This window comes from Staurois parvus, unplaced genomic scaffold, assembly GCF_062004578.1.
Source record: "Staurois parvus isolate SC_StPar_1 unplaced genomic scaffold, SC_StPar_1.0 ptg000048l, whole genome shotgun sequence".
NCBI lineage: Eukaryota > Metazoa > Chordata > Amphibia > Anura > Ranidae > Staurois > Staurois parvus.
In genome coordinates this window covers 21,813,685-21,957,863 of record NW_028317844.1, presented here as the reverse complement: position 1 = coordinate 21,957,863, position 144,179 = coordinate 21,813,685, and the positions used below count along the sequence as shown (strand labels likewise).

The 144,179-nt window shown below is 41.5% G+C and overlaps 1 protein-coding gene across 3 annotated transcripts; it reads right to left on the bottom strand.

Annotated features, from left to right (window-relative positions):
* Positions 1-38,161: 38,161 nt before the first annotated feature.
* MAP3K7 (mitogen-activated protein kinase kinase kinase 7) lies at positions 38,162-120,336 on the bottom strand. 3 transcript variants are annotated; one of them, XM_089665384.1, is made up of 17 exons: positions 119,954-120,336; positions 99,635-99,745; positions 98,082-98,147; positions 93,398-93,443; positions 92,375-92,513; positions 90,141-90,265; positions 84,250-84,378; positions 81,118-81,248; positions 77,424-77,505; positions 68,393-68,526; positions 65,338-65,494; positions 61,446-61,526; positions 49,052-49,119; positions 47,901-48,012; positions 42,478-42,539; positions 39,754-39,869; positions 38,162-38,822 (listed from the first exon to the last, which is right to left on the bottom strand). In XM_089665384.1, the coding sequence occupies exons 1-17, from the start codon at positions 120,038-120,040 to the stop codon at positions 38,642-38,644; spliced, it is 1,827 nt and encodes a 608-aa protein (XP_089521510.1). In that variant the 5' UTR covers positions 120,041-120,336; the 3' UTR covers positions 38,162-38,641. The 3 variants fall into 3 exon arrangements, with proteins under 3 accessions (XP_089521510.1, XP_089521512.1, XP_089521511.1); XM_089665386.1 differs by lacking the exon at positions 61,446-61,526 and having other exon boundaries at positions 49,052-49,116; XM_089665385.1 differs by lacking the exon at positions 61,446-61,526 and having other exon boundaries at positions 119,954-120,335.
* Positions 120,337-144,179: the final 23,843 nt, after the last annotated feature.

The window sequence follows — 144,179 nt, the reverse complement described above, 5'->3', positions numbered from 1 at the left end:
AGATATCCCCCAAATTACCACTTTGTGCAAAGTAGACAGTCCGACGTACTTCATAAGAGGCATGGCAAGTTTTTTGAAGTTGTATTTTTTTTGTCATAATTTTTCGGAAAATTAAAAAAATTATTTTCACTATTTTTTTTTTTTACATACTGTCACCAGTAGAGATGAGCGAAGAAATGAAAAATTCGATTCGGCTGATTCGGCGAATTCCAGTGTGAAATTCGATTCGATGCGAATTTCTCCGCTACGAAGATGACTTATTTAAAGGGTTTCTAGGCTTCAGAGAGCCTTTAAATTAGTGCAGAACACTGTACCTTTAATTTAAATGCCCTTGGAGATGAGGAAGGAGAAGGAGAAGGAGAAGGATGAGAAGAAGGAGAAGGAGAAGGATGAGAAGAAGGAGAAGGAGAAGGATGAGAAGAAGGAGAAGGATGAGAAGAAGGAGAAGGATGAGAAGAAGGAGAAGGAGAAGGATGAGAAGAAGGAGAAGGAGAAGGATGAGAAGAAGGAGAAGGAGAAGGATGAGAAGAAGGAGAAGGATGAGAAGAAGGAGAAGGATGAGAAGAAGAAGGATGAGAAGGAGAAGGATGAGAAGGAGAAGGATGAGAAGGAGAAGGATGAGAAGGAGAAGGATGAGAAGGAGAAGGATGAGAAGAAGAAGGCTGAGAAGAAGGAGAAGGATGAGAAGAAGGAGAAGGAGAAGGATGAGAAGAAGGAGAAGGATGAGAAGAAGGAGAAGGAGAAGGATGAGAAGAAAGAGAAGGATGAGAAGGAGAAGGATGAGAAGAAGGATGAGAAGAAGAAGGATGAGAAGAACGAAAAGGATGAGAAGGAGAAGGATGAGAAGAAGGAGAAGGATGAGAAGAAGGAGAAGGATGAGAAGAAGGAGAAGGATGAGAAGAAGGAGAAGGAAGAGAAGAAGGAGAAGGAGAAGGATGAGAAGAAGGAGAAGGATGAGAAGAAGGAGAAGGATGAGAAGAAGGAGAAGGATGAGAAGAAGGAGAAGGATGAGAAGAAGGAGAAGGATGAGAAGAAGAAGGATGAGAAGAAGGAGAAGGAGAAGGATGAGAAGAAGAAGGATGAGAAGAAGGAGAAGGAGAAGGATGAGAAGAAGGAGAAGGATGAGAAGAAGAAGGATGAGAAGAAGGATGAGAAGAAGGAGGAGAAGGATGAGAAGAAGAAGGATGAGAAGAAGGAGAAGGATGAGAAGAAGGAGAAGGATGAGAAGAAGGAGAAGGAAGAGAAGAAGGAGAAGGAGAAGGATGAGAAGGAGAAGGATGAGAAGAAGGAGAAGGATGAGAAGAAGGAGAAGGATGAGAAGAAGGAGAAGGAGAAGGATGAGAAGAAGGAGAAGGATGAGAAGAAGGAGAAGGATGAGAAGAAGGAGAAGGAGAAGGATGAGAAGAAGGAGAAGGATGAGAAGAAGAAGGATGAGAAGAAGGATGAGAAGGATGAGAAGAAGGAGAATGATGAGAAGAAGGAGAAGGATGATAAGAAGGAGAAGGAAGAGAAGAAGGAGAAGGAGAAGGATGAGAAGAAGGAGAAGGATGAGAAGAAGGAGAAGGATGAGAAGAAGGAGAAGGATGAGAAGAAGGAGAAGGATGAGAAGAAGGAGAAGGATGAGAAGAAGGAGAAGGAGAAGGATGAGAAGAAGGAGAAGGATGAGAAGAAGAAGGATGAGAAGAAGGATGAGAAGAAGGAGGAGAAGGATGAGAAGAAGAAGGATGAGAAGAAGGAGAAGGATGAGAAGAAGGAGAAGGAAGAGAAGAAGGAGAAGGAGAAGGATGAGAAGGAGAAGGATGAGAAGAAGGAGAAGGATGAGAAGAAGGAGAAGGATGAGAAGAAGGAGAAGGAGAAGGATGAGAAGAAGGAGAAGGATGAGAAGAAGAAGGATGAGAAGAAGGATGAGAAGGATGAGAAGAAGGAGAAGGATGAGAAGAAGGAGAATGATGAGAAGAAGGAGAAGAAGGAGAAGGATGAGAAGAAGGAGAAGGATGAGAAGAAGGAGAAGGATGAGAAGAAGGAGAAGGATGAGAAGAAGGAGAAGGAGAAGGATGAGAAGAAAAAGGATGAGGAGAAGGAGAAGGATGAGAAGAAGGAGAAGGATGAGAAGGAGAAGGAGAAGGATGAGAAGAAGGAGAAGGAGAAGGATGAGAAGAAAGAGAAGGATGAGAAGAAGGAGAAGGATGAGAAGGAGAAGGAGAAGGATGAGAAGGAGAAGGATGAGAAGAAGGAGAAGGAGAAGGATGAGAAGAAGGAGAAGGAGAAGGATGAGAAGAAGGAGAAGGATGAGAAGAAGGATGAGCAGAAGGAGAAGGATGAGAAGAAGGAGAAGGATGAGAAGAAGGAGAAGGATGAGAAGAAGGATGAGAAGAAGGATGAGAAGGAGAAGGATGAGAAGAAGGACAGTTCTGTGACAGTTTCTGTCTATTTCTGACAGTTCTGGGACATTCACTCCATACAGCGGTTTCAACCGCTGTATGGAGGGAATGTCATAGAACTGTCAGAAATAGACTATTAATGACAGTTCTGGGACTGTCCTTCCATGCAGCGGTTGAAACATTGTATGTATTTGTTTCCATAAATGGATCCATTTATGGAAACAAATACATACAATGTTTCAACCGCTGCATGGAAGGACAGTCCCAGAACTGTCATTAATAGTCTATTTCTGACAGTTCCATGACATTCCCTCCATACAGCGGTTAAAACAGCTGTATGCAGTGAATGTCCCAGAACTGTCATAAATAGTCTATTTCTGATAGATCTGGGACATTCACTCCATACAGCTGTTTTAACCGCTGTATGGAGGGAATGTCATGGAACTGTCAGAAATAGACTATTAATGACAGTTCTGGGACTGTCCTTCCATGCAGCGGTTGAAACATTGTATGTATTTGTTTCCATAAATGGATCCATTTATGGAAACAAATACATACAATGTTTCAACCGCTGCATTGAAGGACAGTCCCAGAACTGTCATTAATAGTCTATTTCTGACAGTTCCATGACATTCCCTCCATACAGCGGTTAAAACAGCTGTATGCAGTGAATGTCCCAGAACTGTCATAAATAGTCTATTTCTGATAGATCTGGGACATTCACTCCATACAGCTGTTTTAACCGCTGTATGGAGGGAATGTCATGGAACTGTCAGAAATAGACTATTAATGACAGTTCTGGGACTGTCCTTCCATGCAGCGGTTGAAACATTGTATGTATTTGTTTCCATAAATGGATCCATTTATGGAAACAAATACATACAATGTTTCAACCGCTGCATTGAAGGACAGTCCCACAACTGTCATTAATAGTCTATTTCTGACAGTTCCATGACATTCCCTCCATACAGCGGTTAAAACAGCTGTATGCAGTGAATGTCCCAGAACTGTCATAAATAGTCTATTTCTGATAGATCTGGGACATTCACTCCATACAGCTGTTTTAACCGCTGTATGGAGGGAATGTCATGGAACTGTCAGAAATAGACTATTAATGACAGTTGTGGGACTGTCCTTCCATACAGCGGTTGAAACATTGTATGTATTTGTTTCCATAAATGGATCCATTTATGGAAACAAATACATACAATGTTTCAACCGCTGTATGGAAGGACAGTCCCACAACTGTCATTAATAGTCTATTTCTGACAGTTCCATGACATTCCCTCCATACAACGGTTAAAACAGCTGTATGGAGTGAATGTCCCAGAACTGTCATAAATAGTCTATTTCTGATAGATCTGGGACATTCACTTCATACAGCTGTTTTAACCGCTGTATGGAGGGAATGTCATGGAACTGTCAGAAATAGACTATTAATGACAGTTCTGGGACTGTCCTTCCATGCAGCGGTTGAAACATTGTATGTATTTGTTTCCATAAATGGATCCATTTATGGAAACAAATACATACAATGTTTCAACCGCTGCATTGAAGGACAGTCCCACAACTGTCATTAATAGTCTATTTCTGACAGTTCCATGACATTCCCTCCATACAGCGGTTAAAACAGCTGTATGCAGTGAATGTCCCAGAACTGTCATAAATAGTCTATTTCTGATAGATCTGGGACATTCACTCCATACAGCTGTTTTAACCGCTGTATGGAGGGAATGTCATGGAACTGTCAGAAATAGACTATTAATGACAGTTGTGGGACTGTCCTTCCATACAGCGGTTGAAACATTGTATGTATTTGTTTCCATAAATGGATCCATTTATGGAAACAAATACATACAATGTTTCAACCGCTGTATGGAAGGATAGTCCCACAACTGTCATTAATAGTCTATTTCTGACAGTTCCATGACATTCCCTCCATACAACGGTTAAAACAGCTGTATGGAGTGAATGTCCCAGAACTGTCATAAATAGTCTATTTCTGATAGATCTGGGACATTCACTTCATACAGCTGTTTTAACCGCTGTATGGAGGGAATGTCATGGAACTGTCAGAAATAGACTATTAATGACAGTTGTGGGACTGTCCTTCCATACAGCGGTTGAAACATTGTATGTATTTGTTTCCATAAATGGATCCATTTATGGAAACAAATACATACAATGTTTCAACCGCTGCATTGAAGGACAGTCCCAGAACTGTCATTAATAGTCTATTTCTGACAGTTCCATGACATTCCCTCCATACAGCGGTTAAAACAGCTGTATGCAGTGAATGTCCCAGAACTGTCATAAATAGTCTATTTCTGACAGTTCTGGGACATTCACTCCATACAGCGGTTTCCGGCAAAAAGTGTATGTGCAGAGTTCCTCTATTCTGCAGATACACTTAGAGGAGCTCTGCAGATACACTTAGAGGAGCTCTGCACATACACTTTTTTCCGGTTTGGAATTATTCTTATTTTCATCCTACTTCTTCTTCTTCTTCTTCATCCTCATCCTCATCCTCTTCTTCTTCTGAGGATGAGGATGAAGAAGAAGAAGAAGAAGAAGAAGAAGAAGTAGGATGAAAATAAGATTAATTCCAAGCCGGCAAAAAGTGTATGTGCAGAGCTCCTCTAAGTGTATCTGCAGAGCTCCTCTAAGTGTATCTGCAGAATAGAGGAACTCTGCACATACACTTTTTGCTGGCTTGGAATTATTCTTCTTTTCATCCTACTTCTTCTTCTTCTTCTTCTTCATCCTCATCCTCAGAAGAAGAGGATGAGGATGAGGATGAGGATGAGGAAGAAGAAGAAGAATGAAAAGAAGAATAATTCTAAGCCGGCAAAAAGTGTATGTGCAGAGTTCCTCTATTTCTGACAGTTCTCTCACAGCTTCTTCACATGTACAGCGGTTGAAATATCTGTATCCTAAATGGAAACTAATAGATACAAATTGTATCTATTAGTTTCCATTTAGGATACAGATGTTTCAACCGCTGTACATGTGAAGAAGCTGTGAGAGAACTGTCAGAAATAGAGGAACTCTGCACATACACTTTTTGCCGGCTTGGAATTATTCTTCTTTTCATCCTACTTCTTCTTCTTCTTCTTCTTCTTCTTCTTCTTCATCCTCATCCTCATCCTCTTCTTCTGAGGATGAAGAAGAAGAAGAAGTAGGATGAAAAGAAGAATAATTCCAAGCCGGCAAAAAGTGTATGTGCAGAGTTCCTCTATTTCTGACAGTTCTCTCACAACTTCTTCACATGTACAGTGGTTGAAACATCTGTATCCTAAATGTAAACTAATAGATACAATGTTTCAACCGCTAAACATGTGTTCCTTCTGTCAGAGAACTGTCAGAAATAGCGGAGCTCACTGCAGGGACACTTTTGCCGGCTGATCGGGAAATGTTCGATTCGCGCACCCGAAGTAGGCAAAATTTCGGTTTCGACACGAATCGAATATTTCCTGAAATTCGACTCGAATTCCGGTTCGCCTAGTTCGATTCGCTCATCTCTAGTCACCAGTGCAGTACAGCGTAATCATATAACTGGCATGGCGGTGATCAGGGACACTGACTGGTGACAGTATGAAAAAAATATATATTTTTTAATTTTTTTTTATTAATTTGTTTTTTTTTTAAGATTTTTTTTTTCATATTTCACTATGACCAACGTAATACAATCTTACCAAAGTAACATTGTACTACTTTGGGGAAGTGATCAGTATTTTTTTTTTTTTACAAAATTTGCTTATAGCAAAGAATTACTTTGCTATAAGCAAGCATTTACCTGAATGACATCGATTCATTCAGGGTTTTTTTTTTGTGCTTAGCTGTGATTTGGCCACGGCTAATCACATGACACAGCTGGGCTGTGATTGGCCTAGCTTGTGCATGTGATCGCTGTGACCATTCACAGCAAGACACACTAGTATACAATGGATGGCATGAATGAAGCCATCCATTGTATACAACTGTCATGTCACATGGTACCGGCAACAAGGCCGGTACTCAGATCTGTCATCGGCCGTGTCTGAGGTATACGGCCGGTGACAGATTGCGCGGCTCTGCAGGTGCACAAACTGCGCATGCCCAAAAGGACGCCATATGGCGTCCACCCGGAACGGTGAGTGTTTGTTCCGGCCGCCATTTGGCCATAGGCCAGGTGGGAACCGGTTGTGTGTGCAAATTGACAAATCTTGTATGCAAAGGCTCGCATTTGTAGTATAGTGTTCCATAGAAAATGTTGATTCTGAACAGAAAGTAAAGGCTTTCTGACAAATAGTTAACAATAGTTAAAGTGAAATATGTGCAAGCGCCAGCAGGCGTAGATGTGAAAGCAAAGTGAATCGTCCAAATATGATGTATAAATAGTGAAAGCAGTGTTCAATACAAATATAGTCATGTGACTTTGGTGGTAAATATAAAGTCCAATGAGGCAATAATCCGTTGCCGTGAATTCCGTGATTTAGTTGACTGGAAAAATGGTAATGTGAATGCACTAACCAGAAGCGCAATCTTTATGTGCATTTGTATAGAAGGTATACATAGTCATAGTCATAGTCATCTGGATGTGGATAGGACCAAGGCAATCTTCTGGCACACGTCAGCATACAAGTTGATTAACGGACCTTACGCACACTCTCCAGGGACATCTCCTCAGATACACATGACCAATGGATAGGGACCCAGAAGACGTTTGTTGATATCCACCTTAAAAGGCTCGTGAAGTAACAAGCCAAAAAAGGGTACTTGATAGTGCAGTATTTTATTAGATTTAACTGGGTGATAGGTGTAACAGAAATGCACTCACATCTGGCAATGTGTCAGGAATGGACTCAGCACTGGTGGTGGGACTCACCTGCCGTGTGGGCTGCAGTACCAGAGCTGACCAGCGGGTGCTCTCAGCACTGGTGGTGGGACTCACCTGCCGTGTGTGCTGCAGTACCAGAGCTGACCAGCGGGTGCTCTCAGCACTGGCGGTGGGACTCACCTGCAGTGTGGGCTGCAGTACCAGAGCTGACCAGCGGGTGCACTTAGCAGCCAGAAGCTCACAATCAGCCAAACCTGGGGCTGATTGCAGAAAGGTATATATAAGGCATGACCAGGCCTGTGCTCTGGGCCTTGGTGTATGGTTTCCCATGAGCCTCTGTACCTGGTATCCTGTGTTCCTGCTTTGTTGCTGACTCGGCTTGATTCTGACCTCTGCTGACCGTCTCCTGTTGAACCCCTGGCTTGCCTGACCATCCTTCTGTCTGATCCCCTGTACCACGCTGTCCGTGAGTTACTGAACCCGGCTTGTGACCTTGACTATTCTCTGCCTGCTCCTTTGGTACCTTGCTGCCCGCATGTTGCTGACTTGGCCCGTCTGACCACGCTAACTACTCTGCCATCCATCCATCCTGCACGGATCCAGCCGCACCTGCACATACCTATGGCGGATCCCTCTATCACTAGCAGGTGTACTCAGGGGCCGCGACCTGGTTCCTGTCTGCTCCAAGTCCATCCCCACCATCAGGGGCCCTGGTGAATAAGCAGGCTGGGATTTAGACTCCGCGCCCTGGGGAATCCTGTCCTGGGGACCACTAGAGGTACCACCAAACGGTCATTACAGAACCCTACGGCCGGCCTGACCGTTCCACCTCTCCAGCCCTGACTACGCCTGTGTTCCTGCACCTACTAAGATTAGTGGAAGGTTGGTTTGTTCACTGTTCGTTTATATATATATCTGGGTGGCTAATAATAAACTGTATTATTATACTATACCTGAAACCTGCGTTTCCCTGTGTCAGTCCACACCTTTTTGGTCATTCCTTGATTCCTGACACAATGTCTGGCATTGCAAGAGAATCCAAGATGGCTGCCAGCCTTTCTGATGGCGTGATGTACACAGCTAAGCTCCTCCCTAGAGATTCTCTTCCATTGCCAGACATTGCCAGATGTGAGTGCATTTCTGTAACACCTAGCACCCAGTTAAATCTAATAAAATACTGCACTATCAAGTACCCTTTTTCTTTACACACACTGGCATGCCAGTATTAGTCCATAGGGTTCAATATTGAGTTGGCCCATCCTTTACAGCTATAACAGCTTCAACTCTTCTGGAAAGGCTGTCCACAAGGTTTAGGAGTGTTTCTATGGGGATGGCTGACCATTCTTTCAGAAGCGCATTTGGGAGGTCAAGCACTGATGACGAATGAGAAGGCCTGGCTTGAAGTCTCTGTTCTAATTCATCCCAAAGGTGATCTTTTGGGGTGAGATCAGGATTCTGTGCAGGCCAGTCAAGTTCCTCCACCCAAAACTTGCTCATCCATGTCTTTATGGACCTTGCTTTGTGCACTGATGCGCAGTCATGTTGGAACAGGAAGGGGCCATCCCCAAACTGTTCCCACAAAGTTGGGAGCATGAAATTGTCCAAAATATCTTGGTATTCTGATGCCTTAAGAGTTCCCTTCACTGGAACTAAGGGGCCAAGCCCAACCCCTGAAAAACAACCCCACACCATAATTCCCCTCCATCAAACTTTACTTCACTTGGTACAATGCAGTCAGGAAAGTACCATTCTCCTAACAACCACCAAACTCAGACACGTCCATCAGATTTCCAGAGAAGCGTGATTCGTCACTCCAGAGAACACATCTCCACTGCTCTAAATTCCAGTGGTGGAGTGATTTAAACCACTGCATCCGACGCTTTGCATTGCACTTGGTGATGTAAAGCTTGGATGCAGCTATTTTGCCATGGAAATGCATTCCATGAAGCACTCTACGCACTGTTGTGCCAATCTGAAGGCCACACACAGTTTGGAGGTCTTTAGCTATTGACTCTGCAGACAGTTGGCCGCTTCTGCGCATTGTGTGTTTCAGCATTTGCTGACCGCGCTCTGTCATTATATGCGGTCTACCACTTCGTGGTTTAGAGTGCTGTTGTTCCCAATTGCATGCACTTTATTATAATACCACTAACAGTTGACTGTGGAATATTTAGGCTATGTTCACACTAGCCTTGTTAGCAAGCGGCAGACAGGCGTTTGGGAAGCGTTTTTACCATTTCCCAAACGCCTAGGAAAATTCTGCACATTGCAGCACATGGTGCTGTTGAAACGGGTGCGTTAGCATCGCATTATGTCATGGCAAAACGGGCACCTCTGCTCGAGTCAGGAGGAGTTGAAGCCTCCTTTCAAGTCTATGGTGCCGCTCCACAAACGCCCGGCCGGCGTTTGCGGTGCGGTTGCGGCACGTTTGCGGGGCGTTAACACCATTCAAATTTAATTATAGGCTTTTGTGGGGCGTTGTTAACGCTTGGCAAATGCCTAGCAACTTCCGCTAAACCGCGCATGGGACGCTCTGCAAACGCCGGACCAACGCTTGTCATACGTTATAGGGGCGTTTGGCAAGAGTTGGAAAAGCAGTCAAGTGTGAACGAGCCCTTAGTAGCAAGGAAATTTCACAGATGGACTTATTGCACAGGTGGCAACCTATCACAGTACCACACTTGAATTCACTGAGCTCCTGAGAGCGACCCATTCTTGCACAAATGTTTGTAGAAGCAGTCTGCATGCCTAGGTGCTTGATTTTATACATCTGTGGCCATGAAGGTGATTGGAACACCTGAAACCAATAATTTGGAAGGGTGTCCCAATACTTTTGGCAATATAGTGTATATACAGTGTATGTGTGTATATATATATATATATATACACAGTTGTGTTCAAAATAATAGCAGTGTGTTGAAAAAAGTGAATAAAGCTCAAAATCCTTCTAATAGCTTTTATTTCCATACACACAAATGTATTGGGAACACTACACATTCTATTCCAAATCAAAACATGAAGAGAAATATATCAAATTTGTGTCGTTCCTCTAAAAAAAAGGTATTCCTGCCCAGGATGATTGGACTACATTCCACAGTTCTTCTCTCTTTCTTGGTTTTGCCTCAGAAACTGCATTTTTGATGTCACCCCACAAGTTTTCTATTGGATTAAGATCCGGGCATTGGGCTGGCCACTCCATAACGTCAACCTTGTTGGTCTGGAACCAAGATGTTGCATGTTTACTGGTGTGTTTGGGGTCGTTGTCTTGTTGGAACACCATTTCAAGGGCATTTCCTCTTTAGCATAAGGCAGCATGACCTCTTCAAGTATTCTGATGTATTCAAACTGATCCATGATCCCTGGTATGCGATAAATAGGCCCAACACCGTAGTATGAGAAACATCCCCATATCATGATGCTTGCGCAACCATGCTTCAGTGTCTTCACAGTATACTGTGGCTTGAATTCATTGTTTAGGGGTCTGACAAACTGTCTCCGGTCACTAGACCCAAAAAGAACAATCTTACTTTCATCAGTCCACAAAATGTTGCGTCATTTCTCTTTAGGCCAGTCAATGTGCTCTTTGGCAAATTGTAACCTCTTCAGCACATGTCGTTTTTTCAACAGTGGGACTTTGCGGGGGCTTCTTGCAGATAGCTTGGCTTCATATAGGCGTCTTGTAATTGTAACAGTACTCACAGGTAACTTTAGACCTTCTTTGATCTTCCTGGAGCTGACTGTTGGCTGAGTCCTTGCCATTTTGGCTATTCTTCTATCCATTCGAATGGTAGTTTTTTGCTTTCTTCCACGTCTTTCAGGTTTTGGTTGCCATTTTAAAGCATTTGCGATCATTTTAGCTGAGCAACCTATCATTTTCTGCACTTCTTTATATGTTTTCTCCTTTCCAATCAACTATTTAATCACGGTATGCTGTTCTTCTGAACAATGTCTGGAACGACCCATTTTCCTCAGAATTTCAGAGAGAAATGCACTGTAACCAGCATGTACAACATTTGCTGCCTTCCTTCCTTAAATAAGGGCAATAATTGCCACCTGTTTTTCAAAGAATGAATGACCACACTAATAGAACTCCACACTGCTATTATTTTGAACATGCCCCTTTCAATTAGTGATTCAATTACACAGAATCAGCAGCATGCATGTCATGACTGTTGGGTCTGTTGGATTTCTATTACTCTACTACACCTGCTAGTAAATTATTTGCCATGTAGAAATATCACTTCTACCAAAAACAGTGATTGATCAGTTTAGTGATGTCTGACTGCTATCATTTTGAAAACAACTGTATGTGTATATATATGTATATGTATATATATATATATATATATATATATATATACTGCTCAGAAAAATTAAAGTAACACTTTGAAAAACACATCAGATCTCAATGGGGAAAAATATCATGCTTGATATCTATACTGATATGGAGTGGGTAATGTGTTAGGAACGTAAGGATGCCCCATCGTTTGATGGAAATGAAAAATGATCAACCTACAGAGGACTACATTCAAAGACACCCCGAAAATCAAAGTGAAAAAATGTTGCAGCAGCCTAGTCCATTTTGCTGAAATTTCATTGCAGCAACTCAAAATCATACTCAGTAGTTTTTATGGTCCCCACGTGCTTGTATGCATGCCTGGCAACTTTGAGACGACGGATATTGTCCTGGAGTATTTCCTCCCAGATCTGGACCAGGGCATCGCTGAGCTCCTGGACAGTCTGAGGTGCAACCTGGCAGTGTGGGATGGACCAAAACATGATATTCCAGAGGTGTTCTATTGGATTTAGGTCAGGCGAGCATGGGGGTCATTCAATTGTATCAATTCCTTCATCCTCCAGGAACTGTCTGCATACTCTCACCAAATGAGGCCGGACATTGTCGTGCACCAGGAGGAACACAGGACCCACTGCACCAGCGTAGGGTCTGACAATGAGTCCAAGGATTTAATTCCGATACCTAATGGCAGTCAGGGTGCCATTGTCTAGCCTGTAGAGGTCTGTGAGTCCCTTCATAGATATATCTCCACAGACCATCACTGACCCACCAGCAAAACGGTCATGCTGAATGATGATAAAGGCATCATAATGTTCTCCATGGCTTCTCCAGATCCTTTCACATCTGTTACATGTGCTCAGGATGAACCTGCTCTCATCTGTGAAAAGCACAAGGGTGCCAGTGGTGGACCTGCCAATTCTGGTGCCAATTGAGCTCCATGATGCCACAGGTCACACTAAAGGATGTAGGGCCCTCAGGCCACACTCCTGAAGTCTGTTTCTGATTGTTTGGTCAGAGACATTCACACCAGTAGCTTGCTGGAGGTCATTTTTTAGGGCTCTGAAAGTCCTCATCCTGTTCCTCTTTGCACAAAGGAGCAGATACCGGTCCTGTTAATGGGTTAAGGACCTTCTACGGCCCTGTTCAGCTCTCCTAGAGTAAATGTCTGTCTCCTGGAATCACCTCCATGCTCTTGAGACTGTACTGGGGACACAGAAAACCTTACGGCAGTGGCATGTATTGATGTGCCATCCTGGACTATGGGCTATGTATAGAAAGAAAGTACAATAAAAGTATTGCCTAACCACATTTATATTCTCTACATACAGTACTGTTGAGAGGAATCAGCAGCAGAGATGGTCAGATCTGCGTGGCTACACTTAGGAAACTGAGACCGGACTGTGTACTGTATACTTTACTTTAGATTTATTTACAGTGAAACCAAAATCCACCCAAACACCAGCAATTGTGAAGATACATGTGACCTATAAACCAAGTGACAAAATACCTTCAAATACAATATACACAAAATGAGCAACACAGATCACAGGGAATACCAAAGACACAAGGAAGAGGGGAAAAACGACTGGAATCAGGAACAAGGGGAGCAGGAACAAGGCACATGAGAACAAGACATAGGTGCAAGGTAGGAGCAGGCTCGGGATTTAACAACAAGCATGCATCTGGCTGACAGGCAAAGCACTGACGCGAGAGGCACTAGTAGGGGAGGAACTAAATACCCTCCTGTGTGGAGACTGATAACTGGGATCTAGGAGATACCCTCTGATGGTAAACTGGAACTACTACCCTCTGCCAAGGGAACCACAGTGCCACCAACAGATGATTCACATATCTGTCTTATGGGGGATATTTAACTCATGTGGTAGATGCATTTTCAGTAAGTCCTCGCAAGTCAGGAACAGTGATTAAAGGCTTTATGGCCCACTTTTATTGCAAATGAAAAGAAAAGTTCAACACCTCGGTTGCCCATGTGGGAGATTTCAGTTTCCAACAGCAAAAATGCAAAAGAAAGTGCCAGGCCATCTGTTTCTCTTTCCAGCAGCGCCAATGCTCTTTACTTTGGCCTCTTAGACTTGTCTCACCCAACTCTTCTTGGCTCACTTAGCCGAACAGATGCAGCACCTCCACTCCTTGGACTCCTAATATGGAGCCTCCAGGCCCCCTATGTTCCCACACTCTTCTTGAGACTTACGGACTCCCTCCAGTGCCTTATTCTCGCTAGTGACCTCAACTTTTTTAGTACCCCAAGACTTGTGCAGCTGTCCTGACTCTCCCAGTCCTATGGGCAAGAAATCCCCCCCCAACATGAGGTGCAGTATCTTGACAGGAGCACAGATCTCTCTCATTACAGGGCTCTGTCTCCAAATTGGAACCTTGAACTATGAGCAGACTTGGCTTATAACAGGCATGCACACCTGCATACTCACACAACCTGCAGGTCTCCAGGAAGACCTAGACACAGGATTGAAGGTTTCATCCAACCCAAGACCCTCTGAAGACTTCAAGCTCCAGTTACCAACTTGGGATTACAAAAAGCAGAGAACATTGATAGTGCAGTCTTCTCCACTCAAAAAACAATACTCTGGAGCTTTTCACTGAAGCACACTCTGAGTGTATTTTCCTATACTTATACCATGGAAGAGCCTGGCACTGTCACAATACATAGTTCTTTTTTTGTGGTATGTGATCAACACTAGACTCATATGGTAAATACCAGTAACAGAACTATAAGGTGGAGGAATGTAGGTGTCAATAATGCCCACAAGACTTTCTGTAACTTAAGCTTAATGGAAACCTGCTATAGAACATGTAGGCTGTCATTTCTGACCTCTCCTTTTGAACAGGCTAATTGCCTTACTATCATGCTGATACTTCAACATCAATTAATTACTTGCCTGAACAAATTTAGAGATATGGAATTAGATAATTATCTGCTGTGTGTTTATTTATATGGTATAGAAGTATTGAAGCCATGCACCATTAAGCAACTATACTATTGTCAGAGGGAGGCCAGCAATAACAGCCCACGTTTTGTCATGACGGAGGTTGAGAAAAATCTACAATAAGAAAAACAATTTAGAGTGCCTCTGTTGCATTAAAAACATTGCTACTTCTAATGAAATGGGTTAATACCTGTCCTGGAGTCCATACCTCAGATCCCTGCTCTTGAAGTGTTTTTTTTTTTTTTATAATTTAAATATTTATTGATTTTCATTTTAAATACTTTTCAACATCATGATATACAAACATATATATATATTTATACACTATAGTATCCATCATTTCTACTTTATTTACTTTATTCCAAAATCCCCCCCTCCCCCCTCCTCCACCCTCACCCAAATCCCATCTTCCTGCTTTTCCTTTTCTCTACATCATTTTATCTCAGCAAGTGCAGTTTTCCTATTACTTTCTTTAATCTTTCCTATATTTCATATATAACTTAGCTTTTTCCCAATTCTCCCATTTCCTATTATAAATCTCCATCCTATCTTCCTGGACATGGCACAACCTTTCCATCTTTTTAATCTGCTCAACCCCTTCTATCCAGTCTTCTTCCTTCGGTACCTCTGTTTGCTTCCAAAACCTGGGTATCAGAGCTTTTGCAGCATTAATGTAGCACCATATCCCTGATTTTTTATATTTATTGGCTGATATGTCCATGTTATGCAAAATACACACTTCTGGGTCTACTCCAATGTCTATTTCTGTTATTTTTCTTATCAAATGGATTATTGTCTTCCAGAATACCTGAATTTTTGGGCAACCCCACCATATGTGATATGTTGTACCTATTTCACCACATCCCCTCCAACACCACGGTGAACTCTCTTTACACATCTTATTTTCAACATTTGGTGTAATGTGCCATCTTGTCAAACACTTATAGTTCATCTCTACTTCTCTCATAGAAATGTTTTCGTGGGTTAATCTATATATTCTCCTCTGCTTCTCCTCATCTATCACGCTTCCCATATCAATTTCCCATTTTGTTATATATGTTGGCTTTGTGTTTATATCTAGTTCGGTGAGTATTTTATATACCTTAGCAATCCCGTGTTTCCCATCACCTTGTGTACCCAAAACCTTTTCAAACAAGTTCCAGTTGTCTCTTGTCCTTAAAGGTTTTGGTAAACTTCCAACAAAACTCCTCAATTGAAAATACCGCCACTTGTCTAATTTAGTGAAAATCTCACCCTCTTTTTTTTTTCAATTCCCCAAATGATCCTATTTTATCCCCCACCAAAATATCTCTTAATTGAACCTCTTCCTTTTTAAACCACCTTCCTCCTATTTCTTCTCTACCAGGGGGGAAAAACTCAGTGTTTTTTAGTGAAATCAGTGTTGAATTAAAAGACCATTTCATACTTTTGTGTAAATTATCCCAAATTTTTAAAACATTCAAAGTGTATGTATTTACATTATCATTTAGGCCCCTATACTGTGTTGGAACCCATATCACCTTACCCAAATCTGTTCCACTAAGTTCATTCTCTATTCTCACCCAACTTTTTTTATGGTTCTGTATCCAGTCTATAGTTCTTGCCAATACTACAGCTTTGTAGTATCTTTTAAAATCTGGAAGCCCTAAACCACCTCTTTCTTTCCTCCTACTCAACAACTCATATGACAGTCTTGGTTTTTTATTCCTCCATATGTATTTTGTTATCAGTTTCTTAATTAACTTAAAAAAGATCTCTGGGAGTTTAATTGGTATCATTTGATATCTATATATGATTTTTGGTACTATTATCATTTTTACCAGGTTAATACGGCCTATCCATGTCGGAGTTCCCTCCTGCAATATTTTTAGCTCCTCTCTGATTTCATTAATCAGTGAGATATAGTTTAATTTATAAAGGTGTTTATATGAAGCTGTGAGATTTACTCCTAAGTATTTTATATCTCTATCTTTCCATTTAAAGGGAAATTCCTTTTGTATTTTTTCTTTTTCATTTTTTGAAATATTTATATTTAGAATCTCCGTTTTTGTTGGATTAATCTTTAAATTTGACAATTCTCCATATTCCTTTAATATCTTCATTAGGTTTGGGAGTGTTATCCTGGGGTTTCCCACGTAGAACAACAAGTCGTCAGCAAAAGCGGCGACTTTATGTTCCGTGTCCCCTATCTGGATTCCCTTTATATCTCCGTTTAACCTTATTGTTGATAGCAGTGATTCTAATGATATAACATACAACAATGGGGATAGTGGACATCCTTGTCTTGTACCGTTTGACATCTCAATGGGTTCTGACCTCTCCCCGTTCACCACAACTACTGCAGAGGGGTATCTATACAACTTTCCTATCCACTCTCTCATCCTGGGCCCAATTCCCATGACTTCCAACGTATCCATCATGAAACTCCAGTTCACTCTATCAAACGCTTTTTCAGCGTCTATAGAGAGTAGTACCACCGGTTCTTTTCCCTTTTTACTTTTTTGGATCAGCATCAATGATCGTAACCCATTATCTCTACCTTCCCTCCCGGGAACAAAACCCACCTGGTCCTGATGTATCCATTCCGGCATTAGCTCTTTCAATCTATTTGCCAAGACCTTTGCATATAGCTTAGTGTCAGTGTTTAATAATGAAATAGGTCTATAGTTCGAACACTGTGTAGCATCTTTTCCCTCTTTTTGAATAAGCACCATTTGAGCTTGTAGCGATTCTTTTCTTACTTCCATCACTCCACCTAATGCATTCATATATTTTCTAAGTTTTGGTACTAAGATTTCACTATATTTTTTATAATATCTCACAGTATAACCATCTGGTCCTGGGCTTTTCCCAGACGCTGTGCCCTTCAAAGCTAGTTTTATTTCATCTTGTGAGATATCTGCATCAAGGGAGTTCAATTGGACTTCGCTTAATTTTTGTAACCCAGCCTTCTCTAGATATTTCTTTCTCTTTTGATTCCTCTCACTTTCTATATTTTCTGATTCCCGCAGGGGATTTATATTATACAGATCTCTATAATATTCCATAAAAACTTTGGTGATTTCTCTATTTGAGTGTTTCAGGTTCCCCTTAACATCTTTTATTTTTTCTATATAATTTCTATTTTTCTTTTTCCTCACGGCCCTCATCAAATATTTTCCCGATCTTTCTCCCCATCTATATCTCTCGCTCAAAACCCTGTTAAGTGCTTTTCTCCTCTCCTCTTCTATTACACCTTCCAATTCTTCTTTCTTTTTTTTTAACTTCAACTCTATTTCTTTTATTATTCTATTCTTGTGTTGTTGTTCTAGTATACTTATTTCTTCTAAGAGCCTACTCATTTTCTCTCTTCTTTCTTTTTTCTTTCTTGCCCCAATCGCTATCAATATTCCTCTTATGTATGCCTTATGAGATTCCCACACTGTAGCTATGGACACATCACCTGTCTCGTTTTCCTTGAAATACCGTTCAATCTCTTCCCCTATTTTCTGGGCTATTTCCTTTTCTACTAATAGTGTCTCATTCAGTTTCCAGCCCAGCCCTCCTGTTTTCCCCTTCCCCCATTCCAATTTCATTATAACTGGGGCGTGATCCGATAGAGAGATTGTCTCTATTTCAACTTGAACTAGGTGGTCAATTAATTGATGTTCTATTAATATGTGGTCTAATCTTGAATACCTCTTATGCATGTTTGAAAAAAAGGTATAATCTCTATCTTGCATGTGTGTAATTCTCCAGGCATCTACCAATTGACTTATATGTAGTTCTTTCTTCAAGAGTTTCAGGGCCCTACTTCCTTCTATCTGTACATGGGAGGTAGCATCCTTTTGTGGATCCATACAGAAATTAAAATCCCCAGCGAGAATCAAACGACCTTTTTTGAAGTCCATCAACTTCCTCAGCACTTTTTTCAGATATATCTCTGGGCTTTTATTAGGACAATAAATATTGGCCAGTGTACATTCGATCTCCTGTAGTTTTCCCTTTAAGAACAAAAATCTCCCCTCTGGGTCTGTCATTCTATCTTCCAGCTCAAACCTAGTATTCTTTGCCATACCTATTGCAACACCCTTCGCTCTCTTGACCGGGGAATCTGCATAATACCATGTTGGGTGATTTCTGGACCTCAGCCTAACATTTGATTCTATCTCAAGATGTGTCTCCTGTAAGAATACTACTGAGGCTGCTCTATGATGTAATTCTTTAAACAGTCTAAATCTCTTCCCAGGGGAGTTCAACCCATTTACGTTATATGTTATAAACTGAATCTCTTCCATCTTCCATAAATCTTCTCTTCCCCTTCTTCTCCCTTCTCACTTGCTTTTATGTCTTTTTTTTTTTTTTTTGCAGGAAAAATACCCCTCCTCTCCACTTACCCACCCCCCCAGCGTTTCCCCTCCCCCCCACCCCCCTCCCCCTCTTTTTAGGCCTATCATTTGCCTATTGATCATTTATGGAATAAACTTCTACTTTTGATCTAAACCTTGGGCTAAAAACTCTGGGCATGGACGTCTTTCCCCTTGTCCGACCTCCCCATAGCTCCCCTGGTCCCTCCTAGTTTCATCTCCAGCACCGTAAGGCAGGGGCGATAGGGTGAAGGCAGACCAGTGTAGAGGAAAAAAGAAAAAAAAAAAAAAAAAAACGGAAAAACAACCTTATCTTTCCTCCACCACCTCTCTCCCCCTCCCCCCCTCCCCCCGCCTCCTCCCCCCCACAAGTTGTCAATCCTCTTTTCTCTTCATTCTAAATTCCCATTGATCTTCTTCCCAGCCTGGAATCTCCATTCTTTGTATTTTTAAACTGTCACAAAAATGTTTCAGATCTTCTGGGAACCTGAGGTACGCCGTAACCCCGTTTTTCCATCCTATTAAACATTCAGGAGACCCCCATCTGTATTGCACATTATGTTCTTTTAACCTTTCCAATAGGGGTCTCAAAGTTCTCCTTCTCCACAGAGTCTCTGGGGCCAAGTCCGCATATATCTGTATATCTCCACCTTCATATTTAATAGCTGGTTTCCCTTTGATCTTCTTCCATATTTTTTCTTTATCTCGGAACTCATAAAATTTAACTATAATGTCTCTTGGCCTTTCTTTCCCCAGGTATCTCTGGATGTTTCCTTTTCTGAAAATTCCTTCTATTTTAGTCTTTTCCATTTCAGTGTTGTCTGTTATAGTATTTAATATTTTACAAACCACTTCTTGCAGGTTTTCTCCCTTAGAGTTCTCTGGGGCCACACGTATCATGACGTTTCTCCTCCTGTCTCTATTTTCTTGTATCTCAGCTTTATATATCAATTTTTCTTGGGCTTTCCCTATGTTAATTATTACTTTTTCAAGCTCAGAGATAGTCTGGGTCTGATTTTTAACTTTCTCCTCCGTTTCCTCCACTCTCACCAGCAGGTGTCCCAGGTCACTTCGGATATTTACCATTTCTTGTTTTATTGTTCTCTCCAGTTCTTTAAACATTTCTGCCATTTCTTTTTTATTAGGTATTTGTAGGTCTTTTTCTGTCTCTATATTTCCTAATGATTGCTGATTACTGGTATCCAGGCCTAGTGATACTCTTGGGCTATTTTCCATGCTGAAATCTGCTTCTCCTCTTTCAATCCTATTCTGGGATCTTTCTGGGGTTACGTTTCCTTGGGAAGTATATTTTTTAATTGTACCAGTCTGGGACCCTTTAAGCCCACTTCCTTTTACACTTTTATTTTTCATTTTCTCTGTAGCTTTTATTCTTTTGTTCTTCTATTATAAAATTCGTGGATTTGGGGGGGGAGAGAATCAAAGTTCTTGTATACTAGTCACTGTACTATTCCCCGGCTGGTCTTTTTGAGCTGTTCTGTCCTCAAATCTTTTTCCACCTTTTTAGCAGTCACCGGGGGTCCCCCCTTTCACTTACCCCCTGCTACTCTTTAGGGAGACATGTAATGCGTCACAGTTAGTGTATGGAAGATTTCAGCTTAAATCACTCACCCTCCTCGTGTGTTTCATCCAATGACCCCGCTGAATGCTCTCACCTTCAGGTCGCATAGGGTCTTTGTTTATGGAGAGGGGGGGGGGGACCCTCCAGAGTCTCTTTTATCTTCAATTGACCAGGGCTCAGTGGGTATCTTCTTGCCTTACTTTATGCCTTGGGGGTCTCAGGGGAATAGGGGGGGGAATACACCGGTCCCCGGCCAACAGGTCCGCTCTGCTCTCCCACCGCAGAACGCCGGCCGGCTTCCCGAACTCCCAGGAGTGCTTTGCGGCCGGTCACGTGCTCGCGCCGGTTTCCCAGCATCCAATCGCTCTCTCTCCGCTAGTCAGCAGCCGCTCTCCACTCTCCCCCCGCACACCTCCACCTTTCGTCCCGGGGAGCCGCCAGGCCAGGGTAAGATCCAAGCCGCAAGGCTATCTGCATGCCTCGGGAGGATCACAGGGGACCTGGGGAGGTCAGCACACGGATCTCCGTCCGAGAGCTCCTACATTGAACTCTCCTCTGCCGCCATACTCAGGCTCCGCCCCGATTTCGACGAGGAACTGTGAACACACTTGTGTTGTGCCCCCTGCTCTTGAAGTGTTGTGCTATACTATCATACTATCAGAAAAATCTTCAGCACTAGAAACATATTCAGGTTTGTTGCATGCCTGATCTCCCACTACACATAATGGTTCCACCTGCTGGTCATTACCACAGCAAAATATTGTGACACAGGTTGGGAACCATCTTGGGTGGAACCACAGAGTGAAGCAGGGGACAAGGCATCCAACACATTCTGAAATGTATTTGGTGGTGAAAATTCTTCAGCTAGATTAGAAGATCAACAAATGGAATCTGATGCAGGCTACAGGGCAGTATTAACTCTTTTCACTACAGGAAACTTTTTTTCTTTTTTTTTAGTGTGGCGGCAGAGCTAGAAGAAAGAGGAAATAAAACCAGCAAAATTCAGAGGCATATTCACAGCCTTTGATATATAGAAACAAAAGATGGGTCTGAATAAGCAAAATACTAACAGGTATTAATTGGAGGCAACATTAAGAAAAAAACTAAATCAGGGGTGTACTTTAGGTACTATTCAAACAATATAAATGTTTGGCTAGTTTGCTATAAAAACTAGATTATTTCAATGCAAATTGAATAAGGTAAATATGAAGTTATGGATTCTGTACAGTACAAATTCTGGATCCTTATTTTAAAACCATTAACTTCAAATGTAAACATGATCCTTGTGAACACACTAATTAACATGGCACAGGAGACCATGATGCAGTTCTATTAGAATCAACATGAGATTTTTAGTTAAAAGCTACATACCGGAAAAACAATTAACAAAAAACTGCATGTGTGAAACCAGATTGACTCTTCTAATGTCAAAGAGCTAAATGTCATCATAATAAGTAAATGAATTAATGCTACGAAGGACACGAAATACATTGGTTATGTAAATTATTTTTTACATAAGGTACCATGTAACTTGATTGTGCAGGCAATAGTTGTAGAACTGGCATCCTGTAAACTTCATAGATAATTCCACCAAGAATGCATATTTTGCAAGTAACCTTATATGTGCACAAGTAGAGAGAGAAGTATTCCAGCAAAATGGCAGTCTGAGAACATATCCACTAAACATAAACATTTTGTAGGAACGAAGGACAACTTTGGTTAGCAGTATAGGGACAATAAGCTGCATATATTAATTCTGTGCGCTGGAGCTTTTTTGTATGGAGCTCCACACTCTGAGAACACATTTAAACCCTGAAGCTTCCTTAAGCATAACTATGGCCTCCCAATGAACAAAAAATGTGCTGCAGAATTAAATTATAAGTGCATCTGAAGTTTTCCCTCTGCAAAGTTCCACAAATGCCTATTGACTTTACCAGTGAAGTCCACCTGCTGCTTTGCTGTCCCACCTGAGGACTAGGAACTGGCATGGTGAGAGTAAGCAGGTGGAACAGAGGGATTGAAATGATGTGTATTCTGAGTTCAACTGTCACTTTCCTCAGCTGCTGTGGCCAGGAAAGAAGCTAATGGAACACTATCTGTGCTCCATTAGCTCCAGTGGAGGGCAGTGGAGACATCAGGGGTCCAATAGACACCTACTGTTGCAATAAAGAGAGCTTGTCATAACAGTATGCTAATACATAGGGGTCTATCACCCCCCCCCCCCCATGTCATAGCATTAAAGTTAATTGTGAAAAAAGTTAATAAACATTAAAAAAAAATCACTAAAAAATGTCTTCACACACAGGAACATAAATGCATGCGGCGGGTGAACCTACATACAAAACGACAATTGTACTACACGTTACATTATGGAGTAGAGTGAGAGAAATCATTTTTTCCATCATCCATGATTGACACTAAATTGATAATCTGTATAAGCTTTCAACGAGAACCCTATACACAATTTTGGGTACACAGTTTATCATTGTTTCATGGGCATGCATAGTTTTTTTAAACTTGAAATGCTGGGTACTTACTTGTTGCAACCTCATCTTCTAGGTTTTACATATATACAAATTTGGTAATATTTTTGTTTTTGGCAACTAAAATGAAAGTGATACTAAAGACTTTTTTTTAAAATAAGAAAAGTTATACTTAACTGCTCTGTGCAATGATATACTGCGTAGAAAGGTCACTTCCTCCCTCTTCTGGCAGTCTCCACCAGCACTGCCAGCTTCTCCCTCCTTCTTGTGCCTTCTGTAGCAATCTGGGTGCCAAGGAGGCACCCGTGCATGCATGGTTCTGAGTACACCATAGAAAGCCACATCGCTCCATCCTTACAGGAGACTGAAAGCAGCAGAAACCTATTGGCCCCCAGCTTCTCTTGTGAAAGCAGGAAGTGGAGGGAGCGGTGCTGGAACTGGAGAAATGACATAAAGCCAGGTAAGTGTATAGGGGGGGGGGGGGTAGGACAGGTAGTGGGGAGTTTTTTTTCCCTCAGTGCAGAAGATGTATTAAAATGTTTGGCTTTAGAACCACTTTGTCAGGATTTTTTTTTTGTACTGAAAATTAATGTTCTTCAGGGTCTGGGTGTTTAACCAATCTCCAGGCTTAAAATATGCATATTAACATGTATGCAAAAACAGAAATATTGGCTCTAGTAGATAGTTAATCAGCACCTGGCCACACTTTGTCCTACCCTTGCTTTCTGGATTGACAGCACTGCTTCTGTTGCTGAAACCATCCCACTGTGAACTGCAGTACTTAGGAGGGAGAACATGTGAAAAACAAATGAAGGAGGATCTGAGACAGGGAAGGTAAAGGTAGTATGTTTGCTTACTTTAAGAGGCTTGTGCACCAGATAGCAACTGGAATTGGTACTTGTTTAAACTGAAATACAGTAGCCTTTAGTTGTACTTTAACTGTTCTTATAATGCAGAGTCCCTAATACTAAAGCAAGTACATATGCCTTTCTCTGCATGAGCTGTTACTTAAAATGAGCCTTTAAAAAAGAAAAAAATTGTTCAAAGAAAAATACAGGGCCTTCCCAAAATTTTAACTGCTTTGCTGGCATAAGGAAATCATTAGTTCAGCATAAGTCGAGCACAAATCAAAAAGGAAAAGACAGGCCGCACTCCAATGAAAATTCAAACAATGGTAACTTTATTCATCTGGATAACACACATAGAGAGTCCATGCCTAGAACATCTTCCACTTAACCATTTTACCCATAAGGCTGAGTTGAGGTGATCTATGTGTGTTATGATTTAGAAAAGAAAAAAAAAAGGTTTTTGCAGGGAGTACAAAAAAAAAATCTAATGTTATATATTTCCCTTTTAGTGACACAGCAAGTCCTTTAGCACTTGGACATCCAAAAGCAGTCTGAGGGATGGGCAAACAACAACAACCACATTATGGCCCAAAAAAAACAGAACATGGGTCTGTCTGGAAGACCAAAGACCAAATCTGACACTGGATGGGGCCAAACCCTCTGCCTGATAAGGGAAACTGCCAACAAGACCTCAAAGAGGATGTCCAAGGCCAAAAGGAAAAATAGTCACTAACCAGAACAGAATGACTCTACACTGAGGGAAGCAAAAAAACAATGAACCAAGTAAAAAGCTAGTCAACCTGAACTAACCGAAAACGGGTAGAGCAAACAGCAAATTTTTGTTAGGGAAAGAAAAAACCCACAAATTGACATGGTCTACAAGGAACAGAAACAAAGCCGCTTAGTTGGAGCAGGAACAAAATAAAGAACCTGAAAAAATGTTCTTGTAAAAGGAAAACCAGCCAGTCTAAGAAGGAAGGCCCGAAGGCACTACTCACCTGACCTAATAAGGGTCAAGAAATGAGGAACTTTATGCCTAGAGATATTGTCAGAACACTGAGGTATACCAAGTACCACCAATGTTCCAGGAATTGCTCTGGAGGGAGAGGGTGGTGGCCAGGGTGAGACATAAGGCCAAGCTAACACAGGATCTACAGAAATATGCCCTGGGTTGAGGAGACCCCAAGGGGCAAGGCTTGTTAATCTATGTGGTGGCACAGGTTAACAGCTGAATCGTACCAGGGAAGCAAGGGACTAGCCTGTAAACCTAAGGTCGTGCTCTGTACCTAGATGCCTGAAGGACACACTACCCAAAGACTTGCAAGGATTAGCCACCATCCCTGTCCTGGGAAAAGCGAGTGTGCAACTTCATGCTGACAAGGGCTTAGTAGGTTTCTTGCTTCCAGCTTTGTAGGCTGCTGGAGAACCAGTCATAGAGGGCCTGGGTGTGCCTAATCCAGAAGAAGGTGAAAGAACACTGGGACTCAGCTGACCTTTCCTGAGAGGCAGGTAAATGGCTTCCAACCTACAGTGATGTCCCTGATGAACATGGCAAGGGTAGGTCAGAAGAGACAGTGAAGACCAAGATAGCACCTTAAAGTGATACTAAACAGAAAAGTTAATTTCCATAATTCATTCACATACATCATACATATCATGCTTTTTTTTTTTTTTTTTTAATTCTTTAAGTACCTTATTCACGCCACACTGTTGTGTGGTCACACGATCTTTCCCTGTTCTTTGGCACTTGCAGGGAAAGATCTATGGGAGGGGCTTCTATTATTGCAGTACGAGTCTTTTGCTGTACCAGTCACATGACTACAGAAAAAGTTGCAAAACAGCAATTCAAATTAAATTATAAATATCAAAATAGGCTCCCTATAAATCTTTATTGAAAATCAAATTAATTTTTTTGCAAAGATGGCTGACACTAGCTTTCATTTTGGTCAGACAGCATCTGCATCCAAGGCTGTTTTTACTTTACAGGTATTAGCAATTACATTTGATATGTATTTGTTAAAACTGCATTTTTTGTGAGTTTTTTAGTAAATGTAATCAATTAGCATATTGTATCATGCCCCCCAGAGTGGGGACATGGAGGAAAAAGGAGGGAGGGGAGTGCCATTTACTAATGTTCATATGCCCACGTGTGTGGCTATATAGTCACATGAGCTACACAGATAAGAAAAAGGAGAAAATGAAGAGCTTGGACGGGAAGTGAAACTGGTCTATACGATCTCAGGTTGCAGTGGGGACACAGAGAAGTCCAGCTATATTTAACTCTACACATAACAAATGGTTTTGTGAGTATGCTCCACACTCTGTTTGTTAGCATGTAATGAGAGTTTTTCATAGTCTAGGTTTATTAACACTTTAAAGGATAAGTTCACCTTTTGCCCAAAAATAATAAATGCACTTTTTTTGCAGGTAATAAATTGGCATTTATTATTTTTAGCTGCGGGAACCTGTAAAGCTCTGCACTAGCAGATTGCTGGTGCCATGAAAGTCTCCTGACCTGTCAGGGATTTACGGGCAAGCAGATATACTGACAGGGAGATTCAATGAACTACCACGGCACTCCACAGTGCTGTGATAGTTCATTGACAACTACAAGCCAACTTTTTTTTTTTGAGGGATTTAATTTATTCTTACAGTTTGAAAGGGAAGAGTCTACGAGCAAAAGCTGGCCAATAAAAAGGGATTCTACTTTAGAAAAATCCTTAAAACTGAGAATCTCCTCTACTGAGACTTAGTGGTATAAGGTGGGGCACTCACAGATCCACAGTGGGTATAGAACGCTGTTTACCAACACACTCCCAAAGAGGAACAGACCCAACAAGTGCTCCATTGGGGTCCTAGACCCTTTAGGGTGCTTCCAGTTTGCACACTAGAATACATAAAATAGCAGGTTTAGTGGGAGGTTTTTTGCAGCCTTAGTTACTTACAAATATCCATGGCTGGAGACAACAGGAAGATCCTTCAGATGTTGTGTAGTATATAACTGATCAATAACGGTCTCATGTACTGTATGTCTCAGGTAATGGCAGGAGCTTGCAATTCCGCAAAAACAAGCTCAGAGGAAAAATTAGGGATCATGAATCTGAGTTAGACAAGGTCACTATGACAGGTGGCTTGGCCTCTTCTAGGACTGTGGGGAGAAAAAAAATTTACTTTGCAGGTAAAGCAGTTGGAGTAGTACCTCTGCAGTCAACATCTACAAGGAATTGAGTTGATTGTCCATAAAGTCTTGAGTGATTGCAGCAGAAGCCCCTGACAACAGAGTAGGAGAAAAGAAGGACTGGATAGTGATGTTCCACGTTGCTTTTTGGCAAACCAGCATCAAAAGATGCGGAATGGTAGGAAAGAGCATGGAGCAAGCACCTGAATTTCTACCCAATGGATGACATTGCTAGATTATCGTTAATACTTTCTGCAGTAAGCAGGAAATTCAAACCCCCCGTTGTGCAATAGCAAGGTAGCGCCCAATGTTTAGCCTGACTGGTCTACTTAGAGTACAGGTAAAACTCAAAAAATTAGAATATCGTGCAAAAGTTCATTTCTTTCAGTAATGCAACTTAAAAGGTGAAACGAATATATGAGAGAGACTCATTACATGCAAAGCAAAATAGTTCAAGCCGTGATTTGTAATAATTGTGATGATTATGGCTTGCAGCTCATGAAGACCCCAAATCCACAATCTCAGAAAATTAGAATATTGTGAAAAGGTGCAATATTCTAGGCTAAAAGTGTCCCACTCTAATCAGCTAATTAAGCCATAACACCTGCAAAGGGCTCCTGAGCCTTTAAATGGTCTCTCAGTCTGGTTCAGTAGGAATCACAATCATGGGAAAGACTGCTGACCTGACAGTTGTGCAGAAAACAATCATTGACACCCTCCATAAAGAGGGAAAGCCTCCAAAGGTAATTGCAAAAGAGGTTGGATGTTCCCAAAGTGCTGTATCAAAGTACATTAATAGAAAGTTATTTGGAAGGGAAAAGTGTGGAAGAAAAAGGTGCACAAGCAGCAGGGATGACCGCAGTCTGGAGAGGATTGTCAGGAAAAGGCCATTCAAAAGTGTTGGGGACTTTCACAAGGAGTGGACTGAGGCTGGAGTCAGTGCATCAAAAGCCACCACACACAGACAGATCCTGGACATGGGCTTCAAATGTCGTATTCCTCTTGTCAAGCCGCTCCTGAACAACAAACAACGTCAGAAGCGTCTTACCTGGACTAAAGAAAAACAGACCTGGTCTGTCGCTCAGTGGTCCAAAGTCCTCTTTTCTGATGAGAGCAACTTTTGCATCTCATTTGGAAAACAAGGACTCAGAGTATGGAAGAAGAATGGAGAGGCACACACTGCAAGATGCTTGAAGTCCAGTGTGAAGTTTCCACAGTCTGTGTCGATTTGGGGAGCCATGTCATCTGCTGGTGTTGGTCCACTGTGCTTCATTAAGTCCAGGGTCAACACAGCTGTCTACCAGGAGATTTTGGAGCACTTCATGCTTCCTTCCGCAGACGAGCTTTATGGGGATGTGGACTTCATTTTCCAGCAGGACTTGGCACCTGCCCACACTGCCAAAAGCACCAAAACCTGGTTCAATGACCATAGGATTACTGTGCTTGATTGGCCAGCAAACTCGCCTGACCTGAACCCCATAGAGAATCTATGGGGCATTGCCAAGAGAAAGATGAGAGACATGAGACCGAACAATGCAGAAGAGCTGAAGGCCGCTATTGAAGCATCCTGGTCTTCCATAACACCTCAGCAGTGCCACAGGCTGATAGCTTCCATGCCACGCCGCATTGAGGCAGTAATTGCTGCAAAAGGGGCCCAAACCAAGTACTGAGTACATATGCATGCTTATACTTTTCAGAGGTCCGATATTGTTCTATGTACAATCCTTGTTTTATTGATTGCATGTAATATTCTAATTTTCTGAGATTGTGGATTTGGGGTTTTCATGAGCTGTAAGCCATAATCATTACAATTATGACAAATCACGGCTTGAACTATCTTGCTTTGCATGTAATGAGTCTATCTCATATCTTAGTTTCACCTTTTAAGTTGCATTACTGAAATAAATGAACTTTTGCACGATATTCAAATTTTTCGAGTTTCACCTGTAAGTCCTGAGCGACAGGGGAAGTGCAGAGGCAATGCCAGTGGCTCTGGAGCCAGAAAGCGGTCAGTGGCTAACATGTTAACATGATGGTATCAAGAAAGTAGAATGCAGTACCACTTCTAGGTTACATTTGAAACATACTTCACTTCCAAGTAGTCTGAGGAAATGCTGATCCAGATAGCTGCCCTGTAGAGACCAGATGAAGATGTAGCAAGAAAGCTTGAAGAAAAAACTGAAATTAAGTCAAAGACAAAAGCTAGCAAAACATATTGTAGTTACACTTTTCACAGCAGAGCAGAAAAAAAGAAGAGATGTCCATTCTCTTGGGACACTAGCAAAAAATAAACTTAACATGCTGGGAAGAGATGGGGTATCTTGAGCTGGCCTACAGATTTTTGTGTCTAATCCTTATGTAGGCAGCAATATATAACAGAGTGACTTCCTGTGTCCTTTAATGGATGCCAATTTTTTTTTGTCTACAAAGGAGTATCTGTAAGACACATGCTGCCTAAATTTCAAGCATAACTTAGTATAAAGTCATGATTGCAGCGCCTTGAAAGTACTCATACCCCTTGAAATTTTCCACATTTTGTCATGTTACAACCAAAAATGTAAATGTATTTTATGTGATAGACCAACACAAAGTGGCACATAATTGTGAAGTGGAAGGAAAATAAATGTTTTTTTAAATTTTGTTTACCAATAAATATCTGAAAAGTGTGGCGTGCATTTGTATTCCGCCCGAGTCAATACTTTGTAGAACCACCTTTCACTGCAATTACAGCTGCAAGTCTTTTTGGGTACGTCTCTACCAACTTTGCACATTTAGAGAGTTAAATGTTTACCCATTCTTCTTTGCAGAATAGCTCACGCTCTGTCAGATTGGATAGAGAACGTCTGTGAACAGCAATTTTCAAGTCTTGCCACAAATTCTCAAGTGGATTTAGGTCTGGATGTTTGACTGCACCATTCTAACACATAAATATGCTTTGATCAAAACCATTCCATTGTAGCTCTGGCTGTATGTTTAGGGTTGTTGTCCTGCTGGAAGGTGACCCTCTGCCCCAGTCTCAAGTCTTTTGCAGACTCTAACAGGTTTCCTTCTAAGATTGCCCTGTATTTGGCTCCATCCAGCTTCTCTGTCCTTGCTGAAGAAAAGCATCCTTACAACATGATGTTGCCACCACCATGTTCCGTGGTGGGGATGGTGTGTTCAGGGTGATATGCAGTGTGAAAGTGCAGTGTGAAAGTGCAGTGCAGCACTTTCTTCCACGTTTGCTGTGTCCCCCACATGGCTTCTCATAAACTGCAAATTTGGACTTCTTATGGCTTTCTTGCCACTCTTCCATAAAGGCCAAATTTGTAGAATGCATGACAAAAATAGTTGTCCTGTGGAAAGATTCTCCTACCTGAGCTGTGGATCTCTGTAGTTCCTCCAGAGTTACCATGGGCCTCTTGGCTGCTTCTCTCATTAATGCTTTCCTTACCCGGCCTGACAGTTTAGGTGGCAAACCATATCTTAGCGTCTTGCCATACACTTTCCATTTTCGGATGATGAATTGAACAGTGCTTCATGAAATGCTCAGCTTGGGATATTTTTTTTTTATAAAGAAAACTGAAAAGAATAGGCGTTGTGGAAAATGCTCTCAGTCAAGCACCTTAATGAAGGTGCATCTTTATTGGGTGAGGCAAAGTAGCAAATATAATAAAATTTGACCAGCTTGAAGTGAACAGTGTGACTCCAACGGACGGCCCGTCCGCTCTGAAGGGAGCTGAGATCGGAGGACGCTCCACAGTGCCTATTCTTTTCAGTTCTCTTCATCATGCAAATGATTAACAAGTCAGCAGTGGTGAGCTCATGATTAACTGTTCACATTTCCACCTGGAGTGGCCTCTCTGCGCTCATTTGTATGAGTTTCCCTTCTATTTTTTTTATAACCTAACCCTGCTTCAAATGTCTCCACGACTTTATCCAAAACCTGTCTGGTGTGTTCCTTGGCCTTCATGCTGTTTCTTCACTAATGTTCTCTAAGGGTTTCACAGAACAGCTGTTTTTATACTGAGAATAAATTACACAGGTGGAATCTTTACTAATCGTGTGACTTCTGAAGGCAATTAGTTCCACTCAATTTCAGTTAGGGATATCAGAGTATAGGGGGGCTGAATACAAATGCTAGCCACACTTTTTAGATGTTTGCAAAACGTTTTGAAAACCATTTATCTTTTTCCTTCCACTTCACAATTATGTGCCACTTTGTGTTGGTCTATGACACAAAAAAACCCAATAAAATGCATTTATGTTTTTTGATTGCAACATGACAAAATGTGGAACATTTAAAGGAGTATGAATACTTTTTCAAGGTACTGTAAGCAACACATACTGAAACATGTTAGAATGTTTGTCATGACTGGATTTTAGCAGGATACTAAAAGCTGTTGAATAATCAATGCTTGTGTGTAAGTTATTTTCATTGTGCTAACTCAGTCTAAAGTAAGGTAATGAGACACAGAACAGATTGAAGGCATTGAGAAACATAAGTTCTGTTTCAAACAAAAGGTAAGTGCGGAAAAATGGGTTTTGTGACTTACCTGTAAAAATCCATTTCTTGGACTGCAGTACAGGATACAGGCAGATTCAAAGATGACTGGGTTATAGGCAGATAACTATAAGTGACTGGCCAGAAAAAACTGTGAGGACTTCTATATAATCCCTTCCACTCCCAGCAGGCCTCAGATCTTTAGCAAGCAACAAGAGGACCACATAAGGGTGGACATCCTGTACTGTACTCCAAGAAATGGATTTTACAGGTAAGTCAAAAATCCCATTTTTTTGTTCACAAAGTGCAGGACACAGGCAGATTCAGAGACGACAGGGACATCCCAAAGCAATACAAATAAGGGAAGTGTAAAACTGGCCAAAACCAGCCAACAAACCCCAACAACCAAAAAGAGTTCAGTACTCAAACAGCAGCCTGAAGCACTTTGTGACCAAAAGCAGCATCAGCCAAAACTTGAACATCCACCTGGTAAAACTTCGTAAAACGTGTGAACTGAAGACCAGGCAGACTTACAAATCTGCAATACAGAAGCTTGACGATGAAAAGCCAAGGATGCACTGATGGATCTAGTGGAATGAGTTATCAGTATAGAGGAAACCCTATCGTTGGCTAAATAGGTCCGAACTACAACCTGAGGGATCCCCTTAGCAATGGTGGAAAAAGAGGCAGGAAGCCCCCCACAAGATTCCACTGGAAGTAAAAAGAGGCAATCCAATTGTTCCAGGTGGGCCATGGCTAAGAGGTAGACTAACACCTGAAACCACATTTAGAGAATGAAGCGCTACCTCCCAAGAGTAATTTGGAGCAGAATAAAAGGCAGTACTGTTCCTGACTGAGGCTAAAAGGAATACACTGCCTCAGGCAGAAAAGAGACTCTAGGCAGGAAAACCTTATCTTTGTGAACCACCTGAAAGGGCTCCTTACGAGATAAGGTAGCCAGTTTTGATACCCTCCTGGCAGAGGTGATAGCCATCAAGGTAACCACTTGGTAAGTTCAGACATGAATAAATCCCTAAAAGACTCAAAGGGAGGAGCCTGCAGCAACAAAAGCATTACGTTCAAGTCCTGAGTTCCACCAGAAGGCATCTGAGGGGAACAATATGAGCTGCCCCCTGTACAAAACCCTTCAACAGAGAGTCAAGGTGCCAATTGCCGTTGAAAAACAGAATATTTTGCCCATGATCATGCTTAGGACTAACTTCTGACACACCCGATTGAATAAAAACCAAGGCACATCACGCGGAGTACAGGTACAGGCTAACCTTCTGCTGTTCACACCAGGCAAAATAAGCCTTAAAAGGTGGTTAAAGTGGTTGTAAACTCTGTTTTTTAATTTTACCTACAGGTAAGCTTACAATAAAGCTTACCAGTAGGTAAAATGAACATCTCCTAAATGTGCATATCTCCTAATCTCTCATTTAATCCGGCGCATGCGCTCTGAAGGAAACGGCATACCTGTGCCATTCCTTCAGAGCTGTGTGCCATGGTGCGATAGTGATGTCATCTCGGCCTTCCCTTCCAGAATGCCGGAGCTCGCGAACCCGGAAGGAAGTTGTGTGAAGATGGAAGCCTCCACAGCGGTGACAGCGTGCCGCTGGAGGGCTTCGTTTCAAGTTAAGTTTTACATAATGTGCTAGTATGCAATGCATACTAGCACATTATGTCTTTACCTTGCAAGGGCCTATTTTTTTTTCTCTTATAATGGACACGGTGTACCATCGCTTTAACAGAATTTATGAAAAGTCCATTTTTTGGCACTCAGAAGAGTCGGGATGACGAGTCAGCCAGACCCCTATTCCTGAGGACTACAGCTTCAACAGGTAGGCCGTCAAAGCCAGTGACCAAAAAGCAGGATAGAACACTGCATCTTAAAATAGTAGACCTGGATGGTCTGCCAACAGCCAAGGAAAGTCTGGCAAAAGCTGGAGTATGTCTGCATCCACCGCTAAGGCCTTTAGATCCCATGATCAAAAACACAAACCTCTCCAACTTGTGCTTGAATTTTGATGCTAGAAGTTCCATTTCCAGCATTTCCCATCTATGACAAATGTCCCAAAACACCTCTGGGTGGAGGGAACACTCTCCCTATCCCATCTTGCTGGTGGCTGAGAAAGTCCTCCTGCTAATCTTTCACACCTAAAAATGTGTCAATTTTATGTGAAGTGCCCCTTGTGCAATGGGCTAGTCTCATGGTAAAAATTCAAAGTTCTCTGCCCCCCTCTCCAATATCCCCCTAAGCATAATCTTCTTGCGCTGTAGAATTAATTTGAGCGCTCAACCTGTCACAGCCACTCAGTAAGAGTGCCGCCTATGCCTGCTCTCTGTCCCCCTTCTCCATTCATTTAAGCTGTCACAGGAACTCACCTAGTGTACTGACTATGCCCACCCCTTCCTTCTGCCTCCTTATTTAGGAGCTGTACTATAGCTTCCATTAAAATGAAAAGCTTTCTTTAAACATAGGATGGACAGCTGAATGAAAGGCCTCCTTCCTCTATTCATAGATTACCTTTTATTGATGGAAGCTATAGTACAGCTTAAATGAATGGAGAAGGGGGACAGAAAGAGCAGGCATAGGCGGCACTCTTACTGAGTGGCTGTGACAGGTTGAGCGCTCAAATTGATTCTACAGCGCTGGCATTAACCCCCACAGCACTGGAAGCCTATTACTGTGGGGGGTGCTGGGAAGGAGGGAGGATGGATTTCAATTAATGGACCAGTCTCAGCACCACTCAGGCAACACTCCACATTGAATGTAAGTATCGTTCCTTGTGCTGATTTTTTTAAATAGAAGAATTTTTAATATCTTGGTGTAAAGTACAAAACACAGCCTTGATATTCATAAACCCTGGGACACAAGCTAGTACCTTCAGGTTATTGGACACTGGGAAAGCCTTCCTGGACACTACCCCCTGGGCATACCCCTATAACCCTACCCCACTCTGTAAGATTTCAGATTTGAAGCAAGCAATGCAGAGTAACTTGGTAATAGGTGGGAAGGTGTTCTGTGTCCTGTACTGTAACTCAAGATATTGGCAAGTCAAAATTCCTATTATCTTAATCATACAATACAGGAGACAGGCTGGAAATTCAAAGATCCTGGGACAACCTCAAGAAAATATTAAGATTAGTGGGCAAGAACAAAGCAAACAGATCTGTGCCAACAGACCCAACAGCAACAACAAAGGTCAACAGATTCAACTCAAAATGCTGCTGCAAGAACCTTGCAGCTGAAAGCTGAATCAACAGACGCTTGGATGTCCACCTGGTAGAAACTGGAGAAGGTATGAACTGAGACCAGGTAGTGGCAACAGAGACTTGATGTCAGAATTCCCAAAAAAACTTACCAATATAGTGGAGTGAGCACATAAGAGTGCTGTATTTTGAAGCAGGATGTCCTTTTAAAGACATGACAAAAAGAGTCCTTATAGAAGCTGAAGCTTGTAGATAGCTTTGACAACATTCAGACAATGAAAGGCAATCTCTTTAGGGTGCTTAGGAGTAGGACACAAAAAGGGAAGGGCAATGTTTTCATTAAAGTGTAAGTTAGATACCATCTTAGGCAGAAAGGTAGGTATAGGGCATGAGAATACTTTATCTTCATTCAGGAATGGCTCCTTACAAGAGGGAGCCGTTAGTCCAGACAAGTATCTGAAGCTGCAATGGCTTTCAAAACCAGCAAACCGCCCATTTTTTGTGTGGATAAATTTCATCGGAAAATGAATCATAGTAATGCTGATATGGAAAACAGACAAGCTCATGTGCATCATATTAAGACTGTTGCCAGTTACATCCTCACAAGTATGAAGTGCAGGCATAAACGGTTAAACTTAAGAAAATAAATTATTTTAACAGTGATTCTGACGGAAATGGAATGACAGTCTTCACCAACTGGAAAACATGCCCTGTAAAAGATACCTAAAGTATATTTAAAGTACCCCCCCTTTATTAGATATAGTAGGGATTGGTAAGATCCTTTTTGAAGACTGACCTTCACGTTCTGTCCTGCAGACACAAGGGGAAGTCACTCCAAATAGAAGTAAATCCTCCTTCTAGACAATGGTCAGCAATCAAGTGCGCCCATCAGAAGGGATCCTCTCTATTCCTGTTCTAATGACAACTCCAAATATAGAATTGTACACCTCTCTTTTAGTCTTTGTGACAGTCACCAGGACAAGCAGAAGGTGAAGTTTCCCAAGCTGAGACCAGACAGCCCTAAAAATTGACAGTTCAGGAATTTAAGAGACACTGGGGGATGACATTCCATACAAACAATGGGCAATAAGAACCAGCAAGTCTCTGATCAGAATACTGTGGTAGACAAACGAAACCAGCGCTCCAATCTTCATGCAAACCAAGGAATTGCCAAAATGCCAATTGAAGAGGTGCTGCCCTTCTGAGATCGGGAAATCTGACCACTGGTAAATGAAAACAAACAAGGGCGCACTCTCATCGTGCATTACCGTGGTATACCACGTAATTTATTAAATAAAAAAGGATGTATACTCACAAACCAACGTGATTAGTCTCCTCTTGAAAATTGTGATCTGAATTAATAATTTTTAAATAATAATTTTTAAAAATATATATATTTTTTTACCCCTCCCCTCTTCTTTTGTTCTGGTCTGTTCCTGTCCCATTTTTCTGCCGTGTTCATATTTTTACATGATTTCATTAAATTTATTTATTTAAATTAATTATTTATATTATCCATGTATATAATACACTATCTGGCTGAATCACTTATATATTATTATCATTTTGGAAATCATTTTGGAAATGGTATACAATCTTTTTATTTTTCAAAATATTTCTTAATTTTAATTTAATTTTATTTATTAGCTTTTAGCATATCCTTGTGTTCTATGATGCCGTGCATCCATGTTATTCATACACGGTTCTTCATATTAATTTAATTTATTCAATGTATTTTATTCTAATATACCATAACATTAGGTTTGCACTTTGTAATGTACACAGTGAATACTTTTGTATATTTTTAAAAAATATTTTTTATTGCTATATTCAATTGCTGTATCATTTTATTGTTCTATCATCCTTTCTTTATGCACATATTTTTGTATTGTCATTTGTATTCTCCAACATGTACATTTTGAGGTGTTTCTGCTGACCCAGCCTGTGTCCCACTGTGCCCTTTTGTTTTTTTTTTTTTTTTTCTCTCTTTCCCGTTTTCTTGTTATTTTTAATGTTTAGGTTTTTCATCTATGTTATTGCAGATGCACCCTTTTGGCCACCATTGGCAGCGCAGCCCTGGTGACACAACAGTCTATATATATATGTTTCCATTTCTTCCTGTTGGGATGCAGGACCTTTGTGCGCATGCGCAGCCCGCTTGTTTGGAGGGTTGGTGTGCGCACGAGGCACCTGTGACCATGGGCGCGGCATGTTTTGTGTGGCGCACGGCGCGCATGCGCCAGCGGGTCACGTTGCGCCTGCTTCACGTCATGCGGCAGGGCACTCTGGCGCATGCGCAGCACGTACATCGGGTGCGGTGTACGTGCGATGCACTCCCATGGAGTGTAACGAGGTGGGATTCCCACCACCACTACTATCATGAGCCCTTGCAGCCCCCGCCCTGCATTGTGGTGTGACAACGCCGTATGCTATTTAGTGTACCCATTGTGTACACACATGTTCACCGGGCGTTGGCAGTATATTTCCCTCATTAATATGTCAACATAGTGCATCTACCATCAGGGTCACAAGTTCAAGGGTGAGTGCTTCTCCAGCATTTTCTTTTTATTTATTAATTCACTAATCCATTTATTTGCAATACGTTTTATTAATAATTATCTACTATATACTATGCATCAATTTCTTTATTTGTTAATTTTTTTTTTTTTTAATTTAATTTTACTGATTATTTATTGATTATTGATTATGTATCACCCATCCTAACATACCTTATATTTATTACAGATTAACTAATGTGCTCTGCATACAGCATACAGATTGATGTGTGATGTTGCTGTTTCGGGGTCCGTGTCATTTATTGGCCTTTTTTTTTTTTTTTGGTCAGCTGATAGTGGGTGGGAGTGTCTTTTGACATCCCATTAGTATATAGGCTTGTGGTCAGCAGACACACCTCTAGCTCTGAGGAAGGGGGTTCAGCTCCCGAAACGCATCAACTTATCCGCATCATTAGACACAGTTGTATTGTGACTGTTTTTGTGGATCACTTATACTGCCTATAATCACGTTGGTTTGTGAGTATACATCCTTTTTTATTTATTAAATTATGTGGTATACCACGGTAATGCACGATGAGAGTGCGCCCTTGTTTGTTTTCAGAATACTGTGGTGTAGGATTCTTAAAACAGAAGGTACTCTAAGTATTCCCTTATGCTATACTTAAGATAGAAAGTCTTAAAAGTCGTACAAAAAAAATATTTTTCAGCTTGAAAACCCACAACCAACCCCCTATTAAATTTGAGTCACTAACATTTTTAGCACTTAGAAACTGCTGGCATACAGCATAATTAAATTCTTGTGACTACAATAGTCAGTTCACTTCCGGTAAATAACTATATTTATTTTTATGATGAGTAATCCACCAGCTCATAAGTTGTATTCCTTTTAGAGACTTACAAATAGTTGCATGCTCTTCTAGAATTTCAATAATTAATTTAAAAATATCCCATGACCCAACAAGAAGGGAATGATTATCTTAACAGCAGGATATTCCTTTACTGTACTTCAATTATCAACACCAAATGCAGACTGTGCAGGAAAAATTAAATGTGTATTTCTTTTTTTATATAATAAAACTGCCTTTATTTAATTGTACAACCTTTACCCCAACGCTGTTTCAGCACGCTGACAGTAAAATATAAATTACTGAACTGAAGGAATATATTGAAACACTGAGCATGTGAAATGACCTGAAGACTTCTTTTCTTCTGTATTAGCCAGCTTACTAAAATGAACTTTGTTAACAGAAAAATAAACTGTTTAAAAGCATGATCTGAGGTTCTCTTTTAGAAGCAAAGTTCAGCATAAAAAAAAAAAAAATCAAAATCTATTTATATATAACATAATAGGACTTTCCATAGGCATGAAACATGCACACATCAATAGTTCACAAAATCCCTTAATTGCTGTATTTATCCAGCAGCTTCATGTGTTGATTCAAAGAATATATCCATCTTCATGCTCAATATAAAGAAGGAACGTTTGCAAGATGTCCATAATGGTGGCACACCAAGAGGAAAACAGCCTTAGATGATCAGGAAGTTCCTTGTCTCTTTTGCTGCTGACTTCTAATGACATCCAGCTGTTTCTTGCATTGCTGATAGTATGTAGAAAGACTTTTGTTTTCGTCTAGAAGCTTTTTGTGTTCCTGTACCAGACGAGATGTATTTTGTTGGTCTTTTTCATCCTGGTCTAGTTCAGCAATTAGCTCTTGTCTATAACATGGCACAAAAGATGAATAAATGTCACAACTATAACACTGTTAAAGCCCAATACGCATGTTCATACAAACACTAGCTACTTTCTGTAGCCAACAACTAAAATCTGCCAAAACAACATAAAAGAAAATACAAGCAGGGTACTTAAAGTGTATGTTCTACGAAACCACAGCTGAGCTACTATTAATCCTTAAAGATTCCTTAGCATCTAGATGCCAATGATGCCCAGTGTTCACAAATCCACTTGGTAAAAGTAGCCCAGTGTTACTAGCAGACAGTGGTGTCATTAACATTTGACTCCTTTAAATATATACTGTAAATCATAATTCTGGAAACATTTGGGACACTGCTCTGAAGAACAGATTCCCAACTTATATTTTGTACTAGAAAACCTTTTTTTTAAAATATATTTTCATTAGCTAAATTAAGCAAATATACAACGAGGGAAAAAAATCGATTTCTCTAATTTTTTTCCATAGTGACAGGGAATGCATGGGAACATTTTACAATAAAGTATTTCATAAAAAAAGGAGTAGTGTTGTGAAACTTTAGATGGAAAAAGTAATTTTTTTCATGTCATCTTACAAAGCGCATAAACAATATTAAGGCCTGGTTCACAATAGGATTCACATGCGGTTCATTGGGATGCGATTTGAGCTTCATTTTGAATGGGCTCATATAGCACTGCACCAAAAGCAGAGCATGCTTTATATTTGGAAACTCACTGCACTTGCAACCTGCGCTTGGTGTGTCACTAAGTGAACATGGTATGTGCTGCAGATTGCAATTGCAGTGCATTTTAACTGCGGTGCAGGAACACATGCGGAACACAGATTTCATGCACTGCATTCTGGTGTGAACAGGGCCTAAAAGTTTAAAATTTAAAAAGTAAAATCTGCTACAATATCTACAAGAAATTGCTACTTACTTTCGCTGCAACAATAATGCAATTTCAGTCTGAACCTTCATATACTCTTGTGCCATTTTGCAGTGCTGCTCAAACACAGCCATAGATTCCTTGGAATTTGGACAAGGTGCGAGAGGCTGAAATAAAATCAGATGTGATTAAAAACCAATCAACTGATTTATAAACATACATCCTGCAAAAATGCTTTATGCTTGTAAGCTCTTAAAAATAAGCTGTGTCTTGTCCTGGAAAATCATAGTTCTTGGATTCTAAACTTGACAGACCTGAGTGCTGTTGTTCTGAAATACTTTGTAGATAAATGAAACTGGAATACAGCCCCCACCCATTCCAAACCCTTGGTGTTCTGTCAGAAGGTCCCTGGGGAGTGATGCTGTAGCACAGCCTGCTGCAGTCAGTTTCTTGAATTGGAATCTCCTCCATCAGCAGAGAGAGTTTTGAGGGTAGCTCTATGAATTTGAACTTAAAGTAGAATTCAAGTCCAACACCAACTACGCTACTCCTATTACCTATCCTGTTTAACCTGTGTAAAAAAGATCTGTATAGTTAGCGATTTTTAGTCCTCTCTGGTCACGTGATCCCGCAGCTCTGGCTTCTATGCGTCAGTGAGGAGCTGATACAGGGGAGAGGAGGGAGCACCAACAAAGGCTGGAACATGGAAGCCTATGAGTGATGTCATGGCTCCCGAATTCCCAGCCATTGTCTAGTGCTCCCTGACATGGAATTACTAGTTCTTTCATAAAAATTGCTCACTCCACCTTCTAACAACAGAAGGTGGAGATTCCATTTCAAAAGGTATCTGTTAAGGATGCACCGGTACTTTTGGTCAAGTACTCAGCAATACAGATACTTTGTGATGTAATTTGCGTTAATGGATGCAAATTTCACCACAAAGATTAGCATGCGATTTGAACTGGAATGTGATTCCTGTCCAAATCGCATGTGGTTTCCCCACTGCTTCTGTGTGAACCCAGGCTTGTCATAGCCCGAGTTCACACAAGTGCAGTGCGGGAAACCTCCCTGCATGCATCCCATGCTGAGTCTCTGCTGTAAGAGAGGAGAGAAAGCGGTGGGGATTTCAAGGCCGCTTTCTTTTCTTTCCTTGCAGTGATAACAGTTTAGGCTAGACATCATCTGATTGGTCAGCACCATCCATGTGACGGATTTAAAATCCCCGCCGCTTTCTCTCCTCTCCTACCACAGAGACTCAGCATGGGATGCCTGCAGGGAGGTTTCCCGTACCACTCCTCTGTGAACTCGGGCTATGAGAAGCCTGGGTTTACACAGGAGCAGTGGGGAAACCACATGCGATTTGGACAGGAATCGCATTCTTGTTCAAATCGCATGCTAATCTTTGCGGTGCAATTTGTGTCCATTAACGCAAAATCGCACCACAAAGTATCGGTTAAGGTATAGGCAGTATTTTCACGAATGCTCCTCAAAATACTCGGTATCAGCATCAATACCGGTATCGGTGCATCCCTAGTATCTGTTATACTGGACTGCTTAACCATCCTGAATGGTGATAATCCAAAGATGATTAAATATAGTAAGGAGTAAAAGAAGAAATAATGGTTATATCATGATCACTCACTCAAGGAAAACAAGGAATTGTGAACATTTTTAGGATTTGGTTCAAATTCCTGTAGTGATCTTATTCAAGCAGAGTGCAAGCTTTAATCTTCAACCTGATGACTGACCATGGTAAACACAAGTCTGCACTTTACCATACACCAAATACCTATAAAGTCTGCTATATCTTACATATCTAACTATTCTGAAAAAGAAGCCTCTGCAGCAAAAGTGGTCTCACGCTCTCCTTTCACATACAAGAACTAAAACATTTAAAGAGAAGTATGGGTTCCCCCCCAATTATACTTACCTAGCTGTCCCCTGCCAGATCCAAGAGCGAGAACTGAGTGATCACATGACTGCAGATCACGGAGTTCTCCTCTCCGCTCTGAGCAGAGAGGGGTGGCTGTCAGTCACCGCTGTCTACTATGCCCCCCCCCCCAGCACTCACTAGAGCGCTGGGCTGTGCAGGGGGAGGGAGCAGCTGGCTCAAGCTCTCAGCGCTTCAGAGAGGCTGAGCCAGGTGTAGCTCCAGACTCTGTGGTAGGTCCTAACTTTAAAGTCAGAATCTTTCTCCAGCCTGGACTGGTGGGGTGACATCAGCCGACAGTGGGCATCAGTCTGCCGTCAGCTCAAAACGGGTCACAGGAGTGCAGAGCGACTGCAATGTGAACCACGGCCAAAACAACTCTTTAATTCTAACACTTGCTTTGCATGTAACAGATTACTGAGAAAAAGTTTAAAGCATAACCTAAAAAGTCATGATTACTAGGGTCATGACACAGCAATGCTGGGAATTCTAAACAGTACTATGATAAATGGACCAGACAACAAAAAATACTAATCAAAAGGTTTGCTATGTATGAGTAACTCTTTTTGGGGGGGGGGGGGGGGTTGGGAACTGTTGCCCAATTATTATACAAATAATTCGTTAACAGCATGTATGTGGCACAAATAATTTTTACAGCAATTTATATACTGTACAGTCACACACAGTTCCCTCACTCAAGGATTTGGGGCTGTATCTTGCATGAACATACAGTACATACTAAAGCCAATTTAAATAAAGCCAACTCACCTATTAGTTTGTCTTTTGAAAATATTTCCTTTTACTTGCATAATTATAAAATCTAACAATTTCAATGATTTACAAACCTGCAATTGATGGTCGAGTGTAAGATATGCCATTGGTATAGAGTTATCTGATCCATTGGTATCTGGAATGTAAATGTAAGCATTGGAACTATGCAGTAAGGCTAGTATACGTTATATTATAAAACAATGTAACATGTAATTCTTTTTTCATGCCCTGTGATGAGTTCAGTCCAGAAAAAAACATAGCTTTATATCATGCATTTTCCCCCCAAAATACTCTACCATTGCAAACATTAAGCAATAGCAGAATGGATTATTAACCTGGTCTACAGTAAAACTACATATTATACTTTTGTCTCTGTACAAACATTAAAGTAGAACAAAAGGCAAAAGTTTTTTTTAGTTTTTGACTGAGTAGAGATGGAATAAAACACCTATTAGGTTTTTATTGCTATCCTAAATCATTACCAATAACAAAACCCGTATGGCATACGGATATATATAGCGTCTCTTGATATTTGAAGAAATGACATTATACAACACTCTGAATGTGTGGTAATCTCGTGACAGTCTTTCACAGGTCAGAATAGCAATGGTGACATTGGTGGTACGTATAGGTGTAGATTACACTAACCAGATAGCGCTAATTATTGCACATATGAATGATGATACATGGTTTCATCTACAGTTGGACATCTAGGATACGGATCATCTGATGGACAGCCACAGGAATTCCAACCTATCAGCCACTCTTCCAGATAATAGCAAAGCGATCAAGATCCACCAGAGGGAGCCAACAATCAGGATGTCATCTTTAACCCAGCATCAGGGAGTATGTAGTACACACGAAATCCACCAGAGGGAGCTGGCAATTAAGATGTCATCCAGTGGTCTCCTTTTAAGAGGTCCAAGTGGTCCCCTCAGCTGGCTAGGTGCCAAAAGTGTTTTTTTTAACAAGTGCGTCATTCCTTTTAATTGATGTTCTTCACAATAAAGCAGTGTTGCACTGTGGCATTTTCTGTGCCTGAGCTCATTCTTCTATGAACCTACCTCTTAAAAGGAGACCACTGGATGACGTCTTAATTGCCGGCTCCCCCTGGTGGATTTCGTGTGTACTACATACTCCCTGATGTTGGGTTAAAGACCTGTGATGACATCCTGTTTGCTGGCTCCCTCTGGTGGATCTTGATCGCTTTGCTATTATCTGGAAGAGTGGCTGATAGGTTAGAATTCCTGTGGCTGTCCATCAGACGATCCGTATCCTAGATGTCCAACTGCAGATGACCCATGTATCATCATTCATATGAGCAATAATTAGCGCTATCTGGTTAGTGTAATCTACACCTATACGTACCACCAATGTCACCATTGCTATTCTGACCTGTGAAAGACTGTCACGAGTTTACCACACATTCAGAGTGTTGTATAATGTAATTTCTTCAAATATTAAGAAACGCTATATATATCCATATGCCATACGGGTTTTGTTATTGGTAATGATTTAGGATAAGACTTTTCATCCTAGCGATGCATGTTGATAAATATATTGCATTTAGAAGGTTCTGAGGTCATTGCCTTTCATGCTAGCTGCTCCACCCACACAGATCTAGCGCTCGTTTTTTACATATATTTAGGTTTTTATTGCTGTCTGTGCCCTCGTTAGAGAGGATCATCCTGTTTGTTCTGCTTACCATTATCACTGAAAGTGAAAGTATATGAACATTCCAAATTTTGGGTTGTCTCCAGAAAAGTATTGTAGGGAAAATTTTCCAATGGGGTCACTGGTTCTGATGACCTGGGGGGCCCCCCAAGGGATTTCCTTAATTTTTAGGAATTTCCTCTCACTTCCTATTTTGGCTATGAGGCAGGAAGTGAAGGTAAATCTCCCCTATGGGACACAAATGGGGAAAAAAAAAAAATCTTACAGGGGGTATAACCCTCCCATACTCTATCCAAAATGAAAAAAAAATGCCGACAGTTCTACTTTAAAAACCATTAAGAAAATGAATAAGTGAGGATATCCCCATACTGCAAGAATAGTTGCAATGTCTTAACCCCTTCACACCTAAGGGTAAAACAAATCTTAAAAAGTAAAATTTTACAACTTTGACATGCGTTAGTAAAACCGTACATATCATCACAACTACTTTGTACATCCAGGTGAATTATACCTTGTTTTTTTCAGGACAAATTAGGCTTTCATTTGGTGGTAAATGGCAATGGATATCTCCTGATTTTTTTTTTATTATCAAAGGAAAACTGGCCCAAGATTGTAAAAAAAAAAAAATCATTCTTTTTAATTTAGCTGTGTGTTTGTTACTACCATAACCTACCACCAAAGAACAACCCAAAATAAATGTTCCAGCTCTTGCCGATTGCAGCAAGACCATATATGTGTATGTTATTTGTTTTTTGTACCTGTACTACAGCCCAGAAACAATAGTGTGCATTTTGTTTTCTTACCTAAAACACACGGACATTAATTTAAAAAAAAAATCCTGACCTTTGACCCTGACCCAAACACTAAACTGGCACTGAACTAGATCAAACCTTGATCTAGGTATTTTTTACTATTTATTTTTTACAAACAGTATTTTTTTCCCTCTCTGCGAGCAGAGAGAAAGAGATGCAATGTATCTCTCTCCTCCATTCAGAGAAAAAAAAAAACAAAAACAAGGGGGGCAGGCTTCACAGTAACTGATCACTGTGATAGCCAATCAGAGGCTATCACAGCGATCATGTGACCTGGAATCAGGAGTCCCGGGTCCTGATCGTTAGAATGGGACCCGGGGATCTCAGTGACACTCCGGTCTTTGTACTGGGAGTGTGCTTTGCAGCATGCTCCCAGGACAAAGACAGGTATGCAAATATGTGGCCCATGGCCCCATGGAAAAGAAAGCCCAGTTCTGTGAGGCCGCATATTTGTGTGACGTCGATGTCAAGGGGTTAAACACCAAATAAATTGATTCTTGTCAACCGGAACAAAATTTGGGTAGACTGAGGAGGGACAGAAGGCATTAGTACTCTAGCTCTGAAACAGCACATTTTCTGTATTTACAGGAAAATAAAAGTAGCTCATGTAAATCAAGTTCAGTATACAGGCAGTCCCCGAGTTACAAACATCCGACTTACATAAAACTCATACTTAAGAATGGAGGCAGTGTGACATTGCGCTGGTCCCAGAAACCGCCAGACGGCCACCTTGCTGCTCACCGCATGCTGCCATCCACTGTCCAGCGGACCTGTCAGCAAACCCACATCACTGCATGGCCAGTTAAGCCTTCCCTATGCTATTGAAAACGTAATTTTGTGTCTGAAGTTACACTTAAAAAAATTTACCTGTTCCAACTTACATACAAATTCAACTTAAGAACAAACCTACAGAATATTGTTCATGACCCGGGGACTGTCTGTAATAAACTAGTACCACAAATTCAACAGGATTACCTGGCCAAAGCCTACATTTTAAAGGAGAAGTGTACTCTCTTTTCACTCTTACAATTTCCAGCAAATTATTTTTTTGCATGCCTGAATGATTATTTATCTTTGACAAAAATTCATTGCCCCCATCTTCACTTTTAGGGCAATAAATTCTCTCAAATTTGTCCATATAAGCCCCCTCAATAGATTCAGCAACCAAGTGTGGTTTAGACTGGGAGAAGTATAATCAGGCTTCCATTCTTAGACTACTTTTCCCATCCACCCTTGCATTCAGAATGCACATAAGACGTGTGTCACAGCCTAATCTGTGATGCCCAGCAGATGACATGGAAACACAGGGAAGTTGTGGCTATGCTAGAAGTGAAGACTGTCAGTCTTGTTCATATCACAAACATCACTGGCTGGGAAAAGCGCAGGTGTCCCATGATAAGTTATTAAAGGATATTGGCATACAATAAAAGGAAGCAGACTAATCAGTCTCTCTCATGCTGTTGTGCAGAACGCTTGTAAAATCAGTGCTGGCTGGTTCCGTTGATTTTGCACAGAAGAGAGAGAAAAAAAAAAAAAAAAAAGAAGAGGAAAGGTAGCTGCTGAGATCTTTTATATTACATGCATGCAGATATCTCTGCACCACTTGTCTGGGAAGGAATAGGGACGTGGTGCGCAGGTCAAAGTGTAGTAGAATACAATACGAAGTGCATCCTCAAAGTTGAAGGTTCATCTCCTCTCTACATTTAAGCTGATTGTGGGGAAAGTACAGTTGTCTTGTAAAGCATCTTTGTATTTGCTTTGACCCTGTACAGTTGTACTTTTTTGCTCAAATACAAATTAGGCATTTTTCATGACCATTAGTACAACAGACATACAGGAGAATGAAACACAAATGATGCAGCGCTACTACCATAAAAATTCTTCACACATAAATAAATAAGTGAAACAGTGCAAAATTAGTGACACAAATAACAAATGTTTTGCCCTGATGAAGTCACGTGTTAAGCGTGACGATACGTATTGGCGGTGACGCACTTCCGGTCGGACGCCTTCTTTATTTACATTGGACACCCATGCAACGACATGTGATCTGAGGTTTGATTTACATGTGATGTACAAGATGATTTTAAATGTGAGCATATTCGATATGTGATACTTTGTTTGGTGAATAAATAGTTTTACACTATGCAAGCATTCACTTCTATTTTCTGAGGGATCAAGTGGCTGCAGCCACCTTATGTGCCTGAAGAGGAGATCTGCTGCCCTGTGAGCCTGTGCTAGAATCTGTACATGAGGGGAGGTCAGTGTGGAGAGCTGTGGAGGATTACCTACTATTAAGGGTCCATGTGTTAGTGATCCTGAAGGCCTTTTGACCCTGTGCGGGTCGCAAGAGGGAAGTGAGCGGGTAATTCAGCCATTTTTGGATATCTCTGCACATTTATCAGCACCTTTTTTTTTTTCTCTTCTTCAAGAATTGCTGTGGACTTTATATATGATTTTTTGTATATTGTCAGGTGTTTTACACCTCACGGGACTTTATATATTCATTCATGTTTGTTTGCATGATCAGTTCTTAGTTCATGCGTTTATTGGGATGCACGTGTGTTTTGTGTTATATGGTGGGAACTGATTTTTAGTTCTGGTGGGATGTTTTTTTTAGCACATTGAGTCCAGTTGTGACTTACTTGTCTGATTTGGAGCACTATTGGATCCCATTGGATTACTTGGGGCACCATTTATGTTATTTGGTCCTTTTAGAACCTCGTATTGACACTTGTCACGTGATTATTCATGAGTTTTTTGGCACTATTTAATATTGTGTGTTTATGTTGTGTCACTAATTTTGCACTGTTTCACTTATTTATGTGTGAAGAATTTTTATGGTAGTAGCGCTGCATCATTTGTGTTTCATTTATAATTTTTGTCTATGGATATATGACTGTATGTAGCAGCTTTACCTTTGTTGGTAGGTATTAGTTTTTAGGTAGGAGCGCAGGAGTTTGTCACATTGAGACATACAGGAGAGCAGACTATAAAAGGCATCAGTTTACCTGAATCTTCGGGACCCCATGGAATACCACGTGGAGGTTTGTCAGGGGTTGGTCCCGAGGTAGTAATCATCCTCACACTAGGGCTTGAGGATCGGCTGCTACTTCTACTCTCCTAAATGGCACAGGAAGAGCAAAATATAACATTACAAGGTTAATTCTAAACACAGCAGTTTAAATAGGTATGAAAGTGGCAATGACATTCAAACAGCCATGAACAGTAATTATATGGCAACTGCATAAAATAATGCTGACAAAATAAAGGAAAATGCAGATCAATATGAAATAAATTAGTTCTGTGCAACTCTGTCCATCCCTGGACACGCCCTCTCTTGGATACATTCCAACTTTTTTATTCCTTTTGTTGGATGCTACCTATCTGGTTGCAGAAGCTTTTCCTCCATTCACACTGACTGTTCATCATCAAGCTAAACTGTCCAGAAACCTAAACGTAAACTGTACTATTTTCTATGTCTTATTCTTGAACGGTTTTCTTTTCACACCTTTTTTTCTCACCCTACTTAAGATGAACAATAAAAAATTTAAAATGATTTTTAAATAATGTTGAATGACACACAAAAACGAGGATAACTCGTAACTGGTATTTTTTGATATCTCAAAACAGCTGTAATGTTTGTAAGTGAAAGGAAAAAAAAAAGTTCCAAAATCAAACCGTAAAAAAAAGAACCATATAGGACTGTATGTCTTCTAATCCTAAATACATTTTCATGATGCTAAAAATCCATATTAGTGGTGTGTTAATTATACCATTTGTGATGTGCTACTTATCCCATACTGTATGTTTTACATATGTAATACAGAAGACCGGTTTAAATTAACAAATTGTATGGATGGTAAATGTGTACATACTAGGATTGTCAGTCTATGGATAAATGCTTTTATAACCCTATGTTACGTTGGGAGATTAATACATTTTAAGACTTTACGAAAGGTAATAATGGCCAAATAAAAAGCTATGGATGCCCACAGTCAATGTTATACAATTTCAGGTTACATAAAAACATTATCAGTGCTTCTTTTACACTATTTCATAGAAAGAAAGCACAATATAATTGCACGCATTCATTTGAAATAATTGGTGAATAAAGGAAATACATTTACATATTCATCTAGGCTACCACAGTGTTCCTCACCTGACTGGACTCAGTTCCAATAATGCTGACGTCTTGAACAGATCTGCGCCTTTGCTGCCCGTTGCCTGCTGGATATCAAACAAAAACTAATTACCAAATGCTGCCCCCACATCCTAATGAGGGTTGCAAATGTGAAAGCTTCAAATCTGTACATGTCCACAGGCCAAGGGAAATCGAGGGATCGACACAAGGCACGAAAGGCAGCTGCAACATTTCAAATCAAGAAGCTCTAGCCAACAGACTATATTACTAGACAATAACCACTCCTATCACACGAACAAGTAGTTCTCTCTTCCACCATCTTCTGTGCATTTGCTGTCCATGGCTGATGACGGCATCTATTTCCAGAACCTTACGTGATAAGGCTGCTGACCTAATGTGTCTACAGCAAACCTCAAAGATTTCTGAACGGCTTTCTTTTTACCTTAGTGAATACATGCCAAATATAAGTCTCCTTTCATCCTGTAACGAAAATAGCTTTAACCCCACTGTCACTACAGCTCTGTTTTGTAAAAATCACTTCTTGCAGTCAATATGTCAGAGAATATAGTAATCATCAACTCCTGCTCATCACCTGCTTGCAGCACTCAGACATCTGCCATCTATGCTCACAATAATAAAATGAGTTTTTAACACAACATATGCCTAAGGGAAGAGGACGTGTAAACCACCAAGGACATTTACAAGCTTTCTTTTCCTTTTAAGAAAGCATTACGTAATGTTTGTTTTGTGCAAGCAGGGAAATCAGTTAGCATAAGGGAATCCTGGATGGTTTCAAGCAACAGCTGAGACAAGGCTCTGAATTCTTTCATCACAACGAACAATTGCATAATGTTTCATAGTAGCTGTAGGTCAAACAGTTGCTCTGGATCCCACCCCAGGCACTGACAGTTTCTAGAATGACCATAAATCTGTCTCATCAGTTTACCCTTACAATACCATCCTTATTCTATACATTACAGTTGAAGTATCAAATGCAACCCAGGCTTACAAGCAGGAGGACAGGTTTGGAAATATGATTGCAACAAAAGGATATTTTTGTACGATTAGAAAATAAAACAGAATGAAATAGACAGAGACAGGTAGACAACTGTGTTTATTTCTTCTTTGAAAGCCTATTTGAGCTTTCTGTGAAACATCACAGCAAGTATATATGCAAGTTATTTACAGTTTTTGGCCTTTTTGATTTCCACATCCACTGGGATGTGCCCGATTCTGAATGCTGTCTTGCAGTTGGATAGCAAAGGTTACATGGGATGCACTTATTGAAACTTAACTCGAGGCATTAATACTGATTTCTAGGACTGCACTGAAGTAGTTTGCTTTACAGAAACCAGTAAGCTCTTGTCAATTAAAAATGTTTAATTAAGTAGGTATGGGGAGCAGCATATTTTTTTTCCACAAGGTAAATTTATGTAATCCACAGAATTTCACACAACTATGCATAAGACTGGTACTTTTTGTTAATCAGTCTGTAGTAGCCACTGATGTGCCAAGTCAACAACTTGGTGATTTTAAAATTAAATCAGATTTGTAAATATTTACAAAAGAATGCAAATCCTGTACTATTAGATTTTTACACCTGCTAACATTTGTTCGGTTTTCAGAAAAGTAGTTCAGAGGCTGCTACTCTGCCATGGCAGTGGCAGTTTTCTTTCAAGGATCATTTAACTGTATAACTAAGTGGGATAGGATGCTCTCTTTAGTGTGCCTCAATTCAGGTGACTTGGCTTCACTAGATACCTCTCACTCATATTGTTACAAACTACTATATACATTTTCAATAAATATTTTTTTTTTCGATTATTTGTGAAAATAATGTTTAGGTAACCATATCAATTCAGTAACTTCCCAGCATTACTGGGTTTTTTTAAAATGACCAGCACATCTACACATTCAGACCAGGAGTTAAAATTTGCTTTTTATATATTTATAGAGGCAATTTCATCAAATTCTGCATTAATAATATATTTAACTAAAAAAGTTAAAAAAAAAAAAAAAAAAGAAGATGTGTTACATCTATAGCACACTATGCATAAAAGGGGTACTATATAAAAAAAATTGATGAAATAAACACAGTTGCTTTTGTCTTTTGTTTTTATAAACAGCATGTGATTCTTGCAATTCCTGTTCCTTAAGGTTCTCTAGCTTAATTATTAAGCTGGGAATCCCATTTAAACAATGTGGTTCTACACAGTAAATAAAATGGAAAATACTTAGAAGATACTATAAGGTGTCACAACATACCTGTATTGTAAAAATCATTGTCCCCAGACTGCCACCTGCCCAAAACTCATGTAAATACAAACATTTTAAAACCCATTGAAGTTTCTTTAACTATATGCAAACCCTAACAACTGATATCTCTTCTTTGACCCTTTTATTCTGCTAAATATACCATTAAAAACATTTTATGGTATCTGTTCACTAACTGGATCCAGGATTGGACTACCAGGTAAAATGAGAATGAAAATGTTAAAGAAAAACACTGCCACTGCATCTAAGGACTGGTAAGCTGCAATAATTATATTTTTGCTTTTGGCTTTAGTTGCACTTTAGAAATATTTTTTGTGATGGTGCTTATGCCCTTATGCTCTGGTGCTTATGTGGCTCAAGCTATGTACAACAAAGGTATGCTGTGACACTTAATGGTGCACTGTAGCTAACTGCAGTCCTAGTTAATTGTGTGACCACTTTAAGGATTTACCATGAAGAATCAATACAACATGCTAGTATTCACGCAATACATACACCTCAACCAGCAACAGCACTGCTCTAATATTAGAAGGAATTAAACATGACACAAATATTTCTCATTCCTAATTTGATACAGAAGCACTTGAGAATCTCAAGATGCATATGCTGGAAAGGAATGAGAAATGAAGTCACAATCGTCAGGGAAGGGTTACAAAGAATAGCAAGTGACAACAGTAAGTGCATGCTATGCAATTAATTAACATGTTTAGTGGAGGACGTTTATTTTGGACATGGCATGCATGTTATTTTAAACGCTGTTTAAACCAACTAATAAGAGAAGCATTAAAAATCAGAATCAAATACTTTTTGCTCCAATGATGTGCCTGTCACAAATGTTCCATTTCACAGAAATAATTGCATTTTATTGCTTGCTTTTAAATTAAAAAAAAAAAAAATGCAAAAATGTTGTATAAAAAGATTGGTTATCTCTAAGGTTATCCTTGTCACTAAACAAGAATAAAGGGGTTTTAGCCCACCAGTAACATTTTCAATGAACCAGAAAAGCATTCGTTCCTTAAAGCAGGGCTTTACCCATAACAACTTTATAAAAAAAAATACTGTTCTTTAGCAAGGAATGTACACTGAACATTATTAATTATGCTACCAAAATGAGTGTGTGCTGGAAATTGCCTCCTGAATTGTTCTGGTTTCTTTTTGCTGGAGGCTGCCATTTTGCTGAATCCCAGAGCCCCTGAGCATCAGTTAATCCTATAAGTTTGTTGTTGTTGTACTGTGCCATGTATTGTCCCCCCTATTTTACAGCGCTGAGCAAACCCTTTGGCGCTATATAAACTCGTAGTAATAATAATAATAATATTAATAATAAGCTGTCAGCAGATCAGCCTCTACATTTTCGGCACAGTTCTGAAAAATAGAGAGGAACTGAGCAGGTGCTCTCTCCAGCCACAAAGAGGCTGATTTGCACAATGCAATGTGAAAGTGGAATTTATAAACTATAGAATATAGGATTGTACACTAAATTTTTCTTTTTTGTCAATTTTAGGATGATTGGTTCTTTTCAATCATGTGTGTCTTTAACAGTAGCATATATTTAAAGCTGAACTGTCCTGTTTTCAAAATGACTGTTTATAACATTTTTAATAACTATGTTGCAAAAATGATTTTAAATGATCTCTGCCATTCCTGATCATTTTGCTAAATTTTCTGCTAGCTTAAGATACATTTTCTGAAAATTGTCACGTTTATGAACCGCACAAGACTTACGGGAAATGTATGCTTTAATTGACCAAGTCTCATTTAAGCGTATGCCCATGTGAGGGCCAAGTTTTATCACTGGGGGATGCACACGAGTTCCATGCATCCCTATGCAGGCAGTCTCATGCATGTCATTGGGACACAGCACAGACACAGACGCTGCTTTCAATTCGACATACGTGCAGACCAGTGTCTGCGTTTACACATTTGTCAAAACTGGGAGAAGTGGTGGTGTCTATGCAGGCAAACATGGCCCTCGCACAGGCTTATGCTTAGGTATGCTTGTAGTTAAAATCCAGATTTCCCGGTAACTATATTGTCCAACAGAAAGAGGAAACGCGTCACCTAAAAAGCTTAAAAAATCCTCTTGTGGCACTGGTCGATTCTAAATGAGAACCAAAAAAAAAAATGAATCCGAAGCAAAACATATACAACAGAAAAAGAATATAACACTTGCTTGGGAATCCTGCTGTCCTGGAAGATTCCTGGAAAGAGTAATAGGTAAGTAACTCTGGGTTTTGCAGTTCATTTTCCAGGATATTAGAAGGCGAGTGAGAATTGACCACATTAGGGAAGGACAAAAGCCTTGAACTCTCTCCAAAACAGCAGACCATGAATATTACACAGATGGAAGCATGTATTTGAACATCTCTCAACAGAGCGATAAAAAACAAAGGCAGGAGATCTAAAAGCTAGGATTATATTTGGGTGGTTGCCATTTCCGCTTAGTTTTCTGGATATGGCACATATAGATATGGCCTTTAATGGCCACTGTGCTCTGCTGGGCTTGCAGTGTGTCCTTGTGTCATTAAGGATGAATGGGCTCCCTCCAGGAATACCTGCCCTTGATTTATCCATTGCTATATGTGCTCCAAAACGGAGAATTTTATAGATAGTAAATCATTTGCCATGTAGAAATATATTTTTTTTACCAAAAACAGTGATTGATCTGGTTAGTGATGTTGGACTGCTATTATTCTGAACACAACTTTATGTGGCCTTTGTTGACAATAGATATTACACAAGCCCCCATGGCCTGTACGTTTCACTGTAAAAAGGATAATTAACTGCTTCCTGTCCTTATGTTAAACATATGCGGCCTCTGGAGCAAGTGGTTTTACCAGGATCGTGAATTCAGATCCCCCATCTGCTCTGTGATGAATGGAAAAAAAAAAATCTAAATATATATAAAAAAAAAAATTAAAAACAGTCCTGTGCAAATGCGCATGAAGATCCTGCATGCATATGTAAACAGTGATAGCACCACACATGTAAGGTATCGCCATGGACATCAGACAGAGTAATAATTCTAGCGCCAGAGCTCACGTTTAACAATAAAAGTGTAACCTGTATAGGATTTTGAAGCATCACCTATGGAGCACAGTGGCTAAATGGTTAGCACTTCCATCTGGCAGTACTAAGGTCGTTGGTTTGAATCCCAGCCATGGCACATCCTGCCTGGAGTTTGCATGTTCTCCCTGTTCCTCTGGGTACTCCAGTTTCCTTCCACACCCCAAAGACATGCTGGTAGGTTAGTTGGATCCTGTCTAAAATTGGCCTTAGTATGTGTATGTATGAATGTAAGTTAGGGACCTTAGATTGTACACCCCTTGAGGGTTAGGGACTGATGTGAATGCACAATATATATATACATATATATATATACATACATACACACACACACACACACACACACACAGGTGAAACTCGAAAAATTACAATATCGTGCAAAAGTTTATGTGAGACAGACTCATTACATGCAAAGCAAGATAGTTCAAGCCGAGATTTGTCATAATTGTGATGATTATGGCTTACAACTCATGAAAACCCCAAATCCACAATCTCAGAAAATTAGAATATTACATGCAATCAATAAAACAAGGATTGTACATAGAACAATATCGGACCTCTGAAAAGCATAAGCATGCATATGTACTCAGTACTTGGTTTGGGCCCCTTTTGCAGCCATAATTGCCTCAATGCGGCGTGGCATGGAAACTATCAGCCTGTGGCACTGCTGAGGTGTTATGGAAGACCAGGATGCTTCAATAGCGGCCTTCAGCTCTTCTGCATTGTTTGGTCTCATGTCTCTCATTTTTCTCTTGGCAATGCCCCATCGATTCTCGCCAAGAGAAAGATGAGAGACCGAACAATGCAGAAGAGCTCAGCACAGTAATCCCACGATCATTGAACCAGGTTTTGGTGCTTTTGGCAGTGTGGGCAGGTGCCAAGTCCTGCTGGAAAATGAAGTCAGCATCCCCATAAAGCTCATCTGCGGAAGGAAGCATGAAGTGCTCCAAAATCTCCTGGTAGACGGCTGCGTTGACCCTGGACTTAATGAAGCACAGTGGACCAACACCAGCAGATGACATGGCTCTGCAAATCAACACAGACTGTGGAAGCTTCACACTGGACTTCAAGCATCTTGCAGTGTGGGCCTCTCTATTCTTCCTCCATACTCTGGGTCCTTGGTTTCCAAATGAGATACAAAAGTTGCTCTCATCAGAAAAGAGGACTTTGGATCACTGAGCAACAGACCAGGTCTGTTTTTCTTTAGCCCAAGTAAGATGCTTCTGACGTTGTTTGTTGTTCAGGAGCGGCTTGACAAGAGGAATACGACATTTGAAGCCCATGTCCAGGATCCGTCTGTGTGCGGTGGCTCTTGATGCACCGACTCCAGCCTCAGTCCACTCCTTGTGAAAATCCCCAACACTTTTGAATGGCCTTTTCCTGACAATCCTCTCCAGGCTGCAGTCATCCCTGCTGCTTGTGCACCTTTTTCTTCCTTACAACTTTTTTAATGTACTTTGACACAGCAATTTGGGAACATACAACTTCTTTTGCAATTACCTTTTGAGGCTTTCCCTCCTTATGGAGGGTGTCAATGATGGTTTTCTGCACAACTGTCAGGTCAGCAGTCTTTCCCATGATTGTGATTCCTACTGAACCAGACTGAGAGACCATTTAAAGGCTCAGGAACCTTTTGCAGGTGTTATGGCTTAATTAGCTGATTAGAGTGGGACACTTTTAGCCTAGAATATTGCACCTTTTCACAATATTCTAATTTTCTGAGATTGTGGATTTGGGGTTTTCATGAGCTGTAAGCCATAATCATCACAATTATGACAAATCACGGCTTGAACTATCTTGCTTTGCATGTAATGAGTCTATCTCATATATTAGTTTCACCTTTTAAGTTGCATTACTGAAATAAATGAACTTTTGCACGATATTCAAATTTTTTGAGTTTCACGTATGTGTGTAAAGCGCTGCGTAAAGTGACAGCGCTATATAGGTATCCTATTGTGTTTGTGTGCAATAAATTTAATTCAGTGTATTTCCTACCATAAATGTGCATTTAATAAATGGCTGTGCAAATATTGCATGACATAAAAAATTTAAGCAGCCACCATTTTATTCTTCAGGGCCTTTGCTTTCAGAAAATATATAATATTCAGGGATTCCAAGTAATTTTCTACCAAAAAAATATGATTTTGTATGTTGTACCCGGATGGCAAGTGGTTAAGGAATTTATTTTGTTCTGGTATTATATACAGCCATGAGCACAGTCTTCATATGATAGGTAGGTTTGTAGGATTCTTGCAGATCTATTGAAGAATACGCTTTATGAAATCTTGATTGCAAGCTGAATTTGTATAGCCTCACCAAAACTTGAATGTAGTGACTTACACCTGACTGTGTAAGTGACTGTGGTGGATATATGTTCACGCCCAACAAAGTATATTAACACACAGAAAAGAAGGGTGTGCTGTAGAAGCAAAAAGAGACCACTCACAATCTACATCACTGTAAATGAAGGTTACATAACCCTTGTGCTTTGCAAAAAAAAAAATAAAAAAAAATAAAAATAAAAAAAGGACCTTTGTCCATCTGACTCCTGAGCAAAAATAGCCTACATACTCCAAATTTGTGTCATGGTAGGACAGCTGTTAACACAAACCACCATACATCTACAGCAACAGAAAGGATTAAGCATTAGGGTGCTTGTCCTTGAGAACATTGCACTACAAAACGTCTGGATAAGGTAGGCAATACCAAAATCTGTGTGTGCTGTACAGTGATACTGATGTGATACGGATGTGCAGTCAATTTTCAAATTCACCAACTGTGCTAGTAGCAGTAGTTGTATTGTCAACTTGTGACAAAACATGTGCTGCAGTGTAATCACAAAGACAATGCATAAATGCCTTAAACCTCTGTAGCAAGATGGATTATCCACCCATTTATACAGCAAGTAATGTAAACATGTATCATGTAAAGGGCTTAGCATTGTGACATTACCAGGCTGAAACACTGCACCAAAACAAGGGCTTTAGTGCATGCACAAGATATCACATAGATGTCTTAAACCTCTGCAGCAACACAGACTAATACACCATACAGGATGTCATGTGGGAGGTTTTTACTGTGGCATTGGGGAAAAAAAAAAAAATGTATAGGCTTAAAGCTTATTTTTTTTTTTTAAATAACAAACATGTCTATACTTACCTGCTGTGTGCAGTGGTTTTGCACAGAGCAGCCTGAATCCTCTTCTCGGGTCCCCCGCAGGCTCTCCTGTCTGTCAGGTGCCACCACAGTAAGCAGCTTGCTATGGGAACACCCGCTGCTCTGTGTGTCCATTCACACATGCAGCCACAGCTTGGCCCTGCTCTCCTCCTCATTGGCTGACTGGTTGTGATTGACAGCAGCAGGAGCCAATGGCTCCCGCTTGCTGCCTCAGCCAATGAGGAGGCAGAAAAGCGGGATAGCCGAGGCTGCCATTCACATCGCTGGATTGTGATAAGGCTCAGGAAAGTATTGAGGGGACTGGAGGCACTGCTGCACACAGAAGGTTGCATAGAATGCATGAAGGTAAAAAACCTTCAGCCTTCACAACCACTTTACAACTGACAGGCAGGGTTCTTACAACAGAACAGTCCCTAGTGGTCTCTGCACAGCTCAGATGATGTTTATAGCACCCGCTGTGTGACGTGGTGATGCAACTCCTGTGCGCATGCATGGGAGTGAAATCATCACAGCCTTATGATTTAGGTGGCCAAAGAGACGGAACAAGGAAGGATATCTGGGCGAAGATGGAAGCACTTGGGACCAGTATCAGTGGTGACAGCTCAGCACTGGGGCACTCCGTTTAGCAAGTAAATCTGCCACAATGTGCTATTATACAGTGCTCTGGGCACAGAGTTACATGCAAATGAGCACTCATATGTAAACAGGCACAAAAGCATGGAATTTTGGTTGTTGAACATTTTCAAGCATTAATCTTCCAGGTGTAAATCAGAGCTTATGCAGAAACACTAACATAAATGCCCTGCAGGAGACCCATGCTGCCATACACTATGCTGTAACTGTCTAAACAGCACAGAAATATATAACTATATATATGAGGCTCAGGAGTTACAAATACTGAACTCTATTAAACTTCATTACTATACAGTACAATTTTGCATGAAGTCCCCCACTGCGGCATTATCATACCTGAAATCCACACATGAGAAACTCCACTGTATGGTAAATTTTTTATCAAAGGCCGGTTTATACTGGAATGCGAACATTCCTGTGCATTCTGGTCCTGACAGCCCATTCATTTAATAGGCTGTAAAACGCAGGGGACAATGCAAAAAGCTGGATTTAGGTTAGCCAAGAAAGATCTTGTACATAACTCTATCCTCATTCTAACATGGAGACGCTCATGGGGATATACTGCTAATCAACTGCCATTCAAATTTTAAATAAGGGCATCTTGACAATACCAAACATTTGGGGTTCATTTACTAAAACTAGAGAGTGCAAAACCTGGTGCAGCTCTGCATAGAAACCAGTCAACTTTAAGGTATTATCAACGCTTCATTGAACAAGCTGAAGTTAGAAGCGGATTGGCTGCAATGCACAACTGCACCAGATTTTGCACTCTCCAGTTTTAGTAAATCAAACCAATTTACTCTTTAGGATTAGAAAAGAGCCTAAGGATACAGTGACATGGCGACCCAGCAGCGGCCACTGGCAAGAATCAGCAGATTCTTGCTGGCAGTTCTAAAAGCAGCCTGCACATACTATGTGCCAACAGATGAAGTTGTCAGTGGAAGCCATTAGATTTGTACTCTGTACAAATCAATGGCCAGCAGTGCCACTGTTCACATATATAAACAATCATGTGAGCAGTTATATTTGAATAGAGCCTCTAACCAACCCTGAACATAGCCAGTGTGCATCTAGGGTCAGCATTTCTGCAGTTTTGGCTGCACACAAATTGGTTGCAGCTAATTGGCCAGTTTGTATGCAGCCAAAGCAAAGGGTGTTGATGCATCCAAAGGTGGCATTTAGCCACCTCTGAACACAGCAAACTATTCACACCCATTTAGTTAAGTGAGATTGTAAGCTCCAAGGATCAGGGCCCTCCTATCCCTCTTGTATTGAACTGTATTCTCCCGTTATATTGTAAAGCGCTGAGCAAACTGCTGGCGCTATACAAATCCTGTATAATAATAATAATAATGTAGCCTAACACATTACAAATGTCCAGGCCTGCCACCAGCAGAGAAAACATGAAACATGACCCTCAAGATACCTCCACAAACACAACAGTGCCAGTGAAATACAGCATTCATTGCTAAAACACCTGAAGCTCACCACCAAGGGAAACTATGAGTCGGTTCAAACTATAGAAACGCGATGCAGATGCGTTACGGATGCATTTTTGGCGAATTCCAGTGTGTTTTTTATGTGTTCCATTTATTTTTTCCCCTCTCGTTTTCTTCAATTTAAATAGGGACGTGTGTGTTCTAGTGCATTTTTGAAGCGTTTTACTGCGTTCCAGTACAGTTCTGTACAGGAAAAATGCAGTCTGTTCTACTTTTTTTCTGCATCTGGAAAGCACTGGAACTGCAAGCACTGTGACACTGAAAACCATATTGACCTACTTTGTGCGCATTTTGGATGAAGAAAAAAAGCACTCTGAAATCGCATGTAGTGTGAACTGGCCCTAAGGGGACAGAGATACAGTAAATGCAGTTAGCTACTGTCACAGGCACCTGTAACCCTCAAAGATGTTTTCTGCCCCGGAGTTGATCACAGGATAAGCAGTGGAGGAAAGCTCCCAAAATTGTTTTCTGCCATTTACATCACCTTTCCTAGGAGGCATGATCGCTGGATGAGGCATCAGCAGTCCATTTTCCTCTACATTTTCCCAGCCCTGGCAGTTGCAGCACCTAAATAAAATGGCAGTACTCCACCTGGTCACGTGAACTCAGCCTGGTGCATTCCCAGCAGGGAGAAGAAGTAGTTGCCAGAAGAAAACCACACCAACCCTGGCAGTTCCATCAAGGAGGGCAAGTCCACTCCCAGTACTGGCCTCCCCCAGGCACTGAAAAGAGAGTGGAATGGATGAGAACTGGATCATCTGGGAGGCTGAGGAAAAGGAGGGTGGTTGGCAGACTGCAGACAAGAATCCCAAGATGAGCCTTCTTTTGCCAGGTTCCAAGCAATGCATCTCCTCTGGATGGAGGAAACACAATGAATGGCCAAGTCTGGCAGGAAACTTTTCTTTTAAACTTGTGCTGATTTGTTTCCCTTTTCCTGTTGGAGTGGGTGCCTATCTTTCACGTGCTGCCTGGTAATAACCTAGGATAAGGTTAGTCAGAATTGCTGCAATGCAATACAGCAGACAAAAATTGTAGTAAAGCACTATTCTGAGACCATATGAGACTCCTTTTTTCAAGGTATGAATGGTAACTTGTGGTGCGCTGGTGACAAATGATATGCGATTTTGTTCAGCCAGTCTTGCAATACAGAAACCCCTGACAAAGCAGAGAGATCTGTGTTCTTCTCCCCGATGTCCGAATACAAAGGCACAATGGGGAGAATTTTTGCATCCACGCTGAATGTGTGGATGGGGGAATTGGTTTAGTTTTCTTCCCTCAGCCAGCTGAGTGAAAAAACTGATATTATGGGCAGCTTTAGTTTTTGTTGTAATATTTTTGTCTCATGACACTGGGTTACATTTCACCAATTATTGTTATGCATATACCCCTGTATGTATGTCAAGACTCTTTGTGTTCTATTGGGCCTTTTCATCTTTTACATGAATCTTAAGCAAAACCTAAATAAACTCTTTTTAAACAAAATCCCGCTGTCTCTGGTACTTGTATTTTCTTGGAGTTCAGCTTTAACTCTGGCAGACTAAGGAGGAAGAGATAAGCATAGAAATTCACACCAAAAGATCTATAAACACATAAAGCAGACACAATAGATATTCTACCTTATTTACAGTACATCAAAAGTTCTTTGGAGAATTATGATGTGATGATCAAGAACTAAAATAAACAGACTGGACACAGCTTGGAGCAAAATGCATTTAGTTGTTCAATAATCTTTGGCTTGATGTGTTACTACCATTCTGTAGTACCTGTTATGATGATCTCAGGAACATCCAGAATATTGCCAAATGAAGCAGTTTTACGGTGGCCTCGTTTAGACTTGGTATATGCTGCAAAAACATATACACAATACACATGCAGACAACAACAAGTGGTACAAAACACAATTAACAAAAGCATGGAAGTGTACAGCACAATGTTAAACAATGAAGGTACGTGCAAAAAAGAAACATGCTAAGGTTTTTGCTTTTAATGAAAGAGTAAAAAAAAAAAAAAAAAACCAAAACAATAGATGAGCATGCAAAATATAGCATGACAGGACACACAAACTTATAGTAATGCAGACAGTCTACCTGGAATGGTTATTTATGGACTACCCTAACTGGAAGCTGTGATGTATATGAATACATCTTTACAAGTACCAAAAGGTAACAGGTTTCAAACTTTTTTGTAATAATCTAAAGAAAAGTTTCTATACCTGCTTATTCATGATAGATTTAAGACATATTTAGGCTTGGTTTACACCCGCGTTGCTCCCTGAAAAGCAATCTGTGGTGGACTGGTTTTCAGAGAACAGTACAGGTGCAGCTGACAGGCATTCGTGTGGCGATACTGCCTTTGCTTTTTTTGACAGTTAAACAGTGTTTTTCAATGGAAATACCACGTCACAACTGTGAACCTAACAGTTTGCAGTTGCAGTGTGGAACAATTCACTTAAATGGGTTGCATTTAGCAGTGGTACTGCCTGCAGAACGCAACATGGGGTCATGGCTCAACCAACCTCCCAATCCCAAATGTGAATGTACCCTTATTATTATTATTATTATTACTACGAGTTTATATAGCGCCAAAGGGTTTGCTCAGCGCTGTACAATAGGGGGGGACAATACATGGCACAGTACAACAAAGACAGACAGCGTACGAGGGGTAAGAGGGCCCTACTCTTACGAGCTTACCCTTACACTGGTACACTCAAAATTAAAATAAACGATTTTCAAGAATTGTGCAACATTTATTGTAATAAATGCACATAGGTGGCAGCAAAGTCCATATAGGATTCACATATGCAGGTAGAAGTTGGTGCATAAAAGAAAAAAAAAGCCTGATCCAGAGAGAAGACCACCACCTTCCAACCAAAAGAATTGGCCTCTTATCAGAAGGTTTGACTGCCCAAAGGATCGCCCAAAATACGCAGTATAGTATATCCAACTGATACAGCGCCAGATCTTCAGTGCAGACTGCTCCCGGTATAATCACAAATACTTATCCAAGTTATTATTATACAGTATTTATATAGCGCTAAAAGGTTTCCTCAGCGCTGTATAGATATAACGATGTAAGTTATAGATACTCTGAGTAGCAAACTTCCCATCAGGTGACACAGCACTTTAACTTGGCTGTGAATTAGTCCAAGAAAGCTACTTGGTCAGTAGCATTTATATCATGAGGTCTATGTCATGCACATTCCAGCAACTTTACCAGTCAGATTAGGTCCTGAGGAAAAAAATAACTCACCACACGGAGCCCAGGGATTGATATATAGTGTAGTAGTTTTAATGACCATAAAAGCATCCCATTATGATTATGGGATGCATTAGAACAGTCCCAGTCAAACCTGTGTGGCCAATTCCCAAAAGGCTTCGTTTCTCTTGTAGCAACAGGTTAAGGCCACAAGACCCTCTCACTAGACCCAGTGCCTCAGTGGTAGCAGTCACTCTGGTCCGATGACTTCTGGGTTGCCTGTGGTGACTCTGGTCTTCAGCACAGCATTGACTGTATACTAGCAGTATTTTAGTCACTCAGCCCACATATAGCGTAGAACTAAGATACTGCTAGTATACAGTCAATGCTGTGCTGAAGACCAGAGTCACCCCAGGCAAGCCAGAAGTTATCGGACATCTCTGGATCGGGCTTTTTTTTTTCTTTTATTCACCAACTTCTACCTGCATTTGTGAATCCTATATGGACTTTGCTGCCACCTATGTGCATTTATTAGTAACCTTTTTTTTGCTATACCATTAAGATGTATGTATAGATAGTACTCCAATTGGTTTGTCATTATTTAAGTCTTGGCCTGTTTAATGTGCAAGCTGCTTTGTCATTTTGTTGACTTAGATTCTAAGTGCAAGTTCTATTTACACATTTTTTTGTGGAAATTTTATGTAAACCTCAATATTTTCTGCCAATGTCAAATACGATCCAGCTACTCATACCCACCTTTTAGTTTCCTAAAATGGACTTTTACAACTTTAGCTGTCTATTCTCTGGATATGCTGTTCATTTAAATGTTTCTTTTTTTTTTTACCGAAGGTAACCTTTGCTCTTTTATTTTTTCATATGTCAGTTTTGACAGTCTGTGTCAGTTTCCTCTAAAATATTATTTTTTAAATCTATTTTAAAATGCAATTATTTATTGTGCAATTGCTTTACAAGATATGGGTCAGTCCCACAGAACAAATATTTGCAATATTTATTGGTGTCAGGAAGTGGAGTCTACCCTTGTATTAGATGTCTGTATTTGAGAGTCTCTCATAATGAGATATGTACAACCTGAAGTTCAAAAATGAAGATAAAGGGTTCACATTCCACAAAACCTGACTTTCCTAAGAACAAGGCCGTCAGTTTTTGTGTAGCACTTCTCAGCTGTATAAACCTAGGCAAATACCTGCTATTTTCAGCATTGCACTGCTGCCATTTTCACCTCTCTATGAACTTTGCAGAATTTATGCCATGATATTATGCGGCTATTACACCAATGCTTTTCTCAGTTGGTTTATCTTTTATAGCAAATTAATGGCACTTAAGAGTTAGTTGGTTGCCATAATTGTCGTTATGTGCCTTAGACACACTGTTTTTAACTGCGATTTTTATTCTTCTTTTATGTGTTCTATTTGTGAGTTTTCATTAGATGTTTTTCATGTACCATAATAAAACAGTTTGCTTAGTACTCGTTTTGTTCTGTTCTACCATCCAACCATACAAACCCACTACTGTATTACACCTGGGTGTTATCATTGTTTCCCTGGTTGAAATAACCACATTTCATTTAACCAGAGGTTTCCAGACTGTTTAGTTAAATATTGCTGCACACGAACAAGATGGTTTTACAGCTGCTACAAATAGAGTACCATCTTTTACAAAAAGATAAGGGCATCACATCATCAGAAAGAATGCCTCAGACTAAAGTATTGCATTGGTCAACCAAAAATCCATGACAATTCAATGTTCCAGTTGTCCAGGTAAGCAATTTCTACTGTTACTTTACTATGATCAGACTGCTGTAATTAAGTCACATGTAAAAAAATGAAGCAGAGGGCAAATATGCTTTTGCAAGATATACAAATTAGATTACTTATACAATTTGGATTGAAAACTGATAGCTTTTTAAAATTATATGCCATTATGGTTTACTCTAAAAATAAAGAGGACTCTACAGATGTTTAATTATCTTTTTTTATAATCACTGCTAATAAAATATCGATATATTATAAAATAAAATATCAGGGGTTTCCAAACTATGGCCCTCCAGCTGTTGAAGTACGAGTCCCATCATGCCTCTGCCTCTGGGAGTCTTGCCTGTGGCTGTCAGAGTCTTGCAAGACCTCATGGGACTTGCAATTCCTCAACACCTTGAGGGCTATAGTTTGGAGACCCCTAATGTATATGGTTAGGGACACACTCCCTGCTTTCTCTATCAACAAGTATACCTAAACCATATATAATACTGCACCTTTCCCTGTATCTGTCAAATGGTTCCATAACATATGCCTAGCATTACTTAGTTATGGATACCATAGCACAACAGCAAAGCAGGATTATGCCATGTAAAAGCAAAGATTCCTATAAATAAAACATCTGTATGTGGCCTGCGTAAAGTAGTCATAGCTGTGAAGTTAGTATTTTAGAATGCTTGTCGATTACCTGTGCTTCCAGAAATTCTTGGCTCCGATTCTGACATGTCCGCACTCTTCCTTTTACTTTCAGGTGTAAGTATTGAAGGTGGCTTAACTCGAGTATCAGAAAGACTTTCAACGCTGCTACCTCGAGAAGGTGGCAAACTCAAGCGGCCTGGTTCCCCCTAAATAGGTATTATTAGGAAATGTTTGGAGAGACATTCCAAGTTAGCTAGGCATGTGAGAAATAACTACAATAAACACAAAACATCCAGAGACTGATACGGGACAGGTACACTTAACAGGAGCCTCCAAGATTATGGTTTAGAGAGATCCAGCCAACGTAAGCCAGCAATGAATTACACACTTACACACACTTTTTTCAATTTTGTTATGTTGCAGCCTGATACTACATTTGTTTAAATTCAGTTTTTTTCTCATTAAGCTACACTCAGTACCCCATAATTACAAAGTGAAAGGAAAATTTTAGAAATGTTTGCAAAGGAAAAGCTGAAATATCATAGGTGGACTCCAGACAAGGTGTAGAAACAGCTCACAAATGATCAAGAGACATGGGAGACACCTGAGCTAAATTTCAAGTGTTGTTGCAAAGGGTCTGAAAACTTGTGCCACTGAGATGTTTAATTTTTTTTATTTTTAATAAATTCACAGGCATTTCTAAAATTCTGCTTCCACTTTGTCATTATGGGGTATGGAGTGTAGATTAATGAGAAAAAAAATGAATTAAAACAAATGCAAGAAAACCTAGGAAATGGGGTGCAGAAAAATGGCAGCAGGTGCTCTGGACTGATGAGTCAAAATTTGAAATATTTGGCTGTAGCAAGTGTCAGCTTGGTCACGAAGGGCTGAAGACTGGTACAATAATGAGTGCCTGCAGGCAATAGTGAGGTATGTTGGAGGTTCCTTGCAAGGTTGGGGTTGTATTTCTGCAAACGGATTTGGAGATTTGGTCAGGATCAATGCTGATTGATACAGGCAGATGCTTATCCATCATGCGATATCATCAGTGAGGCATGTGATTGGTCCCAAATTTATTCTGCAGCAGGGCAACGACCCCAAACATACAGTCAATGTCATTAAGAACTATCTTCAGTGTAAAGAAGAAAAAGGGAGTCCTGTCCTGAAAGATATTTGGCTCCCAGAGAGCCTTGATCTCAACATCATTGAGTCTGTCTGGGATTACATGATGAGAAGGATTTGAGGCAGCCTAAATCCACAGAAAATCTGTGTTTAGTTTTCCAAGATGTTTAAAACAACCTAACTGCTGAGTTCCTTCAAAAGCTGTGTGCAAGTGTAGCTAGAATTGAAGAAGTGGTGCTATTTTGAAGGCAAAGGGTGCTCGCACCAAATATTGTTATATATATATATATATATATATATATATATATATATATATATATATATATATATATATATATATATATATATATATATATATATATATATATTACACACACACACACACAGTTAGGTCCCTATATATTTGGACACAGGCACAATTTTATTTTTTTCAGGTATTTACCAAAACATAATTTACCAAAACCCACGATACAAACTGAGTTGCAGTTCAGCGAGTAAAATAAGTATTTGATCCCCAAGAAAAACATGACTTAGTATTTGGTGGAGAAACCCTTGTTGGCAAGCACAGAGGTAAGACATTTCTTTAATTTAATTACCAGGTTTGCACACATATCAGGAGGGATTTTGGTCCACTCTTCTTTACAGATCTTCTCTAAATCCTTAAGGTTTCTTGGCTGTCACTTGGCAACTCGAAGTTTCAGCTTCCTCCATAAATTGTCTATAGGATTAAGGTCTGGATACTGGCTGGACCACTCCATGACTTTAATGTGCTTCTTCTTGAGCCACTCCTTTGTTGCCTTGGCGGTATGTTTTGGGTCATTGTCATGCTGGAATACCCATCCACAACCCATCTTCACTATTCTGGCTGAGGGAATAAGGTTCTCATCCAAAATTTTACAATACATGGCCCCGTCCATTGGCCCCTCAATGCATTAAAGTCGGCCTGTACCTTCAGCAGAGAAACAGCACCAAAGCATAATGTTTCCACCTCCATTCTTGACTGTAGGGGTGGTGTTCTTAGGGTCATAGTCAGCATTTTTCTTCCTCCAAACACGGCGAGTCGAGTTAATGCCAAAGAGCTCAATTTTGTTCTCATCTGACCACAGTACTTTCTTCCAATCCTTCTCTTAATCATTTAGATGTTCATCGGCAAACTTCAGACGGGCCTGGACATGTGCCTTCTTGAGAAGGGGGACCTTGTGGACACTGCAGGATTTCTATTCATGGCAGCGTATTGTGTTACCAATGGTTTGTTTGGCGACTGTTGTCTCAACTGCCTTGAGATCATTCACAAGCTCCTCCTGTGTAGTTCTATTCTGATCCCTCACTTTTCTAATGATCATCCTTACCCCATGAGGCGAAATCTTGCACAGAGCTCCACACCAAGGGTGATTGATGGTTATTTTGTATTTCTTCCATTTGAGAATAATCGCTCCAACAGTTGTCTCCTTCTCACAAAGCTTCTTGCTGATGGTCTTGTAGCCCATTCCAGTTGTGTGCACGTCTACAATCTTGTCCATGATTCCTCTGTCAGCTCTCTAGTCTTGCCCATGATGGTGCCCAAGAAAGACTCTGTGGACAGGTGTCTTTTATACATATAACGAGTTGTCATTAGGAGCACCTCTGTGTACCACATGAGCACATAGCCCTGTCTGTGGGAGCTAGAATTGTTTGGTATGGGATCAAATACTTATTTTACTCACTGAACTGCAACGCAATTTATAACATTTGTATAATGTGTTCTTTCTGGATTTTTGGTTGATATTCTGTCTCTATCATTTAAAGTACACCTATAAAAAATTATATATCCTTCATTTCTTTGTAAGTGAGCAAACTTACAAAATCTGCAGGGGATCAAATAATTATTTTCCCCACTGTACACACACATACATACATACAAACATATACACAGTAATTATCAGAAACGTGCTAAACATTCTGCAAAAATAGAGGAGACATACTGTGAATATAGATATACTTACGCCTTGCTTGGACTGATTATTCCAGTGTGCCAATTTGGACTCTATTCGCTTGATGGTATCATTGCTTGCACTAACCTGCAAGTCGTCAATATCACTCTTATTGCTTGTATTTGTAGAATTATCAATGCAGGACCCTGTGAAGAAGTACAAGGTAAATACATCATCTCTAATAGAAGGAAAAAAGGGATTTCTGTTAATTTCACTAACAGCTGAAACTTAAATATATGCCTCTCAGTAAGCCGCATATGAAGGTGCATTTCGGACTTCCAAACTACAAGGAAGTGTGGGTCTTGTAGCTTATGACGACATGGTTTTCAAAATCTCTAAAGGCATGTGAATGTTTGTAACATGTCATGGAAATTTTGTATTGTTGGTCGAACTTTAAATGTGTCATATATTCTTGTTATTCATATGTCTCTCGTGTGGCTTAATTAAAGCTCTGAAGGCTGCAATTGGGCCATGCGCATGTACAACGTATGTATTACAGTACTCAGCTCGGTAACGGATGAGATGGCAGATCTGCGCTTATAGACCGGCGTGTATACCACCACGGCATTCGATGCGAATGCCGCTGTCAGTAGACCGCGGGCCTGTATCCACATATCAGCAGCATAGTACCACATGGGCTTCATAACGCAAGGCGCCAAGCGGTGTGAACTCCACGTGTAGGCTTATGCATATCTTACAACCCATTACCAATCTGAACTGTATCCGGATGGATGTGTTTTAATAAAGATCGTATCGGGCCCATCCAGGTACAGACTGATATTTCTAGGGAATGCTTGTATGGAGAATGGACATACTGCTAGGAGCTGGAAAATATGCACTCCACAGAGGGCTCATGGGAAGGGGAGGAGATATGCTCTCCATAGAGAGCTCATGGGAAGGGGAGGAGATATGCTCTCCACAGAGGGCTCATGGGAAGGGGAGGAGATATGCTCTCCACAGAGGGCTCATGGGAAGGGGAGGAAGTCTGCTGACCTCAGAAGGCTCATGGGGGAAGACCAGTGACAGATAATAGAAAAGGCTATGCTCCAATCGGAATGTACATCCTGTGTATAGGCACTCCCCATTGCATTGTTCTGTGGGAGGGGTTTGACCTTATTCATGTGGGGGGGCATGTGTGTATTTGTAATAAAACCAAAGGGGAGAATGAAAATTGCCCTTATGTGAATTGCAACACTAGCCTTAGAGTGTCGTGTGATCATTCTAGGGTAACGGAGCTCCATCACCCACATTTCAACAGAGCTAACCCATTTGGATGGGCAGGGATCGTGCAGTTTAGCTGCAGTCGTGGTAAGCGAGATTCGCACAGCTTTATGGGGGATTTCTGCGCATCCAACTGCGAGTACTCACGGTAAGGAGAAATTCGTTAAAGCGAATTTCCAAGACAGTTTGGCGAGCCTGGTGGATACTAACGCGTATTCTGGGATAGCTAACCGAGCACGAGGGGGGAATGAGCCATCATGAACTAGCAAAAAGTATGCCGGCACATTTCAGGTCTCTCTGCCATTAAGAGGATCGCTTTTTGCGCGTTCGTGTGGCTGATTTCGCTCTCTGTTAGCTAACAAGAATTACCGCTTAGCAAGGACCTTTTTGTCCTAAAATCTTGATCTGTGGGTGAAAGACAAGGGTTTGTCTCTGCGGAGAGCAGCAGAGGGGTGGGTTTGGTTGGCTGGATTTGGTCAAGTTTAAAAATCTTCCAACCAAAAATTAAACGGGTATATGTTTTAGTGGGTAAAAGTTGTTGCATAGTGTTAGGTAAGTATTTGTGGGTTATAGGCACTGTGGCGATTGCTTTACCCCCCTCCACGTGAGGTAATTATTACAGTGCTGAAAGGCTTAGGTTAATTGTTAACTGTTGTAAGATCTTTGTGTGCATGTAGTCTGCAATGTTTTGTGGTACTACTGCTCCCAGCAAGCATGCAGCAGGGGGTCCTTTCTGTTACATGTGCATGTTAGTGTGATATGTTGGTGTTTTATGTCTGTTCTGTGATTGTGCCAAATTGTGTTGTATGTGTACTTCATATTGTTGTGCAATTGTCCAGTGTATGTTCTGTCCAAAAGTATGTTTTATGTAAGAGGTTAGAGGCAATTTTGAGGCTAGTGTCTACCATGTGCTCCTCTGTGGGGGGCCATTCTAGTATCTACCATGTGCTTCCCTGTGGGGGGCCATTTTCTTGACTAACCACATGTGCTGCTTTGTTTGGCAACCAGTTGTGAATGCCATGTGGCTTCTCCACCATTCCTTTTTCCAAGTTTCGCTTTGAGTTTCAATGATCTCTATGCAATGTGCATGAAGTTTTCTATATGCATTTGACCCATTTTGTGTTTTTAATCCAAATTTTTTACAGTTTAATTTGTTTGCTTTTAGCTTTAAATTTGCGTATTGCCGGCCAATTTAAAGTATGTTAAGCGAGTTTTTCCCTCACGTGTTCCACATTTAGTGAGCGTGGTGAAGTCTGGGTTTTTGCACATAGATTTCTTGTATAGTGATTATGTTTTTCTTGTGTTTTTCTTGTTAAAAGTAGTTCCTTATTGTAAAGCGGGTTTGTTTTAAGCTGCTGCGTTGCGTGTTTCGCATCCAGCAGACTTTTTGTGTAAACGGTTTTAGGTGGTTGCAGCGAAGATTGCGTGTGTAGCGCAGATCGTTTAGCGGCGCTGATAGGAGTGATTTTTGCATCAGCAACAAGGTTACTTTTGGCGCAGTTTTTCGGTTTACCTCTGTGTAATTGTTTTACTGTGAAATGTCCCGTGTTTTTCATAAGGATCTACTTTGTCCTTTTTAACGGTTTTTCAGGTTGAAAAGGGGTTTTTCTGTGTGTATTAGGAAAGTTTTTTCTTTAAACAAATTTCCTAAAGGTCAGTTAGCAGGTTTCCGGCCAACCAGTGACCCCTAAGTAACATCCAAGAACCCCTCTTTTTGTTTTGACTTGTGTTAGCTACTGTGTGCAGGGAGAGAAAAGCCACTTTCATCATTGTGCGGTGTGGCCTGCCAAACACAGTGGGTGATGAGAACCACATAAATTACGCTGTGGGAGTGGGCGGTCCAGGGAAGTGTAACGCTTAGCCTGGTTACCACAAACACTTCGGGTGGTCAGGATCACATAAATTGCGCTGTGGGAGTGGGAGGTGTGCTCTCAGTCTGACCGCCACTTGATGCGCTTCGGGTGATCGATAAGTATCACATAAATTACGCTGTGCTGGGAAAGTGGTGGAATCAGGCCTCTCGGTAGCATCCCACCGAGTGCTCCAGGGGGTAAACAGGTACCCGGACGTGGGATATATACCAGTGACTAGTCACGATGGGCAGTAGTCAGTCCATGAAGAGAGAGGGGGAACCAGCCCTCTTCAGGGTAAGGACAGCTGCACAACTGATGAAGGTGAGTTTGGGGGGGAAGTCTACAGAACCCCTCAAAAGGTGGAATAAATGGTCGAAGGGTACCAGATGGGAAATTCCCCGGGAAGGTACATTTGACGCATGGAGGTGGGAAAAATTCATCTCTGAATTTGGACCACGGATGCAGGCGTCAGAACTAGAGATCGCACAGCTATGGCTTCACAGGTCAATCCGATTAGGGAAGCAGGGCATACATAAACTGGTGTCTGTCCGGAAGAACCAGGTGATGTATACCTGGCCTCCAGAGGGAATAAAACAGGAGGATCCGGTGTCAGAGGTGGAGGAAGCTCTTTCAGGGCTGACTCTACTAAGGCAGGCAGGATCAGGGTCTGCTGGGGTTCCCGAACAACCAACAGTGGCTGAGATAAGTATAACTGCACCTGTCTCTTCTGTTAGTGACAACACTCTTGGCGTACCTTTCGTGTCTTCTGTATCTATGCCTCAGCCTCTACCTCTCCCTTCTCCCTGCTTCACCCCAGCTCCTTCTGTTTCTAACTATGAAGCCTTCTCAACAACTGATTTGCAGACTATCTGTGAATCAAGGGGAATAGACACCCGGTTAAGAAACAGGGCGGATTGCATCAAAGCGCTACGAACCACTGATCAGACCCCTGCCCCCCAGCTATACCCTGATCTGAGGGACCTCAAACCTGAAGGTGCAGTAAGCGAGGTGGTTAATCTAAGCCCACCGATGAAGCTGGGCCAGCCCTTGCACTCTTCCCGGACCGAGGCCTATCCAGTCAGGGTGCAGCAATTTGAAGGTCCTCCCAATGCACAGGGGGAACGGACTTTAGGGGAACGGGTAGTTTGGCATGTCCCCTTCACCCCGGCAGAGATCCGCACTATTCTGGCTGAGCTCCCGGACTATCGAGTCAATCCGAGAGGATTTGCTCGAATGTTTGGACAAAACCAGTTCAGCTATGGTATGAGCGGGTCAGATTGTGCGCAGATCCTGCGGGCGAAGGTGGGCATGGAAGTGGCCAGTACAGTGATTGCAGGGTGCTCTATAACCACGCATGAGGAGATGACTTCAGGGGGCAAAGAGTTCTGTACACAGCTAAAGGCAAAGCTTCCAGAAATGTATGGTGCTACCTCTACTACGGACATGATGAAGCTCACCCAGGGTCCTAATGAGGAAAGCGCCTGCTTCTGGCGCCGTCTCAAGCAGACGGCACTGGATGCGGATCTGGAAGTTGGACCTGATGCTCCAACTGAAGGGGTAAAGGTGACCGCGACGCACATTCTGTTGCGGGCCAAATTTTTGGAAGGCATTGATACTAAAATTCGGGAAAGGCTGGTTCTGGCCCGACCCGAATATAATGAGATGTCTATCCCTGCTATCCTTTCCACTCTTGCGGCAATAGAGAGGGAAATGGATAGAAGAAAACAGGACAAGGCCAAAGTTCTTATGTCCCAGACCCCACACGAAAAACCAAGGGATCTGGGTCACAGGAAGGATAGGCCCCCACCCAGGTGCTTCCAGTGCCACCAAATGGGGCACATGAGGAGGAGCTGTCCCCAATTACCTAAAGGTCGGTGGCAGTTCATTCCAGATGAGTCCTCCGCCCCTGTGACCACATGGTAAGTAACTCCTATGAATTCTCATAGGAAGTTGACAAATCGGTGTCGGCCCAGATCCATCTTTTTCTAGAGGAATTAAAATATCCCCTCCCTTGCCTCACCGACACCAGTGCAGCAATAACGGTCTTGCAAAAACAGGACATCCAAGGCAAGGTACCCCTCTCAGGGGAAAGCCCTTCTAACCCCTACTAACCTCACTATCAAACGATGCACTATTCTTAACCCAGCTTCTCTTCTTCCTGTGTCGGAAGATGAGAAGGGGGGGAGGACAGCAATGACAGTGCTGAAATTTTGCAACACGACTAACAATACTAACACCTCTTCTGCTAACATGTCTTCTTTGTCCACTACTAACCTCTCTTCCAAAGGACACAACTGCATTTCTTTGGTGGAACTGGAGTCAGCGACGACACACCCCATATCACCCCGAGAGTAGCGGTAAGGTTGAACGTCTTAACGGAATCCTTAAAAACAGGATCTCCAACATCATGGCCGATATCCAAAAACCTTGGCCTGAGTGTCTCCCCATTGCCCTCTATTCCATCCGGAATGCCCCTCGGCAACCACATGGGCTGTCACCCTACGAGGTGTTGTTTGGGGGACCTCCCAAAACTGGGTTGTACTTTCCTCAACAGTTGTCGTCTTTGCATTCACAGCTTACAGGTTATGTGCAATCTCTGCAACGGGAGCTGCAGAAGATACACCATCGGGTTCGCGAATCGCTCCCCAATCCAAATGCAATAACAGGTGTTCTTTCTATTGAGCCAGGTGATTGGGTCGTCCTAAAGAAACATCAAAGAACCGGACTCGAGCCACGGTTCACCGGACCATACCAGGTCCAGCTGACGACACCTACCTCACTCCAGCTCGAGGGACGAGACAACTGGGTGCACGCAAGCCACTGCAAGAAGCTTTTCAGCTACACCAGAGAATGAGGGGTGTCATTTTCCTTTTTTTTTTTGTTTGTATGTCTTACATGTGTGCGAACGGAGGAAAAGACGGCAGATACCCCAACCTTTTATTTAAAATGCATCTGCGTTTAGCCAGAACCGCCAACAAAACCAACTGTTGGGTATGCTCTAAGCCCCCACCCAGTCATCACATGTCCGCAATGGCCGCTGTTCATGCCCTATATGACATCCGCGTCGGCATGAAAAAGCAAGGGACCCCTGGTCAGCCCCCACGTAGACATTTGTTGGTAGAACTTAATGACACATTTTTAGCAGGTAACATCAGTTTTAGCACCAATATTAGCTCTAGCTCCTGTAGGACCCTCGTCAGTCCATTATGGGTAACTGGACAGCTAGGCAACCCTCAGGTGTGCTTTAACATCAGCTTTGGCACAGGTAACAAGTTTGTTGGGACTACCACCTGTGAGGGAGGTATAACTGTCAATCTGACTAACCAGACTTCCCTTCTGAGTAACCACACTGACCGACCAGACCACGTGTGTTGGAAGGACGGATGTGATGTGCAGACTGAGGGAGCAATCCCCCAGTCTGTGCAACTGTTGCTCAGTGCCAGAGGCCGAACGAGGAACTCCTCCTGCTCTGCTCTGACAGGTCCATACTATTTTCTGTGTGGTTCGGCAGCCTATAGAACATTTCCCCAGAACGTGAAAGGTTCGTGTGCCCTCATAAAGCTAGTCCCCGCATCCTATGTAGTGATGGATCATGAAGAGTTGATGGTCCACAAGAAGGTAAGGATGGCAGGGAGAGTTCGCAGGCAGCTGTTCTCTGAGGGCGACCAAGCATGGGCTTGGTTCCCCTCATGGACAGGTTGGGGAATAGAACTTATGAAGCGCCTGAACAATTTTTCTGTCATCGTGGATAGTATGTTTAACGAGACCGTAGAGGCTGTCAGAGAAATTGCCCAAGAACAACGACAGATAAGAATTTTAGTGCTTCAGGAGAAGATGGCCCTTGATTACCTTTTAGCCGCCAAAGGGGGGTTCTGTGAGTTCATCGGAGAGGATTGTTGTACTTGGATAGAAGACACCGATGACAAGGTCCAGGCCCATATGGACAAAGTTAGTGAACTACAGGGAAAAGCTAGAGCTATAGCTAGTGAGGGTTGGAATCCGTTCAAGGGTTTGGGAGGATTGGGAGATTTCCTGTTCTCCATCGGATCTTGGTTGAAGGAAGTGGGAGTGTATATCCTGATGCTTCTCTTTTTCATCTGCCTTTTATATGCCGCGGTGAGATGTTCCTGTTGCCTCATCGACCGTGTAAGCCAAGCTCGGGCAGACGACCACATCTCCATGCCCGCTCCTGGGATCCCACTCCAACCACTGATCGGAGGAAGACCTCACCAACCAACCACCTTCTCTGCAGATTACGTCCTGGCTTCCCTCTAATTTATCTCCCTGAAGACCACATTCTCCAAGACCTCCAAGCAAGCTTCAAGCCTCATCATGGTTTGTGTCTACGATTTGGAAAACTGTCTGGGTCGAGACCAGCCTTGTGTGGCCCCGTCTGCAGGGGCAATTTGAGAATCTGCTGCTGGATCTCCCCAGACCACCGTGAGATCACATGCCTTTTTCATACCACAAGTCTGTTTGTGGTTTTTACAAGAGCCTTCCTGTAGTGAAGGTTCCAATGCTCTTGAGGATCATTGCTTCAATCAAGCCTGTTTGCGTCGAGTCTGCGTCGGGTCTTGTTGTTTCAGGTACCCCATGGAGCTTTATTCTCAGGGACAACTACAGGAACTCTTTGAGGTTTTGAGACTACACTCATCAAGCTGAAGAAGATCAAGAAGGGACACGAGGAGAATATGATAAAACAGAAGGGAATGTCATGGAAATTTTTTATTGTTGGTCGAACTTTAAATGTGTCATATATTCTTGTTATTCATATGTCTCTCGTGTGGCTTAATTAAAGCTCTGAAGGCTGCAATTGGGCCATGCGCATGTACAACGTATGTATTACAGTACTCAGCTCGGTAACGGATGAGATGGCAGATCTGCGCTTATAGACCGGCGTGTATACCACCACGGCATTCGATGCGAATGCCGCTGTCAGTAGACCGCGGGCCTGTATCCACATATCAGCAGCATTGTACCACATGGGCTTCATAACGCAAGGCGCCAAGTGGTGTGAACTCCACGTGTAGGCTTATGCATATCTTACAACCCATTACCAATCTGAACTGTATCCGGATGGATGTGTTTTAATAAAGATCGTATCGGGCCCATCCAGGTACAGACTGATATTTCTAGGGAATGCTTGTACGGAGAATGGACATACTGCTAGGAGCTGGAAAATATGCACTCCACAGAGGGCTCATGGGAAGGGGAGGAGATATGCTCTCCATAGAGAGCTCATGGGAAGGGGAGGAAGTCTGCTGACCTCAGAAGGCTCATGGGGGAAGACCAGTGACAGATAATAGAAAAGGCTATGCTCCAATCGGAATGTACATCCTGTGTATAGGCACTCCCCATTGCATTGTTCTGTGGGAGGGGTTTGACCTTATTCATGTGGGGGGGCGTGTGTGTATTTGTAATAAAACCAAAGGGGAGAATGAAAATTGCCCTTATGTGAATTGCAACACTAGCCTTAGAGTGTCGTGTGATCATTCTAGGGTAAACGGAGCTCCATCACCCACATTTCAACAGAGCTAACCCATTTGGATGGGCAGGAATCGTGCAGTTTAGCTGCAGTCGTGGTAAGCGAGATTCGCACAGCTTTATGGGGGATTTCTGCGCATCCAACTGCGAGTACTCACGGTAAGGAGAAATTCGTTAAAGCGAATTTCCAAGACAAACAGTATGCATCATCATAGACTTGCCGAACACGTACGTATGTGAAATAGATGTACCATAAATCTAATACTTTATTCATTGCAAATACCAACAGTGCTCTTACACCTTACCTAAAGTGTACACATATAAGTTCAAATGGGTCTCATCAATAGGATTTTAGGTCAAGTTAGAACATGAGGGGAAACATCTCTAACTGCTATGCACACTATCATTACTATTCTATGCAGTTAGTATTAAAAGAACATGTCAGTTATTTATGACCTGATGAAGTAAGTGAAGAAAGCACTAACCTGTACTTGTGGCAGAATTGCTTTGCCCACCATCAGAATATTGGCATGGATACTGTAAAGCTTCATCAGCACCAGGAAAATACTAAAATGGAAAAGAAAAAACTTGCCAAATGAAAAGATGCACTATTGAAATAGTCCAATATGTATAATGGGTCAGGGAATGTTTCAATACAAACAAATGCATGTTCTTCTCATTCGAATACATCATATTCAGGAGAATGTATCTTTTGCCTATCATGTTATTACATTTAAAGTAGTATTAAACCCAAAAAGCCAACATTTGATGGCATCAGTTTTTTCCCCCCCTTTATTTTCACCTGGTGATTTGGCCAGTAAGTCTGTTTTTCAACAGAACAAGCTCTCCTACAAATGTAGCAGTTGAAGTATACATAGTATACTTTAGTAAACTCTGATTCAAAGCCGATGTACTCCTGTAATAGAATCCCTCAAACTTAATGATACATGATTTAAAAAATAAGGACCAGTATTGCTAAAAATGGGGATCTTTAACCTCAAAATAATGTCTCTATATAGTCCTATTACTTCATGGCATGTGACACCTCATTAAAAAAATGGCATATCAACTGATCTTATCCACGCAGATAAAAAGCTAGTTATACATAGGTTTGGACATTTGTAAATGTGTGGGTTTAATGTGCATTGGGGTTTCATTACATATTTTGGTTATAATGATCAGTATTATAAGGAGAGCTTTTCAGCACTCATTTCACTTGCCATGGTGTGTTTTAAGGCTTCCAGACCAATCAAGTCAGAAAGACTTCCCAAATTTACATCTATCTATGGCCAGCTTAAGTCCACATTTCTTTCTACACTCAGTCAGTTATTTTTATGTATGGAATCAAGCAGAAAAAGTTAGTGATAGGATGACAGCGCTTTCTATATTACTTCATGACTCCCATATGGAGTTATAGGCAGAAACAGTGTTATTCAGTCAGGCAGTTATGTACTTTAAATTTTGTAATTACTTTATACACATATAAAGATTTGTTTTAAAAGGAGGTGTATTTTATTTATACTTTAAAACCACAAGACACAGGCGCCTGTGAGAATGTGGTTAATTATTGTAGTTTGCTAGAAAATGTGCCTATTTGCTGGAAAGGAAATTCTATTAAATAATGTAATTTATATGTATATATATATATATATATATATATATATATATATATATATATATATATATATATATATATATATATATATATATATATATATATATATGTGTATGTGTGTGTGTGTAAATGATGTAATGTAAATAAAAGGGAGTTATAAGTCCCAGTTGGTTGTGTGAGCAGAGCTTTAACCATCTTCCAAAATTCCAGACATGTCCAATAAACATGAAACAAAGAACTTAAGGATGAGTCAACGAACTAGCAGAGTGGGGAGACAACAGGAATCATAGAGTGCAGAAATTCAGGAGTGTGGTACCTGTCAAAAAAATGTTTAAACCGGGTTTTATGTTCTATATCATACAAATGGATGATTTGTTGGTATTGCGCCAAGTTGCTTCCTTTTCCTCTTGGCTCAGCACCTGTCCCAGGATCTGCTCCCATTAGGTCATGTATAATGTTCTGGAGAAGCGTTTAGAAACATGTAAATAGTTGAAATTAACCTTTTAGTAGTGCAAATCTTCTCAAAATGGGTATTGTTACACAAAATGAGTTTAGTAAGTGACTGTGTGAAAGGTTTGATTTGTAGCTATGTAAATAAAAAATTCTGATGGCAATTGGAATCTTGCCTCCAAGTAGGAAAAGGGAGCAGTTTGTTCGATTTTACAGAATCAAGAATGAAAAAAAAAAGAATTATTTTTCCAAGGTGCAAACATATCTAATGTCAAAGTAGAAGACAGGTACTTTGTAGTCTGTATAAAGCAAGTTAGTGAGGATGCCTCAGAATTCAGATGATATGAATATCTGTATTGATTGCAGACTTATCTGGTATGTGACATGAAGGTTAGGAGTTTGGATTGTGGAATAGATACTTGGGAAGGCCACAGGATGGCATTGGGGCAAATTGGAGACAACCATAGTCTCTCAATCTACAACCAATTTGTAATAAGGGTGAAAAGAGAATCAGGATTGCAAACATCTCACTTGAGTTGCTTTATGGTATTTGACTATGACTGGGAAAGTTAGGTCACCATGTTGCTTATGGGCAAATACCTTCTTTGCTATTTTGTGGTAATTTCCCTTCTGGGTAAATTCCAAGAAAAACTTCCTATAAGGATTTCAGTTCTGAATTGGGAATTTTTCGTGTTAAGGGTTCATAGTACAAGTACAATCCTTTGTGGCAAAAGGGTTATTTTTTATAGCTGTCAACCTTCCTGTCCAAGACAAATAGTATTGCTTCCATCTATGTACTAACAATTTCAATGACCGAAAGACTGGATGATAGTTTGCATCATAAAGTAGAGATGAGTGTAAAGTTAGGTATATACTTCGATATATTCATTAGTATGTGTTGTAAGTTTTATAATAAAGACATGTTAGACCACCAAGGGCTGGCAAGTCCTCCCTGGGTAAAGAAAAAATAGTTGTTTGTTTCTCTCTAGGAGTTACAGGTGTGTTTAAAGCAGTAAGGTCTTAGTTGATGTGGTAGAAATGTGACATTAGATATTCCAAAATTCTAGTAGTTCTATGTAAGACTGTATATTTTTATCATAATAGCCTTTAATTACATTTGCCATTTTTGACAGATGTTGGTGTGCAACACAGCTGAGTATCATACAGCTGAAATTTGTTGAGCAGCAGCCCCTGTTTATAGCCAGCAATATTGCCCCATTTTAAGTACAATATTGGTTTCTTGCCTTTATGTATAAGCACGTGTTGAAAGTACCTATAATAGGGATCCTGTCATTAGCTGTTTCCACTTTGCTAGTTAACTGTATAAAGCTGAAGTGTGAAGCTCTTCTTAAATGCTTATAGTATTCTTTATTCTATTGAAAAATGGTACATCAGCAAGTAAGTGAAAACAGCTTTCGGCATCCCCATCCTTCATCAAGTTCACAGGATATAAACATATGTACATACACAAATCAAGATCTGGGGGCCAAGTAAACACAACTGTTGTGCTAAAAGGGTGTTTGAGGTTATACAGCTCAAGAAATCTTTTACTGGCCCTAAGATGCTCCAACAAACCTTTTGGACATCTCCCAGTTTCCATATTGTTAGTCCAACACATTTTGCATGAATACTGCCATACTCTGCCATACTCTGAAACAAGCAACTGGTAGAGTTGCAGCTTTAAGGGAAAAGCATAGCATATTTTAAGTTTGCCAAGTTTAATTACCATTGCTGTTTCTCACACACAATAAACTCTGATACAATTTTAAAACTGTTGAAAAAGGGTATCAGCTACATAGGAAATGCACTGTTTGAATGAGTAAACTCCCTGTTAACAGAAAGGAGAGCATACATATGTAAATCAGAAAATATTACTATTCCCAAGTGCAAGCAAGCTTTTTTTTTATAAATAAAATATACACATGAAAAGAAACATTCATATTATTTACATCACACCAACCTCCTGTTCATCCAGAAAAAAACACTGAAAATACTTTTCTTCAAAACAAAGTGCCTTATGGCACACAGTTGCAAACTGAAACTAGAAGGTTTAATGAGGCCACATGGATCTCGCAGAGATTGTTTTTCTAGAGAGCATAGAATGAAAAGCTTGCCTGCATAAGATGTGTCATTATCTTGACAATCTCCTCCATTGAAGGTCGTTGAGATGGATCTTTTGACCAGCATCGAGTCATTAAGCTTTCAATAGGCTTAGGTAAATTTTTAATTAGAGGTGGCCGAGTACCTGGGAATTCATATGAAAAAGTAATTAAACAAATGCATTAAAACACATTTAAAATCCAACTGAATTTTCAGTTAAATAAGTTAAATGCTTTCCAGGTGCATCAGAACAATAGTGTGTAAATTTCTACAGTTATAGTTTTCATTAGAAAGCATCAACAGTGGACATACCTATCTCCTGCCAGCATATTACAGAGAAGGACCCTTGTTCACTGTATGATAGCAAAGGTCTCTCCTCTTAAATTTGACACGGTGAGGGAGACCTATAACTGCAATTTACTCTCCTTGCTGACTTGACAGTTTGAACAAGGGTCCTTCTCTACAGCATGCTGGGCAGGGGGACAGGTTGTTCTACTCAGCCCAAGGGTGCTTTCTAAAGAAAATAAAGTTTAAGACCTAGCCCTTTTGTTTGATGCACCTGGAATATATTTCTCAGACTGAAACTGAAAGCCCAATTAAGCTTAGGACCCTTTCACACTGGCGTTCCATTTGTCTGTTTTTCATCTGTCCCTGTTCAGATAAAAAATGGACAGAAAGCCTGCATTTACACTTGAGCAGAGCATATTCCTGGTGATTATTACATGCTTTTTCTAGATGATTTTCAGGCATATTACAGGCATTTTAGCATGTGTATCACACTTAAGGAGTTAATTTCCTGGGCTGAGCAAGGGGAGGAGAGCAATTCTATAGTTGGAGAGGAATTCTTCAGGTGTGAAAATGCATATTGCATTTACAGGAAATCCCATGAAAGTCAATGGGATCAAAAATGCCTGGATACACAAAAAAGCATAGGTTGTAGAGCATTGGGGAAACGTAGTGTACAAGTGTGCAAAGGGACTATTGGAAAGAATGGGATTCTGTGCAGTCAGGCATAGGGAAAGAAGCAGAAAAACGGAGAAAAGAAAAAAGTGTGAATAGAGGCTAAGTCATTCATTCCTAGGGGCTTGTAGACATAAATGGATGATCATCCATTTACAACTGCCTATACCTGCATTTGTTCAGGCCCATTTTTTTAAACCAGAGAAGGTTGAATCCTTTTCTGTTTAGATGGATCTGAACAGATGTAAATAGACGCCACCTGTTTCTGTCCTTTCCATTTACATCCACTTTTAGGCAAAGAAAACATTTTTTGTTTATACTTTTGTCATCCATGACTAGTTCCTTCAACAACTAAAAGAAACAGATGCAAAAATGAAGTAAAACTGATGTGAGCTGAACTAAACTGAAGTGCAAACCGTTGTAAACTGAAATGAAGACTGACATGCAAACTGATGTAACCTGAATTGGTATTCAACCTTTTTTTTTTTCAGAAAAAACGTGACTGAAATGATGACGCCCGTGTGAAAGGGACCGGTAAACATAAATGTACCTTCAAAAACAAGGTGGAGTTTCAGGTAATAACACAACCTTAATATATCAGTAATGAGTAACCTAAAAAACAAAAAACAAAAACATGGTACTATAGACATAACATTAACAAGAACACGTAGTGTACAATAACAGTAAGTGTACAATGAGCTAATTTTACATTTACCTGAAGCATTTTTGAAGTTTAATTTGCAATTTCTCCCTCTGGTTGTATATGTTCAAACTAGAAGCTATTTGTATACCAGGCTGTAGAGCAGGGGTGGGCAAACTTTTTGACTTGAGGGCCGCAATGGGTTCATATATTGGACCCGGGGGCCGGACCCATAGTAATTCATCCCCCATATAGTAATTCATCCCCCCTATAGTAATTCATCCCCCCTATAGTAATTTATCCCCCATATAGTAATTCATCCCCCCTATAGTAATTCATCCCCCATATTGTGTCAATTCACTTACCTTTGCTCCGCGCGTTCCTCTCGCCGTGTTCCCGCGCCGTTCCGGTCTTCAGGGCGGACTGTGAGAGGAGCCTAGCTCCCCTCACGTTCGTCACGCTGCCCCGCCTACATCCTGACAGCCAATGTTTGCCACGCTCCGCGGGCCGGATTAAAAGGTCCGCCGGGCCGTAGTTTGCCCATTGCTGCTGTAGAGTCAACAACCTTGCTGAACTGCCCAGAGAGAACTGGCTAATGAAATGTCACCGCAGAGAATGTATAGTTTTCTACCTTACCAGATTTTGATTTGCAACTCAGAAATAGTAAAACACAATCACTGCATTGAATAAATCTACTCTGAGGCTTGTTTCCCTCCTTTTCAGCCCAAATGCTCACAAACTTGTATAGGGTTGCTTCACTAGATAGGAGACAGCGTTACACAAGTCTATGAGGGCTCACTGTGAAGGTGCCACAGTAAAAAGAATTTCAGCCAGAGGGGATTAAACTAAAAGCCACAAGTTTGGAGTAGGCTGATGCTGTTCTACTGAGGTAAGTAAGCAGCTGGGGTGTAGTGGGTTTTAGGCTATAATCAGACCTTTGCTTGTTGGGAATGCATGCAAAATCATTGTTAATGGCACCATGTGGTTCGGTGGTCCTTCAAAAAAGTCAGGGAAATCTTTTTCACGTTTGTTGCATGTATAGCAGCCCACCTGTAGATCTAAACTCAGCCTATAGCCCCGTACACAAGGACCAAATATCGGTTGAAATCAGCCAGTACAGTAGAAACCAGCATTCAGCCTATGTGTACGGGTTCTTGATTGACAGAAGCTGATCTCTTGGTCGGCTTCTGTCAAACGAGTTTGGTGGAAAACGGGAAAGGTCTCAGAAGACTGAGGGACCATTCACAGTGTGCAACAGGGACTCGGCTGTGACAGCTTGTGGCTTCACAGCCAGGTGCCCATAGTAAAGATGCCAGCACCAAGGAGAGCGATCACAAACTGAAAACCTCTGGGTCGAGAACAGCGCTGGATTGTGGGACAGGTGGGTGGCTATTTATGAAAAGTCAGCAGTTACAGTTTTTGTAGCACTGACTTATAATTTCTACTAACATGACTGGACCTCCGCTTTAACACCCTGTATCAACTAGTAATAAGAGCTAATTATTTAACACGTACAACATTTAAAAGAGTAATATAAATAACTCACCATTGTGAACTGCCCACATGATGCGGAAGGCAGGGCCACCAATTTCATCAAAAGGTTTTCTCCTGGTTATGACTTCCCAAAGGATAATGCCCCAACTGAAAACATCACATTTCTCACTGTAGTTACTACCTAAAAGAAAAGCATATGTATCATCTTCTTTATTATCCCGAAGAAAGATCCTGGTAGATGTACTGGGAGCATGTGAAACTTATACAGGATTTTTGGTACGATCACCATCTTTACCAGATTTATACAACCTATCCAGGAAGCACCACCTTTTGACAATCTCCCCAGCTCCTCTTTTATTTTGTTTACTAATGGGATATAATTTGCCAGGTACAGGGCTTTTATTGAAGGATTTAGTTTTATTCCCAAATAGCCTATTTCCTTTTCCCTCCAAGTAAATGAAGAGTTTTTTTGTAGACTCAGCTTCTCAATCTTTTGTACATTGATGTTTAAGATCTCTGTCTTTGCAGGGTTTATTTTCAAATTTGATAGCTCACAGTACCGTTTTAATAATCTCATTAAAGTAGGCAACATTATTCTAGGGTTTACAATATAGAACATGTCATTTGCGTATGCCGCCACCTTATGCTCCACTTCACCTATCTTTATTCCTGCTATGTCTACACAATTTCTTACCCTCGCTAGGAATAATTCCAGGGATAAAACAAATAAAGGAGAAAGTGGACATCCTTCTCTGGTTTCGTTAAAAATTTTAAAGAACTGAGAGAGGGATCCATTGACCTTGACTGCCACTGATGGAGCACTATAAAATCCTTTTATCCACCTTAACATTTTAGGCCCTATTCCTAAGACCTCTAGTGTATTGATCATGAAACCCCAGTTAACCCTGTCAAAAGCCTTTTCGGTGCCAATTGACAGGAATAATGTCGGCAGTTTCTCTCTTTTTACCCTTTGTAGGAGGAGCAATGATCTCAGGCCATTGTCTCTACCTTCTCTTCCTGGAATGAATCCTACCTGATCCAGGTGTATCCACTCCGGCATTAACTCTTTCAGTCTGGTTGCCAATACCTTAGCATACAATTTAGTGTCAATGCTGAAGGATATGGGCCTCTAAATGGCACGCTGTGTAATATCTTTTCCTTCTATAATTGTTATATGTGTCTGCAATGACTCCTCCCTCATTTCCAGCTCCTCCCCTATTGCATTCATATATACACATATTTTAGGGACTAGGAGATCTCTACATTTTTTTATAATGAGACCACAGTATATCCGTCCAGGCCAGGGCTCTTTCCTATAGCCGTATTTTTTATGGCCATGGTGATTTCCTCTGGGGTAATAGGTCACTCTAGGGTCTCTAATTTTTCTTTTGCTATTTTTGGCAACTGCACTTCATTTAAATATTTGTATGTTTTTCTTTTTTTCCTCCTCTGTTTCCTTTTGGTTTCTAGGGCTCACATCGTACAGCCGGCTATAATATTTTTGGAACCTTTTGGCAATATCAGTGGTGGCGTACACCATTTCTCCTTTGTCGTATTTAATTTGCTTCTATAATGTTTTTGGATTTCTTCCCCCTCTAATAGCTTTCTTTTGAGACCCTGTCGAATATCCTTCTTGACTCCTGTTATACATCTGTACCTGTCTTCTTTTTATGTGACTGTTCTAACTTGCAGAGCTCCTCCATCACTATCTTTAATTTTTTCCCCTCGTTCCCTCTTTCTTCTGCTCCCATTGAAATCAATATTCCTCTGATATGTGCCTCCCAGATTGTAGCCACCGACACCTCCTCAGTCTCATTGAGCTAAAAAAATTGCTCAGTTTCCTGCCTCAACCTTTTCTCTAATTCAGGATCCTGTATAAGCGTCTCATTTAGTCTTCACAATTATCTTATCCTGATCCTCTGCTACCCGTAGTCTCATTGTGACAGGAGCATGATCAGAAATAAACGTAACCTCTATGTTGGCACTAACCGACTACTCTAGTTGTCTATGTTCGATCATTATATGATCTAGTCTTGAATACGATCCATGTATTGGGGAGAAGAAGGTGTAATCTCTTTCTCTTGGATGTTTTATGCTCCAAGTATTGGTCAGTTGAAACTAATGTAATAACCTCTTCAATAATTTTGATTTCCTACCCCCCTCTCTCCGCGTACAAGATGACGCATCCATCTGAGAATCCAAACACAGATTTAAATCTCCAGCCACAACCAGACTACCCTTTTTAAATTCAGAAAGTTTTCTTAACACTCCCTCCAAGAATGTTACTGGATTTTAATTTGGGCAGTAAATATTAAGTAGTGTATATTCAGATCCTCGTAACTTTCCCCATAGAAATAAAAATCAGCTCTCTGGGTCCTTCATTCTTCCCTTCAGAATAAAACTCATTTTTTGAAAACCCAATTGCTACCCCTTTAGCTCTTTTAATTGGAGTCTGCTTAGTACCACGTTGCATAGTACTTCATGTATGACTTAACATTTGTATCATGGGTTATATGGTTCTCTTGAAGAAGCACTAATTCTATGGAGTGTTGGTGAATTTCCCTAAGTATCTTATGTCTTTTTGTCGGGGAGTTTAATCCTTTCACATTAGATGTCATAAATTAAATCAAGCTCATTTCAACTATTATTTCCCTACCCTAGCAGGATTCCCAACACAAAAAGACTGATACAGACATTTTAAGATATGGACTTTCTCCCTTCCCTCCTTACCAAAACCCCCCCCCACCCCCGTTTACCCGCCCACCACCCCATTTCCCACCCTCCCTTCCCCCTTCTTTTTACCCTAATACCCTCCTGGCCTACATATTGCCCTGGAATCGGTCGTGAAAAATCACCACTTGTGATTCCTAGTATGAGGTGAGACTCAAAGCACGCATGCCAGCCACAATCTTTAACTCATATCATCCACATTCCTAGCCTCCAGACCGCCCACCAGATCCATGTTCTCACTGCCCCCCCATCCGTCCCACCTGTTAGCTCAAACTAGGAAGGAAGGGATCGGGGGAAGGGAACTATGGTGCGGCATAAGAGGGCCAGGGGGAAAAGGAGAGCGAGGGGGAAAAAAAAGTCTCTCTCTCCAAACCTCATCCCCCGCCCCCACACCATGCCCCCTACTACTTCTTCTTAGATGCTTTTTTCCCTAATTCCTGCCATCCACTCTCTCTAGGCCCCTTTGGCCATCCTTCAAGATCTATTTTCTGTAAGTCTAATTTCTCGCAAAAATCATTGAGATCTTCTGGGAACCTCAGCCTTGCCAATTTTCCATCTCTCCTTCCAATTAAGCATGCTGGGAAGCCCCAGTTATATTGAACTTTTTTCTCTCATATGCTCCAACAACGGTTTCAAAGATCTTTTTCTAGCCAGTGTTTCTGGAGTAATGTCCGCAAAAATATGCAAGTTTGTTTCTTCATATTTTATTTCGGTAGAGTCACGCAAACCTTTCCATATTCTCTATCTTCGAAGTGATAAAATCGAACCATCACGTCTCTGGGGCTTTCCACTGGTACTCCTTTTGGCCGCCTTATCCTTTGTACTCTCTCAATTTTTAACTTTTCTATCGCTGATCTTCCCATTATTGGATTACACACTCTCTTTATTTTCTCCTGTAGATCCTCTTCCTGTTCCTCTTCTTCTGGTATACCCCGGATCCTAAGCAATTTCTTCTACTGTGATTCTCCTGGTCTTCCACTATAAATAAGAGTTCTCTCTGTTCTCTACACATCACCTCCACTTACGTTTCTAAATTATTAAGTAATTTCGTATATACTTCCATTGACCCCTTTACTTTGTCAACTTGAGTTAGTATCCGACTACATCTCACTTTTCATGGACATCTCCAGTTTTGCTATCATCTCCGCCATCTCAATTTTTGTAGGTATTTGTGACATGGCTCCTTGCTGCTCTATATTTCCTTGTTCTCTTATCCTTTCCACGTTTGTACATTCTTTGGTTTGATTCTCTTCCAGTGTCCCGAATGAGAGTCTAGTTTGACTTCCACCATACTTTTTAATTCCTTCATGCTGTTTCACCATAGTTTGGATCTCTGGGCTTTTCTCCTGCAGGGGCATGTATTTTCTGATTGTGCTTGATTTACATTTGATTGGGGGGTTTTTGATCCCCCCCATTAACAGATCTACATTTCAATTCGTTTAAGAATTTACCATTAGAAGGAAAGACCCTTTTTTCTTTTCTTCTGATGGTTTTTACCGCCTCTATTGTTTCACTTTACAAGCAGTAATAATCTAGTCAGTTCCGCCCACCACTTAACACCCCAGCTCTTGTAGTCCTCAAATAATTTTATTTCCCCCCCAGTGCACAGGTGTATTTCAAATTTCAACAGTTTATATCAGGAACAACAAAGGATTAAATGTCCTGCCGTTACCTACGGCAACTCACCACCTTCCGAGCTGACTGCACAGGACCACCCGATCCCGCTGCATCTCCAGTCCCCGCCGAGGTCTCCAAGCCAGGCTCCAGGAAAGTCCAGGCGGATCAGAGAGGGGAACTCTATGTGCCAAAAGGCCTGGGGTGTTTCAGGGTCTCCCAAGGCTGCTGTCTCACTGCTCTCCTATTCCTTTAGGACCGCTTGTCATATTTAAAATTGCCGCCATAGTCCCCTGGGCTGTCACATGGGTGGTCGGTTGGTCACATGGTCGGTCACCTGGATGCTCTCACTGTCCCCTTCTCCTCTGGTACCGTCGCTTCCAGCTCCCAGTCCGTTGGCGTCCATAGGGTTTAGCACTCCTCTCCGACCACCCGCGACTCTCCCATGGGCTCCTCCGGTCAACACCAGCTCCCCTCATCGGCCGCCACCAAGACAGCCCGCACTCGGGGTCCCCACGGTATCAGACACCACACCAGCCTGGGCCTCAAGTAAGGCAGTACGCTGTCACATGTGGTGGGCGTCTGGAGCAACTATTCCTCACAGCGCCATATTCAGTCCCCTCCCCGTAGTAGAGTGATGCCCCCGGATGCCTTTCTTTTCTAACTTTTGCATGGCAAGATGATGGACCAACGTCCACAGGGTGGGAACATGAAGAAGCAGGGCTTTCATCATCACGAGACAGCTCCAACTTGTATATAAATGTGCCCAGGGTTTTAGAGAGTCCCTGAGCACATCACAAAAAAGCTGGACTGATGTGCAGGCACCCAGAGACAACTGTTAACTTATACCAAAGGAGCTTCAGAAACTTTAGGCTTACAAAAGATTTGCTTTAAAATTATATTTTTTATTTTTTTTTCACTTTAATGTTTACAAAATATAAATTGATTTTTCTGTTATTCTTTGTTTACTTGTAAAAGAAAACAGTTTTACAAATAAACTTTAATTATGGCATGGAACTTATTCTCCAAAATACAGTAGTCCAGTAAAAGCCCCACAATGGCTACTAACCTCCTTGGCTACCTTTGACTAACAGAGAATTCAATTTCAAAATGGGTCCGTTTCTGCTACAAGAGAAATGTGTGTTCCCCCTCTGCTTCATTCTGGCTAAAATGTAAAGCAGTAACCAACAGTTCTAAAGCTGCCCATAGATCAAATGAAATTTGGATGGTTCAGCAGGGACAGCTGAATTTCAATCCAGCTGTGGCCAGTCCCGCTTGACAGAAGTTGATCCAATGCTCAACTTCTGTTGAATATAACTGCTGGGAAATGTTTCTTGATCAGCTATGTGCACCCAATGATTAGTGTATTCTGACAGCGACTCAAGCTGCTGTCAGAATACAATGGCACAGAGAAGAAGATCCCTCCATCCACCTCACATGTGTGGAAGGTGGAATCAGAAAAAAAATGAGGCATTTCTGGCTAGCCTTACTACTGGTTGCAAATACGTAAATGTGTACATGTAATAGTTATTTATCGGACCATTTAAACAGGTAATCTACTTATGTAACAGGTGGGAAATTCGCTAAACAATGTTTTACCTTCAAAGACTTCAGGAGCCATCCATGCAGCACTCCCTTTGTTGTTAGTCATATGGGTTTGAATATCACACGCTGTACCAAAGTCACATATCTTCAGAACTGTACCTCCAGCCACCAAGAGCAAACTGTAATATTGAAAACAGTACTTTAGGAGATAAACTCATCATTTTAATAATTATCTGGTCACTCACAATTTTTTTCCTGTATCTTGAACATTTACAGGTAGATGGTAACATTTCAAATAAAGAAATAAAGCCAATTTGAAATGACCCAACAGATGAGAGCAATAGTCAAGTGTATTTAGCCAAAATCCATGTTTGACTTTTTCAGTTAGTTGAGCTTTGTTGCAGTTATTGCACATGCCCTGAAAGCACAGGACTCAGTTTGCCTGGATCAGCGTTACAGGGTGCCAAGGTGTGGGTGCGTCACCAGCATAACAACCAATGATGTTCTAGGGTAGTACGCGTGGCATCTTTCATTGTTAAGGTGTTTTCAGCCAGCCCACTTGCTCGATAGCACCGATGCAGGGCAGTCGGCATGCAGGGTCTCCCCCAGAATTAAGGAGAAGATGGATGTCTTCACTACCTCCTATTCACTGCCACTGCTGGAGCGAAAGGTAAATGTTCTGTTGTGAAGAGGAGACTGTGTGCTTGGGGAAGTGGGACTGATAAGTAACATTTATGTTTTTTATGTGGTGTGACTGAATAAAAGGTTGAGAAACACTGTACTAAAGTAGTTCATTCGTTACAAATGGATGAATAGTGCACCGCAACAGACCTAAAAATCGTGCACTTTTTTTTTTTATCACTGCACGCCACGACAATGATATATAACCTTGCGCTGCAAACAGGTTCTTTTATAGAGGTGCACAGGGTTGCCATTCAAAATGAATAGCACTGCAAAGCACAAATGCACATTAAGTACATTACTGCAGCACACTGGTGTGAACAGGTAAAGTCCCTGCCATGTCTTGTTGTTTGGCAAGAACAGTTATTTTCCTATTCTGGAGACACAACAGAAAGTATATTTAAATGTCCCAAAAGTGAGGGGAAAATGTCCTCTTAGACAACTGCAATCAGAAGAAGTTTCCTTATTTGAAAATTTCCCCTTGTTCCCTCTTATAATAAAAACTATACAATTTCAGACTCTTCATTAGTTTATGTCACAGTATTAAAGTGGAACTAATGTTCCACTATAGCAAGCAGCAAACAAACAGGCTTTTTGTTGCAGAAGAGACACACAATGCACCTATCTGGCTGGTTGCTGTCTTCTTGGTGATGTAAACTAAGATGCATACTTGCAGCTCAGCTTATGACACCAGCACTATCCCAGTGTTCTGGAATGACGACCTCTTGCACATGTGCAAGAGTCACATCATCCTGAGCCATCCAATGAAGATGGCTGATGACCGGCACACAGGAGAAGATGCCAGGGAGGGATAGGAACTGTAGAGGGAAAGGTAAGTATAGATCTTTAGTTTTGCTTTAATGATCACAAGGACAAGTACAGAGGATGAATCATCCCAGGAGACACATAGCAACAAAAACTACACTGGGGCTCTAAAGGATTCCTGCTTTATCCAATACATTTTAATAGCTCGAGATAACATTTGGCCTTGTCACCAGACAGGTGGAGATTAAGTAGTGGATGTGTATAGATTATTTTTGGAGAATAAGGACTTAGTGTCACTTTAATAACTTCTGTTTTTTTTATGTTTTAATATATAAAAAGAAAAAAAATTTTTAGAAAAAAACAGATTGCTTATTTCTTGTTCTAAAACATAGCAAATAAAAATGCGAGGACAGTACAATTTTAAGTTATACTGCAGCCAGCTTTACAAATTGTGTATAAAACAAATTACTAAAAAAAAAAAAAAAAGTTTACTAGTTAAGGTTTATGTAGATGGTTTTTCTCCATCCTGTACCCTATTCTGTTTTTGCTTCAGGACCAAATGATGAATAAAGCCCATACAGAGATTGCTGATCCCTAATTACAGCCTTACTTTTGACATCAAAGACATATCTGAAATAACACATATAAGTAGTATACACTGCACTCTGACAGCCATGTGGATGATGAAAGTCCCCTGTGCGAATCCTCCTCTGAACCCAAACTCTGAAGAAAAACCTTTGGCTTAGTATACATATTATTGTTCACATTGAAAGTTGAAATTCTTCCAAAAAATAAAAATATACAAAACAAAAAATGCTGTCAAAAGTAAAGTATGAACTTACTTTGGTGGTTTAAGGTCCCTGTGAATAAGAGCCTTTGGCTTCATGCTATGTAGATATGCCACTCCTTGGGCACACTGTAAACACCAACTCATTGCATGAGCAGCTGTGTAGTAAGGCAGGGGCTCAGCACCATGCAGAACTGCAAAACAAGATGGAAACATAAGAACAGCTCAACATATTACACTAACAAATAGTTCCCCATTTAAGCTAGGTTCACGCTATTGTTCGCATGGGTATGAGTGTAGATCACACTTGTTATCGCACCTGTAGCCAAAACGCTCTGCTGTTTAGCAGATGCACAAGAGCTACATTAATTCTTAATGGCACCCCCATGAATAAGAAAAGGTGGCACGTTTTGCTGTGCATGGAAACGTACCATGTGGTTTCAGAAAAGGGTTGGGGACCTTTTCTTGTTTCCCACAGGTACAGCAGCCCATTCAAATGAAAGGATTGCTGTGCCTGCACAAATGCAAAGCAAATGTGCAGATGTGAACCTAGACTTACAGTGGACCTGAATAAAAAAAATTATATTGTATATAAAAGACGTCCTATGTTATAGGGAACATTCAGATATGCTAATTGTGCTTTAAAGCATTACCCTGAAAAATCTTTTTGTCTGGAATTCCTCCTAAAAACAGCAGTTCACTTTCTGGTATGTGGGTATGCCTATAGCCTCATAGATGTATATCTGCAGATTTTGTCATGCCATGCACAGTAAAATGCTGGTACATTTGAATATCCAGCTTCAGATATATTCAGTGGAGAGAAGAAACTGCACTCAAACAAGTTTTTAAGACAACAACAAGATATTTAAGTAATATCAAAGAGCATGTTATACTTAAGTCTCATTAACTTAATAACATACACAAGAGTTTAAAGTCTATATATTAAAATCATAAATTAAATACATTACAATGTTAACATATCTAAGAAAATGTAGTATATCCATAACAAAGTTTAATTTTATTTTAATGTAGGTAAATGCAGCTCTCTAGTCAAGTGTAAAAATCACACATTACTCACCATTGTACAGTGAGCCCCCTTCAGCATATTCCATAACAAGACATACCTAAAACATAGAATATAAATCTCTAAGTACTCCATTTGCATACATTCCACAATAATCTGGAATATATATATATATATATATATATATATGTCCATATCTATATCTAATGCATTGCAATAATCTAGTGACAGAAACCATTTCTCCAACCATTACATTTTTTTTCTTTCAAAGTGCATGCATTAAAGTTGCCTTGACAACCAAATACTTGGAACACAGTTATTATATAAAAGCACATACATAAAGAGGCATTTACTGGACATTAATGCAAGCATGTGATATGAAATATAGAGAAGAAGCAATACAAAAAAAAAAAAAAAAGTGATTAATTGAGTCAATCCGTAGGCAGAGAAAATCATCTAAAATTAAAATGAGATAAAAACATACAAAGATATGCAATAGATATGCTATTAACATAAAGGGGAACAATAATCTTTTATTGATTTTTCAAATTTACATTTAAAAGACTCACTTAAAAGAAACAAATTTCAAACAATGCATATAACTGCCCTTGTTTCTATGCACACTAGAACAGTATATTTGATCCGTAATGCTCAAAAAATAAAAACAGATGCACTACTGTAACAAATATTGGTCAGAGATCATATGATCTAGCTGTCTAGCTTAATTGTGAAACGCGGTACATATTTTTCTCAAAATAGTCAAAGTAAGGATCCTAATGCAAGGCAGACAAAGCATTAATATACACATCAAGTGTGGTACAAGATGGTCACACAATAAAGTAAAATGCATCACATCCATCACCTACAGCTTTGCTGGGCTTCTGGTGTTTTGCTGTACCTTTATGGAGGAATGGGCTCTTTCCCGGCACACCTGGCCTGGCAAGAATTAGAACTGCACTATACAGAGGGGCCTCAATGAGGTAGCACGGAAGAGGGGCCGAGATGGGGCAGTGCGGCAGATGGACACCGACAAGGCAGTGCAGCTTCCACATAGATTTGTTGTGCAAAATTAAAGCCCATTTTTAAGGCAGATTGTTTTTGCTGTCTAGTTAATAAGTGTGCTGGGATATACTGCACATTTTGTTTTGTTTGTAAAGCTCTTCCACATACACCCTGTTCTAAAACTAGTTATAAATTGGTGTAGTTGCCAATTTTTGCTGACATCATATCCACCACTAAGCATTAACCATAGTGACAGGGGTTATGCAAGAATAACCATTATTAGTGGTAGGGTGTGTTGAGACCCTTATTGGAAAAGCCAAATCTAGGTTTGCTAGCTTTTCAAGTAAATCAGTATATCCTCTCTTATTCTAACTTGTTAATGTTCCATGTTAAAGTACACCTGTCATAACAGAATTATGTATGCTGTCAATGTGACCTCTTTCCTTGAGAATAGTAATTTTCCCCTATTGTCCTGTTGATGCTTTGCGTTCTGAGTCAATGACCCATAAATGTATAGTGCCAAGGAATCCCAACATTATTTTGTAGTATGCTTATTGTAGGTCCACGATCTAACATTATTAAACAGAAGCAATACAGTCGATGAGATTTTTGAGGCACAAACTGATGTTTCAAAAATGATATCAATAGCATCAGGAAATTTATTACAAAATCCTTAAGAACATTTTTAAAATGTTAAAGGCTGATAGGTTACTATAGTGTGTCATCTATTACAAACAATCACTGCATTATCCAACACAAAGTAATATTAGTATAGCATCTCATATACATTCAACACAAAAGTTTCAAGTGTAGGGCGCTTGACGCGTGTTGTGTACTTCTTTATGAATGTATACTACCATTTGCTTTGTGTAGGATTGTAGAGGAGCTGTTCCTAATTGGTGACAAACTGTAGTACCTGATTAGATTTTAATTGTTATGGTTTAAAAATATTCTTAAGGGTTTTGCAATAAATTTCTGATTTTATTGAAATAGTTTTTGAAACTTCATATTGTGCCTCAAGTCCTATCTATAATTAATTTCTGTCTAAATATACTACAATCAGGTCCATAAATATTGGGACATTGACACAATTCTAACATTTTTGGCTCTATACACCACCACAATGGATTTGAAATGAAACGAACAAGATGTGCTTTAACTGCAGAATGTCAGCTTTAATTTGAGGGTATTTACATCCAAATCAGGTGAACGGTGTAGGAATTACAACAGTTTGCATATGTGCCTCTCACTTGTTAAAGGACCAAAAGTAATGGGACAATTGGTTTCTCAGCTGTTCCATGGCCAGGTGTGTGTTATTCCCTCTTTATCCCAATTACAATGAGCAGATAAAAGGTCCAGAGTTAATTTCAAGTGTGCTATTTGCATTTGGAATCTGTTGCTGTCAACTCTCAAGATGAGATCCAAAGAGCTGTCACTATCAGTGAAGCAAGCCATCATTAGGCTGAAAAAACAAAACAAACCCATCAGAGAGATACCAAAAACATTAGGCGTGGCCAAAACAACTGTTTGGAACATTCTTAAAAAGAAGGAACGCACCGGTGAGCTCAGCAACACCAAAAGACCCGGAAGACCACGGAAAACAACTGTGGTGGATGACCGAAGAATTCTTTCCCTGGTGAAGAAAACACCCTTTACAACAGTTGGCCAGATCAAGAACACTCTCCAGGAGGTAGGTGTATGTGTGTCAAAGTCAACAATCAAGAGAAGACTTCACCAGAGTGAATACAGAGGGTTCACCACAAGATGTAGACCATTGGTGAGCCTCAAAAACTGGAAGGCCAGATTAGAGTTTGCCAAACGACATCTAAAAAAAGCCTTCACAGTTCTGGAACAACATCCTATGGACAGATGAGACCAAGATCAACTTGTACCAGAGTGATGGGAAGAGTATGGAGAAGGAAAGGAACTGCTCATGATCCTAAGCATACCACCTCATCAGTGAAGCATGGTGGTGGTAGTGTCATGGCGTGGGCATGTATGGCTGCCAATGGAACTGGTTCTCTTGTATTTATTGATGATGTGACTGCTGACAACAGCAGCAGGATGAATTCTAAAGTGTTTCGGGCAAAATTATCTGCTCATATTCAGCCAAATGCTTCAGAACTCATTGGACACCACTTCACAGTGCAGATGGACAATGACCCAAAGCATACTGCAAAAGGAACCAAAGAGGGAAAGAAGTGGAATGTTATGCAATGGCCAAGTCAATCACCTGACCTGAACCCGATTGAGCATGCATTTCACTTGCTGAAGACAAAACTGAAGGGAAAATGCCCCAAGAACAAGCAGGAACTGAAGACAGTTGCAGTAGAGGCCTGGCAGAGCATCACCAGGGATGAAACCCAGCGTCTGGTGATGTCTATGCGTTCCAGACGTCAGGCCGTAATTGGCTGCAAAGGATTTGCAACCAAGTATTAAAAAGTGAAAGTTTGATTTATGATTATTATTCTGTCCCATTACTTTTGGTCCCTTAACAAGTGGGAGGCACATATGCAAACTGTTGTAATTCCTATACCGTTCACCTGATTTGGATGTAAATACCCTCAAATTAAAGCTGACAGTCTGCAGTTAAATAACATCTTGTTTGTTTCATTTCAAATCCATTGTGGTGGTGTATAGGGCCAAAAATGTTAGAATTGTGTTGATGTCCCAATATTTATGGACCTGACTGTATATAGGAATGGTAAAATGATTAAAGTCTGACAAAACGAGGCAGCTAGCATTTTCAGAAAGTGGTCATCAATGGCAGACCCTTTACCTCAAGCCTGAAATGTGGTTGAGCTTCAATTGAAGAAGCTTGGAGAAGAACACACACGGATTGGTTAGGGATAGTATCTTATCCAAAAACATGTACAGTTTGACATGATTGTAGTGTTCTAGCTGTTTCTTTAAAAAAACAAACATGTCATACTTACCTGCTCTGTGCCATGGTTTGGCACAGAGCAGTAAAGGATCCTCCCCTTTCTGGGTCCACCGCAAGTGCACCTGGCTCATCCTCTTCAGCCTGTGCTCCCACAGGAAGTCAAAGACAGCGAGGCACAGCTCCGCCCCCACACCCTTATCACAGTGTTTGATTGACAGCAGTGCGAGCCAATGGCCCCAACTGCTATGGATCTGCCCTGTAAGGATGGACAGGGCCAGGAGAGCTGCTGCTCTCATACACATTGCTGTATCACGATGTGGCTCAGGTAACTATAAGGGGGGGTGGGGGAGTGGTCCCAAGCACAGGTTTTCTACTTAAGGTACAAAACCTTAAGGCTTTAGAACCGCTTTAATTGCTCTGATTCCAACTCTGAAGTCGATTATATTGGAATGAAATCTTTTGTTAACCAAAAATGGGCAAGCAGCCATGATCATGATATTACCATCCCCATCCAAGGACAAGCCTTGGGCTGTGTCGATAATCTTGCATTTGAAATCAGCTGGCCACTACTGGAATCATTCTGAATTGATACACAGGTCCATTTGTTCTGTAGTTTACCTAATTATGCCCTACATTTGACCTGCTTCAAGAAGATTTTGTGTTTTCATAGACTTGTATGAAGACAGTTTGGGCATAAAAAAAAAAAAAGCCCATCGACACAAGTCAGTCCCCTTAGACTGGGAAATTTACATACATTACCAAAAACTCCCTTACGGGGAATATACTTTGCATAAGTCCAATTAAAATAATAGCATCAACTTAAGAAGACAGCCTTAAGCAAATATTACTTACAGGATTTAGGCAGGCTCCATACAACTTCACAATATTTGGGTGATTCACACGTGACAACTGTCGAAGCTGAAATAAAACAAAATTTAAGTTATGGAAACATGGCAAAAAGTGCCAACTAGCAGAGCCACACCATTCTTAAAATAAAAAAAACAAAAATGCAACACCCAAAGAACCACTGTACTTTTAAAATCCTAAAATTACACAAGAAAACAAGTTACAAAATTAATTACAAAGACCTATTCAATATAAATGGCGCAGATCTGATCGCAGATGTGGAAATACAGGACAACTTGGGAAGTAGTGATTACAGGATAATTACATTCAGTATTAATCATAGGAAGAGGAGACACATGGTTAGTACAAGGACACTGAATTTCAAAAGAGCCAGCTTTTCTAAACTGCGCTCAGTACTACAAGATATTAAATAGGACCAAATCCTAGAAACATTGAACACTGAGGAAAAATGAGAATACTTTAGAAACATAGTAAATAGAGGTATCATCCAGTGCATTCCAATGGGCAATAAATATAAAAGAGCGAAGGTTAAACCTGGGTGGCTAAACTTTACTGTTAAAAAAAATTAAAGAGAAAAAAATGGCCTTTAAAAAATATAAGGCAGAGGGGTCATTGTCAGCATTCCAACACTACAAGAAATGCAATAAGAAGTGTAAAAATGCAATCAGGATGGCCAAGATAGACGATGAGAGACACATAGCAGAGGACAGTGAAAAAAAAAATCCCACAAAATTCTTTACATTTATTAATGGTAAAAGAGCCAAGGTCAGAACATACTGGCCCCATAAAAGATGTTGAAGCGAAGTTGGTTGCAAACGACAACTAGAAGACAACTGCATTAAATAAGTTCTACTCCTCACTTTTTACTAAGGAAAAGTAGGGATTTAGTAATCATGTCTGTATCATTAGTAGTGCATCATGGAGTGTACCCTTAAGGCGTACAGAAGCTGCTGTCCCAAAAAGACTTGAAAAGCTTAACTCAAATAAATCTTCAGGACCAGATGGTTATAGCCAGACCGCTATTCCAAGCTGGACCAATGTAACTATGTATAAAATACCATACCTGGAATTTTTCTTGAAAATAACACTCACTATTCACTAAAAACATTTTTATTCCCAGGAGAATGGTATTTTTTGCATTTAAGGGCCCTTTCACACGGGCAGACATGAGAAAGAGACAGGCAGACCCGTTTGGACAACTCACTGTGCTCTATGGGGAGGCGGATATATGTAAACAGACGTGTCCGTTTACACCCGCCTGCATCCGATCTGATATAAAACAGACAGATTGGAGATCCGTTCCCCATCAGTCTATCGGATCAGATAACAGTTGGATGTAAATGGACAGGTGGTCCATTTACATCCAGCCGCCCCATAGAGAACAGTGGGCTGTGTCCTTGTGCAGAGTGGACACAAACCTGTCATCCGTTTGCTTAGCGGGGAGCAGGCCGATCCTCTTGGACAAGTCCTCCCATGTGAAAGGGCCCCAATTCCTGTACAGCCTTGATTTACATTAAATGGTTTGCTGTGGGCATTACCTCTACAATAAAAGCTTTTCTTTCGGATTCACTTTCTATTTGCTTGATAGCCACATCTTTTCCTCTCCATTTTGCTTTGCAGACCACACCAAAGGTGCCTCTTCCAACTACCTGTTATAAAAGAGAATAAATTGTGTTAAAAGCAGAAATCTACACGTTTGACTAAATCCACACAATGTATAAAAACAAATATAAAAATATAGAGCTCAGTAAGTCAGAATGGAATAAACTACAGAAGCTGGGCAGCCAGACAACATATACTTTACAGCTATACCTTTGCATTATCCCTAAGTAAAAGAATCAAACCTTTCAAAGTTCCACAATTCAAATATACATACACCTTGACTCAGAGCTAATTTACACCCTTTCACCACTGATGTTCAAAAGACCAGTGCAAGAGCCTCTGATCCTAGTAAATGATCTATTCTTTGACAGTTGAATGGTGGGGCAGCAGTCAGCTCCAACTGGGGCCTATATACAGAATTCACCTAGCAATAAAAGGGATCCTTAGGTGAGAAAAAAAATGATCTGAGGATTAAAAGAAATAGGTCATGGACTGCCAGTGCTGACACTGCCAGATGTCTGGTTGTCTATGGCTGCAACACATTTACAGAACTGAAACAAATAAGTCTTTTAAGCGACGAATACTGAGCTACATATCTAGCATAGTTCTAAACAGCTGTTCTGCTGACTCAAAGTACTGATTTTATTATGCCTGATAGCCAAGCAACCAGCATTTTTAGTAAGAAATGTTGGCAGTGGCTGTCTATATATTTCACTCATCATGGTTTTCTTGAAAAATAGGACTTGCAGCCACCGCAATGTGAAGTGACAAATACACTGATGCAGGATTGAATTTAACAGCAATTTGCTAATCCCCTAGTTTTACAGAATATATACTTTACTTTCATGTCCACTATGCTATTATCTCACTGAACGAGAAATCCAGCTGAATTATGTACCATGCACATAATATTAAGATTCACAGCACGTCTGTAATCAAAGAAATACAGTAGCTAAATCAAGGCTTTCCCAATATACAAACACTCTTCTGACACAGAGGACATCAGGAAATAACTCATGTCAATAGAGACCTAATACAATGGCAGGTCATATAAATAAACAGACAGATGTGCCTTTTTTAAGGAAACCCAAAATGGACACACCAAATCTGCACTGTGTTCCTTAGAGACCATGAATAACTAGCCAAAGTAAGAGCACTTGTGCTGCTACACTAGTTACTTGTTCTAAGATGACAATCTGTCATCAACCTGACCGTTCTAGGATTCACTCCCTAGATACTCAGTTTGTCTTCAGGTCTGTGAATGCAACAGCATCAAAGGAGGAACTGAAACCGAAATAAACCACATCAATTGCACCTCCCCTGTGAACTGTTCTGGTAACCCTGTCAGAGAAATCTGACATTTGTTTGCTCTGATCACTCCGCTGGGACACTGGGATATCTTGGTTTATGCAGATACCAGGGCACAAGGTAATGAATTATTCTTCCCTGGAACATTTCCATTAATTATATTTCTACAGGAAAGAGCAGAGAAATAATGTCTCGGATGTACAGTTGTGTCCAAAATTATTCAACCCCCACTGAAATTGAGTGTTTTGGCCAGTTTGACATTGCTTTTGATCATTCAGTCATCTTGCTTACATTTACATTAAAGAGGCACTTGTAGGTCAGACAAATATAACATAACAGTTATAATGAAATAACCACAAATGTCTTTTCTGTGCTCACAGCATTATCAGTTTTATTCAACCCCCAAGTGACATTCAATCTTAGTACTTAGTACAGCATCCTTTTACAGTTATAACAGCTTTTAAACGTGAAGCATAGCTTGACACAAGTGTCTTGCAGCGATCTACGGGTATCTTCGCCCATTCTTCATGGGCAAAGGCCTCCAGTTCAGTCACATTCTTAGGCTTGCGCACTGCAACTGCTTTCTTTAAGTCCCACCAGAGGTTCTCAATCGGATTTAAGTCTGGTGACTGCGATGGCCACTCCAAAATGTTCCAGCCTTTCCTCTGCAACCATGCTCTAGTGGACTTGGAGGTATGCTTGGGATCATTGTCCTGTTGAAAGGTCCAACGTCTCCCAAGCCTCAGGTGTGTGACGGACTGCATCACGTTTCCATCCAATATCTCCTGGTACTGAAGAGAATTCATGGTACCTTGCACACGCTGAAGCTTCCCTGTACCTGCAGAAGCAAAACAGCCCCAAAGCATGATTGACCCTCCACCATGCTTCACAGTAGGCAAGGTGTTCTTTTCATCATAGGCCTTGTTCTTCCTCCTCCAAACATAGCGTTGATCCATGGGCCCAAACAGTTCTAATTTTGTTTCATCAGTCCACAGAACACTATCCCACAACTTTTGTGGTTTGTCCACATGGCTTTTGGCATACTGCAGTCGACTCTTCTTATTCTTTGGAGACAGCAAGGGGGTACGCCTGGGAGTTCTGGCACGGAGGCCTTCATTACGCAGTGTGCGTCTTATTGTCTGGGCTGAAACTTCTGTACCCACATCTGACAAATCTTTTCTCAGTTCCTCAGCAGTCACACGGGGACTTCTCTCCACTCTACGCTTCAGGTAGCGCACAGCAGTCGAAGTCAGCATCTTCTTTCTGCCACGACCAGGTAGCGTTTCAACAGTGCCCTTTGCCTTGAATTTGCGAATGATGCTTCCTAAGGTGTCTCTTGGTATGTTTAACATCTTTGCAATCTTCTTATAGCCATTGCCCTTCCTGTGAAGAGAAATCACCTCTTCTCTTGTCTTCCTGGACCATTCTCTTGCCTTCACCATGTTTGTAACCACACCAGTAAATGTCTAGAAGGAGCTGAGTATCACAGTCATTTTAAAGCTGCCTAATTGGTGCTTATTATGCTTGATTGCTGCTCGGTGACATCCACAGGTGTTTTCAATACCTGATGGAAAGCACCTGTATGAACCTCTGTTCTTCAGAGTGGTAGTCTTTAAGGGGTTGAATAATTGTGGCAATGAAGAAACCACATAAGAACCATTTACTACTGTATTACATAAACAATTGATGTCATTTTAGTTGCATTTGGGTAGTTACAACGTCCTTGTAGGATTTGATTCTGAATACAATTCCAAATGTACACTATAGTCCCTAAACCCCTTTACAGCATTGGGGGTTGAATAATTTTGGACACAACTGTACCTCTACAGTCACTTCTCACTAAGCAATAAATACTGGAAAGAACCTGTTTAAGAAGGCTCAATGAACCTTGGAAAACAAATGTATATATAAACTCATAAAAAATTACCCTGAGGAATGACTTCAGGAACTGCTCTCTCCATTCAGCATTTTTATTTACAGTAATGCTCTTGTAATTATTTGCAATTATTAAAAAACATAGTGACAAACTTTAAGAAATGTCAAGTCTAAGCTGGTGCATGTACAGTATATTGCTCTATCATACAGGATCTCAAATGAAGAACATGTATGTATGTATGTATGTATGTATGTATGTATGTATGTATGTATGTATGTATATATCCATATGCACATATCCAAAGTTCAACTGTGATCACCCAAACCGTACTCTCCGCTCCTCGCAAGACCTCCTACTCTCCAGCTCCCTTGTCTCCTCCTCCCATGCTCGTCTCCAGGACTTCTCCAGAGCTTCCCCCATCCTCTGGAACGCTCTACCCCAATTTATCAGACTATCGCCTACTCTGCTCACTTTTAGGCGATCTCTGAAAACCTCTCCCTCAGCTAATAATGGAATCTTCTACTCTTCCAACTAGTCCATCCCCCACAGTTACTACCCTTTGTACCACTAGCCCCTCCCTCCTAGATTGTAAGCTCCAAGGAGCAGGGCCCTCCTATCCCTCTTGTATTGAACTGTACTGTTGCTGTATTGTCTCCCGTTATATTGTAAAGCGCTGAGCAAACGTTTGGCGCTATATATATCCTGTGTAATAATAATAGGAATTGGCTGTATATCTCACAAACATAGGTAGTGGCGTGTTTCAAATTCTCCAAAAGCAAGAACCATATCATCATACAAGGATGTTAGTTAAATGCAATGTTATTGTGTACATATGGACTCTTCAGAAACAGGCAATGAAGCTATTCCATATATATCTCATACTAGCATACATACACAGCATACATGGTGTAGAATCCATCCAAATGACACAGAAAACTCAATTATTGAGAATGCAGACAAATTGTGCTAATCCCTGCCTAGATGAGCTCCATAAATTTAAACTGTATTCTTTGCACTGTGATTATACCATGAGAGTCATATCCACAAATACCATCTGCTAATATATGTAATTTCCCCTACAACAGGACAAGTCCTCCAAAAGATAGTGGCAACACTGCAATCATAAACCAAATACTACTCAATCTGTTCAAATTCAGGCCATCATGATTATCCACAATCAAAAACAAGTATTAATGGCATACAATGGCAGCAATTCTAAAAGATGGCCTATCACCTTGAATGAGTCTATTGCGTCTTGCTGAGAGAAACATGCCATAAAAATAATAGTAATAATTACTGTGCTTTGAAAATGACATGTTGCAACTGTATGCATCCAGGTAGTGCTACAATCACCTGACCCTATTGCTGTAAGTCATGGTATGTTGCTTCAAAGTTCCCTAGACACTTCTTTTTCTGTAAAACCATTTGCTCTGCTGCTGAGTAGTCATCCCTGAGCGCATAACTACCCTAAGGGCCAGTTCACATCATAGAAAAGCAGTCTGGATGGGTTTCTGCATGCGCAGTTTTGAAATGTTTCTGTGCATTTGTCATTCTTTCTACATGCTTTTATTTCCTATTTGGGTCATTTGGGGGTCCAATACATTTTGGTGTGTTTTTGATGTTTTCTGGTGTGTTTTTGACGTGTTCCAGTACAGTTCTGTGCGGGGAAAAATGCAGCATGTTCTACTTTTTGTCTGGAACTGGAATGCACTGGAACTACAAGCAATGGTGTGAACCATGCCATTGACAACCATGTAACCCCTACTTTCAGTGCTTTTTGGATGCAGACAAATATGCACTGGAACACAAGTAGTGTGAACCAGCCTAAATGTAAGTACTGCTAGGTGCACCTTCCAGCTGCAGCAGCTGTCAGTCTCTCAGAGTTTGACAGGCTGCCAGTAGCAGGGCTGGACATCACACCAGTGCTCTCCGCTCATAGTAAAATACCAATATTTGGAACAGACATCCCACATTTTTTTTTAGACATGTTTGTGTATTTCTAAGACAACACTTGTGGTTAAGATGGAAGATAAAACACACAGTTGAGCCATGGTTTTACTGCTCCCCCTTAAGCTGCAAATAAAGTGCAGGGTTGTGTACATATATGCAGCAGCAAAAATAATCTTGTGCCCAGCATATTGGAAGTATGAGACAGCAGATTTCAGAGCCAAGCCATAAGATCCATTATCACTTGTAATGAATGGACAATCAAGAAAATATACCGAAGTGGACTCCTGTTGCTTGTTTTATGGATACTTTTGTTATATAAAATTATGCTTACTAACCCAAATAGATAAACAAACAGTGCCCTAAGTAATCAAAAATAGAAGTCCCAAAAACAAAATTAAATGAAATTGTCCTTCAAAATTTATTTATTTATTTATTTATTTATTTATCGAGTTTATATAGCGCCAAAGGGTTTGCTCAGCGCTGTACAATAGAGGGGGGACAATACATGAAACAGTACAGTAACATCAAACAGCACACAAGGGGTAAGAGGGCCCTACTCTTTCGAGCTTACAATCTAGGAGGGAGGGGGTAGAGGTACAGGAGGAAATGGCTGTGGGGGATGGAGTGGTAGGAGGAGGGAAGGGCAGCGGCTGTTAGGTGAGGGTGGGGTAGGCTTCCCTGAAGAGGTGGGTTTTCAGGGAGCGCCTGAAGGTGAGGAGGGAAGGTGACAGTCTGATGGGTTGGGGTAGTGAGTTCCAGAGGATGGGGGAGGACCTGGAGAAGTCTTGCAGTCGTGCGTGGGAGGAGGAGACCAGGGAGCAAGATAGAAGGAGGTCCTGTGAAGAGCGAAGGGTACGGGTAGGGTGGTATCTGGGAATCAGGTCGGTGAGGTAGTTAGGGGCAGTGTTGTGAATGGCTTTATAGGTCAGAGTGAGCAGTTTGAATTTAATGCGTTGGGCAATGGGGAGCCAGTGGAGGGAGAGGCAGAGGGGGGTGGCAGAGGTGGAGCGGCTGGTGAGGTGGATGAGTCTGGCAGCTGAGTTCAGGATGGTCTGAAGCGGGGTGAGTTTGCACTGGGGTAGGCCGGTGAGGAGGGAGTTGCAGTAGTCAAGGCGTGAGATAATCAGGGAGTGAACGAGTAGTTTAGTGGTGTCTGGGGTAAGGAAGGAGCGTATCTTGGAGATGTTCCGGAGGTGGAGCCTGCATGAGTTTGTGAGAGATTTGATATGAGGTTGAAAGGAAAGGTTTGAGTCCAGAATGACGCCAAGGACCTTGGCTTGCGGGGCGGGATTGATGGTGGTGTTGTTGGTAGTGATGGAAAGGATGGGGGGGGGGGCACGGGAAGGGGGAAAGACGAGAAGCTCGGTTTTGGAGAGGTTGAGTTTGAGGAAATGGAGCGACATCCAGTCAGAGATGTCGTTTAGGAGGTGAGTGATGCGGGCGGAGAATGTGGGGGTGAGGTGAGGGGTGGATAGGTAGATTTGAGTATCATCAGCATAGAGGTGGTAGTTGAAGCCGTGGGAGTGTATGAGTTTGCCAAGGGAGGAGGTGTAGATGGAGAAGAGAAGGGGTCCAAGGACAGAGCCCTGGGGGACCCCAACAGAGAGGGGGAGGGAAGAGGAGGTGGCGCCGTTGTAGCAAACGCTGAAGGAGCGTTGGGATAGGTAGGAGGAGAACCAGGAGAGAGCGGTGTCTCTGATGCCAAGGGAGAGTAGTTTATTAAGGAGGAGGGGGTGGTCGACTGTGTCAAAGGCCGCAGAGAGGTCTAGGAGAAGGAGGACAGAGTAGTCGCCTTTGGCTTTGGCGGTTAGTAGATCGTTGGTGATTTTGAGGAGGGCAGTTTCGGTGGAGTGTAGGGGACGGAAGCCGGACTGTAGTGGGTCAAGGAGGTTGTTGTCAGTTAGGTGGGCGCTTAGGCGATCGTAGACCAAGCGCTCAAGGAGCTTGGACGTGAGTGGCAGTAGGGAAATTGGTCTGAGGTTGTTGAGGTCAGTGGAGTCCAGGGAGGGCTTTTTGAGTATGGGGGTGATGTGCGCATGTTTTAGGGGGGAGGGGAAGACGCCAGTAGCGAGGGAGAGATTGAAGATGTGGGTAAGGGAGCGGATGAGGGAAGAGGGGGGTGACCGGAGGAGTTGAGAGGGGATAGGGTCCAGGGGGCAGGTAGTGAGGCGGGCTTCTGAGAAGACTCTGGTGACTTCCTCAGTGGTAGTAGGGCTGAAGGAGTGCAGTGATGGGGGGGTTACGGTAGGCAGGGCCTTGGGTGTGGTGGGGGGCAGTGCCGTTGCAAGGTCAGAGGAGGGGAGAGATGAGAGGGTGATGGAAGGGGGGAGGCTAGATGGGGAGGTAGACTGCAAGTTGACTATGTCCTTGCGGATTGCGTCAATCTTGCTATGGAGATGAGTGGCAATCTCGTGGGCGGTAAGTGAGGTACTGAGTGGAGGAGGGGGGGGAGAGAGCAGGGAGTTGAAGGTGGAGAAGAGTCGGCGAGGGCAGTTAGAGAGGGTGTTGATCAGGTCAACGAAGTAGGCCTGCTTGGCGGCGTGGAGGGAGGAGGTGTAGGTGAGGAAGGCAGATTTGTAGAGGGAGAATGCATGAGGGGACCTGGTTTTGCGCCATAGTCTCTCCAGCGCACGACTGCGACGTTTGAGGCATTTAGTGTGGTCGTTCTGCCATGGTTGGAGCGGTCTGGGTTTGATGTTGCGTGTGGTTAGGGGTGCCAGAGAGTCTAGGGTGGCTGATAGTGAGTCGTTGTACGCGGTGGTGGCTAGGTCAGGACATGACAGTGGAAGGATGCTGTCGTGCAAGCGGTCGGCAGCCGAGTGGAGGGGGGCCGGGTGCAGGTTGCGGCTGGTGATGGTTTGGCGCACTGGGGGGGGGGAGTTAGGGGAAGGGGAGATGGAGAACGTGAGGAGGTGGTGGTCGGAGAGAGGGAAGGGGGTGTTAGTGAAGTGGTTAAGGGTACAGAGGTGGGAGAAGACGAGGTCCAGGGTGTTCCCATTGATGTGGGTGGAGGATTGAGTGTGTTGTGTGAGCGCGAAGGAGGTGGTTAAGTGGAGGAGTCGAGAGGTAGCTGGGGTGTTGTCGTTGATGGGGATGTTGAAGTCCCCGAGGATGATGGTCGGTAGCTCAGAGGAGAGGAAGAAGGGAAGCCAGGCGGCGAAGTCATCCAGGAAGCGGGCTATGGATCCGGGGGGCCTGTAGATCACTGCGATCCTTAAGGGGGTGGGTGAGAAGAGCCGGATGCAGTGAGCCTCGAAGGAGGAGAAGGTTAGGGAGGGGGGGTTAGGGAGGACCTGGAAGGTGCTCAGCGGTGATAGGAGCAGGCCGACACCACCACCTTTGTGACCGCTCAGTCTTGGTGAAAATATATAAAGTCATTCATAAAGTTCAAAAACCTTTAAGTTGAAAGCCGCTTCCAAAGTGACTTCTGAGACCAAATCCTCAAAAAAAAACAAAACCTCAAACTCAGATAGTGTATTACCCTTATCAACTGTAAATATATTCACTCCATAATGCCTATGCATCACACACAACATTTACAGTTGACTTCAGTACCTGTAATAAACTGATTACTCTAAGGTCCCCGAAGAGGACACGTGGCCATCATTTAAGGTTAGAAAAAAAAGGAGGTTTATCCTTAGATTGTGGAAAGGGGTCTTTACTGTTAGAGCAGTAAAAAATATGTAACTTTCCCCAAGGATGTGGTACTAGCTGACAGTAATAACAATTTCAAATTTTTTTTTTTTAGATGTCCCTAAGAAGAATGAATTTACAGGACTATGGTTATTGTTAGAATAAAAACCACACACACCGATTGAACTGGTTGAACTGGCTGGCTCTGTGTCTTTTTTTCAACATTCTAGACCGAAACTGAAAATTCAGGATGCATTTGGTCAAAAACTGAAATGGACAGTTATATATACAGTATCTCAGAGAAGTGAGCATGTCTCCAGACCTAAACCCTATTGAGCATCTGTGGGGCATCCTCCAATGCAAGGTCTCTAACATCCACCAGCTCTGTGATGTCGTCATGGAGGAGTGGAAGAGGACTCCAGTGGCAACCTGTGAAGTTCTGGTGAACTCCATGCCCAAGAGGGTTAAGGCAGTGCTGGAAAATAATGGTGGCCACACAAAATATTGACACTTTGGGCCCAATTTGCACATTTTGACTTAGGGGTGTACTCACTTTTGTTGCCAGTGGTTTAGACATTAATGGCTGTATGTTGAGTTATTTTGAGGGGACAGCAAATTTACATTGTTATACAAACTGTACACTCACTACTTTACATTGTAGCAAAGTGTCATTTCTTCAGTGTTGTCACATGAAAAGATAGAATAAAATATTTACAAAAATGTGAGGGTTGTACTCACTTCTGTGAGATACTGTGTGTGTGTGTGTGTGTATATATATATATATATATATATATATATATATATATATATATATATATATATATATATATATATCTCTATCTATCTATCTTTTTAATTAAGATCATGAGTTTAAATGAATATGAATTATTTTCAGTGCCTTTTCGGCCAATAGGCTGCTTTCACAATAGGCAATTTTTGAAGCGCTTTGGTGTTAAAAAAAAAAAAAAGCACAAGAAAAATGCATCCCCATAAATTCAATGCAATGTCTTATCACTGGTCCGTTGTGTTTCCCTTGCGATGTGAAAAATACCTGTTTGCCGCATTTTTGGTGCATATTTGGCCAGTGAAAAAAAACTGCACCTCCCCATTGAGGCTTATTTCACACCAATGCCTTTTTAGTGCTTTTTGCAGAAACGCACTACAGTCCATTTTACATGGTTTCCTAAGGGACATTTTCACATATATGCTTTTTGAGCTGCTGTGTTTTTGGAAAGGGTAAGGAACTTCTTTAAAAGAAAATGTTACGTTTTTGGTTCAATAGACGTAAATAGAGACGCTGCATAAAATGCATGTAGTGTGTTTTTGACACTTTTTCATGGTTTTTATGTATTTTGCATTTTTATTCTGCCCCCCAAATAGTTGGGCAAAAAAAAAAAAAAAAAAAAAAATTGACCCCCCCCCCCCCCCCAAGAAAAAAATTGCATGTGCAAAAATCCAAAAACACTGCAAAACAAACAAAACACAAACTGCACTGGTGTGACCCAGGCCTGAAATGCATTGAAAACGCAGCAAAAAACACATTAAAATGCACACGTGTTGCGTATGAGTCACATGACCTGTGAAAAATGCACCATAAACGGGGTAAAATCGTGGCAAAAATCGTATGTTTTTGGCAGCCATTATCAGCACCTTTTTTTCTATCGGCAATGTGCCAACAATACTATTTCTGGCTTTTACATACATACATAACCTCGATCCCCTCATGTTTTGCATTGTATTGGTATTGTTCTGTCACATGTTCTGTCCCCCTTTGTAATGTACAGCGCTGAGCGAACTATTGGCGCTTTATAAATACTGTATAATAATAATAATAACCTACTCCCTGCCACATTCTAAGCCCAATCAATCTGGCCCTGTAAATGACGGACGCAAGGCAGTTCTCTCGTTCTGGGAGGACGTCATATGATGTCCTCCCACTCTAACCGCAGGGGTGCACAGCGCGGCAATCAGTGGTGCTCTGTGTCCCTGGGACACAGCGGATCACCGATCAACGGAAATGTCGGCACTGTCATGTGATCAGCTGTGTCCAATGAGAGCTGGTCGCATGTAAATAAGGAAATGCAGGTTATCAGCGTGACAGCTCGTGAGGAGAGGAGAGCCGGTAATCGGCATTAGTCAGAGGGGACATGTACACTGATCATCAGGGCACTGATCATCAGTATGCCCTGATGATCAATATAGCCCCATCAGTGCCACCTGTCAGTGCCCATCAATGCCACATATCAGTGTCTACAAATGCACATCAACGCCACATATCAGTGCCCATCTGAGCTGCCTTTCAGTGCCGCCTATCAGTGCTGCCAGTCAGTACTACCTATCAGTGCCAGTCAGTGCCGCCTATCAGAGATGCCTGTCAACACCCATCAGTGCTACCTACCAGTGCCTCTTTATCAGTGCTGCCTATCATTGCCCATCACTGCAGCCTCATTAGCGCACATCAGCGAAGGAGAAAAATCACTTATTTTTATAACAGAAACTAAGAAAAAACTTTTTTTTCTAAAATTTCAGTTGTTTTTGGTTTGTTTAGCAAAAAATAAAAAACCCATAGGTGATTAAATACCACCAAAAGAAAGCTCTGTCTCAAAAAATGATAAAAATTTGATATGAGTACAATGTTGCATGACCGCGCAACTGTCATTCAAAGTGCGACAGCACTGAAAGCTGGAAATTGGCCTGGGCAGGAAATGTGTATAAGTGCCCTGTAGGCAAGTGGTTAAAGTAGGATGCCAGCTTTCATTTGACTTTAAATAGTTCCCTTGGACAAAGCTGGTCCAACAAACTATTTCCATTAAATTAGCTACATACAGTATGCAGAGCTGTGATCAGAAGCAGTACGGGAGACATTCCACCTGCTGCAGAAACAAATTCGAGTCCCTTAAATGCTTCTCTGTCATTCACAGGAAGCCTTTTATTTCTTTTAATGAATACAAGACTTCCTCTGATTGGCTGAGGTAAAAACTGAGATATCATTCATCCGCCTCTCCACCATGTCCAAACATAGAAAGCCCAATATTCATTGTTAAAAATACAAGGCTTCTCCTGAATGGCAGAGAAGCATTCAGGCCGAATCAATTTTCTTCTAAAGACGTGAAGTAGCCCGTATTGCTGTGGAACACTGCGCCACATGCAGTATGTAGTGCAGACTACAACAGTATGATACAATGCACAAAAGCGGCTGCACAGTAATTATTATACAGTATTTATATAACGCCAATCTAAAGGGAGACAGTACAGTTACAGTACAACAAAATACAAGAGGGTCAAGAGAGCCCTGCTCGCATCTAATACATGGAATAGAAGTAGTTTGGGTCAGATTGGCCAAATGAAAAGCTGGAATTCTACTCTATAGTAGAACTAAAGGCAAAACTTTTCTTTTCATTTTGGAAAGAGTAAGGTAGGGTTATAACCCTTGTCAGAATATTTCTTGCAATCCAGTGTCCCACTGGGGATACTTCCCTTCACTTCCTGTCGCATAGCCAAAACAGGAAGAGAGAGAAAATACCTGCAAATTATGGGAATGCCTTAGGGACCCCCAGGTCACTAGAACTAGTGTCCCTATTGGAACATTTCCCCTCTATTACTTTTCTAGGGATAACCCAAAATGTGCGTTTTCTTTTACTTTCAATAATAATGGTAAACAGGACAAATAGAGAGGGAGAATCTCCCTAATGGGGGCATAGACAGCAATACAAATCTGACAAGTGTTCTACTCCGCCTCCACTCTATCTAAAATAAAAAACCACAAAAGAAACACAAAAAAAAAATCAGTTTATTTCTTTACTTCCCAGGTGTGTCACAGGACAAGGTACAGGTCATAATCTCAGCAGAAGCGCTTCTTGAAATTACACTGTGAGAAGACTCCTCCCCGACCTATTGATACTCCCCCTCCAGCTATTCCTTGCCACACCTTCCCCTACAATAAATACCCAGTATTATGTCTAGCAGTGACACCCCCTTCCCCTTCTTCAAGTAATAGCAACTGACTACTAAACCTAAGCACTGTCACATGGGAGGGGGTCACACGCTCCTCATGATCAAAAGGTCCAGGGATTTTGCTCTGGCTGAGGTAGAGAAAGAAGTATCAGTGGGCCAGAGGGTATCACAGTATTTCTTTAAAACAGGGGTGGGCATCTGTGGCCCTCCAGCTGTTGTAGAACTACAAGTCCCATGAGGCATTGCAAAACTGACAATACAAGCATGACTCCCAAAGGCAGAAGCATGATGAGACTTGTATTTCACCAACAGCTGGAGGGCCACAGTTGCCCAGCCCTGCTTTAAAATGATTCCTGAAGACTGCCTTCCAAAACCTTCTGGCAAAGACCACACAGCCATTGCTCTATTACAAATGAAGTAAAATCAAGGCTCCATGCACACTGGGTGTTTTAATAACGCTGGCAAAGTTATGTTAAAAACAGGAGTTTTTCAGCATTCTTGCATTAGTGTTTAGCCGCATTTTTTAGCGTTTTTTTTTGCTCAAAGAAAGTCCAAAAAACACCAGTTTTTTGCGTTATACTGTGTTTTTCAGTATTAGAGCGTTTTTACAGCTAAAAAACTCCATTGACAGACAGGGCGACTTGGCTCCACCCTCAGCTCCCTCGTCACAGAATTTGACTGACAGCAGCAAGATCTGACCATCATTTGCTTTAGTATGGTGGTGCTCAACCTTTGAGAGACCAGGGTCCAATAAATGCTTTAAAACGTTTCCATGACCCAACAGTAAAAAATTTGGTAAAATGAATTTTAACTTAGGTAAACAGACAACCAACCAATAACATCCAGCCCCTTCAATACCTTTCTGCAGTAATCCCCACACAGTGATGTGGAATTTTTTAAAACAACATCTTGTCCAAGAGATTAAATAGGGGTCCCACTACTTGTCCTGATTAAAAGAATTTTTTTTTTTAACCAAAACAATATTTATATAATTTCTTTATTGATCGCAAGCAGGGTTGATTTTTTTTTCTATCAGGCAAGAGGTGCTTTTGGGAATGTCTGCGGCTTTATGGCGACTTAAACGTTTAATGCTGTTTATCACCTACTAACCTCCCTGCCTGTTTTCAGCACCACACCTGGGGACTAACAAGTAGCAGTAGACCTTGCAGTGTAACGAGTACCGATTGGGTGCTCATCAAGAAAGGGGTGTGTCGGGCTCGCTTAACGCTTAGCAGAAACGCATCTGCTAAATGAGGCGCTGGTCCAAACGATAAAAAACAAAACAAAAAAAAAACCTTTATTGCTTCAGGTTACCTTCACATTTTGTACCATATTACATTTTCACCCGTTTTTTTTTTTTTTTAAGCGGAACATGCAACATGTTCCCACTGCTGGAGTCACTGCCTGCTCTGTGCATCTAGAGACAGCTGGATGGGGATTTTCTCCCCCAGCTAGCTGTCGCCATTTCTAATTTTTCATTCGCTCACAGAATTCTGTAATGGAAAACTAAAGGTCCCAACAGCCTTTGCGCTGTTGAACGCTGTGGTATTTCATAGTCTCTTCCTGGCAGTGTGCATCTGCCTGCCCGTACGAGGTATGAGCACCCAGATACACTGACAACCTATAGGAGTCCTGCATAGCACCCACAATCTGCTGATGGCTGGTGCAATGCTTTCTAGGATCCAAGTTAAAATAACAATAAATGGACAATTTTTATATGCCAATTATTATTATTTTTTTTGAAGGTGAACTTATCCTTTAAAGGGCAAAAAAAAAAAAAAAAAAAAAAAGTAAACCCTGCTTGTCCATAGGACTAAATGTAACCCCCCCCCCCCCAAAAAAAAACCTGCTCGGTGCCCGGAACTGCATGTCCTGGGCATCGGGCCAAGTGATTTGTGCATCCCTGTCACACCAGCACCATGAATCTGAATCATATCGTGAATTTAGAATTCACAGCAGAACCCTCCTTCTTTCAGTGCTCCATCCCGACATGCACCTTGCATTAGCCACTACATTTACCATGCCTGCTGCTGTTGGGATGCCAGCAAGGTTGATGCAGAGAGAGAAGGCAGCATATCACTCTTGACACTGCAGCTCCCTTTAAGGCAGTGGTTCTCAACCTTCCTAATGCCGTGACCCTTTAATACAGTTCCTCATGTTGTGGTGACCCCAACCATAAAATTATTTACCCAGTAATTATAATTCATGAGTGTCGTTTTACCTCCAATACTGCTGCTTTCAACACAGTAGCTGCTTTTAACAGAGTAGCTGCTTTCAACACAGTAGCTGCTCTTTACACATCAGAAATATGTGTTTTCTGATGGTCTTAGGGGACCCCTGTGAAAGGGTCATTCGACCCCCAAAGGGGTCGCGACCCACAGGTTGAGAACCACTGCTTTAAGGAATGCCCTAGGTCCAAATCTAAAGAGGCCTCTCTCTTGCCTTCCCCTGGCCTGGCAGCTAAAACAGACTGCTAGTGTTTTGTTGTTTATGTGTGCCACCTTGTAAAGGTATTGACTGCTTTCCCTTCTCCTGGGTTGTGGGCCTGAAATCTACTGCTGTCACAGTACACCAGTGTGGTAGGTAGGCAGCGGTTGAGAAAACACATTTTAGGAACTTTTCAGGATTACAATGAATTATTTAAACTTCTCTTCAACCTCACTGAAAGGCACCTGTGGGCTGCCTATCTCCCGGATGGGCACACTAAATGTACACAATCAGCACTAGCTCTGCAGCACCAGCTACAACAGTAGCTGTCAAGCCTGGCCCTGGCAGTACAGTCAGTACCTACAAGGTGGCCACACAAACAACTGCAACCTCTGTGAAAAGTGACAGCTGTGAAGCAGTAGCCTGGCAGCAGGGAGGCTGTGGCCCAGCAGTTCAGAATCACTCCTCTAGCAGGGCTCGACAAATCCCAAGTGCCAGGTCACCATGGCGACTAGAAATTGCGTCCTGGTGCCTAGGATTTTGTCAGCCCATTCACTGTTGGAACCAGGCGGGGCACTGCCGACAGAGGGTACCTAGCCGTGCAGAGCACAATCCCAGATTCGGCAAAGCAGGCCTGGACTGGCCATAGGCGGGGCCGCACGTCTGAACATTCCGACACCGAGCACCAAGATGTTTGCATCCGTGCCATTTGCCGACACAGATGCGAACAAGGATGACAAGTTCAATAAGCTTCCACTGGCTCTGGTAATCGTGCTCCTGATGATTGTCCCACAGTACATGTGGCCAGGCATCTGTACCAGGCAGAGGACAAGAGTCTGGCCAAACCCAGCCCCAAACTTAATTTCAGTGCCGATGGGCCACCAAGGAAGGCAAACCCCAACATCAACTGGAACGACCTGATCGCCCCCCCGCACTTCCAGAAGACCAGGGGCACCAACCTCGGCCTGCAACACCTGCCTGGAGCAATTGCGCAAGGCCAGCCAGAAGAAGTGCACTCGTCATCGGCTCAGCAAGAAGGAGACCTGGCCCCTTCCCAGGTCCCCATCGGCAGACGGAACCAACCAACTGCGCACCCACCACAATGGAAAACAAGAAGATCTGGCCCAAACACTCCAGGTGACCAACCCCCGTGGTTTACCCCCAGTCAGGGGTGTCACACCCACACCACTTTGACAGCTGGGGAGCACAAAGGAGACCTAGCAATCCTCTTTGTGTCACATCACAGCCCGCATCCTCACCACTGGGGCGCACAGCACACAGAAGGTTTTTCATGAACAGAGAAGATGAATGTAAAAAACCTTCTGCCTTTTGAGCCGCTTTAAAAAAGAACTTCCTAAATACACAAAATATAACTGGATACTAATTTTTTAGAGGTAGTAATGACAAGGGTATTTGAGGGCAAGAAAAGTTTAAACAAGTCCCAATGATGGATTTTGTTCTAAATTCCAGAAATTGGGCATTAAATTTGAGCTTGAAGGCAAAACATTTTTTTTCTTTCTGAATAGAGAGAGTTATAATCCTTATCAGGTTTTTTTGCCATGTGTGTCCAATTGATGGGATTTCTATTCACTTCCTGTCCGAATCCCAAAACAGGAAGTGAGAATAAATCCTTTCAAAGTGAGGGAATCCCTGTTTGTTACCAGGGTCACCATAACTAGTGTCCCCATGGAAGGACTTTCCCTCTATGCTCTGGGGACAAGTCAAAATTTTGGATGTTCTTTCACTTTCATGCACAATTGTAACAGTAAACAGGACAAATAGAGAGGTTGAATCTACCCAATAGGGGCACAGACAGCACTAAATACCTGACAGGTGTTTAATCCTTCTCCACTCTATCCAAAACCAAAATTAAAAAAAAAAAACTAAGCTGGGAACACACCAGGGGTGTGAAAATGTTTGAAAAAACTACTATTTCAGGGACTAAATAGGGCCCAAATCTTTAGCCCTTTCACTGCCAGAGCCCTTTTTGCATTTTTTGCACACGGTCAAAAAATCATTTTAGGCCTAAAGATTACATAAAACCCACAAACATGATATATTTTCTGAAATCAGAGACCCTAGAGAATAAAATAGTGGTAGTTCCAATTTTAAGATTGCAGCGAGAAAATAGATATCCAACTTGTCAAACCTTCAATTTGTGCGTGCTCGTGAAATGGCAACAAACTTCAGTACCCTATATTTTCTATAGGTCGACACTTTTAAAGCTCCTTAAGTGTCACCAGTTTAATGTTATGGAGGAGTTCTTGTGCGAGAATTATTGCTCTCATTCTGGCGTGCACGGTGATATGTGACATGTGTATTGCAATCGATGGTTTCATTCGTAGGCGCCCCAGCATGTGCTTTTACGCTTGTACGTGCCTATATGTGGGGGTGGAGGCCTCAATATTTTTTTTGGGGGGGATGGTATGTGCTTGGGTGTAACTTTAATTTTTTACAATGATGAAAAAAAAAGTTTTTTTTTTTTTTTAACATAGGGGACAAAGTTCCCTATGTGATGATTTTTGGTGACAGGTTCTCTTTGAGACATCCAAGGTCTAAAAGAACCTGCCATGTCTCCCCACTGTTCCACTGAATGTAATGTGGTGCACAGCGCGCCATATTACATTCTTTCCCGGGAATTGCATTACAATCTCTCAACGGGGACCCAGGAGTGACATCATAACACCACTTCTGGGTCAGCACAGGAAGGGGAGATGAGCGGACTTGTCCACTCTTCTCCCTCCCCTCTAGCCGATGGCAAGCTAGGCCTACAGATGGGCAGGTGGAGCCCAGGAAACCTCGGGGGGGGGGGGGTATGGGGCGCGGAGAGGCTGGCACTGTGTGGAAGTGACAGCTTGCCCACATCAGGGCTAAAGGTAGAAAAAAAACTACCTGTGCTGGGTGTCAGGCGTTAGGAATCCAACATCCCTGCACACTATTAGTTACTTTTCTTTCGGCCAGCAGGCAGATTCCTGCATCCACACAAGCAATGTGAGTGCAGGAATTGCAACCCTAACCTCCCACTGGGGCACTGTGTTCTGATATTGGGGATTCTTTGCTGTCAGAATACACTGATCAGGACTGCAGTCAAATGGCAGCAAGCCACTGATCGAAAAAGGTATTCCAGCAGTCCTCTTTGACAGAAGCCTAACGATTGGCTTCTGATGAACTACGCACAGATTGAAATTTAGCCGATCCCTGCTGAACCAGGAAAATTTTGATCTATGTGTACCTAGCTTTATTTATACTTTAACAATAAAGTAAAATCATACGAATGTGACATAAAGACCTTAGAAACTAAGCTCCTTAAAGGCACAAACTTATGTGAATGTACAATATGTTCAGCAGGGCTCGACAATTCCCAGGTTGCCATGGCGACCAGAAACCGCATCCTGGCACCTGGGCCCCCACCAGCCCACACTGCCCCGTGCTCCCCCAGCTTACATCCTCACCCAGCTCTTCTCCCCCGCCCCACAGAGTGGAGCTCAGCCCAGAGTTCCAGGACCCTCGGAGTCTCTCCTCATCCTTACCTGTGCACAGAGTCCAGGTGGAGCACAGAGTCCTAGACAGCCCCACGAAAGCCACGTTCCCCCCCAGAGGACACTGCAGGCCTGCCCACCACTGCACAGTCACTCCCATCAGAGCACCCATGGAGCAGAGGACGTGGCCTCCCACACCAACCGCTCCATTCACACCACTGGACGAGTGCTCAGAGGACAGCCAGCCGCACACCGGAGCCTGTCAATGCTGCCTTCAACTGTGGCGGCGCTCCCCACTAGAGGACCAGAGCCAGGGGGGCCACCAAGTGTGACAGCAGACAGGCCCACCTCCAGCACAACGCTAACAACCAGGCTACCCTTCCTGGCATCAAAACCTCTCCATTGACACCATCTGAAAGAGCCACAGCTGGACAGGTGAGAGCTGTACCGCTGCCTCCTACCTGTCCTGCTGCCCACACCAGTGCCACGGCCCCTCTCCTGTCCTGCTGCCCCCCTTCCTGGAACATTGCCCCCCACCTATGACACTGCCCCCAGTTGGCTCCTAACCTTTTTAGCTGGCTCTCAGATTCTAAGTAAATTTAGCAAGCCCTGATGTATAGCACTGTATAAATTGTAAATACCTGTAATAATTAAAATACATAAAATGACATGATCATGTAACAATTACCCTTGTACATCCATCCTTCCATCTCCGATACAGGCAGAATATCTCACCTGAAAGCCATGTCATCTGTGTGTAGTCACCATTGACAATATGCAAACCCATAGGAGTCTGCAATGACAATGGCCATACCTATTGAATTGTGCAATGACTATACCCGTGAAAGTCTACAATGACAATATACTCATAAAAGTGGACAATGACCATAGCCATGGGAGCCTACAATGACCACAGTCGTGGGAGCCTACACCAATGACCACAGTCGTGGGAGCCTACACCAATGACCAGAGTCGTGGGAGCCTACACCAATGACCACAGTTGTGAAAGTCTACAGTGACCACAGTCGTGAGAGCCTACAGTGACCATAACCATACCCATAAAAGTGGACAATGACCGTATTTGACGGAGCCTGCAACGACCAAAAGCCGAGGAAGCCTGCAACGACCAAAAGCCGAGGAAGCCTGCAACGACCGCAGTGGTGACGGTCTACGACAACGACCGCAGTGGTGACGGTCTACGACAACGACCGCAGTGGTGACGGTCTACGACAACGACCGCAGTGGTGACGGTCTACGACAACGACCGCAGTGGTGACGGTCTACGACAACGACCGCAGTGGTGACGGTCTACGACAACGACCGCAGTGGTGACGGTCTACGACAACGACCGCAGTGGTGACGGTCTACGACAACGACCGCAGTGGTGACGGTCTACGACAACGACCGCAGTGGTGACGGTCTACGACAACAACCATACCCATGAAAGTGCACAATGATAGCCATGAAGTGTACATTGCCCATACTCATGGAAGTCTATAGTGACAAGGACCACAGTCAAGGAATCTTACATTGTAGTGAAATGCACACTACTGGATGACACACAGGTGACAATGACAAGTGACGTGAAAGGCTGTGTCCCCCAAAGCACCTAGGTGTCCGTATCTCACCTCTTCCACCTCGATCTCCTTGTAGTCGATCTCCTCGAAGTTGAGTACTGGGGGGGTTTCAATCATGTCAGCGGAGGAGGCAGACATGCCGCGCCTTCACCGAGCAATTCCGGGCCTCGGCCAGAGGCTGACAGCAGCTCTTACAGCAGGAGATTAGAAGGTCCGGGGCCACCGTACACTCGGCCTTCACTGGCGGCCCCGGCCCTGCGACGTCCGAGCCCCCCCCACTGCACGGCCCAGCCGTACGGCTCACACACACCACGGACGAGGCAGAGAGGGAGCTGCGGCCGCCGCTACGCTGGCACCCTCCCGAACCGAGCATACATGCAGCGACCCAAGCTGCAAAGGCCGGGAGCAGACTGGCGGTGAATGGGGCGGTGCTACCGACTACGTCAGACACTTTCCAAAGAATTCAGAGGAAGTTTTTTTTTTTTACAAACTTTATGAAGACTTTTGATCTTGAACAAAGATAATGCAGTTTGTGTTACATTTTGTAGGAAACGTGCGGTGAACAAATACCTAGGCTGCGATTCATTAACTCTCCTTTTAAAAATGCCTCTTGACTGGCTGGCAAAGTGATTTAAAGGTTTCACGCAGCTGTCTAGTATCCTAGATCCTGCCCTATTGTGTCTGCACCCTCACGATCCAAGACATTCAGTGCTGTACAGAGGAGGAGAGGAGTGTCAAAGTGTGCTCCCCAGCTGACCAGCCGCTGACCTGCCTCTGACCAGCCACTGACCTGCCACTGACCAGCCTATGACCTGCTGACTGCAGTGATCACCTAGCCAACAGTCACACCATGGTCCCCACATCAGCACAGCAATGCGGGCCCACCTAACCACTCAACACCAAAACCTATTCTTCATTTGGGGTTCATTCAACCGCACTGACACCAAATTGTATGGTGTCAAAAGGGGCAGTAGCAACAATCCAGGGTTAACTTTTCTCTCAGCAACACCAACCATTATGGTTTTTTTTATAACACACTGACACCAATAATTTGGGTTTTATTATATGTCACTGACACAAACAATGTGGGTTTTAGTATATCTCACTGACACCAACAATGTGGGTTTTATTATATCCCACTGACACTAACGATTTGGGTTTTGTTATAGCCCACTGACAACATTTTGGGCTTTATTATATCCCACTGACACCAATAATTTGGGTTTTAGTATATCTCACTGACACCAAACAATGTGGGTTTTATTATATCCCACTGACACCAACAATGTGGGTTTTATTATATCCCACTGACACCAACAATGTGGGTTTTATTATATCCCACTGGCACCAACAATTTGGGTTTTGTTATAGCCTACTGACAACAACATTTTGGGCTTTATTATATCCCACTGACACCAACAATTTGGGTTTTATTATATCCTACTGACACCAACAGTGTGGGTTTTATTATATCTCACTGACACCAGCAATTAGGTTTTTTTATATCCCACTGACACCAACAATTTGGGTTTTATTACTATCCAACTGACACAAACAGTTTTGGTTTTATTATATCCCACTGTCACCAATGCTTTGAGTTTTATTATATTCCACTGACATAACAAAGGGGCAGGTGTTTCTGTAGTCCACAGAGAGAACTGATCAGACTGCTATCTGATATGAATGTGTCACAGAAAGCTGTGAGTGTAATGGATTACTGGCAGGATCATCAGATACTTTGTGTTCCTATTGGGCAGACATTAACAAAACACTTTCAATGGTAATTTTAACAGACAAAAAGGGAGGAAATAAAAGAATGGCTTTGATAGGGTTTACACATGGATGTCTCACCCCCAGCCCACTGACTGGACAGCAGGAGCAGGAGCAGACTGATGAGGTCTCACTTCTGCTTGCTCTATCATCCTATGAACACGTTTCCTCTCAGCGTAATTGAATACAGCACATCTGATTGAATCCTAGTCCAACCCTTCCATTTCAGTGCTTCTGTATAGGGGATTGCAAGAGGCTAATACTGAGTCAAATCCAGATACTTATGCCAGCCATAGAAGGTTAGAAAATTGTCCCAAAAAAAAAATTGGTTGATTTTTGCACTGTTAGTGGGTTAATTGGTCGGACGGTTTTTGTTTTTTTGCACAGTTTTTTTATCGGTCATGTTGGAAAATTTGCGGCCAATTTGTCCGATCGGCCGATTTTCCTGGCAATGATGGACAAATCGGCCAATCGTTTTACGGATAAAAAATCTACACATGAGCCGTGACCTGCAAGGTTGCCAGCATTCATTTTACTGTAAATGCTCACACACACATGTGTGTGTGTATGTGTATATATATATATATATATATATATATATACAGTGGGGATCGAAAGTTTGGGCACCCCAGCTAAAAATTTGTATTAATGTGCATAAAGAAGCCAAGGAAAGATGGAAAAATCTCCAATAGGCATCAAATTACAGATTAGACATTCTTATAATATGTCAACAAAAGTTAGATTTTATTTCCATCATTTACACTTTCAAAATAACAGAAAACAAAAAAATGGCGTCTGCAAAAGTTTGGGCACCCTGCAGAATTTATAGCATGCACTGCCCCCTTTGCAAAGCTGAGACCTGCCAGTGCCATGGATTGTTCTCAATCATCATCTGGGAAGACCAGGTGATGTCAATCTGAAAGGTTTTAAATGCCCAGACTCATCTGACCTTGCCCCAACAATCAGCATCATAGGTTCTTCTAAGCAGTTGTCTAGAAAACTGAAACTGAAAATAGTTGATGCTCACAAAGCTGGAGAAGGCTATTCGAAGATAGCAAAGCGTTTGTCAGATGTCAATATCCACTGTTCGGAATGTAATTAAGAAATGGCAGTCATCAGGAACAGTGGAAGTTAAAGCAAGATCTGGAAGACCAAGAAAAATATCAGACAGAACAGCTCGCAGGATTGTGATAAAAACAATTCAAAACCCACGTTTGACTGCACGATCCCTCCAGAAAGATCTGGCAGACACTGGAGTTGTGGTACACTATTCCACTATAAAGAGATACTTGTACAAATATGGTCTTCATGGAAGAGTCATCAGAAGAAAACCTCTTCTACGTCCTCACCACAAAAATCATCGTTTGAACTTTGCAAATGAACATATAGACAAGCCTGATGCATGTCCATCTGTGGACCGATGAGGTTAAAATTGAACTTTTTGGCCGGAATGAGCAAAGGTACGTTTGGAGAAGAAGGGGCACAGAATTTATTAAAAAGAACCTCTGTCCAATTGTTAAGCATGGGGTTGGATCAATCATGCTTTGGGGTTGTGTTGCAGCCAGTGGCACAGGGAACATCTCACGAGTAGAAGGAAAAATGGATTCAATAAAATTTCTGCAAATTTTGGATGGTAACTTGATGCCATCTGTGAAAAAGCTGAAGTTAAAGAGAGGATGGCTTCTACAAATGGATAATGATCCTAAACACACCTCGAAATCCACTGGGGATTACATCAAGAGGCGTAAACTGAAGGTTTTGCCATGGCCTTCACAATCTCCTGACCTCAACATAATTGAAAATCTATGGATAGACCTTAACCTCCCTAGCGGTATGATTCTTTCCGATTTTTTGTGCTGAAAGCGGTACCATTTTTTCGCATGGAAATAGTTTTTTATTGTAGGCTGTAATTTTTAGGAAAATTTCCCCACAAATCATTATCACTCAATTCTGCAAGTGGTTCTGATTTACTATCGCTGTTCTCTAGCCGGTCTAAAACCGCTTTTGACGTAAAGGGACGCTTTTTGGATGCCATGGACGTTTCTCAGTTTCCAGGCAGAAAGAACAGAAAAAATGCAGGCAGGGCACAGGACAAAAGCACTAGGGACAATATGTATGTGAAATGGGATGAAACAGCAATCTTTTACTATTTCAAATTTAAAAAAAATAACATTTTTAAAATTTGCCGCCACCGGCGGCGCCCGTACATCCCGACGTCACGGGGACCGGAACATAGGAGCCGGATGCCGGCATCCGCCGGAGGAGATGGCCGGGGACGCTGCAGGGGACACATCGTGGGAGCGAAGGACAAGGTAAGTGCTGCAGGGACCCCCAGAGCAGCGCTGCATGGTAAGCCCGAGTGTAGCTCGGGGATACCGCTTGTGGTATAGAAATTTTACCCCGAGCTACACTCGGGAAAACCGCCAGGGAGGTTAAAAGAGCAGTGCATGACAGACAGTCCAGAAATCTCAAAGAACTGGAAGACTTTTGTAAGGAAGAATGGGCAAAGATACCTCAAACAAGAATTGAAAGACTCTTGGCTGGCTACAAAAAGCGTTTACAAGCTGTGATACTTGCCAAAGGGGGCAGTACAAGATATTAACTCTGCAGGGTGCCCAAACTTTTGCAGACGCTATTTTTTTGTTTTCTGTTATTTTGAAAGTGTAAATGATGGAAATAAAATCTAACTTTTGTTGACATATTATAAGAATGTCTAATCTGTAATTTGATGCCTATTGGAGATTTTTCCATCTTTCCTTGGCTTCTTTATGCACATTAATACAAATTTTTAGCTGGGGTGCCCAAACTTCGATCCCCACTGTATATTGTTTCTGAAAGTCCAAAATTAAATTGTATTCCTAGAAAAGGTAATGAGGTTCTAAAAAGGAGAAGAGGAGGAGGAGGGGGCGGGAGAGGAGGGGGAGGAGTTTGCTATTATATTTTATATGAAAAAGTCTTGCGGTTGCAACAAAGAAGTCCGCTATTATATTTTATATGAAAAAGTCTTGCGGCTGCAACAAAGAAGTCCGCTGTTATATTTTATATGACAAAGTCTTGCGGTTGCAACAAATGTATCCATTTGTATCCAAATAAAAACATAATGTATTTGTATTGTCACATTGTATAGTGTGCTCCCCTGTCTCTGTCAAACTGGTTTCTTGTCCCATTCTTTTGTGAGCAATGGTGGCAGCATCGGCAAAGGCACCGACCGATTTTTCGTTTATCGGCCGACAATTCGGCTGCTAAACATCCCGTCTATGGCCTGCATTAAACTAGCTGCATTAAAAAAATGATAAAGAATACTGCATTCATCTGGATCTTTTATATCTTCCCGGAGCTCAGCTTTAGGGGCCAGTTCACACTACATGCGTTTCAGTTGCTTTTTTTCTGCATCCAAAATGCACAAAAATTAGGTATGTGGTTGTCATTGTCATAGTTCACACCAGTGCTTGCAGTTCCAGTATGTTCTGGATGCAGGAAAAAAAGTAGAACAGGCTGTATTTTTCCTGCACAAAACTGTAGTGGAACGTGGTAAAATGCATCAAACACGCACTGGAATGCACTAGAATGCAGTCAAACCACACTGGAAAGCAAATGTTCCTATTTAAATTGAAGAAAAAGAGCCCTGGAGCCACTAGAAAGCATAAAAAAAGCACCAGAAAGTGTAAAAAACGCACCAAAACCGCACATGTGGAAACGCATCTGGAACACATCTGGACTGCATTTCTATGGTGTGAACCGGCTCTAAGGCTCCATTAAAACCTATACAGTTTGTATTGTGCCGGTTTTAGGGCTCATTCACACTTGACTGTATGTCTAACTCTTGCCAAACGCCCCTATAACGTTTGACAGGCAATAGACAGGTGTTTGGGAAGTGTTTTTAACCACCTCCCGTCTGGACGTTGTATATAAACGGTGGCAGTGCAGGGTCGGGTGGCCATTTATAAACGGCCTCCCCGCCCCCTGCTTGTGCGTGCTCCCTGGGAGCGCGCAGCACCGCGACGCGGTGCCCGATGTGTCCTCCGGACACAGTAGAACACTGATCATCATACGGGACCTCTGTGCGAGGTCCCGATCATGTGATCACTGATTGGCCAATCTGTGATCACATGCAGAGTAGTAAGCAAGCTGTCACATCTGACATCATTGCTTACTACGTGTGAAATCTGTGAATGATCACAGAGATCACATGGTATAAGGCTAGTCACAACAGCCTTGTACCATGTGACAAGCTGTAACCAATCACAGGTCACACAGTATTTCTCAATGGCTGCAAGAATGCAGCTAGAGAGAAGGAGAAATGATTGCTTTTACAGCCTTTATGGATGTAAAAGCAATCCGTGTAAAAAAAAAAAAAAAAAAAAAATCTTCATTCCCCCAAGTAGTATAGTGTCACCATGGTGACACTGTACTGCTAGGGTGACAGTATGTAAAAAACAAAAAAACATAAATAATATTATAAAAAAATAAAATAAAATTGTTATAAAAAGTTTCAAAATTATAATTTTTGATTATAAACTAATTTGGGTTATTTTTTTTTTTTACTAAAAAGATAACTGAATAAATTTTGGCCAAGATTTATGATGAAATATTATTTTTTGCAAAATAAAAAAAAAAAAATCCCAGTGGTGAATAAATACCACCAAAATAAAGCTTTATCTGTCTCAAAAAAATGCTAAAAAATTCATTTGGGTACAGTGTGCATGACCACGCAATTGTCATTCAAAGTGTGATAGCGCTGAAAGCTGAAAATTGGCCTGGACAGGAAGGGGGTGAAAGTGTCTAGACTGGAAGTGGTTAATGCTCCTCAAACACTCCCCAAACACTCCCAAAATGCCCTATGCGTGGTTTTGAGGTGGTTGACAGGTGTTTACCAAGCGTTAAAACCGCACCACAAACTCCTATAATGTTAAATGGTATTAACGCTCCGCAACCGCCTCGCAGCCAGGTCGGAACCACACCACTAACACCTGCCAGGTGTTTGCAGAGCGGCACCATAGACTTGAATGGGAGGCTTCAACTCCTCCTGACTCCACACAAGGCGTCAGTTTTGCCACGACTCTAATGCTTCCGTGTAAACAGCACTGTATGCTGCCATGTGCAGAATTTTCAGAGGCGTTTGAGAAGCGCTAAAAACACTTCCCAAATGCCTGTCTGATGCCTGCTGACAAAGCTAGTGTGAACATAGCCTTACAGTGCTTTTCAGGGTTCCTTTTTCATTTTTCTACACACGTTTTTGACACATTTTTGACATGTTTTTACCGTGCTTTGTTCAACTTTTGATTTTTTTTTTGTTGCTGAGCAGAATAAAAATACAAAACGCGGCAAAAACGCACTACCATGCATTTCAGCAGATTCTCCATTGAAATCTATTGTAGCAAAAATGCTGTATTTTGCTTTTAAAAAAGTCCCTGATCCTTTCCAAAAATGCAGCAGCACAAAAAAGCATAGATGTGAACATGTTCCATAGGAAACCATGTTAAATGGACTGTAGTGCATTTCTGCAAAAAGAACTAAAAAAAAACGCATTGGTGTGAACAGAGTCTAAAGCATTGAGGCTAGAGATAGCCAGGCAAATTACAGTTTCAGAAGTAGGTTAGCAATAGCAGCCTCTGTCTTTCTCTCATTACAGCCTTCATTTAATGGGTATGTAGAAGAGACTTTAACCACTTACCCTCCAGAGGATTTACCCCGCTTCCTGACCAGGCCATTTTTTGCGTTACGGCACTGCTTTACTTTAACTGACAATTATGCGGTCATGCAACGCTGCACCCAAATGAAATTTACTTCACTTTTTTCCCACAAATTTTGTTTTCTTTTGGTGGTATTTGATCACCTGTGCGTTTTTTATTTTTTTCTATAAAAAAAAAGACAATTTTGAGAAAAAAAAACAATATTTTTGACTTTTTAAAACATATCTAGTAAAAAAAATTTAAAAATCAAATGTTATCATAAATTTAGGCCAAAATGTATTCTGCTATGTCTTTGCTGAAAAAAAATCCCAATACGTGTAAATTAATTGTTTACGTGAAAGTTATAGCGTTTACAAATGGCGGTATAGATACTGGGATTTTTGTTTTTCTTACTAATAATGGCAGCGATCAGCGACTTATACAGGACTGCAGCGGGCATTCTGACACTGGGGGGAACTGACTTGGTGTCACTGACATCCCCAGTGACACCAATACAGTGACCAGTGCTAAAAAAAAGCACTGACACTGTACTAATGGCACTGGGCAGGAAGGTGTTAACATGAGGGGTGATCAAAGGGTTAACTGTGTGCTGGGAGTATTTTACAAGGGGCGGTGTGTTGGTGCTTCTATGTAAGGACACTGCTCTGGATGGCTGTGCTGTGCACAACCATCCAGAGCAGTGTGCCCGAGCCGACAGGGAGGAGGACTGTTAGAAAACAAAGCAGTCCTCCTCCCCATTGGAGATCCTCGGTAATCACCGGGCACCGGCGGGTAATCACTCGCCAGGACCCGGTGACTGAAAGCCACGGTTGCGAGTGGTGGCACGGGTAGGGTGTGTGCGCAGCTCGCGTGTGACTCACACGCACTCCCTACCCAGAAATGCAAAATCAAGTATATATACGTGATTTTGCACACCCCTGATGCCCTGTAGCAGTATATCTGCTATAGGGTGGTGGGGAAGCCGTTAAAGTGGCTGTAGAGGCTCAAGATTTTGTACCCTCATACATTCTATGCATAAAGGTAAAAACCTTCTCTGTGCAGCAGCCCCATTAATACTCACCTAAGCCCACTCTCGATCCAGTGATGTGCACTGGAGTCTCGGCCATCCCTGGACTCCCTCTTCTCATTGGCTGAGACAGCAGCGGGAGCCATTGGCTCCCACTGTTGTTAATCACAGTCAGTGAGCCAATGAGAAGAGCGAGGGGGCGGGGCCGAGCTGCAGCTCCATGTGTGCCTGGACACACAGAGCAGTGAGTGCCCCCACAGCAAGCTACTTGCTGTGGGGGCACCCGACAGGATGGAGAACTATTGCACACAGCAGGTAAGTATAGACATGTTTGTTATTTTTTCTTTAAAAAAAATATAAGCCTTTAGAATCACTTTAAGATTCAGATGTGTGCCAAAAGGGTAGGGTTGCCACCAGTGTGGGTTTGAACTGAAAAGTCAGCTTCCTATAATTGCTGCATGTGTATTTAAAGTGCAATTGCAGCTGAACCCTAACAACTCCTAAAACTGTCCCCTACCCGCTCCTTACACCTATTCTTAGTAACCTGTGTAAGAAAAATATTCAGTATATTGTATACTTACCTATTTTTAGGCTGCTCTGGTCTGGTTCTGTGATCCTGCTCCCCTGTGTAAGCCAATGGCAGCTGCAGGGGAGAGTGCTCTGACAATAGCTGGTTATGCCTGGAGCAGTGACGTCACACATACCCAGAGGCTGCGACATGAGAGAGTACTTGCTGTGCATGTGCCGCCTAAAGAACAGGATTGCACTTCCTCCTGTGGTACTAGGGGGTGCTAGTCCCTAAAATAACTCAGGACAGAGCCATTGCAGGTTGTGGAGCACACGTGTCAGCCTGCCAGGCCATTTCATGTGGCCCCCACACCTCTCCTGCAGCTTCGGTATCCCCATCGTCTCTGCCCCCACCTTGTCTCAGCAGTCAGCAGCAGAAAGGATGACAGAACTTCTCTGCCAGATCCTGTGCGTCTTCGTGCAGCTGCAGAGATGCTTGTCCCTGCCCCCCCAGTCTTGGCAGCAGAGAGGAGGACAGAACTCCTCCTATAAATCCTGTGCCTCTCTGTGCAGCTGCAGCAGCTCCTTGTCTGCCTCCTCTGGTCTCACCATTCAGCAGACTCCGGCAGCTGACTCCGGCCCTCTTCTGGTCCTTCTCCAGACCCTGCACTTTCTGCTTCCCAGCTCCGCCCCCAGCTTCTTCCCAGCAGCAGCACAAGGTAAGGGGGGTGCACTGTGATGCAAGCGAGGTTGGGGGGAACCCTTGACATCTGATGCAAGGGAGGGTGAGGTGCTCTAATTGAATACAGAGGCAATGATTTAATATGATAAAGAATAGATACATTTATATAGTCTTACAGATAGAGCAAGCCCTTTGAGGGGAACCACAATGACACCCCTGCTGTAGAGGATTTTAAAAATAGTCTTTTAAAGGTGCTTTTGGACTACATTCTTTAAAAAGAAAGGGATCCCTGGCTGGTATATAGATTTAGCACACTATACTGCTATACAGGAGCGGACTGACAACTCATGGGGCCCCCAGGCAGTAAGAGATAATGGGGCCCCCTGTGCCCCCACGTATACTCAAGCTACACCCACACAACACTCTACCTACATATTGCAGCTCAGTAAATATTTACTGACAGTAAATGATGTCACTTAATGTCACTGGGTGGCTCCACCCCTTACATATTTTAGAACTGTCAAGCAGGCAGAGCAGTCAGATGGCCCGGAGCCAGCGTCAGGAGTGGAGCCTTTTTTTTTTTTGGGTAGCGGTGGTGGTGGTGGGCATCGTGGTTGATTTTGGATCTACTTCGGGGGGCACTCTTTTATTTTTCTTCTTTTAATAAAGGACTTGCTGTGGCGATTGGACGCGGACAACCATTTTGTTAAGATCTACCATCTTCTATCATACTCTGCAAATGTCATTCTCACTCTGTTCAGTCTTCCCCCTCCCTTTTTTGAACGGCATGTGGTGTGTGTGTATGCTGGGGTCACAAGTGCATCAGGCACAGCTGGATACTCTTCATGGTTGTAAACCCAATTAGCTGGTCCCATAATTTCTGTCAGACTCTTGCCTTGGCCTGGTCGTAAAGCTATAAATCAGTCAGTCACTGGACATAAAAAGCATTCCAGAGTGGCAGTAAAACATACATCCCACTTGAATCACTTTTCATACAAATTCATAAAATCCCGACAGGGACAAGGTACATTAAAACAAAGCATATATTCAGATATGTAATTTTAATACAAGTCATCTGATACCTTACACCCCTAGGTAACGTCTACCAGAGAGTAGAAAGCAATATCTTTTTATCCGTCACAGCCGGTTATGTCATATTTGGTGTCTGGACGTTCAGAATATGATTCTGCATATTAATCTACCAGTGGTTAGGCTGCTACATGTACCTATGGAAGGTTATTGACCATGGTATAAAAATGGCTTGCTCATGAAGGGAGGGGGGGAGGTAAACCTGCTGGAGGGTAAGTGGTTAAATCATCATAATTTTTTGATGCAAGTAGTGTAAGTACCTGGCATAGTATTAGCATCTTGCAATCCCCTATACAGCAGCAGTCAGACTGTTAAATGGAAGGGTTTAACTAGGAGTCAATCAGATGGTCTGTATTCAACTATGCTGAAAGGAAACATGTTCATAGTGATGATAGAGCAAGCAGAGGGAAGACCTCATCAGTCTGCTACTGCTCCTACTGTCCAGTCAGCTGGCTGGGGGTTAAGGTGTATTTTTAAAACTGGATTCTTCTCAATACCAGTCTTCAACTGGATTGCAACGAAGCCTAAAGACTGAGCCCCTCTTAAGTCCTGTTGCACTCAGACTTTGTCTACTGTCTTGGGATCCAGGCCTTTCTTCAACAGCAATTGGTGTGAGATGTCAATATATCTCATATACTCGGAAAGCTTCTCTTCTTTTTTCCTATAGGTGTGGTCATAGTGGTACGTAAGGTTAGAGACATTTTTGATTTATCCAAACACATCTCACAGCCAGTGTAGTCTTGTTGGCTGTGCTTAAGATTCCACACCATTTTTTTTGGGTGGCACCCCTTAAGCTTTCTGTATATATCTGTGGATATTACATTCATCTAGTGCAGGGGTGGGCAAACTTATTGACTTGAGGGCCGCAATGGGTTCATATATTGGACCCGGGGGCCGGACCAAGAGTAGATGAATGATGTGTATGTGTCATCCATAGTAAGTATAGTAATATTCCCCCATAGTAAGCATAGTAATTAATCCCCCATATAGTAATTCATCCCCCATAGTAATTCATCCCCCATATAATAATTCATCCCCCATAGTAATTCATCCCCCATATAGTAATTCATCCCCCATAGTAATTCATCCCCCATAGTAATTCATCCCCCATATAGTAATTCATCCCCCATAGTAATTCGTCCCCCATATAGTAATTCATCCCCCCTATAGTAATTCATCCCCCCTATAGTAATTCATTCCCCATATTAATTCATCCCCCATATTAATTCATCCCTCATATAGTATTTCATCCCCCACAGTACTATTCCCCCCCGAGTAGTAAGCCAAGTCCCCCCTGTGTCAATTCACTTACCTTTGCTCCGCGCGTTCCTCTCGCCGTGTTCCCGCGCCGTTCCGGTCTTCAGGGCGGACTGTGAGAGGAGCCTAGCTCCCCCCACGTTCGTCACGCTGCCCCGCCTACACACATCCTGACAGCCAATGTATCACGCTCCGCGGGCCGGATTAAAAGGTCCGCCGGGCCGTATACGGCCCGCGGGCCGTAGTTTGCCCATTGCTGATCTAGTGCGTGCATAGCTTGTTACATTCATTCCTTGAAGGGTTCTTCCCACAGAGGTAGTGGCTAAATTCTAGAGAATTTTTCCACGTTTGGGTAGCCAAATCCAGTGTAAGTGGAGCTACCCCTGTTGTACTTTGCCTAAAAGTCTCCCAAGGCTACAATTATTTTTTTCTTGCTATCTATAACCTCGCTGGGGGGATTAATCCTCTCTAGTTGTATTGGTGACCATTGTCTCCAGGAAAGAAAGTGAGGAAGGATCCATAATTTTACATTTTTCATCAGAACAAGAGGAGAGCTCTTCCAATAGTAGCATCCTATTATGGAAACAAATATCTAGGAGGAGAATTACCTTTATTTAAAGATTTTTTTTAACTTTCTATTCTATTGGGGCCTAATTAATGTAATCGAAGATTGGGAGAAATCACTACACATAATTATTTCAACGTTTTCTATATTGTAGAAGTTGAAAAAAACACAAGGGGTGTAATAGCAGCAGTACTACATACTGTAAGTTGCAGTTCTTCAGGCACAGAAAATACACTTAAGAGATCACAGGATGCCAGAAGAGCACTTCCCTAGAAGAGGTTGCGATGTTACTGCATCACTCTGTGGTCCCCGAGACTCCCTGCAGATATCCGTATGCCACTGGTAGACTGTTCTGAGAAAATGAAAGAGGAGATACTCTGTAAGGGAAAACCTATTTTTCCCTCCTTGACAGGTACCTCTATCGTCTGCTACTCCTTCTCTCTACCTGTCCAGCACGCCCTCTATCCCTATCTTACTCGATGATGGGCACGTCGAATGATGCATAATTTCCTATTGAAAGACTACTGTGTCAAGATGGCTGCCCAAGCCTCATGGGATTTTGTTCTTCAAAAAGATATGCTGTCCTCCACAAATTCTCTGCCTTGAGTCAATTGCAGGGGACAATGGTCTCCTGCCAGCTGGAGCAAATGGCACAGAGCCACCTTCATGTTGGTGGATATACTACAGCCCAACACATGTAACAAAAGTTACTAGACAGGAGGCGCCACCATCTACGTATAGCATGTTATTAAAAAATAAGATGTTAAAAACATTATGCACTCAATTGGTGAACATGATATACAGTATGGACACATCAATTGTATTGCTAGGTGTCTGCAGAGTTCATCAAGGAAGCTTGCCAGTACAGCCAGAAAATCCTGGAGACTTGTTGTGGAGTATGCAGAGTTTGGCAGGAGAGCATTACCAGGCAATGCAGAGATTACAGGAATCGGCTGGGTATGCTAGATGCTGGAAACCAGTGGGGAACGCACTGTTGGCCAAAACTGGAAGTGACACGACATCGGGGTGGTGCTTGATCAGGATGGCGTCACGTCAATGGGTAAGCCTACGCATTTCAGGGCTCCATCCCTTTATCAAACCCAGTGGCCCCATTGGATGACTGAAATTTTATAGGAGGGTATGGACTGGGTAGTAGTAATTTGCATATGCATCAAAGGAGCAGCAGCTATCTCCAGAAGTGACTGTTTCAAACAAGCAGTGCAATATATTGGACCCTACAGAATTTATATGATCTTATAATCCTTATTCTACTTGGTTATGTGCTATACTATTTTTTCCTACTCTCTTTACAGCCCATCACCTGCCTACATGCCTGATATGCTTAGGATTTATTACTAGTTATGGCCATGCACATTAGAGAAAAATGCTAGGAAAAAATAAGGTTTTAACCATGTATCAAAAAAAGGCTTTGCCTGTTGTCAAGTAAGTTTGTTCATACTGTATCTGATTTATAGTTTACCTCTATAATATTAGTATGCATTTAAAGGAATATTGTTAGTTATTTGTTTACATACATTATTGTGTACTGACCTGTAGCTAATTAAACTGGTTATTGCCCATTTTTTTTCCATTGCATCTGAAATACAGTATCCACTTACTGAGGCTGAATACTTAGGAAGGAGCTAATGATGCTGAAGGGCAGATTTTATCTGTGAATTACATATGTATAGTCAAAACTCTATTTGATGTGGACCGAGGACTAAAATACATATTATAATATAATACATATAAGCAGGGGCAGACTGACAACTCATGGGGCCCCTGGGCAATAGGGGATCATGGGGCTCCTGTGTCCTTGCCCACACTCAAAGCACACCCAAAAAAGCCTATAAAAGGTACCAGGGGCATTTCATGGGGCTCCCTACTGACCCCGGGCCCTCGGGTAGTGCCGCCCCTGCATATAAGTGTTCTTGTCCTCAATTAGCTTTGTGACCAACTATTTCAGTATGATTGTAATAGCAGTTAGCAGTCAGTAAATGTGGATTCTTGCTTGTCTTATCAGTGTCAGTGGTACACTATGTCTCACTGTTTGAAACCAACAGACACTCCATCTCACCTCTCTGAATTTAGTTATGTTATTATTTTAAATTACCATGCTAAGCATATTAATCTCTCAACTCCCAGCTCGCTAGTTTCCATAGTGCTGTATTATATTAGGTTAGCCATTCATTTAAATGTAGGAGTGAGTATTACATACCTTACGCCTTGTAAACCCATCCAGGTTCATTATTGTTAATAAAAATAACAATACCATTTGCTTCATCCTTTTGAAGTGCTTCAATTCTTAATTTTAATACATTAATTGAGAAAGAACAGTACGAGGTAATTCTACCCTGATCCGTATGTCTTATATGTTAATATATATTGATTTACACTATAATAACACACACAAATAATATTACGAAGCTAAGTTTCAGCTAATGAAGGTCAGATGAGAACAATGTGAATTATGGTACTGTCATTTGAGAAACACGCATTTAAGAAGACAATTCATCATCTGTGATTTCTGCACTAAAAGAAAAGTGCTATTCACTCTCATGCTAAATTAGTAGAAAATGTACTTTGTAGACACTAAAAAGAACTCATAATGGGTAGTTGATAAAAAAGTCATTATTATGAATTGGAATCTCCATGGCAACTAAGAAATGCCAACAGCATGTTGGCTTGATAATGAAAAATACATTTTTTTTCTTTACCAGTTGAAATGTTAACAATGCATGCATAAGTAAAAATGGAGCCAACATATAGTATATGTAAGCGTTGCACAAAGCCACAGCAGCATTTTTATTGGCCATGGAAGTTGTAAGAGTTGGATTGCTTAAGGCAGTGCTTAAAGAGACCCTGTTGTCAGACCAATTATTTCAACAATAATATTCCCGTAAGATTATATTGCATTTAACATATTTCATTTATCTGTAAAAGCCTTCTTTGTATAGACATCTGAAAGCCTTGGGACTGCTGCTGGGCACTGCTTTCTCACTCAAATGACCTTACTGTATTCCCCTTTGTTCTTCCCCTGGCAGATACATAAAAGGTTATCTAGGGAGGGAAAGTGTACAGATGCTGGGCCAGCAGACGGTTATTAGACACTCCCAGAAGAGGCGCGGGTCATTGCCATAACCTGGCAATATAAGGTATTCTGTCAATCCACAACAGAAGTGCTGTCAATGATTAAGGCAGGCCATAGATGATGCAATTTTCTTTCCTGCAACCACAATTCAGTCAGTGTTGATGGGGGAATCCCTCCTATGGAGCTATTGTGTTCTCCTGATGGGGGAGGGGGCTGTCCCTGCTGGGAGAACGCAGTGATTATTGCTAGCGGCTATAGTCGTTGGCAAAAATTGCATGTACAATCCAACATGATGGTTGTACCCAAGTCTTACCACATTTGAATTGGGTACCCACATGGAAGAAAAATATATTTGAAATATATTTTAAAAATATTCCTCTCAAATATATTGACATATATTTGAAATGCTGCAATTTTGGCCATTTTCAATATATTTCAATATATATATGGTACTGTCATTTGAGAAACACGCATTTAAGAAGACAATTCATCATCTGTGATTTCTGCACTAAAAGAAAAGTGCTATTCACTCTCATGCTAAATTAGTAGAAAATGTACTTTGTAGACACTAAAAAGAACTCATAATGGGTAGTTGATAAAAAAGTCATTATATATATGTACTGCATGTTGAAATGCGTTATTGCTACAAAATACATGAAAAATATTTTTAAAAATACATTTCAAATATACAGTATGTTTAAAAATACATATACATATATATATATATATATATATATATATATATACTGCATGTTGAAGTGCGTTTTTTTATATATTACAAAATATGTGAAAAATATTTTTAAAAATATATATTTTTCAATATATTATTCAGATTTTTTTTAACATATAAAAAAGTCATTTTAACATATATTTTACATATATTTGTAAATGCATTCCAAAATGTAGATTTGTATTTTTAAAGACATACAGTACATTTGAAATGTATTTTAAAAAATATTTTTCATATATTTTGTAGTAAAAACATATTTCAACATGCAGTATATATACATATATTTATTTTGAAATATATTGAATATGGCCAAAATTGTAGCATTTCAAATATATGTCAATATATTTGGGGAGAATATTTTTAAAATACATTTCATATATATTTTTCTTCCATCTGGGTACAATCAGCCTGCCCATAGATAGTGAACAGGCGCGCTGAACTGGCTGAGATTCGAACCATATATGGCTGGCTAAAAAACGTATTCACACTAGCAATACCATATCTGTGATGAAATGTGTTTACTGTATAGGACATTTCTACATGCATGTCAATGCATGTAATGATTTCCATTGAACCATTCACATTGTGTGTTTACTTGCATTTATCTGTGGTCAGTTTAGCTGCATTTAGAGAAAATAGATGTGATTGGAAACCCTAGAATGCTATGAAAATTAGTTTACATTACTCATATGCAAGAAAAAAAAACTTGAACTCCGAGAAAAAGTTCCCTTGTGTTTAAATGACACGAATACAAGAGGTAAGTGTGAATGAGGTCTTCAAGTAGGGGTGTTGAACTCAATTTCATTATGAGCTGCATCAGCATTATGGTTGCCGTCAGAGGATCTGTTGTATCTGTAAGACTACATGACTCAGAGCACCTCATCCCCCCCCTTACATCAGATGTCAAGACCCCTCCTCAGTTTTTTTGCTAGAAAATTAATTAGAACCCACAAACATCACATATTTTTTTTTTAAAGCAGAAAGAATAAATTAGTGGGTTTTGCAATTTTTTTTATGTCAAACGATGTTTGCGCAGTGGTTTCTAAAACACAATTGTTTGAGATAAACTGCACTTTTTTGGGGATTTTAATGAAAAAAACCCACAATCCATAACACAGGTTTTTGTAAAACATGAAATATTATGTTACACTGAATAAATAGATAACAAACATGTCATGCTCAAACATTGCCTGTGCAATGTCAACAAACGACATAAATTTTACTATACATAGGCGATGCTTTAAAAGTCTTTACAGGTTACCACTTTAGATTTACTGAGGAGGACTGGTGCTAGAATTACAGCACATGATCTGATGTTTGTGGTGATACCTCACATGTGTGGGGGCAATCGCTTTTTGCGAGTGTGCGGGACCGACGCATGCATTCATCTTTGTTCACGGTGATGGGGGCACTTTAATTTTTTTTTTCATTTTACACTGTCACTTTAAAAAAATATTTTTTTTGATAATTTTTTTGCTGTCACAAAGAATGTAAACATCCATTGTGATACTAAGACCCCAAATCCCTCCTCTGCCCTTAAAAGCATTCAATCTTACCAAGATCGGTGTGATTGAATGCTTTTATATTTTTTTAAACTGCACAAATTCAGTCCTTATGTGCTGCTATGAATATAAACCCTATTGTGTTACCCACATCTACATAATGAAAAATGATTCCAAAAGGAATAGTACAAAAATAAATAAATAGATAAATATGGCAAAAATAAAATATGGATGATATCTAGCAGCAGTGCACTCGGTGACCTCTCATACTAGTCATAACATAACATCAATATAACAAAAATAGTGCTGCGCTAGTACCATCATGATGAATGCGATCCTAAATATCATAAAATGTTCCACATACTTTAACTAAAAAAATAACATATATTATATTATAACAAATAATTTTACAATACAATATATTACTGTGCATATAAATCAACATGCGTACAGTATACACAAATGAGAAATGTCCCAATGTCACATAACAAAGTCCAAATATAAATCCAATCGTGAACTATGAGATGCACTAAAACACCAAAACGTCTACCTTCATGTAGAAATATTCAGCATAAATTCCAGTGCCAAACCATCACCTGGTGAACTCTCACCTCAAAAATATGACCTCCCACCAAGTGTTCGGTCAACAGTACTTTTGCTGCTACTATCCCCGGGACTGAAAACAATTCCTCCGCTCCGGTTAAGGCTCCGGTATTTCATACATATCTCCTCCTCCTCTCAGTTCTGCGCCATAACGTAAAAAATGTTGCAAATAGTGCCTTATCCTTAATATACTTTATTAGTAAAACCAACAAACAATATTGCATTCACATGTATAGGGTGCCAGCCCACACCAAAGTATACAGTCAATGAATAGATGTAACAATGTTTGTATTTGCCACTGTGTGCTAATACAGACCACCAGCTGAATTCTATATGGACGTGGTGATGTGATCCAAGCCCTGCCCCATGGGGGAATTTATGCTGAATATTTCTACACGAAGGTGAAGTTTTGGTGTTTTAGCACAACAAATAGTTTACAATCTGATTTATATTTGGACTTTGTTATGTGAGATTGGGACATTTCTCATTGGCACTTAACCCCTTGGCGCCAGCGGCTCCCGGCCCTTTAAGGGTTTCTGAAGCTGGGAGGTGGGGCGGGGTTTATGGTCATGTGACCGCTGTGACACGCCATCACGGCGGTCACATGATCGGGAAAAGTCCCAATTGAAAGAGGAGATTGGGACCTTTCTGTGAGTACCGCAAATGTGTGCTGGTGCTCTCAGCACATGTTTTTTTTTAATAGAACGCAAATGCGCGGCCGCTTGGCATCTAGGCCCAGACGCCAGGAGGCTGCACATTTTCATTCGGCTGGCGCCAAGAGGTTAACATATACACATATGTTGATGTACATACATGCACAGTAATATATTGTATTGTAATATTATTTATTATAATATAATATGTTATTTTGTCAGTTAAAGTATGTGGAACATTTTATGATATTTAGGATCACATTCTGCATGATGGTACTTGCGCAGCGCTATTTTATATATATATATACTGTATATATATATTTTTTTTAAATGGCACCGTTCTTCCCGAGTAAGCCAGAAGTGATGTCAGATCATTGATTTACTATTTTTATGGAGCCATACAAAACCCTGGCTGATTGATCAGGACTCCTAGTGGGACATGAGATCCTGTTAAAACGCTGAAATATGGTGGGGGGCGGGGGTGTCTCCTCCCACTGCTTGTAATAGCAATCAGTTACCCATTTCGGTTGCTATTACAAGAAAGCCGACCGTCGGCTGTAAATAATGGTAAGGGGATGATGCAGTTGCAGGCATCGGCCCGGTACAACCACGTGATGACCAATGGCGTACCAGATACGTGACTGGTCAGCAAGTGGATATTATATGTGGCCCTTTGTTGATGCAAGGGGATGTGAGCGGCTGCACTTGAGACCCTTTCTATCAAGGGAGTTGACCACCACTGCTAATCCCTGTATTACTTGTAATTATCAGGCCATATATGATCTAAATTTGTTTGCCCAGATCTGGTCCTGTGGTGCTTATACAGTATATAGGGTGTGCATTGGCTGTTCCAACGTTATTAATGCAATGCTTTTGCTATAGTACCAAGTAATATACCAAGTCCTAGTAGGACTATATGCAGTACATTGTGTGCTCGCCATTTTCAGTGGCTCATACTGTGTCTTGACATGAATAAGAAAAAGGCAAATGAGAGGAAATGCTGCTAAGAGGGTATTCAATTGAGTTTTCATCCACTAATGTTATGTTTTAATCAAAGTTTGCCGAGGAGTGTTCGGTGATTTGCATGCATTGAGCTGTGCTTGATCTGCACATTCTGTACTGATGAATTTCAGGAAGTGTACATGCTTGGATGCTCCTGTTCAGTGATACTTAAGCTGTTAAGTATTGGCAGAAGGATAACATTATCATACTTATGCTTAACAAAGAACATGTAGCATTGGCAAGGAAAATGAAATAGGATTTTAAAGTACCAAGGAATAGCAGGACTGACTGCAGATACAGTTCAGTGGCTTAATCTGACTACAGGTAAAGTACAGGACCATAAACTAAAATAAATTCACATATTGTGGAATTAAGAAGGCTTCTTTGTTTAACCATTAAGTATAAAGTAGATAAAGTCATTTATTATCTCTCTTCAAATAAGGGCTTATTTTAGTGTTAAGTGATGGCCTATATATTAGGGCACGAGTGTCAAACTGGCAGCCTTCCAGCTGTTGCCAAACTACAAGTCCCATGAGGCATTGCGAGACCGACAGTTAAAAGCATGACTCCCAAAGGAAGAGGCATGATGGGACTTGTAGTTTCTCAACAGCTGGAGGGCCACCAGTTTGACACCTCTGAATTAGGATGTAAGTTAACCACTTGCCATCCGGCCACTGTATATGAACGGCCGGATGGTGGCAGTCCAGGGGTGGGTTGCCGTTCATAAACGGCACTTTTCATTTTGGACTGGGTGCGCTCCCTGGGAGTGCACAGCACCGCGATCCAGTGCCCGAACACCGATCGTCGTATGGGACCTCTGTGCGAGGTCCCGATCATGTGATCACTGATTGGCCAATCAGTGATCACATGCAAAGTAGTAAGCAAGATGTCACTTCTGACATCATTGCTTACTACGTGTGAAATCTGTGAATGATCACAGAGGTCACATGGTACAAGGCTTATACCATGTGACAAGCTGTGACCAATAACAGCTCACACAGTAGTTCTCAATGGCTGCAAGAATGCAGCCAGAGAGAATGAGAAACGATTGCTTTTACAGCCTTTATGGGTGTAAAAGCAATCAGTGTAAAAAAAAAAATCTTCATCTCCCCCACAAGTATTACAGTGTCACCATGGTAACACTGTACTGCTAGGGTGACAGTATGTAGAAAAGAAAAAAAACATAAATAATATAAAAAAAATAAAATAAAAATGTAAAAATGTTTTTTTAAAAAATATAATTTTTGGTTATAAACTAATTTGGGTTATTTTTTTTTCTACTAAAAAGATAACTGAATACATTTTGGCCAAGATTTATGATGAAATATTATTTATTTGCAAAATTTAAATAAAAATCCCAGTGGTGAATAAATACCACCAAAATAAAGCTTTATCTGTCTCAAAAAAATTCATATGGGTACAGTGTTGCATGACCGCGAAATTGTCATTCAAAGTGTGGTAGCGCTGAAAGCTGAAAATTAGCCTGGACAGGAAGGGGGTAAAAGTGTCCGGACTTGAAGTGGTTAAAGAGGAAATTATCCTACAAATTACAACAAAGGCACATTTAGAGATGTTTTGTAATAGTAATCTACAAACAGACACTTGTAGATACCATAGTTGCAGGTTTTTTGTTTTTTTGTATGCCATATTTTATTCTATTTCTCCTCCTGACTATTCTCACAGTGGCCATTTTCACTAAGGGCAGATGGATCCATCTCCCTTTACTTCTTGGAACTCTGGGTCTGCCTCTTGGAACATGTGACAGTGCACATCATCTGAGGGGGAAGGCACTAGTAATATAATCTTCCCAGCATGCATTTGTGAGGCCAAGGTTATTTCTCCAGTGTGTCACTCAACCAGAAAGTGGAAAAACAATAACTGGAAGTAAAGGCAAACAATGTTTGTTTAGCTAATGGATGTAAAATGATTTCATATCAACGTGCTGCATGCTGATGTGAGTTTAGTGAAGGGGGGAAAAAGTCCACTTTAAGGGCCCCTTTTTATAAGGCTAGGTTAAGTATAAAGGCTAGGGTTATGTTTTAAATTGAACCTGTGCTTTTCCAATTCAATGCAAATGACTACTTAAAGCGGAGTTCCACCCAAAAGTGGAAGCTCTGCTTGTTTGCCTCTTCCCCCCCTCCACTGCCATATTTGGCACCTTTTGGGGGGGAGGGGGAAGCAGGAACCTGGTTTTGATAGGTACCCACTCTTACTTCCAGCTCAGCTCGCCGCGAGCCCCCTCCTTCCTCTCACAGTCTCCTGGGAACCTTCACAGCTGCCAGAAGACTGCCAAACCAATCAGGAGGCGCAGCATGACTCGCACATGTGCAGTGGGCACCTGGCTGTGAAGCTGAGATGCCGGCTCCGTGGAGAGAAGAAAAGGGATGGGACAGCATGGGTGAGCACATCACTGAACCCTGGGACAGTTTTTGTAGCTGCTGACTTTTAATAAACACAAAAACAGCTGGAACTCTGCTTTAACGTGGTTATAGAGCCTTACCCATTGAAGTGACTGGCCTCAGGTGATACACAGAGATGAAATAAATCCTCCTACATATGTTATACATGTTTATCTGCAATATTCTCTTCTCTTCATCCATTCAAAGTACAGAATTTATAAAGCTTGTCTAACCTTTTTTTTTAGAAAACGGGGCGGAGAGCTGGAATTACACACTGCAAAACTGAGAAAGGAGATCTCTGAGAACTGATTGGAGGGAAGGGGCACACTCCACTACACACAGCACACATGCTGTGTACTGGGGATCCCTCCCCTGTCACCATTTTACTCTTGGTGTCAGGAAAGCTTGCTGATAGCAGAGGGACAAAGTAGCAGACAGAAATGACACTTAGTGCTCTTAATTGAGACAAGTACACACTGTAGAGGGAAATGCTTGTTCACATTCTATGTGTGAGGTTTACAACCAATTTCACTTTTCTTTGCTCCCATGCTACTTTATTTTGTGCTGGGAGTTGAAGTAATGAATTACCTGTTGCTATGCCAATAACCCTGTATAAGTTGAAACTCTGGAGATTTATAGGTTACACAGGATTTCCCTGCACTCCTGTCAGCTGAACGTAAAGGTAATGAGGGAAAGGAAGATAAGTATATGCAGCTAATGAGAGCTAAGTTATGGGAATCTGTTGCTTTTCCTGAAATGTTGACGGGTTCCTTTTAAGAATTCATTTTAGGGTTAAGTTAAGTGCTAATTCTAAGAGTTAGGATGATAATCACATGTCTGTGTTAGGGCCAAGTAATCATTAGGGAATAGTTAAAGGCCAACATCTTTTTTAAATGAAATATATACATACTGTGTATGTACTGTATATATTTACTTTAATAATGATTTCCTAGATTGTAAGCTCGAAAGAGCAGGGCCCTCGATCCCCTCATGTTTTGCATTGTATTGGTATTGTTCTGTCACATGTTCTGTCCCCCTTTGTAATGTACAGCGCTGAGCGAACTATTGGCGGTTTATAAATACTGTATAATAATAATGTGTGTGTATATATATACACTCACTCACTTTATTAGGTACACCTTGCTAATACTGGGTTTGACCCCCTTTTGCCTTCAGAAGTGCTTTAATTTTCGTTGTATAGATTCAACAAGGTGTTGGCAACATTCCTCAGATATTTTGGACCATATTGACATGAGTTAATGTTTATTTATTTATGTATTTCAGGTACTTATATAGCGCCATCCATTTACGTAGCTCTTTACACATATATATATATTGTACATTCACATCAGTCCCTGCCCTCAAGGGGCGTACAATGTAAGGTCTCTAACTTACATTCATACATACACATACTAGGGACAATTTAGAAAGGAGCCAATTAACCTACCAGCATGTCTTTGGAGTGTGGGAGGAAACTGGAGTACCCGAAGTAAACCCATGCAGGCACAGGGAGAACATGCAAACTCCAGGCAGGTGATGCCGTGGTTGGGATTCGAACCAATGACCCTAGTACTGCCAGGCAGATGTGCTAACCATTTAGCCACTGTGCTGCCCTTGAATTTCTATCATCTCAAACCAGTCTGCCCATTCTCCTCTGACCTCTGACATCAACAAGGCATTTTTGTCCACACAACTGCTGCTCACTGAATATTTCCTCTTTTTGGGACC

What these genes read in the sequence shown, in the direction of transcription:
- MAP3K7 (XM_089665384.1), bottom strand. Translation starts at nt 120,040, where the DNA reads ATGTCTGCCTCCTCCGCTGACATGATTGAAACCCCCCCAGTACTCAAC. An exon ending in TAATGACACATCTTATGCAG is followed by an intron (nt 77,506 to 81,117) that starts GCAAGCTTTTCA and finishes TTTCCATTTTAG; the next exon opens with TATTTTCCTGGTGCTGATGA. An exon ending in CAATTCTGCCACAAGTACAG is followed by an intron (nt 68,527 to 77,423) that starts GTTAGTGCTTTC and finishes ACTTCTTCACAG; the next exon opens with GGTCCTGCATTGATAATTCT.